The sequence below is a fragment of the Dermacentor albipictus genome, chromosome 10 (genome assembly GCF_038994185.2).
Source record: "Dermacentor albipictus isolate Rhodes 1998 colony chromosome 10, USDA_Dalb.pri_finalv2, whole genome shotgun sequence".
Taxonomy (NCBI): Eukaryota; Metazoa; Arthropoda; class Arachnida; order Ixodida; family Ixodidae; genus Dermacentor; species Dermacentor albipictus.
The window spans coordinates 88,929,799-89,073,977 of record NC_091830.1 but is presented as its reverse complement, the minus strand read 5'-3'; the positions used below and the strand labels follow the sequence as shown (position 1 = coordinate 89,073,977).

Genomic DNA, 144,179 nt, shown 5'->3' with positions numbered 1-144,179 from the left:
AAGCTTCGGTTGTGACCTTGCCTTGTGTTACGCTGGGAAGACATGGACAGCTTTTAGTATGTTACTTGACACTCCCTTTACAAATGTGGTACCTCAAGTTGTGTACAAGTATCTACATATCGCCTTTTGTTTTCAGGTTCACGTCTGCAGCTAGCAAATGGGTGCACATGCTGCCAATGACGGTATATCTCACAAATATTCTTTCAAGAGCATTCAGCTGCCTCGCAGTATGTTGTTCGTAGAATTTGGTAGCAATAAGTTGGGCTCCTAATGTTCCACAATTTTTTTTATTTTGCCATCCTAATTTGATTCTTATGGACTAGTGAATACAATGCTCGTACTTTTGTGGGCATGGCTCACAATTTCTGTCGCAGCACACGTCAGGGACAGTGTGCACTTGGCAATATCTGCGGTCACGCATTTTTGTTAAGCCTGTGGTTTATTAAGAGCAAAAGTAAGCTTTGGCCAGGTTTTACTGGTTAGAAGGAAATATGCGAGTAACACTGTCCCCCCCTCTCCCCTCACTGTCACCACGATGCTGAAGGCAAAGGGAACGCTTGTGCGAGGTAGTCCTTGAAGACGTCTCTGACAGTGTTCACTGCGTTTGTGTCAGCTGGGGTACTTGCTGGCTGCACGTGGATGTTGTGTTCAATGTCTCTGACATAAGAAATCCACTGATCCGCAACGATTTCATGCCTCTCTTCGCAGAAGTTGTGCAGTATGCGTACTGCTGCAATAACGGTAGCCATGAACTTGTTGATATCCGTTCTCTTCGAGGTTATCAGCCACCGTCCCTTAAGTCTTCCAAAGGCATGCTCCACAATGTTACGGCCTGAACTGTGGTGCACATTGAACGACTCTTGTTCAGCAGTGAGCGTTCCAGTGTATCCTTTCGAAATCCACGGCAAGCGTGGATAAGCGAGGCCACAAAGCAACATAAATGGTAAGGGCGGGCCCCGAAATGTCTTCTCCCCACATGGCAAGACGTCTTCACTACTGTGGTACAGGCAGGACACATTTAGGACCGATGAGTCATGTGCAGACCCAGGGACGTTGCACGTGATGCAGCGAAATCTGCAAAAAAAAATGGAAATAAACTCACTTGAACATACGTATATATGCCATTGCATGCGTTCACAGACAATCTCTCTGGAGCCAAACTTCTGCTGCATGGAATGTATGCGCCCTTGTATTCAGCTGTTCAGTTAAAGGAAATAATAGTGATGAGAGGATGTACCGAATACTAAGCTCGAATTACAAAGAGAGGATGTACCAAATACTAAGCTCGAATTACGAAACATTGCCCCAAAATAATACGCTTACAAAGCCCGATCATCCACCACAGCCAGCATGTTGTAAGAAGTCCACATCTTCCTGTTTACGAAGTCATGACACCCCTTCTTCGGGGCTGTAATTGGGATGTGTGTCCCGTCTATATATAGCCCCAAAAATCTGAGGAATGTGGCACTTTGCTTAAAATCTCGCAGACATGGCTGCAGCTTCCTGTGTAGATGGCAACCATATGAATGTCTTCATGTGGTACTTCACCAAGTTGCCACAAGACATGTAGACGCAATTTTTCACGGTGCTTTTGCGCACCCCGAATTGACTGTCTACAACCAGGTACTCTAAACAGCTGGCGAACTTGTATAGGGCTATTGCAACTCTCTTGTCTATAGGCACAGGTGGCCTAACACAGCCTGGTTTGGGTGAAAGGCAAGGCGCCATAAGAGCCACTAGCTCGTAGAAGGAGGCGCTTGTCATCCTAAAATTCTCTCCAATCTTTATCAGTGAATTTCGTAAGCACTATGCCATTCCACTAATGAGAAGATCGTGATTTCGACCAGATGGTGCGTTTCTTCACAGGTGAAAAACGTGTAAAACAAACATGTTTAATTTACAAACATCAGCATACCAATGTATAAAAAAAGGGGAAAGAAACTGCACGCGAGAAAGATAAGTACGTAGAGTCGGAACCACGAAGTTTAAATCGCCTGTACGATCGCACGTGACCTTTGCTGGTGTCAACGAAAACTGGTATTACGTAAATCTTGACCTCTTTCTTGTGGCTTCGTTTGTTACGCTTTATCTGTTTTCACTGTCATAAATTTCAAAGCGATCTATACTTTTTCTAATGGCGTCCTCGATAATTCGCATCGGAGCCCACCTGCCGTCCTCGGTAAATAGGGCACACCCTATTCGGGCGGTTTTTTGTTGTCGCGAAGTGCACCAGACGATTCGGCAGAGGGCCGCTGTGAAGCCCTAGTAAGCGTTGCGTATCGTGTACGCTGCAGATGACCCAGAGATACTGGCATGACGACAGCAAGTAAATCAGCACGCTTTGGATTTTTCGAAGCAGTCTTTTTTCAGTTTGTCTGATGAGAGCGAGGACGAAATCTTAACTTCATCAAGGCACAGCATGGTTAACCTTGCTTAATCTTGATTGCAAGCCGAGGTTAGTCTGGTTGTCTAGCTATGTTGCGGCGTTTAGCCAATCGTTCGGCGCACTGTTCATCTGTTTCCTGGGCGATTCGTTTTCTATTCATCTCGTTCCCATGCCGATTCCAGGCCTCCTCCTGCTTATCAGAATTGTCGCCGTTCATATTGCCACCTCAACTGTGGTTGCGGCGCACGCGAGCTCTCTTTTTCAATCCTCCGACATGTTATCAGACATGCGACGCAGCTGGCGAAGCGAGCGGAGGCGAGCGCAATGACGAAGAACGCGTGACGTCATATCAAACGGCGGAAGCGGAAAGGCGCGGCGCTGCGCAGCGGCGGAACACCTGTGGCTCGGTGCTACTAGTGGCGCATGCGCAGTAGTGACTAGCGAGCGAGCGAGAGAGAGAAACATCCGGGGACGAGGCGCGCGTTGTGACGTCATGTGCCTCCTCGGAGCACTGCCACGGCGAAATCGCAGGTTTGCGGCCAGTAAAGCTTTCGCTGTAAAAGCCTCGTGTGGCCAACCATGAGCGGGCGGCGCCGCTTACACGCGGCGGCATCAAGTCGACGCCCTGAGGGTCGACTGGACTATGTGACGCTACAAGGGCATCACACTTGGGCATCACAACAAGGTCACTCGTCAATATGGCGTCCTTTGAGAGGTCGATAAATATTGCAATTTAGTTAACGTCCGATGGCATTGTGCCAAGAAACGTCAAAACCAACTTTACCGCCTCGCAACCGAGCACGATTTTGATATTATGTCCATTCAGAAGACCAAAGTGGACAGAGGATCAAACAGAGCGTATGGTGCGTCCTTTCGCGAGACGCTATAACGTATTTGTTGCCCATGCGGTGGGGGAGGGGGGGTCTTCGGGGTGCATTTTGTTAGGTCGGCAGAGCCTTGGTACTGTAGTGCAGTCGGTGACTACCTGTGAGTCCGGCCGTTTCATTGTATCTGACTTTTCCCTGTTAACAGAAAATTGGCGAGTAATTTGTCTTAATGCACCAAGTAAGGCTCTTTCAAGAGCGCAAGCTTTTTTTTTTGAAGAAATTGAAACGTACTTGATATGATAGCGTAGACTAATCCTGGCGGAAGAGTTCAATTGTGTCTATGCGGAACGGGACAAAGCCAGTGGGAAACACAATGATGCGAGTACTGCTGTTTTGAGAGATATGATTGCAGAATTTCATCTAGAAGACGTGGATGAATGTCTTTGCGGTGGGAAAGTGGTCATCTTTACCCACTATCAGTTTGTGAGCCATGCTAGACTTGACAGATTGTACGTGTCGGCTGAAGTAATTCATTCGTGTCGAGATTATCGAGTCACACTTGTTGCGTTTAGTGATAATTATTTGGTTTCTTTCTGTGTCGCAAAAGAAAGAACGAATAACAAAGAAATTTCTTGGGATTTCTGGAAATTTAATGCAAACTTGCTGAAAGACGACGAGTTTTGTAAGCAGTTTCTGAATGCTATAGATAAAACAATTCAAAACTGAGACAGTTGGGGACATAAATGGGAAGTTTGTAAGCAAATAATTAAATTGAAAGCACTTGAAAGGGCCAATGCTTTAAGCCACGCGAAAAAACAACTCGAGTCCCATCTTAGATGGAATCTGAAGCAATTATTGGAAGCGAAAAGTATAGTATACAACCCGGTTACTTCTTAAAAGACAAAAAAAAGCATAAAGCAAAAAATTAAGCTGATAGACCAAGAGCGATACAAGGGAGCATTGATTCGCGCCAGAACTGAAAAATGGTGAACAGGAGAAATGCCAACAAAACATGCCTTGGGAGTCGAAAAAAAATATGCTTCCCAAACTGCAATAACAGAAATAGAACGTAATGAGTCACTATCTACCAACAAAGAAAGAATCGCAAGTTCTTTTTTGAAATACTACAAAGTATTGTTTTCTCGTAACCAAGTTGACACTGATAGATTTAAAAAGGACTTCATTTCATTGATGCTAACATTAGATGATGAAACTGTGGAAATATTAGAAATGCCCATAATAGTGGAGGAAGTTAAGAATGCGACTGATCATTTAAATAATGGCAAATCACCGGGACCGGATGGCTTAGGCGCTGCATTGTAAGAGAAGTTTAAGGGTGTTATCGCGCCTGTTTTGACTGAAGTATACAACGAAGCTTACGGGAACAAACATCTACCACCATTCTTTTTGTCAGCAGATATGGTCCTAATAACAAAAAGTAAAGACCCAATCAACTTACGTAGTGTGACCTCGTACAGACCGATTAGTGTGATAAACATAGACTATAAAATATTAATGAAATATTGGCTAACAGCTTGAAGACAGTAATGAAAGATTTAGTCGGCCCAGCTTTATTCCGCAAGTTTGATGTACATCAAACGTGCGGAATAAAAGGAAGGATAATTACGACAAATATACACATAGCACGATCAATCCTTGAATGCTGTGACGCAATGCAACTCAGTGTCGCCATGCTGCTAGTTCACCTTGAGAAGGCATTCGACCACGTACCGCACGATCTGCTTCTATCTATATACTTAAATATGTGAATGTAGGCGATGTGATAAGCGAAGGTGTGCGGATGTCTTACGCCGGATCTACGACAAGGTTGACAATCAACAAATCACTAGGTGAGCACATACCAGTACAGTGCTCAGTCAGACAAGGGTGCCCGTTATCACCGCTTCTTTTTTGCATATATATTGAACCTTCTTGTCTAAGCGTAATTAGGAACGACGGCATACGATGATTTCAATTACATCAAACCGAGGTAAGCCTTCTTGCTTACGCTGATGACATTGCAGTTTTCTGTGTTGATCATGAAAGTATAATACATGCTGTCAATACAGTAAGAATTTTTTTGTCATGCACTTGAAGGGGTAGTGCAGTAAACTAGAACAAGTGCCTTGGGTTTTCGCATGGGGAATGGGACATCCCACCACGGATGTTTTTGAACAATAAATCGCAAGAAACACCGACAAAATACTTAGGAGTGCCCCTGCAGTACAACTCTGACAACGAGCCTTATTGAAAAAACAAACAAAGGTGTTACGTAAAAATACACAAAAGTGGAAAGGCTGGGACAAGTCGATTTTCGCACGGGCCACGACGTGCAACTTCTTTCTCTTAAGCAAGCTACGGGTTAGTAATGCTAGTTTTGCATTGCAGCAGGTTAAATGTACAAAAAAAGCACAGAGTGTTCGCGTTCTTTATTTGGAGCTTTCTATGGGAAAAAACGAGCCGAACAAATCTGTTTAAAAGAGGGAGTGATGGTGGACTTGGTTTAGTGCATCTGTATGTGAGACAACTTGTCAGTCGATTTGTTTTTCTGAGGGTTGTAGATGATACCTTTCTCAGAACTGATTCAACTGAGGCTAGGTAAAGTGCTACCGGAATTTGTTGTGTCTTCGGTGTGTCAGCAAGGACAAGTACGGGTATATCTAAAAGAAGTGGTGTCATCTTTCCGCTTCTTATTGATGCGTTTTTCTTTGCAATATTTGACTGATGTATGACGTAAAAAACTGCACAAAGACCTTGTGGATGTGTTATTGCTTGTGCCATTGTACCATGAATTATACTCTACTGGCAAAGGAACCGATGTTTTGAAACGCGTTAAAAATGCTAGTGGCGTCAGGGGTTAAACTTTTTTTTTAAACTGCACACAGGAACCTTACCCGTTAAAACATGGCTACAAGGAAAGGGTTTATTTGTTCCGTGGGTTAATCATTGTTTTTTGTGCAAAAAAACAGAGACAATAGAGAATGTGTATTTAAATGGCTGGGGTGGAGTGTTTTGTCTGGGACATTTTACAGAGAACCTTGAAAAAAGAGTTGTCATTAAGTCCGCATGGAATCCGTTATATCACGGTCGAAAACGACGATGGTGTGCCTTTCGATCTGGTTATGTTCCTGGGCCTGCACACTATATGGCAAACTCGGACTGATGTACACAATGCGGATATCGACGCTAGACCAGTTCGCGAATATTTTGCGAATCGGTGTCCCATTTTGTCGAAGTGCAGAAGGTGCAGACGCATGTACCAGACAGGGTTTCAAGAGTAGAAATGTTGTTGCACATGCCGAAATACTCATGACTTGCAGTCAGCAAACAGCTGACGGTTCTCGGTACTAAGATGTTGTTATTCTGTTCTTCGGAGCTTGAAACTCTGTCAAGCGAAGCAATAAAGAAAAAATAACCGTCCGTGGCCTAATGGCTTGTATATCCGGCTTCTGTGCTAGAGGTCCTGGGTTCAAATCATGCCATTGGACAATTTTAATAATGTTCATTTAATTATTTATTACACTGTACATTGTCGGAAATGACGAGCCTACGAAGTCATAAAGCCGTTGAAGCCACAAGGACGAAATTTAGGCAAATCAGTGTACTTACGATAATTTCCATGCTGATACAACCACTTCCATTGCAACTTCCATACGCACTAGCGCCAGAGTTTTCTCTACTAATTATTGTATGCGACTATATGGCCTCGCGTTGGTGCCCCTGGCTACGCAACTACCGCGCGTTACATTCAACTCTCGGTGAAGCAGATTTATGTCATACAAGAACGTTCTTCGGTAAATTTTGCGGTGATTTAACAGCTATAAAAATATAGCAGTTCCGTTTATAGATATCGAAGCATTTTCAAGTACTGTCAGTAACAATGTACGAAGTGGCGTCTGCCAAGGCGTCTATGAGTGATCCCTGTGAGATGCAAACCGCCATCCCTCGCGAGGCGCGGCAGGCGCGCAGACGTGAGCATGCACACGTCCGCAAACGTACGCGTGGTCTGGGCTTTTAGGTTGCGACCTCCGCAACCACTGAACTGAAGCTCTGTCCCTGCGAACAGGACGGCCTGAGCAAGACATGTGAGCGCGCACAATCTCGGAGGCCACGTGAAATCTATACCACTGAGTTTTTTTTTTTTTTTTACAATATACTAGAGGGAACTCTGACGCTGCAGTCGGTGACTCACCATGAGAATTCATGTGATGAATGGATCCACAGATCCATTCATCACATGGATCTGTGGATTCAGACGTTCTTGTGGCTTTGTATATTACGCTCTATATGCCGTCATTGTCGTAAATTTCTGAGCAATCTATACTCCTCGAAGTGCAGAACACGCTACGAACACGCACAATCGCTACTAATTGCAACAATGGACCTTGTCAAGGTGGCTGAACTGACACGCGCCAAGCGTCTCAAGGCACTTTCAAGACCGCGATAAATTCATAAGGGCGTTTAACATTGCTTGTCGATCCATACGTCTGTAGCGTAATGATTTATATATCAGCCTTCTGTGCTAGAGGTCCTTTGATAGAATACTTCCGTCGGACAATTTTAATAATGATTATATAAATATTTATTAGGGAGTAAATTGTTGAAACTGATGAGTTTGCAAAGCCACGAACCGTTTGAAGCCAGAAGTACGATGTTTAGGCAAATCCATCGGCTTCCCATAATTCCCATGCTGGGACAAAGGCTCCCATTGCAGCTCCCATAGACACTAGCGCCAGAGTTCCCTCTAGTAGTTATTGTATAAAACTCTATGCGCTAAGCCACGGTGGGAATTACGGTTAGTACATGAATTTGATGTTCCTGCTTGTGTATTCAGAGGTTCCTATGGCTTTATTCATCACGCTTTTTCTGCCCCCATCGACCTAAATTTATATGCAATTTTCGCTTTCTTTTAAATTCAAAAATCAGGTCGCGGCATCGAATCCCGGCCACGGCGGCCGCATTTCGATGGGGGCGAAATGCGAAAACACCCGTGTACTTAGATTTAGGTGCACGTTAAAGAACCCCAGGTGGTCGAAATTTCCGGAGTCCCCCACTACGGCGTGCCTCATAATCAGAAAGTGGTTTTGGCACGTAAAACCCCATAATTTAAATTCAAAAATCAACAATATTACGCAAATAGGCATAATATTCTTGCTAATTGCAGTGTTTCAGCTTGTTCATGCGTCCCTGGCGTAATGGTTTCATTATGAGGTTTCTGTGCTACAGACCCTATGTTCGAATCCTGCCGTCGAGCAATTTTAATATTTTTTTATTATTTATAACGTTGTACATTCTTGAATATAATGCGTTTTCAAATCCACGAAGATATATAAAGCCAGAAGGACGAAGTTTAGGCAAATCCTTGTACTCTCCATCATTCCCGTGCTGGCTGATCCGCCATGTTTGCAGTTCCCGTAGGCACTAGTGCCACAGTTGCTTCTACACTCTTAGGCAAAGTTACACCCCTTGGCTTGCCCCTTCTGCCACACAACAATAATCGTTATCTGCCTTGATGCGTTTCCTTTCTTTAACGCTGCGAGCCCGGAACTTTCCAGTAACGAACGGCACGCGCGTTATCAGAAGGGGCACTCCAAATGGTGTAAACTGTTCTACGCTGATAACGCGGGTACCGTTCGTTACTGGAAAGTACCGGGCTCGCAGCATTAAAGAAAGGAAACGCATCAAGGCAGATAACGATTATTGATGTGTGGCAGAAGGGGCAAGCCAAGGGGTGTAACTTTGCCTAAAAGTGTAGTAGATTCACTAAATTGTATGCTATATGGGTCATCAGTCTATCCACCGTTTGGTCGAACGCTAACAGCGCACACGCAGCATACTTTTGCGCCAATCTTTCCCTGTGCTTTTAATACGAAAAAGGATAACAAAATTGTATGAGCACTTTATTTAAATAAGCACATCTTTGTTATTTAAGAATGAAACAAAGTTTTGATGAAGAGCAAAGCCTGAGCAAATCACCAAAAATTTGACTTTCTGCCTCGTGTGCCGATGGCTTGCTGGTGACCACAGTATATGGTAGACTAATGCGGGGGCTGAAAAGTCCGAACACACATGGGATCTCCTACGTTGAGCGGCGGCCAGTTGGGTCGCTGCACTATTACCGGTAATAACGATCATTAATAAAGAGAAAAGCAATCGGCTATAGCGATCACAGCTGGATAGATGGGAGCTAAGAGCGCATGGCTCTCGTGCTTGCCGCAGTAGCAAAGGCACCGCCAGTGGCGGCCACGTCAGTGCTGGCGCTTTCGGCCATCTGCGGCGCCTCGGGCGCGTTTTTAGCGCGAACGTACATCTTCTTAAAAATTGGCAAGATGTACGCGGGCACTAACTTACAACCTACAACCCAATAAAAACCTTTAAACCTTACTGACCGCAGAAGGGATTAGGGATTCGCGTGTGTATCGGCCGGGATAGGCGTGTAGCCATGTAACCTCATTTTTGCAGCTATTGTTGCTGTACAAAATGGACTGGGATGCATATTCTTTGATGCCATTATTAGGGAAAAGAATTATATAGTGCTAATGATTATTAGCAGTTTTAAATGTTTACATATATGGAAGATAAACAACAACGTTGACATTTTTATTTTCTTATGTTTTTTTTTTCATCAGTTCTTCTGGTATAACAGTCGAGAACAACACCAAGTAGAAGCACTTCGCTTACAGATGAGGAAATTGAAGAGATAATGTTGCTCCAAAACTCAAGAATATCGGACGAAAAATCTTGTGCGACCCAAAGGACGCAAGACATGCGACACTTCAGCCGCTTCCGGAGGCCTGCCGTTGAAGCAGATCACTCATTCGGTGGTCCCGACACAGTCTACACGAGGTGCGGTGACCTAAGGCCCTGACCATAGTTCACCCAGATCAAGAAAAGATTTGATGTAGCGCAGATTCGGAAACACGCTTGTCCACTGCGCCAAACTTAAGGTGCGTTTGCCTGGACTGCCACGCCAAAAATGATTCGAAGCTTTCGACCAGTAGTAGGGCCGCAAGGGCCTAACGTTGCTACAGCTTCCTTTGTTTCGTCCTAAATACGGGTAGTGTTTTCTCGGACCGTACGTGTAAGGTTTTTCGTGCTGTTAGGCGATCCCAGTTTATTTATCGCATTTAGTCAAAATTTGGGCACCAAAGGACTAAAGCATTTTTATTATTTTTTTTTATTTTTAAACAATGTGCATTTCTCGATATATTGTACACATTTGTTATTCACTGCAGCTAATTTCGCACACAAAGGCAGGAACGCCTGTGCAAAGAAGTGTTCCGGAATGAAGCAGTTCGTCGCCTACTCTCTTCCGCTCGACAAACGAGAGTGAGCGAAATTGTGGAAAGCTGTGTGCTACTTTCCGACAAACGCACAATCACCGATGAGTCACAATAGTCGATGGGTCTTTGCCCTGAGATTCCTCCTTCAGATTACGAAATTGATGGCAGCCAATTATGAAAATCAGGATGAATAACTCGAACCACGGCCCTTGTAGAAAATTAAGGAAAATACCACTAGTCACAGAATAAGATTGTTTTCGAGTTTACAGTTAACGTGTGCTTTTTAGGGGTAAAGCTTTAGAAAGGTATTGTTGAATTTTAGCTATAGGTTTCATGAATATATTTTTCCCGCACACAATGCATCCGCAGAGAATGCTGAATCATTTGTGCTAGTCAAATTTGTGTACTTTGCATGGCGCCTTAAACAATATTACTCAGAAAAAGTGTACGTTAGTTCAAATTTAATCAACAGTATTGTGTTTTCGGGAGGTGCCTACGCTATCGCTGAAATTAAACACAAACATTCTTACTGTTTGAAAGCTTTATTGTTTGCACTACCAGACTAAACACAGCAAGCAACATCTTCCTTGAAAACCGCAATGGGTGCCTAAGGCGCAGACGGAGAATTCCAGGCTGGCTTGACATGCTATTACATGCAGTTTCCGTGCTAGAACTTATAATGGAGTGAACGCTTGCAAATTGTTGAGAGTTGTCCTTCACAACTTGGAACTTCTCCATCTTTGGAAGGCAGTTTTTTCACGACATCGAGTTCGCATTGCGTTTGATCTGGGTTAAAAGAAATGAATGAAAAACATTTACCGCTTATAAGAATAGGGAGACGAATAAGCATAGGAATTACATGGACACTCCAAGCGCACCTTCGCCAACATTGCTGTCATTGTTGTCATAGTGGTGTTATGTGTAAAGTCAAAGTGCGATATGATCCAATCACACCCTGCACGCTATACGCCATGCGCGCGAAGCAAAGCTTGCGAGGCGGAGCCGAGAAGGATGACAAATAGATGCGCGGCGTATTCACCTGTGCGCAATGCCGGAGGTCACGTGTCCGTATGCGTGTTATATTGGGCAGAGGAGTGTTGATGAGACTAGGTAGTAACGGGGTGAAGCAAGCGCCAGGGGCCGGGTGAGGGGCTGGTGACAACCTCGTTATCGTGGATACATGGCCTGAGTGTGACGGGCAGACCACGTGGAAAGTGGGAAAGCGGCGGTGAACCATTGATTGCTTTCTGGAAAAAGAAAGAACTTGTGATAGGTTGAGAGACATGGCCACTGACGAGGAAGGATAAAGCAGTATAGGGAGTGACCATAAAGGCATCACTTTAAAAAAGGGATACCTGCTTGGGAAAGAGAGCAAGGAACGAAGAATGGCCAGTCCAAATGTGAACGCTTAACAAATAATAATTATAGTCACAAGATTCGAGGGAGAACTTGGCAAATGGGCAAGCAAAAAGTGGGAATATAGTGAGCTCCTAAGTGGAATCGCGAGAGAGCCATGGAAAGAGATGAACTATGCTCGTTAGAAAGGAAAGCAAAAAAAGAAACTGAAAAGTAGGCGGTACAGGGAGGTACGAAAAGCGGTCGCCGAACGACAGAAAGCATCCCGAGAACGCAGGCAGGCAACAAAAAGCGCAGTAACCGCAGGATGAAGTAGCCAGAAAATGGGAAATACACCGGGAGAAATAATCTATGGTTTTAATACTGTTTCAGGTAAAGATATAAGGTGAAAGTAAACGTTGGTTACAAGAAATACGTGAGAAAAGAAGGCCATACCTAGAATATTTTGGAACCACATAGAACTATTAGGCAGGAAGTCTAGAACAATACAACAACATATCCTACACGAAGATGGAAGCAAACTAAAAGGGGCCGTGGCATCAAATTACATCCGATAAATAACAGCCGAATCTTTCCAAAACAATGACGAGGTTGTAATTGAAGAAAAAAAAACTTGAAAGAGAACGAGATGGAAAAGGAGTTAGTGCTTACAAATTTCAACGTGAAGAAAGCTAAAGAGAAAATTTCTAAGCGCACCGCCATAGGCCTAGACGATGTTCCCGTTGGGCTGATTAATAAACTAGGACCAAAAAGTAAGGTAGCTTTGTTGAAAACACTAAAACCTTGAAGGATAGATTAAAACCAGTCAGTTGACGACAAAGCAGAATGACTTTCATTTGTAAAGGTAAGGGGAAAAACGGTAGAATTCAATCATATAGACCGTGGACCATTACATTGGTAATATACAGGTTAGCAATGCATATGGTTAAATTAAAGCTGAAAGCATGGGCAGAGAATAATGCCATTTTGGGAGAACTTCAGAATGGCTTTAGAATCGGAAGGCGTGTGGATGATAATTATTCGTCCTTACTTAGTGTATTGAAATTTTCAGAAATAAAGAAGACCGCTTTATGCGGCTTTTTTATACGCTACCGGAGCGTTTGACAACGTAAACCGCCAAATATTGTAGGTGTTCTGAAATGGGAAGGCATAGGCAATGACTGTACACAGCTTTTGAAAGAGATTTACCTAGAAAATACTGTTTCCGCTCAATGGGAAGGGATGAGGAGCGAGGAGAAAGTTGATATCAACAAGAGACTGAGGGTGCCCTTTATCCGCCCCTGCTGTATATGATGTATTTGGTGAGGATGGAGAGGGCGCTAGAAGGCACTAATATCGGGTTTAATCTTTCATAAAAACAGGCGCGTACAGTATTAGAGCAGCAGCTTCCAGGTTTATTATGTGCGGATGACATTGTGTTGCTAGCTAACAAGCGAAGTGATTTGCAACGTCTGGCTAATGTCTGTGGACAGGAAGGCGAAAATTTAGGTCTGAAATTTAGTGTCAGAAAATCAGGTGTTATGGTATTCAATGAAAACAGTGAACACGCAGTGATAGTACAGGACCAGGAAATACGTCGGATAAAAGAATATAAATGCCTTGGTATCAGGACAAGCGAAAGCAGTTGTCACGAGCGATAACAGATGTCGCTTGGTGTGTACGTGTCTCAAGCCTTGACGCGGAGAAAACAACAAACATCGGCGCTGAGCTCACGCTCGCGAGGAGGGCTCTAGGAATGAAAAAGGACGAGGCAGTCCCTTCCTGGTCTGTACTATGTCTGGGTGCGTCTCGCGTTGCTCCGGAACACATAGAAACCAACGCCCACAACGGCGCGTCACGTTTGGCGCCCAATGGCTCGGGGTGAGCCAGGAAGACATTTATTCCTGTTTTACAGGGAGACGTCCCTCGCTACGCGCACCTTTCGTCAAGCCAGTGACTTCAGGACAGCGTCGGCTCTGTACACCCAACATGGCGACCGCCCAGTGTTCCATCGATGTGTTCGAACAGCTGGATGATGCCGCCCCGCTGGAAGCCTACACGGCAGCCTTGTCAAAAGCAGGTGCTTTAAGGACCGAAGTTGATCAGCTCCGGCGTGAATTGGAACGACTGGAACTAATGTTTTCGCTGGCGCCCCACGCCGCCAAAGAAGTCGACGCACCGAAGCCTGCTCTTGACCCACAGTTGAAGGAAAGCCACGATTTATTCTGCAACTTACTCGTTTCGATTGTGGAAGGTATCGAGAGCTTGGCGTCGAAGACACCTGAGGACTCGGTTGCCGAATCCTGCACGAGTGCGGCGATGAGCATTGCGTCGATAAATTTTAGATGCGGCTCGAGAAACTGACGCGGCAAAGCTAAAAACGAAGCTACTTCACGCATGTCTAACGGCTCGGGTGAAGACACTCGCGACCGACTTTCAAGTTTCGTGGCGAGCATTGGAGAGATCGTATCTCCCTTCCTGATGCCTTTCTTTATTTGGATTTTGTTGCTTTCTTTATGGAGGACTACGCTGGCTGTGGAGCCGCTATAGATATCTTTCAGTATTTTTACATACGGCTCGTCTGCACCCTGATTCCGTAATGCCTCCATGACTGCTGAGGTTTCGACTGAATCAAATGCTTTCTCGTAATCAATGAAAGCTATATATAAGGGTTGGTTATATTCTGCACATTTTTCTATCCCCTGATTGATAGTGTGAATATGGTCTATTGTTGAGTAGCCTTTACGGAATCCTGCCTGTTCCTTTGGTTGACAGAATTCGAAGGAGTTCCTGATTCTATTTGCGATAACCTTAGTAAATAGTTTGTAGGCAACGGACAGTAAGCTGATCGGTCTATAATTTTCAAGACTTTGCCGTCCCCTTTCTTATGGATTAGGATTATGTTAGCGTTCTTCCAAGATTCCGGTACGCTCAATGTCATGAGGCATTGCGTATACAAGGTGGCCAGTTTTTCTAGAACAATCCGCCCACCATCCTTCAACAAATATGCTGTTACCTGATCCTCCCCAGCTGCATTCTCCCTTTGCATAGCTCCCAATGCTTTCTTTACTTCTTCCGGCGTTACTTGTGGTATTTCAAATTCCGCTAGATTATTCTCTCTTCCATTATAATCGTGGGTGCCACTGGTACTGTATAAATCTCTATAGAACTCCTCAGCCACTTGAAGAATCTCATCCATATTAGTAACGATATTGCCGGCTTTGTCTCTGAACGCATACATCTGATTCTTACCAATTCCTAGTTTCTTCACTGCTTTTAGGCTTTTTCCGTTCCTGAGAGCATGTTCAATTCTATCCATATTACACTTCCTTATGTCAGCTGTCTTACGCTTGTTGATTAACTTCGAAAGTTCTGCCAGTCTATTCTAGCTGTAGGGTTAGAAGCTTTCATACATTGGCGTTTCTTGATCAGATCGTTCGTCTCCTGCGATAGCTTACTGGTATCCTGCCTAACAGCCTAACAGAGTTACCACCGACTTCTATTGCACACTCTTTAATGATGCCCACAAGATTGTCGTTCATTGCTTCAACACTAAGGTCCTCTTCCTGAGTTAAAGCCGAATTCCTGTTCTGTAGCTTGATCTGGAGTTCCTCTATTTTCCCTCTTACCGCTAGCTCATTGATCTGCTTCTTATGTACCAGTTTCTTCCGTTCCCTCCTCAGGTCTAGGCTAATTCGAATTCTTACCACCCTATGGTCACTGCAATGCACCTTGCCGAGCACGTCCACATCTTGTATGATGCCAGGGTTAGCGCAGAGTATAAAGTCCATTTAAAGTATTTTTTTTATTTTTAAGTATAGTATTTAAAGTACGAGATAAACATGACACACACGCGCACGCACAAGCACACACAGGGCGGCACTTCCTAAAACGTTCGCGCCTTTCACATCAGGTCATGCTCAACCAACACAGCCAGCTATCCATGCTAAGCGGTATAGTGCAACGCGCCCGTACAGCGGAGGTCGTGAGTGCGGCCCTCACCGTCACGAAATTGTTCTTTTTTACTTCCATTTCTATTTAACTTCTCATATTTACACCCCAATTAAAAACTACAAATGATTTCCCCTATGCCTTATTTTCTTTTCTTCATTATGTGTTGGTTTCATGTGGTTCTGGCTAACAAATACGTGCGAGCGTTCTTCCAAAATCGGTGCCCTTACGAAAGCGGGCCCCTCGATTCCCCTTCTTTTCGTCCTTAAGATGACAGCCCACTATTTTTGCTTCTGGCCTGCCAAATAGTCTTTCTTGCAGTGCGTTCATGTAACAGCTTTATATTTTACCTTACAACCAGTGATGTTTCTTTTTTCTGAAACAGGCCCTTTATTGTGTCTAGAGGGCCCAGAAACACCTCATTAGCTTTTTCTTTTCCTTTTCTATAGTTTCTTTTATTTTCTGCAGAAATATTTATTGTGCTTTTCGGAAAGTTGCCCCCCCCCCCCCATACAGCAGTCTGTCATTCTTAGAAAGCTTGTTTGTTGCCTGGTCTAAAGGTGTCAAGTGGCTATATTCGTGCAGTTCTGCTCATGGCGGTTGTAGGGGTGTTGTGTTTAAAACGGCCCTAATTGTCCGTGATAGTTAAGTGTCTCTTTAAGCACGAGCGTGTTCCTAAATATACCGAAATAAATATTCCTTCTGTAACTACGCGCGTCTGCGTTTGTCTATTCGATTCGATATTTGATACTTACTATTGGTATTCCAAAAAAAAATCAGTGTCCGCCCACGTGCCTCTAGTATTTACATAACGTACTATGCAAGTTCAATTTTCTTATTACCTTCAGAGTGGAAGTTTAAAGATACAGCCCGATTGAAAAGAACAGAACACAATCAACGTAGTTTTCATAGCATGAAAACGCACTTGGTCTACATCTTAACCCTAAAATTTTCGGGCGTCTCGACGTTGGGGGTAGCAGAACTAGATTCTGTGGAATGCGCTTGGCCCCATGCTGTTGCCACGGTGATAACAATCACCCGAGCTTTGTACAGGCAGAGTCCTTTCATTTTTTTCTGGTCACGAAACTGCCGCCTCAGTTTCATATAGAGCCAGCACCCGCCGCTAGAGGCGCAACCGTGCATGAGAGGGCATGCGAACGCCGCTACTGCTGTGGTTGTGTGTGGGGCAGCCTCGGTAGTCTAGCTTTCTCAACTTCCTCAACCGTCGCTCTAGTTTCACGTAACTATTTTTAACATTGAATATGCTTAAATTACTACCTGAGCGCGTCTTCTGCCATGATATGAGCGCCCGGAACGAAAAAAAAGCCCCTCATAACATGGAGCTTGCGGCGGTCTCAGATCAAAAAAAGAAAAATCTGGGATTTTAAGAGCCAAAACCACGATACAATTTTGAGGCATGCCGTAGTGGGGGACTCAGGATTAATTTTGACCACCTGGAATCCCTTAAAGTGCACTTGAATTTAAACAAACGTAAATAAACGTCTCAATGAGATTTAGGTAGGATTAATGCAAGACAAACTTCGCTACTAAATGTCTTTAAATGCACCTAAAGGTCTGCAAAGCGATGCCATTTCTGAATGAGATTTAGGTAAGAGTAATGCAAGACAAACTTCGCTACTAAATGTCCTTAAAATGCACCAGAATTTAAATAAACTGGTGTTTTGCCTTTCGCCCCCGTCGAAATGTGTCCGCTGTATACGGCCGGCTGGTCTCGGTTCACATTTCTACATCATCGCCATTCGCCTCAGCACTTTGGTGGTATCCGCTTTTTAATATTTGCCTGAGATAAAACTCCGCGCATTCGCAACAAAGCGCCAGTGGTCCCACTTTTCACCAGATGCAAACATATGGGCTGTTGCACCACCGCTTACCAGTAAGTAAGCGCCAACTCCCAGTTGCGCATAGCGCGAGATTGTTCGCCGAGCTGTTCACTTTCTGTTTAACTGTGGCAGAGAAGGACTCTAACTGTGGGCAGTATCTTATAAGGAGATCAAAAGAATGAAATTGTTATTGCAAAGGGCTGCTACCGTGGAATACTTAATGACAAAGAAAAGGAAATTGAGCTGCTCCGTGCGCTTAACATTTCTCTGCAAAGCGATGCCATTTCTGAATGAGATTTAGGTAGGATTAATGCAAGACAAACTTCGCTACTAAAATGTCTTCGGTGCGGCTTTTAGCAACGGATTGAGGCGAACGTAAAGTGTTAGGACCTGCGCAGTCGAAACTAGCTGTATTGTAATTAGGCAATTGCCTTAGCAAACAGTCGTTTAGAAGCGTCAGTAAGCCCAGCACTTATTCACGCTGCTCGTGATTTCGACGCAGAAACGACGAGACTAGGTATTTTGGTTCTTAATGCGCAACTATTTACAATATGTTAAAAACTTTATAATTCGATTAAGAAATAGAACGTGTTGGTGCAAAAACAACATACAAGCACGATCGTCCATTTATCATTAAAATAAGCGGACAGAAATACAGACAGCACAGAGGCGTCCGGTCATGAATGGTCCACCATTCACAATGCAAGAAGTTTGTTAAAATCATGACACTGATATAATAAGCATAAAGAAATAACATCAAACGTGAGATATATGCATTGGGGGCCAAGAAACAAACACCAGCAAACGAATGGCAATAAATACAGAATTCATAATCGATTAGTTATATAAACAAGAAAGTGTAAAGCACAAGCATTTCATAACACATGGCAAAACAACTCTCAAACGAACACAAGTAGCCGCATCACAAATACAGCAATTTTTTTAATGGCTTGTTAGAGATACCACCATTCTACTTCTTCAGCTGTTACTTGCAACACGTGTTCAGCATCGTTGTCCCACCCCGCCACTTCAACTAAAGAGCCCAGCACTCGAAAAATTGCGCAGCACATGCACAGAACGCACCCGATCACTCAGCTCGCCTCGCACTGCGCACGCGTTTCGGTACGCGAACGATGCCCTCTGTTGCACAGTGACGCCGCGTCGCGGCACCTTTGGGCAGTATATGAACCTCTCCCATAGCGTGACGGTGGAGTTTCGTGACCAGAAAAACATGGAAGGACTCTGGTACAGGTCAAATACCACAGCTTCACCCGTAATCTGCCTGAAAGCCGCCATGTACATTACTGATTGGTCCTAAAGCCGTGAGAAACGGAAGTGATTTGTTCAGTCGTGCGAAGACGAGCTCAGCCATTCCGATATTGACGCCTTTTTTACGCCAGTCACTGTCTTAATTCCCCTGGTGCGTTCTAAACGTGAATGCAAAATTCATCCCGTTTCCTTTTGGTAAATTCGCTCCCTGGCACGCTTGGGCACGTCTACCAGTCTAATGGATTTATGGGCACCGGTGAAGCCGCAGCGTTTAAACGTAATAAATAGGTTTTGTAAATAAGAAAGAAAGCTAAATTTTGTGCGCACAATGAGAAGGCTATGACGCTGTACTGCGAAACATAATCACAATGTGAAGGCTACCAATGAAGTCGATCGCTGGTTCATCGTGGTCACGGACCTTATGCGTTGCGAGTTTGTTCCACTTACTGTAGACGTATACAGCTTTTGAATATTAAAGTGGGTTCTAGAAGGCCATTCGTCTAGCAACTTTTCTAACTTATAAGTCGTTAAAATATGCCCAATTGTTCATTTAAGTGATTAAAAATATCGCTGATCGCTAAATAAAAAAACTTGCCGCAAGCAGACAAAAAGGTCACTAACTCTAGCGACGAAATCGCTAACATGGCAACGCTGATTAAACACCGGTACATTATAGAAGCAAATCTGGTTTCGTGTTTTCAAAGATGGTTAGGTTAGACGGCCCCAACAAACCAGGAATTATGCAAGAGATGGTAATTAATTAAACTTATTTTGGACCGCCCAGCGACAGCTTTCTCCGCAATGCTGGTTTGCAAAGCATGTCCTGCAGGCGTCTCGTATACCGCAAAACACGGTAACCCGTGGCCGGTCGAGCATCATCCCCTACAGTACGAGGCGACGTCGCCCGAAAGAAAATCCCAGCTGCCCAAAGAGGGGATACATAAGAAATACATCGTAGCTACGTGGGCGCAGTTCTGCAAGAAAACTTCTGTTGTTGTTGGAAGAAAGAAAGCAAGAAAGCTGTTGTTTTGTTGGATTTGTCAGTGTGCAGCCGACAGTGCCCGCTTTTACAAGTGTGTGCGTGTGTAGGGGGTATGCCTCCCCCCCCCACACACCGGTATATACGCCAATTATAAGCGTGGTCTTACGCACGCACATCCAAATATAAACACAGCTCATTCGATGGCCACGAGCACTCGCTGTCATAACGCTGGCGTGATGAAGAGCGCCGGCAGCAAGCAGCGAACGCTTCCTGCTGCCTCTGGTTTCACCTCGAGAACACATTTCGCGGCCAAATAAATGGAAGCAGTCTTGAAAGGTTGGTTGGTTAAATGTGGTTTAGTGGCGCAAAAGCGGCTAAGGCTATGCTGCGCCAAACACAAGGTGTTTTATTTTAATATTTAACCCTTTACTGCACCTTGTTGCATTTACGCAACATTCTGATGAACGGTGTTGAAAACCGAAGCAAAGTCAGTTTCGAGCTTCCTGTACATGTTGTTGCATATCCGCAACATTGGTCTGTAAAATGCGGCACCTTGTGCTGGAATCTGTGCTAATTCTTTGCATCTTCTACCAAAACAAACGTGGCGGAGGCTGCGCGCGCCCAGGAGCAGTGATATAGGTAAGTTTTACAAATTGTAAATGTATTTCTCCAGAAGGCAAAGAGCAAAAAAAAATTGTTACGCTATGCTCCACATCCTTCTGACTCTGTAGGTTCAAAAAAACATTGTAATTTCGGAATAGTTTGTTCCTGGCGACAGAACGTTGCTATGTTGCACAAATGCAACAACGTGTACATGGTTTATTTTCTTCGGAAAAGTGAAATGGCTCCGCAACGCTGGTATGGCCCAGCAATTCCTCCTGATAGTGAAGGCAGTGACTATTCAATTAGTCACGACAGCTACGAGTGTAAGTCCGTTTCGATTCAATATGTGGACAAGATGTTCTCTGGTCAAATTTCCTTTTTTCTTTTCAAAAGTACGCTGTGCCTCCGCACGTTGCCGTGTCACGTCGTCACGGGCACAGCTTTACGTCTGTGCTTCGATGTTCTACATTTTGTCAATAACCCGAAAGCACTGGATTGTTTCCTGGCTGGACGGGAATCTGCATGACGTACTGCACGAAGTGTGGGAACCACCTGTGCTGCACAAACATGTACAAGTGCTTCTTTTTGTTCCACACTAAATCATAGGTGCACCGATGATTGTCTTGTGCAAATAAGCATCTGAGTATGAATCGCACTAAATCTATCTTTTACTTTCAACTTCTTCTTTATTTGCACATTGTTGCAAATATGCAACATACCCTTTTTCTGCAAATTGAAACCACAGACATTCGCTAAAGTAAGTTTCCATGGGAGTACAGGTACTATTATGCTTCCCTACAACGCCACGAATAATATTTTGAGTAAACAAAAAATTGTGCAGTAAAGGGTTAAGAGAAGAAAGGCCGTGTTAATCTATAATTTGTTTAAAAAGCCAGTGTCGTTTAGGAATTTATGCAGGTCAGGTAATGGGATTATCGAATCATCTAAAATTAAAGAAGGATGTAAAGGTATGTGCATTTGATATAGGTTGTGCAAAAAGTTTCGTCTTTGTACTTCAATGTGTGTGCATGTGAATAGTATATGCATGACTGTTAGTTGTTCTTGGCATTTTTCACATGTTGGCACGTCTTCTTTTGTAAGTAGATAGTTGTGTGTGAGGTGTGTGTGGCCAATGCGTAGTCGGCATAGAACTACTTCAAAAAAGCGCTCCTGATGGTTGCACGACTTCCACTCACCAAGTGCTGGTTTAGTGAGATATAGCTTGTTTTCTCTACAAAGGTCCCATTCGTGTTGCCACTTTGTCGCCAAGGCCTTCCTAATGGTACGGATATTATCTTTACATGGAAGTGCTGTGTTTATTAGGTCTTTGAATGCTGCCATCGATGCACATGTATCGGCTGCTTCGTTACCCGGTATCCCAACATGACTTGGTACCCAGCAGAAGCAGATTGATCTCCCATATTTGTTAAGTGCGACCATGTTTAGTATGTCCCCTAACAGGGGTTCACACTCACATTTCAGATTTAAAGCCTTCAGTGTACTTAAGGAATCAGTGTATATGACTGTGTTTTTGTGCTTGCCAGTGATAATCTTTTTAACTACAACCCATACAGCATAAACTTCAGCAGTGAAAACAGAAGCATGTTTTGGTAGATGAATACTTGTTTCCCAATTTTCTGTTACTGCCCCTACACCCACGTGTTCTTTTGTTTTGGAGCCATCCGTGTAGAATTCCATGTGATTTTTATACTTGTCCTGAAGAGCACGGAATTCTTGTATGATGTGTTCGTGTGGAGTGTTTCTTTTCTTTAAATGTGTTAATGTCCAGTCGCACAACTGCGTGAAATTGTACCATGGGGCCAATCGTTGTGGTTTCTTGGCAACCTGGAGGACTTCTTGGGGGTTGTCGTAATCCCGACAGTATTGCTCATACCGCAGGACAAGTGGCCTAATCATCTTCGGTTTATTTGTGTAGTGTAAGCGTGAGTTGCACTGTGTAAGAATGTTGTAGCATATGTGTTGCGGTGATGACTGAATTCTGAGTAGGTAAGATAATGTTAGTAATGCTCTGCGCTGCTGTAACGAGGGTTCATTACACTCAACATATAAACTTTGAATGGGTGACGTTCTGTAGGCACCACTTGCCAGTCGCAATCCAAGGTTATGTACTGGATCAAGTAGTTGGATGTAAGACTGCCTGGCTGAGCCGTAAACCACGGAGCCGTAGTCTAGAAGGCTACGCACAAGAGACCGGTAAGTACGTAGAAGACAGATTCGGTCGGAACCCCAGTGCTTATGAGACAAAACCTTTAGGATATTCAATGCTTTATTTGCCTTAATCTTTAGTGTTTTAATGTGGGCTAGGAAGTTTAGTTTTTTATCAAAGATTACTTCCAAGAATTTATATTCTTGTATTACCGGCAGCGCGACATCATTCAATTTTAGAACCGGGTCTAAGTACAATCCTCGTTTTTGCGAGAATAGCAATGTAACGGTTTTTTGAGTGGAGAAGCGGAAGCCATTTTTCTCAGCCCACTCGGTTAGTTTATTAATTGTTATCTGGAGCTGCCTTTCACATGTTTGTAAGTTTGAGGCGCGGCACGCTATTTGCAGATCATCGACGTATATGGAGTGCATGGGGGAATGACTTTGTTAACAGAGTTCATTTTTACTATAAAGAGTGTTGTGCTTAGTACGCATCCTTGTGGCACACCATTTTCCTGAATGAATACACGTCACAGCGCCGTTCCTAAACTCACCTGGAATGTTCGGTTCGACATGAAATCGGCTAGACATTTCAGCATTCTACCCCGGATTCCTAAGTCTGCTAAGTCCCTTAAGATACCAAACCTCCATGTTGTGTCGTACGCCTTTTCAAGATCAAAGAAAACTGTGAGACAATATTGCTTGTGTAGAAAGGCCGCACGTATCTCGTCTTCTAGCCGAACTAGGTGGTCTATTGTGGAGCAACCTTTCTTGTATCCACACTGATGGTTATCTAGCATGTTGTCTGTTTCGAGGACGTATGTTAATCTTATGTTGATAATGGCTTCATAGGACTTTGCGAGACAACTTGTGAGTGCTATGGGTCTATAACTGGTTGCTGTTGTGGGAGGTTTTCCAGATTTCAAGAACGGGATTATGATAGCTTTCTTCCACTCTTTGGGCATTTTCCCGTTTCCCAGATGATGTTGAAGAAATGAAGCAAGGTCTCAACTGCTTTAGGGGATAGGTGAGCTAGCATTGAATAGTGTACCCTGTCCGGACCGGGTGCTGTTTTCTTGTCACTAGTAATTACTCTGTTGATTTCTGGAAGTGTTAAAGCACCATTATAGAGTCTTTCTGAACTTCCTGTGGTCGGAAGCTTTAGCTTTTCTGCTAATTGCTTATGTTTCAGGAATGCAGCAGAGTAGTTTTTCGAGCTTGATATATCATGGAAATGTTGCCCTAATATGTCTGCTTGTTGTTCTATATTTGTTTGTGTGCCTGGAGGTGACAGTATGGGGATAGTGTAAGAAGCGTAATCGCCTCTAAACTTGCGAAGCTGATCCCACATTCGTTTGGATGTTATTGAACTATTTATAGACGATACATAATTTTTCCATGACTGTCTTTCTGCTTGTCTGCGTGTGTACCTGGCTTTCGCTTTTGCTTTTTTGAAAGAGAGTAGATTATCTTGTGTTGGGTATCGCCGAAAGATACCCCACGCTTTTTTTGTAGTTTTTTTTTGTTTGCGTATACATTCTTTCGTCCACCAGGGTTTTAGGTTTTTTCTTAGGAAGCCTGACGATTGTGGGATTGCTTCTGCTGCTGCCGCAAGTATACAGGCGGTGATCTGATCGTTCATTCCATCTATGGTTAGCTCATGTGATATGTTATCCAGAGTGGCCTTCTCAGTAAGGAGAGGCCAGTCTGCTAGATGGAGTTTCCAACGGGGTGGCCTCAGTGGGATGGTAGGAAAAGGAGATGTTCTTTTAATGATACCAGGCATATGGTCACTACCATAGGGGTTCTCAATAACATTCCACTGGAAATCGCAAAGAAGTGATGGAGAGCATAGTGCCAGATCTATGTAACTCATAGCGCCTGTGCTTGGGGAGTAGTAGGTTGCGGCACCGGTGTTTAAAAGGCATATGTCATTTGTTAGGATAAAATCTTCAAGCGTTTGTCCCCTGTTGTCAGTAGTATTACTACCCCATAACGTGTTATGAGAATTAAAATCACCGCCTATTAAAAATGGTTCAGGTAGCTGGTTTAAAATTAACTCTAGGTCTCTTACGGTAAAATGTTAATGCGGCGGAATGTATACTGAACAGATGGTGATGGTTTTGTGAGCTAAAACGGTGACAGCAACGGCTTCTATGTGAGTGTTAATGGGAACTTCTCTGGCTGCTATACCACCTGGAAGAACTATGGCTACACCACCCGACAGCCGGTTCGCCTGGGTACGGTCGCGCGGTACAACAGTGAAACCTTTTAACATGTTTTTGTGTTTATCGCCTAGGTTGGTTTCCTGTAAGCACAGGGCCACAGGAGAGAAGTTTATCAACAGGTCTTTTATGTCACCTAAGTTATGTAAGAGACCTCTACAGTTCCAATGGATCATAAAAGCCATTATAAAATTGAAAGGTAAAAATGATATTAACGACCCACGAAACACAAAACCTCTTAAAAACTTCTTGAAATGGCTACAAACGGCTATAGACGTCTTGGTCTATGATAAGACTGAAAATAGAATTTCTTCTAAACATAACCTCAGCACTTGGAATGTGCTACCATATATTCTATCTGCGGCAAAACCCACTACGGGTGTCACTAGAGTCTGTTTTGGTAAACGCATTCAGAATGTCTAACTCAAGAACTTTTCTAGATCTTTTTGTCTAAAAGTGCATAAAATGCCAAACGACGTGTTAAATGTGCGGTTACCGTCGGCCGTCGACGTTAGCGAATAAAAGACGCCTCAGACAAATCGAACTCGTTCGAAGCAACATAAGTTAATTGGCTTTAATATTAAATAATTTCACACCAGAACTTCAACAATCAAGGGCGTGTTATTGTTTTCCATACAGGGCGCGCACGCAACGCCTGGAAACCATTCTATGATCGCGCAGCAGCAGGAGCGAAATGCCGGTGTTGCACAGCGGTGTCACAGAGCCACCGCGCTGCGACCACTTCGGCGGCCTAATCCAAATTTGTCGAACATCTCATTCTGTGCTGGAAACACTGGGAGGCAGGAAGTTTGAAAAAAAACGGCCACTCCCGCCCGCAATGTCTCGGTCGTGGGTTCGTTATGCCAGTTGTTCAAGCCGTTCTGTACATTTATACTGGACATTAACTGGAGTCATTTAGCTGTGCTGATGCTGTTTGCCGTGTGTTTTGCATCAGTGCTTCGTGACATCGGCTGTATTGCGTGTTTTCGCCGACGGCTTACTACCACAATGGCGGGATCTGCGTTCGCCGCCTTCGTGTCTCGGTGCGTCTTTGTACGTCGCACGTTCGGATAACACTTTTTCCGGTAAGTGAAATGCATTGCGCTTCGTTTTTCGTCAACAATGTGAATATATTTAGGTGTTACCCGCGGCAATTCTTGATATATGGGCTCTTCTGCCCTGCGAGTTTTCGTCATTACTTTTATACGAGGGTTCTGCTTGTGTTCAGCCGTTCAGCACTACCGCGCTCCACGACTTCCGCAACAACAGTCAGAACTTTGCCCTGCTTGTTAGCCTGTGGTTAACGTAGCACGAGCCAACCGAAAGGAGTGCATTCGAAGATGACGCGCTGGCTGTAATGCTGAACCAGACTGAACTCGCCTTATTTTGTGTCCTTTTGTACTTACGTGTGCGCGCGTGTGTCAGTGACTATGCAGTTTGTAGCTATCCCACTTTATAGCAAAACAAAAAATATAACTGCAATGTTTACTTCATCTATACAATTCCAAATTAAATCGTCTGCTGATGTACAAATTTCACTTGTTTTGTTCTAAATAAGCAGCAAAACCTTTAACCTAGTAGGTGCTTCATCTGGGAGTGAAATCACGACAGCTTGGCATTTATTAATGAATGACTGTGACTGGGTCACCTTATGTGTAATTGCAAATCTGCCTTTCAACTGACTTGATGCTATCTTATTTTGTCCCTTTCACTCTATAGACGGCTGGACATCCTTCTTGTACCTTGGCGCTAGCTGGATGACGGGACCTCATCATGATCAGTGTAAGCCAATGTACTGTACCCTCTCTGGTCCTCCCAGTGCTTTTTATGTGGGTTAAGGCCAGGGAGCGCTTCGTGGTAAAATAGCTAGTTGGTGTCTCACCAACGGCCATTTTTTAGCTCTGGTCCATTATAAGCTGCCACTATTATAACCAATTTCTCAGTGCCAGTGTACATACACAGTTCTACTAATAATTAGTTTCCCTAAGCCTTACAAAATTTACCTGTAGGTAGTCATTGCTATGTAAGAACTCACAAATTAACTCTGCTGTGTCATAGAAGTATTCCATACATGAGTAAAAATTTTCTACAACAGTGTACATTACACCTTGCTTCCCTAATGCACAAATGTATTCAAGCCAGTATTTGATTAGTTTGGTATTCTAAATGTTTCCTGTGTGATTTAGTTTCTTTACAGGAACTTACTGTACAGCATCAGCAAGCAGTCTTATTTAAGATTTATGTGTGCTGTAAAAGTTGTGCTTTGCCGCTAGAATTGATAAAACATGGGCCAAGGCTTCCATACAAGGACAAACTTCAATTTCGTTCTACCACCATGAGCACTTGGCTGGTGCTTGCAAAATGAATCGCATCAAGTAGCTTGTGCCAGACTGTTTTTTAACCTTATTGTGAGGAGATTACAAAGTGATCTGTGGATGCGCCTGCGTCTGAGATATAGATTGCGCTGCAACATATGTGCGTGTAGAACAGGCATGATGCTGAGGGTTCCAGCAGTTTGCAGAGGTGCTTTTAAAATTTTGTCATGACTGCAATTTCACCTGTGCTGTTTTTTATCACTTATTTCAATAATATCATTGGATGTGTTATCAGAATTTATCAATCTATTTGCCCTGGCCCATTAGCCTGCCACATTTGCCTCTTCACTAGGTGGGCAATTATTCTGCATGGACCATTACTTGAATACACCTTTTTGTGTGCAGTAGCTTCTCAGTTGCAAGTCAGCATAGATGCTCAGAATTACCCGAGAGTATAGATACACTGATAATTTGCCACCTATACGAATCACTTCGCACTTTCTCACGCAAACAGCATGTTAACACTTCCAAGTCAGCGGGCAATGTTATCGTTTGATCACATCATGAGATACTTTCAACTTTGTATGAAGCATCATCCAAGGTGTTGCATCATTTGTGTGAGGTATTGCCCGAAGCCAATTAGGGTCACTTGAAAATATATCAACAAAAGTGATTGATCCAGCTAGGAGTGTTACTTTGGAACACTACTTTATCACCAGTCCTCCTTTGCATGCTACCTGCTTACTCTGTACTGTGTCATGTTTAAGTTTGAAAGAAAGGCAACAGCTAGGCAGCGCAAAATGCCAAACTTGCTTTTAGTTCAACAATATAAGACGCTATTTAACTTAATTAAGTTAGTACATCATTTACCTGCAGAGTGAATTACTGTTTTAAACTGATATTTTGCTGGAAGCTTCTCAGACTTGTTTGACAGGTTGATAAGTGGCTTTTTAGCCACAAAACACCATACAATAATTTAAAGGCTGATTTTGACTCTGCTATGCAACTTAATGACTATATGCCAGGAACAAGGCCTCTGAGTTGAGGCGCTGGCTAACACTCCCAGTGTTCTACTAGGACACATAAATACCCAAGAAAGTGGGTGGGAAAACGACGCCGCTGTAGCTCAATTGGTAGAGCATAGCACGCGAAATGCGAAGGTTGTGGGTTCAGTTCACACCTGCGGCAAGGTGTTTTTTCATCCACTTTAATTTCCATTAATTTATCGTTTATTTAATTTATTAAGCACAAGTAATTTCCCCTATGTTGTCCTTGGTGTCAGTGTTTGTTGGCTTCTCATGATAGGAAATATACTAGTCATTTTAAACATCATCGCATACATACCTTAAGATACCCGTAATTTAAGAGAAAGGAATGTTTAAATTTATTTTTAATGTGAGCCAAACTTCTTACGTAGCACATATTGCTAATTGAAGTTCCAATTTCAACATTCCCATTTCCTCCCTTGCCCTTTTTTTCCTGTTCTGTGCAGGTATTGCTTTCCTATGTCTACAAGAACCGTCACGGGTGGCCTGTGACAGCAAGCTTTTGTGGGCAGCCAGTGCTCTCCTACGAAGGCTGGCCTACTCTGGCAGCGGCGGCAATCATCTTCAAGATTTATCGATGATCACCTTTGCTGCTATTTGTCACTCTTCTTAATTACACTTTCTGCATCTTTTCTAATCTGTTAGGTAATAAAGTATGAGTATGTGACATGGTGTGAAGTTGATGCCTTGCTGCATTTTAGCTTGCAATCACCTTTTATGCATGAAAAGCTCATCATACAATTTATGAAAAAAAAAATAACAGCATATTATGATTTACCTTTCAGTATCTTGTCACATGCAACATACAAGGAATTCACTAATGGATGGTATGCCGAAGAACTGGCCATTATTTCTGCATGATGCTGTGCAAGCATTTGGCGTTACCTTACAAGAGGCACCCGGAAAGTAAGTTACAATTTACTTTTAAATGAAGCATGGACATCAGAAAAAATATATTTATATTGCTAGTTAGAGTGGTTCGCATGGTTCGCAGAGTGTTTTTCCAGATGTGTACTATCCTTTATTTCTTAACTCATTGCAGCACAGTGTTCTGTTTCGTATACTGGTGTAAGGCTATTGTGCCCCCTGTAGCTGAAACCAGGATATAATTTTTGCCTGAACTGCAGCATCACTGACAAAATTTTGCTTTGCTAGAAACTATTTCAATTTGGTGGAGACCCAGCAGGGCGAAGTTTTGTCAATAATGGTGTGTTTCACGCAGAGATGTTCTTGTTTAGGTCAATGAGTGAACATTGGAAGTATATCAGCATACAATACAGATCTTGTTTGATTTGCAAAATAATTCTGAGAGGTGGCATTCAATTGATTGGTCTAATTAAAAAGCACAAATTGACCAATGAGGCTGTACTACACTATTCCCATGTTTCACATCTGGAAAAAATACCTCTGCATCACTCTATCCGACAATATAAACTATTTTTTTTTCTGATGTCCATGCCTCGTTTAAAATAAATTGTAACTGTGGGCAAACGTCGTGTTACTGTAAGAGCTGCCGCAAAAATTTGAGGGAATGTCTAATAAAAGTCTTCAGTTGTTCTTGTCAAGCTGTCCATTAGCCAACTTTTAGCGTAACGTTAGCAGGGCTAACTGAAGTACTTCTAGACGTCCATGGCTACAAAATGTCTTGATCAAGACAGCTACTAGGCTTTTGAATTAGCCGTTGAAGACATCTTTTAGACATCAAATAGCTGCTTGCGTGTTTCGTGGGGAGTGAATGGGAGATAAGAAAAATGTTAGGTGACATGGATCTGAAGAAGGCAGATACAACAGAGCGATAACCCTTAAGTTATCGCCTTCTTATTTAGAGTTGTTATTGGGATTCTGTCCCTCTTTCCGCGCTCGAGAGAGCGCTTGTCCTTTGGTGTCGAGGACACCGGGGCTTTTGTTTCGACCTCCATTGCTCTCTCTGAGGCGCTGGAGGACCGAGAGTTTGGCGCCGAGACACGTGTCTCAGGCCTTGGAGTGCGCTTGATATTAGGGCCCTGCGGGACTGCTGTCTGCAGGGCCGTTGAAGAGGGCGGAGCAGTGCTGACTGCTTCCACCACGGGGGCGGGAGGAGTCACTGCGGCACCACTGCGCATGGGCTCGGAGGATTCCGGAGGCCTCTGTGACGCTGCCCCTGCGTGCGTCACATCGGCATAACTGCATCGCGAAAGGTACGACAGTCGTTTTCTGGCTTCGAAGAACGAGATTTTTTCTTTTACAGTTAGTGCAATGATCTCCTTTTCCTTTTTCCAGCATGGGCACGACCGCGAGTAGGCTGGATGGTCTCCTTTGCAGTTAACACAAAATGGTGAAGAGGTGCAATGCTCAGATTGGTGATCGTTGGCGCTGCATTTAGCACAAGTTGTTTGTCCTCGGCATGCGTGTGAAGCATGTCCGAATCTTTGGCATTTGAAGCATCGTCTGGGGTTCGGGATATACGGTCTCACATTGACTTTGACATAACCGGCATCGAGAGAGGTAGGCATTACGCTTGTTCCGAGGGTGAGTATAGCATGTTTAGTGGGGATTTCTTGATCGTTTCTGCGGATTACTATTCTTTGTACTTTGGTGACATTTTGTTCTTGGAAACCCTCAAGGAGTTCCTCATCGCTCAATCCAATAAAATCTTCTTCAGATATCACTCCCCGGCTTGTGTTCAGTGTTCTATGTGGTGAAATTGTCACTGTGGCGTCGCCAATACTGGTAAGGTCAGTGAGCTTTTCTGCTTGGTCTTTATCATTCAGTTCTAGGAGGAGGTCCCCGCTAGACATTTTGGAGGCTTTGTACGTCGGTCCGATTTTTTCTTTCAAGCATTTGGCGACAAGGAATGGTGAGAGTTTTCTTACTGGCATGTTGCTTTCGCTATGAACCACATAGTACTTGGGGAAGGTTGGGGCGTTGCTACGAAAGGAGAAATGGAATGGTACTTCGGTGCGGCATCTTTTCAGACGCCGATCATAGACGACAGAGGTTTGTGCTGCCATAGAAAATAAGTATGTTCGGCAACAGCGCCGACCGCCCACCACGGAGCCCAACGAGGGGACGCGGCAGGGCTTGTGTCCAAGCCTGCACGACGCCAGCCGTACGCCGTCGCTATAACCAAATATGGTGTACCCAAGGTAGAATATCCACACAAGGTTAACCCTTGCCGCCGTGGAGAAAGAAAGTAAATGGAAGAGAGAAGAAGACAGGAAAGGTAAGAAAGTGAGAGATAGAGACGAAGGTTTGAGGAGAGAGAGATAGGAAGAGGCGACTACCGATTTCCCCCGGGTGGGTCAGTCCGGGGGTGCCGTCTACGTGAAGCAGAGGCCAAAGAGGCGTGTTGCCTCCGCCGGGGGGCCTTAAAGGTCCGAACACCCGGCATCGGCTCAACCCCCAGGATCCCCCTTTCCCCGGACACGGCTAAGCCGCGCACGGCTACACGCGGGAGGGTCCAACCCTCGTGTGCTCGGGTACGTGGTGTCGCAACACACCAAACGCCTGCTTGCGCAGACGCCCCTGCGGGGAGTCTTGAAAGTACTGGGAACTTCAATGGCACTATTGAGGCTCCTAGTATGACAGACCAAGTAGCCTGAATAAATGCCTAGGTCAACTCTTTGAAAAACACGGGGGAAGGCGGCAGATGGAAATTCAAGACGATTAGCAAAATGAGAACAATGTGAAAGCAGGGGCCAATGTTTCGACAAGTGGACTTGCCTTCTTCAAGGCGACTTATGCTTTCCTCGCCACAGTATATCGTCACAGGACCCCACCTATATATACTGTGGCGAGGAAAGCATAGGTCGCCTTGAAGAAGACAAGTCCACTTGTCGAAACATTGGCTCCTGCTTTCACCTTGTTCTCGTTTTGCTCATCGTCTAGGTCAACTCTTGAAAGACAACCGCACACTTGTAGAAGAGGGGAAATTCACCAGCTGGAACCACGTAGACCCTGCGTGCTATATACATACCGGCGATGAGTGCCCTGCCAAACCAATGGGGCCGATACTCTGTGTGCACCTCGTGGACAGACCAGACCCTCATTATCAGGGCTTCAAGCGGCTTTCTGTATAGTTAAGTGATCTTTGTCGGGACTCCAGGCGTCGTATTCCCGGCTTTCAAAAGGGGGGGGGGGCACATGGCCTACTTTGCCCCCTTCCCAATTCTGAGAATTGGGGGAAGTGCCCCCCTGCCCCCCTCTCGCCTCACAGTATATGCACCTGTGTAGGTATGGGTCTGTATTCGATATTCTTGCGCTTCCTCCACACTGAGTAGCTTGTACATGTGGTGAGGAGTATTGTTGCCATATTCTACGCTGGTGCTCTAGTATACGGCAGGCCAGTTGTGAATCGTATTTTTGATCGTTGTATCTATCTCCAGTTCCTCTAATAAAGAACTAGTCCGTTTTGCGTGCTTGTTCGTTTCCCGAGATACCTTCGTGGCCAAGACTGGCAGGACACCACATAATTGCGCGGACTTCTTGCAACTTGTAATATCCTGCCTTGCAGGTGCATATTCTACATGCCACTTGTGATTCTGACTAGAGCTCAAGCGTTTTGCTTTTCTTTGTATTTCATAGCTAGCGCAAGCGCCGCCTGTCTCAAGCGTTCCGATGCGTGCGGGTTGAACTGCCACTAAACATGTGCTTGCTAAACTTGAGTATACATCTTTGGCTAGGGTGGCGTTCAGGCCTAGGCATGGAATCCGCCAAGCCCATCGACTATACTACGTAAGGTTGTAGAAAATGAAGAAAAAAGGGTTTATTTAGCTTTGTTACACGGCTCTAGTAGGAACGCCAACTCTATGTGGGAGCAAGTTCAACGTCTCAGTTCACATCAGGACCCTCTGCCCTCACTCCCGAAAAGTATCTGCTTTTAATCTCGTCTTCCCTAGGCGAGTCGACTCGGGAATCTGAAGACTGTCCAGCAGCAAATCACCATCGTCGAGTCCGTTGCGATACCACGCCTATGCTCTCCACAACCCGCAGTAACTCCGCCTCGCCGAAACTCGTTTGGAACCTGTGGAAGGAAACCATCCGGCGACGCCTGGTTCGTTTGTCGTTGGCCACTCCGTTCTTTGCTCAGCCTGCCAGGTGAAGGGCGGGCTGAGGGCCTTTCGTGGAACCCTGCAACAGCCGGTTTACGCGCTGTCTTTCTTCTTTGTTCACTCAGCCAGGTGACGGGTGGGCTCCCTGCAACAACCGGTTTACAGGCTGTCTTGACGGCTGGATAAGTGCCGAGGGATGGGTGGTGATTTGACTCGTATGATAAACTGCGCTTATCCATTCGTTGTCGTGGTTCCCACCCGTTTATCATTTTCTCTGGTTTCCAAGAAATGTTGGGGTGAGCCCTTTTAGTCATTGTCCCCGCCGCGTTGACGTCTGGATAGGAGGTGCGATGGTTTGACATGTGGCAAACGTTCAATTAACACCTTTGGTGATGTTGAGACGTAACAATCTTTCTTTCTTTCCTTTCTAGAAAACGCCGCGCAAGACTGTCGGCAAGACTATGCCATGCTGATAACGCGCATGCCGTTCATTACTGAGAAGTGCCGGGCTCGCAGCGGTAAAGAAAGGAAATGCGGACAAGACCGGCAGATGACGTTTATTGTTGTGGGGCAAGATACGACCCAAAGGGTGTAAACTTTTCATAGAGTGTGTACTACCATAACTGTGCAACTTCTTCCTCCATTAAAAAAAACTATTACTAAAAGAAGTTTCTCAAAGGTCATGCTTTCTCACCTTGCAAGCGCCGGAAGCGTCTCCAGAAGCGTCATGGCCTCAACGTGATCCAGAGTCCGAAAACGAAACTTTTGTTTTGTAAGCCAAAAAGAGCCAACGCAAGTGATAGCCGTAGACGTACCAGAGCCACATGGCCAGAACCGGCGACAACAAAGCAGCTAGGAGTGCGTGTGGTCACTAAATGCCTGTTTTTTTTTTTTGGTCTCTGGATTGATGGAACACAGCTATTGATTTAATCAAATACACCTATAAGGAGTGCTTTCTCAGACGCAATGAGCATGGCCTGTGACGAGTATTCCGTCGATCAGTGGGTAAGTTCAATAAAGGCGCGTAGTCCTTTGGCATGAGCGTTTTTGTTGACAATGTCCTCGTTAACTCAACAGTGGGCGTGTTGCAATGTTTTATTGTGTGCAAAGTACGCTTTAACGTAAGGAACGCACGTGTGCTGTCGTTTTGAGCGATACGTTTAGCCTGCTTTACTCGGGCACAACTTCGCGGTCTTTGTAGAACGAACTTTCGAATATTTTAGAGTCGTTTTCCTTTGCAAGAGCATCCATCCACTGCGATCATGGTTGAATATGTTTTAGGCATGACCTCAATTCCTGCGACAGGGAAGGGTCAAGCGAATGAATTCGCCGAAGTCGTCTGACTCGGCCAGCTCAGTGTTACCCGGTCGCCCCACCTGCCTGCTGTCCGACCTTTGTCCCTGGAATTTTCGATGTGTCGGCACGGCACTATTTGTGCTCGTTTTACGGGACTCGCAAGTGCACAAGAGTGTGGCAACAGTATCCTGGTGTTTGTGCTTCGATTCTCCAGGAGGCCGGTGCGAAAACGACAACCTTTGCTAAGCGCGCTGCTGTGCGAATAATCTACATTTTGACGCGATAGCGTTAACTGCCCCGTGGCTGAGAAAAATCGTACCGAGCCATGAATCCCTAACCACGCAGGCCCTTCACGTGGCGCATAGGTGTTACTGAACTAATTACCATCAGAAAACGAACAAGAGAGCTCGGCTTCGTGCATAGTGTTCGCCGCGAGTGTTTTCAGGAGAACATTAAGGTCACATCTGCAGTTGCCGGGAAGCATGAGAAGCAGTCGGGTATGTTTGAATGCTGTCGTGTTCCATTCCTAAAGGTGCAGCTTTAAACGTCCTCCAAAACTTTTTATTCATTTGCGACGGGTGATTTGTGATTCACTGCGGTATGTTGACGTACATGATTTTTTTAGAACTTCCTGCATATAACATGCATTACTTTCCGTGTTAAAACTATAAGGACTTAGTTTTGTTTTATTTCATATAAAAACAACTTTTCCTTCAAAAGTAGAATTTTGGCAGTGTCTATTCTCACGGCAGTAGTCACCTTCTATTGGCTGCCTAAAATTATGTTTATAACTTCCTGCCGAATATGTCTTTTTCCACCCTCCCGGCAGCCGTGGAAATTTTCGCTCCCATATTTATCAGGGCAGTCAATGACGTCCCGAATGCCACGCCCTTTCATAGCTTGCGCAAAGAAGCGCCAATTGAGGCAGACATTTTCAATGCCAACTCGCTGAGCCCGCTATCAAAAATGTCTTCATATGATTCCGGTATTATCTGTTAAATTTCACACAGTAGTTCATATGGCTAACTGCTGATAGTCAGTTACATACGTGTCAGTCCTTCCATTTGCGGTGAAGATTATTCTGACGAATTTATCACTTGCTCACATGGCTAACTGCTGTCACCGACAGCCGGTACCAACTGCCGCTCTCGATTTAAATCGGAATCAAAATTGTCGATCGCAATACTGCACCTTACAGAGAGATGCCAATCATGACTGAGAAATTCAGTGCCGAGCCAGCGATCAACAATGTTTCGTGTGATGCCGGTATTTTGCTCAATTTATCATGATCATTGCTTGTGGCTAACTGCCATGACCAACTGCTGGTAGTCAGCTTCATGTCATTCTCGCGGTTGCCATGAAAATTGCATTTTGTTTCTTGCTACGCACTGCGACTTGCCGAGTCCGACATAGCACTGCCGGTGAAGTTCGACCCATCTGCGTGGCATGCCGTCGTTTCGTCTTTCTTGCGCCAGTGTGGCGAGACAAGCTGAGTTGGGTATATTGCAGTTGGCACAGTTCAGTAAAACAGCTACTCAAAGGCGTGAAATTCACAGTGCCTTCAGCAAAGAGACTGCAGAAATGTGCCTCCCATGTCACCACGACGGAGCACTTGTTCAAAAACTTTTCTCCACCTGGTCGACACAGCTCTATAGTAACATTATTTTAGATCCTTTTTGTATGCCTCATTTATTAATGCCACCTTCTTGTGCTTCTATTAAAGCAATCTCTCTTGTACTGTTGCTAGTCTTCTGACGTAAAAGTAACACTAAATAAGAAAAATACAGTGGTACCTTGTGGTTTCCCAATTATAACTTCACTGAAGCACGCGTCTCCACGCTAACATCCCATTTGTCTGGTTGCTCGATTAAGCTGTATTTCAGGGGTGTTGCTGTGGTAAATGTACAGTAAAAAAAAATGTTATGGCTGGATCAGCAAATTCTGCATCTAGACTACCAGAAAGGTTAGTGTTGCTCTGAGGGGGGTCTTGGTAAGCCATCAAAGATAGCAAAAGAATGAAAAGAATGGCTTGAAGTTCCCACACTTCTCATGAGACATTTGCTAAACAACAACATTGCTCTCAACAGAGCATTTGCTAAAGACTAGTTGATAGTATCCATATACGGGGATTACATTTTATTTCAAAGGAACCAATGATTTGGACAATTGAGTTCTGAGCAAAGACATGCCAGACATGTAATTTAGCATTGCCATATAATCTTTATCTTTTTAGTCCCCTTTGAAATTGTTATATCTTTCTTTACAGAGGGCACTCTTGGAGCAGCTTACAGTGCCATCTACAAAATCACCAGCGTCTGCAGATGCCAGAGAAGGTTCGTGAAATGCCATGCCAGGAGTGCTCTTTTTTCCCAGCTCCGTGCTCATTTTATTGGTTAATTTGAATTGGTGAATTTTTTGTTTGAATATCCTATGCCTTCATTCTTATGCCCCTGTTGCTTCTTTCTTTAATGCGAGCATGAGCTTTTGCCATGTCTCGTTTACGTCTTTTATGTTTAAACTTGGGTGCAGCTCAAGGAAAAGGGATTTTTTGTTTTTGTTTTATAGAACATGTCGAAATATTATATTGTAAAAAACCTTGCCTTGAGGTGTGGCTTCCACCTTGAGACGCGGCCACATCGCAAGGTGGAATTCACATATAACTTGCACCCGACATTACTGCAAAATTTTTACTGCAGAATATATGCGGAAAAAATGCGGCAGATAGATAGACAGGCAGACAACCCCTCAGGAAGTGTGTGAATACCCTAAGAATGCTAATTGCATTAACATCTGGCAGAACCAATCTCGCTATGAATGTCAGCGTTGCTGCGCTTAACATTGAATCAGTTTATCTACACACCCTATTGCAACCGCTGAAATGCACCAGCGCTGTGTGCGTGTCGCTCTCTCGTGTCCCTGTCTTTTTTGCGCTGTGTCCTTTTTCCAACGAATCACCAAGCCCAAGCTTCCACGCTAAGTCGCACCATGTATATGGCATGTATGGAGCCAGGATGCTCTCTTGTGCTTCTCTCTGGGCATACAGTACCATCCAGCACCGCCGTAGTGAAGTCCCTGCATGGTACGAGTGTGAATTCATATTCACAGAAGATGATCTGCATACTTATGACGCAGGTTCATCTTTGCCTTCCACCAGAGTAATTTATATGATTTTTCGTCATTCAAAAGTAGCACATTTGCAGTGGCACATTCCAGCAGCCCTTGTCGGTGTCAAAGTTCGTTAAAGAGCAGGTCGTACCCATTACACATAGCAAGTGACACAATAGAACTTGCTTTTGGCCTAGGTGGTTACAGCCAAGTGACATAATTGCCTCAAAACGCATGCACACAAAAGAGAAAATAAACACGCACGACGGCATGGGTGGGCCATGTTGTCAAGTGTGTGTTCCTTCTAACTTCTGTGTACATGCTTTTTTGTGGTAATTAATTCACTAGTGACACAAGCTGGCATAAGAGATGTTCGTTGAAAAGTGGAGCATACCCAGTGACCCAAATTGAAGTCAGAGGGGTCCATTGAAGTGTGTAACGTACCTGTTTTCGCATAGCCATTGATCCAAATTGAGGTGAACGAGTTTCATTAAAGAGCGGCACGTAAAGTAGTGGCACACACACCCAGCAACTCAGGTTGGCGTGAAACGGGCTAACTGATAAGCGGCACATATGCGATGTCACATACCCCTGATCCAGGTTGGCCGGATAATTGGTTTTGAGCCTGCTTCCCTCATCACAACATTGCGATGTTCCGATCATTAGACCGCACACTGCCCAGTGAACCAAGCTGGTGGGAAAACGATGAGAGATATTGGCAGATGGACACAGCCCCCATGCATTGGATTAAGTACACTAGTAATGCTAACCACATGAAAACAGAAGAATGGTGCTGCCTTGAAGTTTTCCCACCAGCTTGCAGTGGCATCATGTATTGGTGGTGGTGTCTCTTCAGGCCTACTTAATTTGTGATTGCTAGAAATGGACAACATTGCAGTAGAGCCTGGTGAGCGGGGCATGGGCCCATTCACTGATTGGGTTGGGTCGGGTCTTTGAGCACACGCAGGTATTTTGCATATCATTTTTGCATAACCTGCTGCGGTGGCTTAGCTGCTGTGATGTTGCACTGCTAAGCACAAGGTTGCGGGATCAAATCCTGGCTGCAGCTGTCACATTTCGATGGGGGCAAAATGCAAAAATGCCCATGTCCCATGCATTGGGGGCACGGGATCCCCTGGTCGTAAAAAACATCCAGAGTCCACTGCTGCGGTGGGCCTCTTAAACAAATTGTGGCTTTTGCACATCAAACCCCAGAATTAATTTATTCAGGTATTCCGCATAGATTCAAGGCATATGACACGGGTGAAAAACTGCCACTTATTTACTTTGGCAAACAAAATAAAATACGGCTGAAGTCTGAGGTTCTAATTTATTTTGTTTTCTCAAGAACAAGTTTTATCCCCCCATAAGTAAACAAATGCTACAACTTTTGCAATTGCACTATGTTACCATTGTCAATAGGATTATTTTAATACAACTGGCTGTTCATAACCCTTTCCCTACCAAAGACGAGCTGTACTTGTCCACACGGTTTGTCCCGCTCTCACCGAAGATGAACTGGGCTCGTCTACGCTGGAACAAGCGCTTGTATGATGTAGCGTGCTACTGTTGGCACATTTATACTAACCCCCATTTGTTTCATGTTAGGAGGTCCCCCCGACAGTTTTTACTTCGGGACCTCCGATTGCACAATTACATTCACCTGTTTGTACTACTGTTTGTACTACTGATGAAAATAAATTAAACTTCAACTTGTGCACTGCCACAGTCAAGCTACCGTGATGAATTTTGTTTAGTTCTTTTTGGCTATAACAGATGGTGCAGTAAAGAAATAAAAATGCATTCAAATCTTGCGTTTTGGCTGAGTAACGTTTCGATGCTGGCAACTGGGATTTAAAAATGGCGTCCTCCTTTGTGCATGCGTGTGCCGGCAACGACTCTGCTCTGGAAGAAAGGGGGAAAGTCTTTGTTTGTGGAAGATTTGTCGGTCTGGGACAGTGAAGAAGAAGTTTAATTTTCCTCCGAGAGCACTAGTGACGATACTGAACAGCATATCATCTTGGAGTCGTCGAAGTCGGACGATGACAGTGTCTCAATGTCTTGGCAGCGGCCAAGGTTCGTTCTCACGGCTGCGCCTGGCATAGAGTTACCTGTGACAGAGGATGAGAACTGTGCGCCGTATTTTGAATTGTCTCGAATGAATGAACTAACAGATTTCATTCTCCGTAAAACAACCGCTACATGTACCTAGTACGAGGAATGTGGATTAGCAGTGCACAATTCCATGCTTTGAAATGTACCGCACCAAGTCTACAATTTGGGAATCTGACATCTCTTGCCACAAGCATGAGCCCCGCTTGTCATAGTATTGTTTTTAATTTCCAAAGAGACATTTTTTGCAACGAGGACTACAGAAAGTTGGAGACTCGCCGCTGTGCTGTGAAGTCTCCATTGCAGTGAAGCCAATCCTCTCTCGATACTTCAAAACAATGTTTTAATGTGTCTTACAAATAAAGGGGTTTTAAGGATATATTTTGGTAATTCCAAATGCGAAGGAAATTATTTAGGCAGATAATAAAAAACGATAGATTTGTAATATTTTTGGTGAAAAAAACGCGGTAGGGAAAGGAAACAGTTGTCTGGCCATCCAGCCACCCATTCGGAGTATGGCACGATACTATGCCAAGAGGTCATCATATTGTCAGGGTTGGGACTCCTGCACCAATTGTGCCATTTTGATACAAATGCCAATTCCTGCGCCAAACTCAAAGTCGACCCAGAATTGCACCACGCTGCGCCAGAACGGCTTCGGCATGTGTGCTGCGGCAGTGACCGTGAACAGCGAGCAGATTCATTCTACGAAAGAGTACAGCCTTTCACATTTAGCGCACTCTGCGACGGCTCCCTTGGCAATGCCGAAGCCTACCCTCCTTGCTGCCCCTGCCCGCTAAAGTGTAATTACCAGAGTTCTGTCACCGACATCAGTTGAGGTTTGTTTTGAATTGCCTGTAACTTCTCACTTCAAAATTTTATTGTGGCTAAAAGCTTACTGCACCATTCTTGGCACAGATGTGCACTGCTATCAGTTCATATTCTCACTTTATTTCTGCAAATCCTGAAATAGGAGGACAAGTTCATTAGAAGCACCAGCGGTGGCTGCCTTATCCATATTTTCTCACTGCAATATTTTTTTAATGTTTCCACTGTAAACATCATGCACGCACACAATACACTCAAATACAGTTGGGACCCGGTTAAGGAAATCCTGTGGCGACGAATTCTCGCAACAAGCAAATATTTTCATTTCTCCGGCAAATTCCTATAGGATTTGATGCATTCCGCATCTCTCGACAACGAAATTTTGCTGTACTAAAATCCTACATCAACAAAATTTGCCGGAATGTAACCCTGCATATTACCTGCTAGTACAAGGCTAGCAGGCTCCAAAATGTGCTTAAATGCGATTGTCTTACTCTAAAATTTCATAAAATTGCGGAATATCTTGTCTTTTAAGAAGTTTTACTTGGTCACTGTATGTCTCTCTTTGTCAGAATAGTACCACATTACTCTTGCGTGGGCAGCATCATTTTTGTTTACAGAAACAACCAAGCGCCAGTAGCGATCGCGTGCACTGGAAATACATGATGGCCGCCATCTTGTTTGTTGATCGCTCGTTTGAAGCGGCGTGCATGTTGCTACTGACATGTGACAGCAGTTTTTGCACACCTAGTGCAGTGCATAATGTGCGCCTCAGTGAGAAAAATGCAGCAAAAACAAGAAAATCCACGTCCCACCAACATGGAATTGTTTATGGTGCTTGGCATGGCGGTTGCAGTACGGAGTGCCGTGCATGGGGCCGTGATTGAGCGAGTCCGTGAACGCACTTTCCTTGCTTCAAGAATGCTGGTTCTGGCGCCATTCGACAGGCATTGCATACAGATTCAACACCGGACATAGATTTACAAGAAGGGGCTGTAATCACGATCAATTGTCTTTGGGTATACGAGATACGATCACTTCCACGTTTGGCACCGGACGCATCGGCACCTGCGGGCGGCAGCATGCACTGGAGAAAGGCTGCTGCATGCGTGGAGAACTGTTGCTCTGCATCCGCTGTCGAGTTACGCAAAAGCTCTCTAAAGTGATCGTATATCTGAAAGCTATCGACCGAGACTAGTGCTCCACAGAGGTACTGCCACTGCTGACCGATGCGTGCGGCACACTTTGTGCTGTCGACAATGTGGTTCTATATCCTCACGCAAGCTTGCCAAAGTAGGCTAACAGAATTTTGACAGTAATGTTTCTTTCTGCGGCAGATTAGCTCTCTGTGCCGTCTAATTTCACAACTATGAAATTCTTGCGAAAGTGTATTTTTTCGCATTCCCCGCCAATTTCATTATTGCGAAGTTCAACTGTATAGAGGGTGTCCCAGCTAACTTTAGCCAGAGTTTGAATATGTGTGAATTGCACGTAGCTGGACACAACCAAGGTAATGTTGTTTGCCGTCGCTCTGAGAAGCTCAGATAATTTTTTTTTCATTTGACCTAATTGCATAATTCGTCCTAATTGATTAATCAACTTCTCAAATATTATAATTAGATGAAAAGTCTCAGTGAGAAAATTGTAGAGTGACATGAAAAACTACCGATACAGCTTTCTGTCACTCAATACGTGCTACATAAAAGTGTTTTTCCGAGCGTGAAAGAAGCCCACGAACACATGCACAGCGCCTTGAGCGGCCAATCGCGCGGCCCAGGGTTGATTGCGGCTCTCTGCATCTGCAGTCACATATGGTGACCCAGAAATTATATTACCATGTTGACTGAACTGCATAATTTGAGAACATTTTGCACTGTCATCATGAATGTACAATATAGTGTTTTATTGTAGTTCTACCTATGTTTTACAACAAATTAAAGAAATGTATTTTAAAAAAAAAATGTCTTGCATTAATTTTAGAAATTTTGGACTCGCGATTGTAGAATGCATGTTTTTGTGTTTGCTACCACTAACTGAAAACCTACAGGCACTATTACCGAATTAGCATGCACTAAACAGTTTCAGTATCGGGGTAATCTGTTTCAAAATCCAGCTTAAGATATAGCGTAAGACAGTTGCAGCATAGCGCTCGTGTTGGTTTATTGTGTGTTCCGTTGTGGTTTCGAAATATGCTGCCATATTATATTACTTCACCAAAATTCTAATTCACCTGCTCCAAACTGCTTCAAGATGAAATTTTTTCTGCTCAAAATTACTCCAAAATGAAATTTAGCCTGCTCCAAATAGCTCCAAACACAGCTTTATTTGCTCCAAAAACTGCTTCAAAGTGACTACGTGCAGTCCACCCCTGTATTGTGACAGCTTGATTGTATTGTACATGATTGTCTTGTTCACTTGTTCATTATTTTCATGCTCAAGTTGGACTACGTGAACTTGACTACGTGAACCTGTTTGAAGACCACAGGATATTCTATGCAGGCAATGGATGGGGGCAGGTGGTTCCAATCTGTTGTAGTTTTCAGCAAGAAAGGGTGCAGAAATAGATTTGTACGCCAAAATGGGACATGAACTTTATATGTGTGGTCGACACGTGCTATAAGTAAGCTGGTTTGGAAAAGAGTTCACCTTTTATAAATGGGTTAGTGAAATAAATTTTGTGAAGTAAACATAGACGGGAGAGCTTCCTTCGAAAATGTATGTTAGGTAGACCTGGTTGCGATTTCATTGAGGAAACACTCGCAGTACGGCCATAGTTAGAATAAAACGTGCTGCATGATTTTGGACTCCTTTCATTTTGTCAATTAAAGGGGTGGAGACATCAAAATTTTCGTTCATGCGTTTGTTGATTCAAACGTTGCGTCATGCTTCAGGGAGCACGATACACACAGCGGGATTCATATATATCCAATAAATAATTTAATAATAGCATTATTATACCGAGCGATTTCGGTTTCGGTTTCTGGGCTCCGGGGGATGCTATGATGTCACAGAGGAAGAAACGCAACATGGCTTGGTCACGTGGGCCACAAAAAATAGTGACGTAAAACTATGCTGCGTCGTCTGCTCGCGCATATGCATGCTCTGCCAGCAGAGGTCAACTGGCGATTCGAAGTGCATGTCGCAATTATTATAATTATTGCGAAGAGCGACAACAACGGTAAGAAAATATTGCGGCTTGTGAGAGTCGGTGATTCATTCCGAAGCGCCGTAAGCTTTAGCTTCGAAGTGAACCGGAAACGGCCTAGCCACAATATCGGCAGCGCCGAACGATCAGAGGCGAAGCTGCTGTCGGTGCACAGAGTGACCACTCCTCGGACGCTGATTGGCCGCTTCGCCGTACGGCTGCCGCACAAATGGGTCCCGGGCCCGTGCTCTCTACAGCTAGGAAATCTGGCCGTTCGCGAGCAAAACCGCCGTCGCACGGGGGCCCGCGAACGGCAAATGGCGTGCGGCGAGTTTCCGTGCCGGTAACGTGGATGGGCCCTCACATTGAGAAAGGCCAAGCGAAGGAGAGACCGCTCCGAGCTGCCGAACTATGCGACTATGCGAGGAGAGAAGCGGACAACACGAACGCCGCATATCCTGGTTCCTTTCGGAGTCGGCCGCACTCAAACGTGCGGCAACTCGCCGCACGCAGTTTGCCGTTCGCGGGCCGCCGTGCGGCGTTCGTGTTGTCCACTTCTCTCCTCTTGTGTCCATGCCTGTATGCCTTACCCCTTCTTTGCATTAAGAAAGGATTTCTGTATGCCTGTAGCTCGGTCATAGTGGAGGCTCTGCTCGGTTTCGGTCGCTCGGCTCAGCAGGTTCCGTAATCGGCATTTCGTCGCTACTCATCATACGTCACGTTTTTGTGCTGGTGTGCTATGACGTCAATATTTTCGTTCCTCCTCTGTGACGTAGTAGCTGCCGCGCTAGCGATGGGTCTCGACTACGAGAAGAAGTTTTTAATGACTTTTTGGAGCTGAATTAAAATTATTTTGAAATGTTTGCAGCGTCCGATACCTCGTTCTGGGTGTCCTTGCATACGGAAGCAGCCTACAACATGCTTTTTATAGCCTCAAAATTTGGTTCCCAACCCCTTTAAAGTACAAACAGGTGGATCCCATATTGCCGAGGCATATTCGAGCTTAGGTCGAACTAGAGTTAGATACAAAGTGAGCTTAAGATGTTTTGGCACTTGAGAAATGTTTCAGGGCAGGTAACCCAAAGTGCGATTAGCATTGTTGGTGATATCTTTTACATGAACATGCCATGGAAAGTTATTTGTTAGGTAAACACCGAGATATTTATAGGAAGTGACATTTTCAAGGGGTATCGAGTTCAAGGGTATTAGGTTAACGGCGGGATATTGTCATGTTCTTGCATTTAGTAGCACTTAAAGTCATAAGCCAACTGTTGCACCAATTAGAGATAGCTTCAAGGTCAGATTGCAAGAGAAGGTTATCGTGAGGGTTAGTTATTTGACGATAAAAAACACACTCATCGGCGTAAAGCTTTATGGATGAGGAAATACATTCGGGAAGGCCATTTATATATAATAAGAATAATAAGGGGCCATAACAGAACCTCATGGAAGACCGGATGTAACAGGGGACATGGATGATGCACAGTTATTAGCTGTTACAAACTGAGAGCGGTTAGAAAGAAAACATTCAATCCCTTGCACGACGGAAGGGTCAATGTTTAGAGTTTGTAATTTTAAAAGAAGCAAGCTATGAGGGACTTTACCAAAAGCTTTTGCAAAGTCGGGAAATGTGCAGTCTATTATCGATCCATGGTCAAGGGAGGAAGCTATGCTGTTGATAAGAGAGAGTAGTTGCGTTTCGCATGATTAGTGTTTCCAAAAACCGTGCTGAGCAGGACTAAAAAATGAGTTTGATTCAAGGAAGTCTATGAGGATGGAATATATTATGTGCTCTAATAGCTTACACAGGATACTCGTTAACGCAATCGGTCTATAGTTAAGAGGAGAGTGAGCGTTACCAGTTTTGAAAAGCAGGACCACCTTACCCACCTTCCAGTCCTGCGGCAGTGTGCTGTTCTGTAGGGACTGTGTAAAAATTATCAATCTCTCAGCGTAAAATCAATCTGAATAGAATTTAGAAAAACATATTTACCAATCTGAACTGATTTAGTGTTTCTGGTTCCTTGTCTAGTGCTTTTTATGGTAGTTACTCAGCGGCAGAATTGTCCTACTTGCAAACCTTTTGTGTGTTGCTTGTGCTTCACTGTGATGTAGCAGGCATACTTGCAGTCTCCTTCACCTTGGGGAAAATGCCAGGCCAGGGGCGGGCTCACAGGTTTATTGAAGGAGGAGTCTCTGTTCCCGTCATTTTGGTTGAACCCACCATCATGAAATCATCTTTAAGCTTGAAATGAACCCATTGGGCATAAGGCATCATTCTGTCTTGTGAGGTGTGCACCACATTTGGAGAAGCGAACGAATATTGTCTCTGCTTTTTTATTAACGAAGAGGTGGGCTTACAAAACACCTGAATTGCAATTTGCTAAACTGTAAGATCGTGCAACCCTCAACATGGATGTTCACTCTGTACTCCAGATGAGTTGTAGTAGTGTCATTTGCCAGCCTGGGCACCTTTACCAATAGCTCATTATACTGGAGAGGGAGAAAGGACAACGACGTGAAAAAAAATATATCACCACCATCATCTTATTTATAAGGTGTGCGAATATTCGTAATGTTCTAATATTATCCAATATATTTTTTTATTATTTGTATTCGATTTGAAAAATAGATATTCGAAAATGTTCGAATATTCGAATAAAATTTAATATATTGTTGGCTGAGCTGGAGCAAACGCGGTTCTTAGCATTTGTTTCTATCTAATCGAAGAATGTTGGGAAGATATTGTGCTGAATTTTGCAATAATTTTGTGCTGCTAGCGAAATTTTGCCTGTAAAGTACACTTAGCTGCTAAACATGTAAACTGGGCAGGAAAGCCAGATTCTCAATAGCAAGAGGCATGGGTTTGTGGACAGCGAGGGTTCACTTTTTTTTCTTTTCTCAGTGCCACCTCTAATTTTCAGCTTATTGGTTGGCAGCAAGTGTGATAGGGACAAATGGCACAGGGTTAAATGTCTCTCATTTTGCTTGCATTTGATACAGTATAACAAGGCACAGGCAGGCGAGGACAGCTAGTGGGAATTACTAAATTTTCCAAGTTAGCATAAGCCAAGTAAACAATGTTTTAGTATAGCAGCATACTAGTCTAGTTCTTTAATATTGACAATGTAATTCTAATGTTCCAACATAACAAATGAACCAACTTGCTAATAAATGCATATGCATATCATTCTTCTATGTTCAAAGCTAAGTATTGGTATTCGAAAATTTCGATATTCGCATACCCCTACTTATTGATGTTCAACTGCAGGGTGACAACCTCTCCCAGAAAGCTAGATTTTACCGGTTTTGGGTCAGCTAAGTTCATTTTATGTCTGCCAATTCCCTAATCTCATCACACCACATTATCCTCTGGTGTCCTTCCTCGAACTTTATTCAAAAGACTAGCGCAATATAGCAGGGACAATGATGATACACCAACTAGCCCAGCTTTCTACTTTGATCGCTTTGGTTCCTCGAACTACCCTTCCCTTCTCTTGGCACCCATTCTGTAACTCCGATAGACCACCAGTTATCTGGCCTACGCAAAGCATGGCCTGTCCAGTTCCATTTCTTCCACTAAATGTCATCTGGAACTGTGGCTACACCCGTTTGCTTTGTAATCCACAACGCCGTCTTCCTGTGTTCTAATGTTATGCCTAATGTTTTTTGTTCCATTGGTCCTTGCGCGGTCCTTCACTTCTTCTCAAGTTTCTTTGTTATACTCCAAGTTTTGGCCCCATAATTTAGTACTGGAAGAATCCACTAACTGCATACTTTTCTTTTCAAGAAAGAGCAGTAAATTGTTGTCTGGAAGGCAGCAGAATTACTGAGCAGTGTGGGCTTCAAGGCATGTAGCGATCATACTGCTTTGACTTCTTTGAAGTGCTTACGGGATCTGAAGTCGCCATTTTCGCTACTTCCTACTATCTCACACAGTGGAGGAACGGCGACCAGTCAACCGGCGTGCCTGCCTCCTGGCGCGCCTGGTGCAACGCCTGTGCTGCCAGTATCGGTGGCGGGTGGCAGCTGAGGCCCTGGAGGTTCTTCTGGCTGGGCACTACCCAGCTGACCAGTTTGCATATAAGGTAACCCTTGACTATGAAACTAACTCGCACCTGTACTTCCACTATAGTCTGTGTGGCTGTGTACCATTGTTTTAGTGGGCATTTGTATTCTCGGAAGCATGAAATAATGGTACTTAAGCTTATGGATGCATATCTTATGACAAAGAGGGGTGGCTTGCATCAACATTCCTTTTGTTTCATTGCGTAAGCGTGAGTTTCGATTTCAATGTGTGGCTAGGCGATAGTGTGTTTGGTTGCAGATATTAATTTTGTTGCATTCTCTAGATCTGCGCATCAAAACAATTAATATATGATTGCATTTTCATCAAATAAAATTGGTAACGAGTTGTTGCTCCTTCTGTTTGTTTCTTCTTTCACTTAAGGGAGAAGGAGGGGATCCGGACTAACTCTTTTGTTTCATGGTAGAAAGGGCTGATAGTTGGCACACACACTGCTCATTGCAATCAAAAGACAAATCTATAATTTCATAAAGGTATCTTCATAAGTTTTTGTTTTATAAATATTCATAAGTTCCTTGCTTGTGGAAAGCCTGTAACACAGTAACAAAACATGGTAGGGAGCTGCGAATACTTCGCATGTTTGCCCAAATGTCTAATCTATACCAACACAATGTTCAACCTTTTTTTTTAGTGTGCTTATAATTTTTTTCTCAAGATTACATGCACGTGACTATGCTTCTCTGCATAGAGTAACAACATCAGAGTCCTAACATTTGAGCCTGACTCAAATGTTAGGACTCAAATGTTAGGACTCAAAGTGTTAGGACTCAAAGTGTTAGCACTCAAAGTGTTAGCACTCAAAGTGTTAGGACTCAAGTGTTAAGGCTCAAGTGTTACTTCGAAGATGACATGACCTCATGACTTATGGAGATAGTTTCACTTTTTTGAGACTTGGCTTGTCTCGGCACCGAACACCTCGAAGTATACGGCCATTAGTGCTTTTGGCACTGATAATTAGCTTGGCACAGCATCAGAAAAACTTGCTGGGGACACTTTCAGTGCCGAGTCGGGCAAGATTTCGTGAAATGAAACGTACCTCTAAGAGGGATCACCCAAGAACACTGCCATAGGAAAGCTGCCTCCATCTCGGACGACGACTATAAGCGAAGAGAACTCATTTCTGAACTGTGATTTTTTGACTAATGGTACCCTTTCTTCTCCTGTCCATCTCTTGTTACATTCGCGGTTTTGTTTATTCTTTTATTTTTCATAATAGAAAGTAGACCCTTGTGTCACAATCATGGTTGTGTTACATTCAAGTAAATATTGTCTTGCATAGGGAGCTGGAGCTTGATAAAACAATAATGGTTGTTGACATTCAGCCACTAGTATGTTATTGAGGTTACATAATGCATTCGCTCCCTTTAGGGCACTTGTGTATTTGTTATCACTCGCATGCTCTCATGGCAACCAGTACTCACTCAAGCTTACACTTCTTGCTCTTACAGTGGTCGCTTTCTGGGTTCCATCTTTTTTGTTTTTCACATTCCTTGCCGTGGACACTGCAACTGTCTCACTCGAGACAGACACCTGAACTGTTCCAAAGTGCAAGCACGGGTTAATGATACCGTCCAGAAAGTTTGACCGTGTGGTATCTCCGCCATCACGGAGGTTACATTTCTCCACACGCATAGCTCGTATGGCTGCAGAAACAAGTGCAAAAGAAAGAAGAGGCGTGCACAGAAACAATGGCAAAAAAAGGAAGAGATGTGCCATCATTGCTTGGCAACATTTGTCTGAGTAGAGCATGCACTTGCAAAACCTCATGCATCATTACCTCTGCAATAGAAAAAGAAAAGTCCCCTCCCACATTTCTTTCCTTCAGTGCCGTCTCGGGTTTTCTGAACCTGTACACCATGGCGTCTGCTTTCTGCATCTTGTCATCTGCTAGTCCACCGTTCCAGCTGCTGTGAAGGATATACAGAAATATAACAATCCCCAGATTTCAGAATTTTAGTTTGTAGTACTAAGGTATTGCTAATATGGGGGGGGGGCACGGAAACTGAATAACAATCATTATGCACGGAAACTGAATGGCAAACGATATTCTGGAAAGTTCAGTATTCTGAAGTTCGCAGTACAGAAGTATTTTTACATTGAAACTATGACCAGTCAGGAGGAGATTTCTGAAAATATTGTTAATCTGAAAAGTTTGTTAATGTGGTGTTCGTAGTAACGAGGTTTCATTGTAGCATCAAAACTGCAAATAGTGAAGGGGCCAACTCCAAAACACATGGTGTTAGCCGATTACCACAGCGTCAGTGCAAGACAGCAGGTACTGAACACAGTGGACGACATAATATTGTGTGCATCTTGGGCACCACCTATGTATTCCAAATCAAAAACCATTTAGGAAAACAGGCATGTCTTGCTTATTGTCAGCTTTGTCTCCCTTAGGAGCAAAGGCTCCATTAAATTGGAAGCTGCAATGCAATATTGAATAACTAAATTAAAGAAACATGAAACTAAAGGAATTTTGTTGTAGGACTTACGCTTACAAAGTTTTTTTTTTTTTTTTCTGCGAACTGTACACCAGTAGAATGGTCTCCCAGGTGATGTAGTTGATGCACTAATTAGGCCTTCATTCTTACTATAGCTGAACGATTTGTAATATGTTTTTACATTGTACCTGTTATTTTTTTGTTTTTTTGTTATGACATTAGAGCGTCTTTCAACATATTTCGTATACTAGTGCAATATCATTTTTGTACTGAATTTCACAATTCTGTTCTCACATGTGTTTGGAGTGTTTTATAGTGGGCAATATTCAGTGTGTAATGTTACCACGTGCATTATTGTTTACTCAAAGCCTGTCTCATTGTCCACTCCTGTATTTACAAGACACCTTGTAAATAAAAAAAAAGAAGTAAATAAAACAATTGAGCATGGTTAGGGAGCATTGGGGAAGGGAGGGGCGGAGGAGTATGCAATGTTCATCGCACCAACAAGCACCACTAAAAAAATCCGGTTAATTTTCTTTCTCTTGACACAAGCAGTGGCCCACTCAGCAGACCAGATAGCCTTGACTGCTTTTGTGAAACCTTTCAGAGGTTGCAGAGCATTTGATGTTCATTCCGAGGCCTCTTCATGAATTGACATGGTTGTTGTTGCTTTCCTTTTCTTTCTTTTTTTTTTTTTGTTTCCCCCAGGCAGGTATGCTGCTGCATGAAAACCTGGCATCACCAGAGAAGATGAACTTCTTTATCAGGTAATTGCCGTGGCATGCAGACCACTTAGTCAGTGTCAGTCTTTCGGTCACATGCATGTAAGTCGCATTGCGTATGTAACTCTTAGGATGCCCTATTGGTGTGGGTTGTGGCTGCAGCTCATTATTACAGGGGAAGCCTACCTTGCATTGAAGTAATGATCACTGCCCACGCAACTCAAGATTCCTTGAATGAGGTGCCAAAGATGAGCGTTTAATCAAGATATGAAGTGGTAGATCAGTGGGGCAAGGTGTCAGAAATATCACTCTTACCTAGGACAGAGCTTGTACAGTTAAACCTGGATGTAACGAACCTATATGTAACGAATTCCTGGATTTAACGAAGTTTTTGAATTCCCCAACGCTGCCCCCATTGAAGCCCATGTATTTTCGACCTTGATGTAACGAACGCGTTGCGGCGGTTAGCCTTGATGTAACGAACTCCCAAAGCTGATCAGTCATTACTTTTTGCACTTTTAAGGAAAATTCGGCCGAAGAAATGCTCTAGATTATTGAATATTATTTTGTAAGGAGCCAGCAGCTACGCGAACGCCAGGGATTGCCGCGACCGAGCAAAGTTAGCGATGATGATGATGATGGCGGCAACTAGCGCCGCTCCGTGCCTAACGTAGCAGTCTTTTCAGGCTTTGCTTGTCTAGCGTGACGCCAGGTGGCATTGGTATCGGCAACTGATTTCTCTTTCAGATTTATTTTGTTTCGTATAGATTTGAGGACAAGCATTCTTATTTAGTGATTTTTATTTGTTTCAATGGCTTAGACGCACTTATGTGTAAGAATTCACTTGAAAAGCAACGCTGATAGCCGGTTCTTTCATTGCCAGGGCGCGGGAAGGGAGAGGGATGATGACGAACGACACTCCATGACGAACGACATGCGTCACTTTTTTTTCTTTCTCTATGGATGCGTTGCATTCGCCATTTTGAGTGTTGTCCTGCGTTCTGCACGTGTGCGTGTGTCAACTGTGCCCTGGTACTGGTTTGTCCGACTTGTTTTGGAGGTGCTAGGCCTGCCTGTCGGCGTGTAGTCGTGCGTCTCCGCTTCTAACTACGTCGTCGGTTGGTCGTGATGAGTTCTGCTGCCAGAAAACGAAAAGTTCTGTCTTTTGAAGACAAACTCGCAATTTTAAATGCTGTCTCCGCGGGCGAGAAGAAGAAGGACGTTGCCGCCCATTTCAGCATTCCAGCGAGCACATTATCAACGATTTTGAGTGCGGAACACAGCATCAGAAACGCAGTGGAGTCGGGAACAAGCTCGAAGAAAAAAAGACTGAAGCTGTCCACATACACTGATGTGGACAAGGCAGTGTTCACGTGGTTTTTGGACACGAGAGCCAGAAATGTACCCATAAGTGGTGCGATCTTGCAACAGAAGGCAAAGGATTTTGCGTGTATCTTGGGCCATGATGATTTCAAGGCAAGCAACGGGTGGCTGCAGGGATTTAAGAGCCGGCATGGTGTCGTCGGAAGAGTAATCAGCGGCGAATCTGCCTCCGCAGACAGCGATGCTGCTGCTTCGTGGGTGGCTGACGAGCTGCCTGGAATCCTGAGTCGCTTCGAGGCGGCTGATGTCTACAATGCCGACGAGACGGCTCTATTTTATCAGATGCTTCCGGTCCGCACGCTAGCGTTAAAAGGCGATGACTGCCGCGGTGGAAAGCAGAGCAAGCTCCGCATAACGATTCTGCTGTGTGCCAACCTCGACGGCACAGACAAGCGAGTCCCGCTAGTTGTCGGCAAAAGTGCCCGTCCCAGGTGTTTTAAGGGGATGAAGCGTATGCTCGTGAAGTATGTGGCGAATTCCAAAGCTTGGATGACTCGGCCAATATTTTCTGAGTGGTTGAAGGAATTTAACCAGGACGTCAAGCGGCAAGGCCGTCAAGTTTGCCTACTGCTGGACAATTGCTCGGCGCACCACGTCGAGGGCCTGCAGCTGTCGAACATCGAACTGCATTACTTCCCGGCCAACTGCACGTCTCTAATACAGCCCCTGGACAAAGGGGTCATTAACAGTTTTAAATGCTGTTACCGGCGCCGACTAATCCAGAAGATACTTCTCGACATCCGTCTGGAACGGGAGATGAAGATCGACATTTATCAAGCAGTCGAGATGCTTGCTGCCTCCTGGCAAGAGGTCAGGGCAGAAGTTATCGCGAATTGCTTTTTAAAGGCCGGAATAGCCAAAAACGCACGGGCTGGTGCCGACGAGGAAGAGGAGGAAGACCTTTCTACTCCGTCCGATGTGGCCGAAGCGTGGAACGAGCTGTGCACTAACGGTGGTGTACCCGACGACGTTGAACTGACTGACTTTTTGTTTGCCGACAACGCCGCCGTGGCTACAGAAGAAATGTCTGATGCAGCAGTAGCTGAAAGCGTGCAAAATCCCGATGGCGGTGATGATGGTGCCTGTGAGGCAGATCCGTGTGACGTGCCTTCTGCAAAGGAGGTGATGAACGCAATGGACGTTATGCGCCGTTTCGTCGGCTCGCTCGACGATGAAGGAGCTCTACACGATTTAGCTTCTTTGGAGCGGCGTGTTGTGCCGTCACTTGTGCCGAAGAAGCAAGCGCAAATTACGCAGTTTTTTGGTGTAAAATAAATCCTTGAAGGGTGAGTTCACCTTCGCGAATATATTGAGCTATTTGGTTTCGTTTCTGCATCATTCGTAGGAGCCTTCACGCGAAACCTGCATGTAACGAAAACCTGCATGTAACGAAAAATTGCGAGCTTTTGTCAACTTCGTTATATCCAGGTTTAACTGTATAAGCGAGAAAATCCGCATTTCGATGGGGGCGAAATGCGAAAACACCCGTGTGCTTAGATTTAGGTGCACGTTAAAGAACCCCAGGTGGTCAAAATTTCCGGAGTCCTCCACTACAGCGTGCCTCATAATCAGAAAGTGGTTTTGGCACGTAAAAACCTTAAATATTATATTATAAGCGAGAAAAGAGTAAATGTACAACAGGGGTGGTATGGGTCCAATGAGAATGCAGTACTGGCTCTCATGGCATGACAATATCTTAAAACTGACAGTTGGGAAAGTTGGTAACGGTTCATTTCTCTGAAGTGGTGCTGCAGAAAAGCACAAACATGAAAAGGCACTACAAACAAGCATTCTCAGTGTCGATCTGCAGTTGCGTTTTTCTGTGGTGCTCTTTAGAAGCAATAACGATACATGTTGCACTTAGAATTAGTAAAAGCGTATCCCGCCACTGCATTCTGCCTTGTTTACTGTTCTTGTACAACCCCTCTGGTGGCAGGCACTCGCGATGCCTTCTGGTGGCCGACAAGAAGGAGCTGGCTTTGGAGTACATTGTGTACTGCCTCAAGAGGATGAACTTCGCACACCTGCGCACATTCTTCCAAGTAAGGAGGAAATTCCCTGCTCACAAACTCCGATTTCAATATGCAGATTGCAGTGTAACTAACGGTATTGGTAAAGATGAGGATGACCTGCTGCAGTAGCTTTGTGGATGTGGCCTAGCGCCGCAGAGCTCGAAGCTGTGTGTTCAAATCCCGGCCGCATTTCGATAGGGGTGAAATGCGAAAACGCTCGTGGGTACATCGCATTTTACTCTGAGAAGTTCAATTAATTCAGCAACGTCATTGCACTACACGGGGGGCCTACGTGGTTGGGTATGCCTGGTTCAGAATGTCCTTTTCACTCACAAGATGGTCAACGCAGGACGCTGACGCCAAATTTTCTGTGACACGGGGCTCTTAATCGTTTCGATCGGTTCGGTCGACCTGGTCGAACCTTGCACCGATAGATTGTGTGCCGTGGGAATGCTGCGCGTGTCAAGGTACCTCCGTGCTCGAATGAAGGGGGGTGCAAGGCAAGGGGCTGCCACGGTGCAGTGCACCCTTGCACCTCGCAGTGGGCGGGAGCGGCCCGGCACACCATAACTGGCACCACCTGCGCCTTTTCTGAATCGAACAAACCTCGTATTTGTTTGTTTGCTTGTAATGCCCAGAGCTAGTAAATGGCCCAATTTTGTCAGCGTGTAATTAAGCAGTTTATTACTGATGGCCAGCCAATCCTGCATGTTTACTGGCTTGAATGATGCATTGGTGGGGAAGTTACAGAGCCTTTATCCTCAGTACACTGTGTTTAGGAATTTTCGCTATTCTTTGTGGGTACGCTGGTACATCTTGTAGAGTTGTGCCCATTTTGTGCGGGAACAAGTTGTTAACTCACAGAGGGTGAGGTAATTATGGTAAATGCAGCTTTTTACCCAACATAACTTTGTTTATTTTGTTGATGCCCAGGAGCACCTGAAAGTGGACCGTAAAATGCTTCGCCCCAATGAGAAGCTGGATGCCTTCATCAGAGGATACTTGGGTCTTCTCGACTACCTGCAGTGGTTGAGCCATGCCACACGTTCACGTCACGGTGACTCCACTGGTAAGCTTGTGTGTGGCTTAGTTGCAAGAAGTAATCAGTTTTTAATTTTTTACGATGCGTGAAAAGGTAGCCGATGAGTCTGTTTGCTTCTCAGAGTGAACGAGGTGTCCTGGTGATAGCCAAGCAGAAGTCACTTTCCTCTTACATACCGTATTTACACGATTGTAAGTCGACCCCTTTTTTTAAATTTGAAAGTCTGAAGTTGGGGGGTCGACTTACAATCGAAATTGAAACATGGCCCCGCCAAAAAAAGCGATACCAACGGGTTCTACAACGTAGTTAGAATTTTATGTTTGCTCTATGGCCCTACCCGTATCTTTTCGCTATCCCGCGTGTTTGTACGCTTTTCGGAAGGGTTCTTCAACATTTTTGTGAGAGTTTTACAGTGCATGCAACGCTCATGGGGGGGGGGGTGTCGATAGTTGATGGAAGCGCCGCTGTTCCCATTTGCGGCGGCACCCTCAGAACGGCGGCGCTTGCGGGGAGTATCGGTAGTTCATGGAAGAGCAGTCACCGCTCGCTGGCTGCTCATGGGCTGCTCTTTCTCTGTTTGAAGGCATTGGCATTGCTTTGACGCGTTCCACTTGACTGCCGGCTTTGTGCTACTTCTATGCTTCCCCAGTCGTCATGAGTGCTCCAGGCCCACTAATCGTTCGGCACTCGTTCACAGCAGCGTTCAAGAGGGCTGCCATCCTTTACGCTGAAGAAACAAATCACTGCACAGCGGGCCGTAATTTCGATGTTTCTAAACGGGTGGTGCGAGAGTGGCGACTGCAGCAAAGCGAAATTTTCCCCTGTGACAAGTGCGAAATTTCCCACGTGCCAAAGTCTGGACGCTTTCCGGAGCTGTAGGCTAAGCTTGTGGCGTACGTCGCTGAAATGCGTGATCGGTCCCTGCCAGTGAAGTGCGACGTGGTCATGAAACAAGCCCGGACCTTCGCCTTAATTTTAAGGTTCTGCTCCGCCGCGAGTACAACGAGTGGCTGGCGGCAGAAGACTGCGAAATTACGCCAACTGGACCTTTCAGAAGAGTCTCCCTGACGGCTGCGTGTGGTTGGGTGCATTTGGCGTGGGCTGCTGTTCTGAAAGATGTCCTGGTGCGGTCGTTTGCCAAATTTAAAATTTCGCTGGACTAAAACGCGCTGTGGGACTGCAGCAACGATGACAGCACTAGTGAAGACGAGTAGTCCAGTGACCACGTCAGCTACTAATAAATTTTCGTTATTGAATGTGCCCTCGGGTATGCTCTCTTAATTTTTTTTTTTTTCGGTCACGCGATATGGGGGGGTCGACTTACATTCGAGTCGACTTACAATCGTGTAAATACGGTATGTGTGCACACAAGAACTTCACATGTGTAGAGCAAAACCTTAGTAGTACAAACACGCTTTGAAACATGGCAATGGTTAATAAAATAGTTGCAATGAATCCCTGACCCAGTCTCCATGAAGCTTATTAATGAACTGGCTGACTGCTTGAGCGGGGATGTGGCAATGAAACCTTATTTTTAATTTATGGGAATTGGGAAAGTTTGCTATCCAGGTGTGATTTGTTATGCTGATATCATAACTGAAATTAGTTTTGTGCTATCTGTAGGTTTAGTTACAATTGACAGCCCCTAATGGTCATCCCCAAATTAATTAGTTACACATAAGTTCGGCAAGATTTTCACATCCGTGCATGATGTGCTCGAATGCAGAGTCAGAGAGGCCGATGTGCGAACTGCTTAACCAAGAACACTCCAGAAGAACCAAGAACTACACCAAGAACAGATAGAACTAAACGTTCTTGCAGAACAGGGCCTCGTGTGTACTTTATGAAGTATAGCAAGCAGATATTTTGTTTTCGTTTTAGAAATTGATTATTTTGCTACGTTTTCTGTCACAATGCTGCACACTTTTTATGGGCTTATACTCTGTATGCTGTAAAATCTGTATTAATGGTCAGTTAAAGCAAGCACTTGCTCTACTTCATTGCTTACTCTTTATGCAATCTAACTATGCCTTACAAAAAAACTTCTTATTGTGCCATTTATTTTCCATTGTGGCCTTAAACAGTGAAAGTGAAATGTTAATTGTCTTAGGTAATTGATCTAAAGCAAAACTAATTGCATATTTGAAATTAACACAAAAAAACCTTAATAAACTGGAACATTTCAATAACGTTGATGAAAAAAATTGGGAACATTATTTGAATAGCTGTGTGCCCCCTTAAAGCATTCAGCAAAACTCTTTTCAAGTTTGCATCATGTGCATGGTAGGCTCGTGTGAAACAGCTTTTTGGCACACCCAGATGTGGACGCCCACACGACTGCTGGGGAATCCTATGAGGAGCTGACCAGCGTTGCCAGTGCCTTGGACAAGTGGCGCCCGCTGTTTACACCTGACAGCGAGTCGTCTGCAAGTGCTTGTCAGGAGACGACGGACGTCTTCCTCACGAAAACACTCGAGGTACTGCTCCTGTTCAAACTGGTCCCGCTTCAGCTTTGGGGGTGAAGTTGTTTAGATACAGGGCACTGTGTGCAATATGTGCTGAAGGACTCATTTTATCAGTAAATAATGTACTAAGTGTTTCAGAGCTGACTATCTCTAGTTATCAAAAATGGGGATTTAGGATCAATTGAAAACATTTTCTGGTCAGACTGTGGCAGCAGCGTGCTTCAAAAATTGTGCGGTACAGTCAAATCCACTTCTAACAATACAGGTCTTAACATTACAGTAGACTTCTGTTAATTTGACTTCAGTTAATTGAATTTTTTGGTTAATTCGATCCCGACCGAAAGTCTTGACTGGCGCCCATGCGTTTCTGTCGGGCCAAACTTTCATTATTTCAATCTTAAAATTGGCCTTTGACAGATAATTCGAACATGACCAGTCAGCCTGCCCGTTCTCGACTCCTATGGTGACCCCAGTAGCGGCCCCTTTAGCGGCAGTGCCTTTCTCGGCACAGCTTACGGGACAGTGAACACGTTGAGGCAAGTCGTCTCCCTTTGAAAACACCTATTTTGGACCTGCCCTTGGGAACATGTTTCAGCAATAACTGTAGCTCACAATGTCCAGTTGCGCTATTTGCCCGAATCTAACGCACACCTTTCTATTTTTTAGAAAAGATTGGCCCGAAAATTGCCTGTGCGGAGCATTCAGATACCACACCAAAATCGCCTTTACGGTGTTCGTAGGCTTTACCCAACAGGAATGTATTGTGGCGAGGCTGACTAAATAAGCGTGTGGTGAAGCTGACTTTAGGAAACTGGCTGCCATTGTGCAACACATAACCCTTGCCCATTTTTCTTGCTAAATAATTTCGTGTCTGTTAGATTTGTACTTTGTTTAGGAGATTTAATGTCATTTTCTACATTAGTTTTCTCGTAGAAAGTGTGTGTGTGTTTGATTTGGGGGCCTGCTGTAGTCGGGCAATTACTACCCAATAAAACAGTGATGTATTTTGGCATACTGAAAAGATTTTACGCCAAAAAACACAACACACACAAGAAAGACGACAACACCACGGGCGCTTTTGTGCATGCACTTTTTTTGTGCATCTTGTTTAATTTGGCCTGCCGGATAATTCGATAAATTTTGTCGATCCTGTCAGAAAGGAATTAATGGAAGTCGACTGTATATCAGATATAACCATCAACAGTCAATGCACTGTCAAAATTTGTACATGTTCTGTGTTCTGTGGTAAAATAAACTGCTGATTCTTTAAAACTGATGGTAGCGCTAAAAAGGACGGACACACGATGAAAAGATGACATTTTATATACAGTCAACGACTGATTTTTCGGACCCTCTAGGGAACGTAAAAACGTCCGAAAATTCAGGCAGTCCGAAAAAATGAATACATGCAAAAAAACGCACCTTTTTTCTTTTTTTTCCTCGGATCTAGAAGTAAAGGGGAACTTGAAGAAAAGAGCGCTACGAAGACGCGGACTAAAAAAGGAACATGTAGGACGGACAAGGTGCCTTGTCCATCGTACATGTTCTTCTTTTAGTCCGCGTCTTCGTAGCGCTCTTTTCTTCAAGTGTGCAAAACCAACTCGCCGACATCAAGCTTGTGCTAAAGGGCGAAGTACCAGGCTTCCGAAACCCTGCCAAAGCATCAGTGAAGGTGCTATAAAAAGTGGCATTCAAAAACTCTGTATGCAGCCGACTGCCGGTTTATGTACATGTGCATCGTCGGGCAGCCAGTGTTATTACTGCAGTGGCTTGAAGAACTTGTTGATTGTTGTTTGGACGGCGTTCCGGTTGCATGCGATCATATTTGCCTCGATGTGAGCAAGGGTCATGTCAGCACTGTACACCGATGAAAGAGTCAACAGTGCTCGCGTCAACTCGGCGCTTGTAGGCGGCGCAGGCATTGGCTCCTCATTTTCAACATCGGAGTCTTCTGAATCCCTCACAACCTCACAGACTAGTTCCTTGTCAGTCAGTTCTGCACAGAAGTCGCAGAAGCAAAATCCTCAAGTTGCGAACAGTGGAGTTCGCTGACGAGCGTCAAAGCACCTTGGCCTAGCGTCGCAGAGCACACTTGACACAACAGCACAGCCACACACCACGCTAGCCAAAACATGGCCTGCGCAAACAAACGAAATGGCGCTGCTCCGGAAACTGCCGAAGGCGGAAGTGCGGCGATGAACATAGCCAGCATGGCCAGAGACCAAATCGGTGTGTGACGGCTAGATTCGGCTAGTTGTGGTTCAAAGCAGTGATTTGCTTTGGCTGCAAGTCAATTTCCTTCGCAAGGGCACTGCGCGAGGAGCCAAAGGACCTTCCGTGGCGTTAAAAAGTCCGGAAAATTGGACGGCGGGGGGTTCGAGCATTCGAGACTTCAGATGTCCTTATACTTTGATTCAGTGGGGCTCGTGGCAGTGCCGCGAAGACGTCCGAAATATCAGGCATGTCCGAAAATTTGGGCGTCCGAAAATTCAGTCGTTGACTGTATTCGGTGTAGAGATGTGCAGTTTTTCTTTTTCTATTTGTGCAATGGGTTGTCCGGCCTCTAGCAAGGTATTACGGCAAGTGATCGCATATCATCGACAGCACCGGGTCCATTGCGGCACTGCTTCACAGGAGCACAGGCTGGCACGGAAGCAACAGTGGGTAGCCAAAAAAAGAGTCCTGGTAATCGGATGTGGATGGTGTTTTGAAACAAGGGAAAAGAAATGTGAAGGTAGCGTTGGTAATGACGTGGTGTCCACTTGCCATTTATAGTAGTACATGATGAGGAGAAGAGATCGCTCGAGGGGAGAGACGTCGGAGAGGGAGAAACGTGCAGTGGCTGGCATTCTGGATCATCAAACGCTTGTAACTCTGCTTTTACGGCATCATCTTCAAAAATTCTTTTGGCCACACATTCTTTGTATACTTGTACACAACTGCCACCACAGTCGCTGACCGTTTATTCGGACCTCATGGGAACTGCGGAAATGTCCGAATAAACAGGTGTTCGAAAAAGCAGATTACGAAAAAAAAAAAGAAATCCTTTATTTCCACCCACTTATTCGGGCTCGGCAGCAGGCTTGAAGAAATCGTGAATGTGCTATTGCATGCTGTTCTGCTTGTGCGCAATCGGATAAGCCTGAATCTCGGAGATGGTCGTACGGTCACTATAGGCGGCTGAAAGCACAGTCACTGCTTGTACAAGCTCCGTATGTGATGGCAGCGTAGCACATGGTGCGTCATCTTCCAACTTGGAGTCATCGTTCGGCGGTGCAGCAGAAACCTGACGAATGATCTCGTCGTTGTCAAGTTCTGCGCATGTCAGTACAGGAGCGTCAGCACCTGTGAAACTGTGAAACTAGACGGTGTCTGGAATCGCAATGCAACCTCTCCGCAGGTCTCCACAGGACATTTTCGGTGTCAGTAGGGAGCACATCCGAAGGCCACAAATCCTAGGCCTCCCGGCACCCGCTTGCCGGCATTCCCCAGCACACTCTGCGCGGGCACTGTTGGCACCATTAGACACTTGACGCGATGTTTCTGTATGCCACGTTAGATCACCGCAACCTCGACACAGCACACAAAGCAACCACCACCATGCTGTTATGCCGACACCAGTCGCACAAATGAAAAACGTGGCCTACTCGCAGCGTCATGCACGAAGAAACAAACAAATCAGCTGCTGGATTACCTTGACATGGCTTACTAAGCATTTACTACTAAGCACTTGCTTACTAAGCACGTACTAAGCACTTACTAAGCTTACTAAGAACTGCTGTAGCAACTCTATCGAACCAGGCAGAAACGATGATGATCAGAGGAGATTTCCAGTAGCGCCACTTCGTGGGGCAGCAAGGAGGCTCCATTGAAAACTAAAATGGCGATCAGCAAGTCGAACGACGCACCGGTCAGAGTCGGTGAATGGTGCTCTCGATCGAGTAGGCTGAAGGACTGTCGGAAAAATCAGACGAGAGGTTGCAAGGTGTCCGAACTTTCGGCAGTTGTTAAACATTATGGTCTATGGGGATAATGGTGGTGCCGCGAAGTAGACCGAATAATCGAGCATGTCCGAATTTTTGGAGTTCGAAAAATCAGTCGGCGACTGTGTATAAAAAATTTTCAGCCTTGAGTTTGTTTAGCCAAATCAAAGAAGCCATTAAATAACATGTGCTCTTCTACTAACCGGTTTGTATACTTTAAAGATACATGTCAGGGTGTCTACCAACCGGGAAAACCGGGAATTCTCAGCGATTTTAAATAGTCCGGAAATACTCAGGGAAAACCCAGGGAATTTGTGCTTCTCTCAGGGAAAATTAGCTGTAATTTTATTGCAAAGGAACGAAAGCCGCTGTAATGCTGGCTCGAGTAAGAGAGGAATTGCAACGAATTGTCTTTGACACTGTGTCCTCGGCTGGAGGAGTTGCCAGTGTACAGTCAACGGCCGACTTTCCTGATGCTCGATAATTCGGATGGCTTTGCGGCACCACCACATACCCCATAGTACGTCTCTGAAAACGTATCTGACATTTTAGACGCAAGAACCCCTCACCGTCCAATTTTCTGGACTTTTTACCATGACCGAAGGTCCGAAATGGCATTAATCAAAGGCACCACCGCTGCCGTTTTGATTGCCTCGCCGCTTCAAACCAGCCCTCTCACGCGCAGATCCTATGGCAGCCATAGCCACCACTGTAGCAACGGTAGGCCTAGCTGCTTTGACGTTCGCTATTAAGCTTCTTGCCGTTCGGTGCCGTGTTCTTCATTGAAAGAATCGCTGCTGTCAGCAATGGCACCGACTCCACCTTTTTGGTCATCGCGATTCCATGGCTTCGACGCTCGGAAAGCACAATGCATTGCATAAAGACAGTTTCCGAAAGTTAGTTTTGCCTTAGTACATTCGTGCCATGCGGTGAAGCAAACGCGAATGTATTGCGGTGAAGCATAACAAATGTGAGAAGGAGCAATTATTACGTGACGCATTACTTTAGACAAAACGAAAAAAAAAAAGCACGAGGGCAAGAGAAGGAAACCAAGACGCAGCGCTAGTTATATAATACCAACTAGCCCACCAATCTGTTCTCTTGAACACATTATGTATTCCTTAATCATCATCATCATCAGCCTAGTTACGCCCACTGCAGGGCAAAGGCCTCTCCCATACTTCTCCAACTACCCCGGTCATGTACTAATTGTGGTCATGTTGTCCCTGCAAACGTCTTAATGTCATCCGCCCACCTAACTTTCTGCCGCCCCCTGCTACGCTTCCCTTCCCTTGGAATCCAGTTCGTAACCCTTAGTGACCATCAGTTATCTTCCCTCCTCATTACATGTCCGGCCCATGCCCATTTCTTTTTCTTGATTTCAACTAAGATGTCGTTTACCCGCGTTTGTTGTCTCACCCAATCTGCTCTTTTCTTATCCCTTAACGTTACACCCATCATTCTTCTTTCCATAGCTCGTTGCGTCGTCCTCAATTTCAGCAGAACCCTTTTCGTAAGCTTCCAGGTTTCTGCCGCATATGTGAGTACTGGTAACACACAGCTGTTATACACTTTCCTTTTGAGGGATAGTGGCAACCTGCTGTTCATGATTTGATAATGCCTGCCAAACGCACCCCAACCCATTCTTATTCTTCTGGCTATTTCAGTCTCCTGATCCGGATCCGTGGTCACTACCTTCCCTAAGTAGATGTATTCCCTTACCACTTCCAGTGCTTCGCTACCTATTGTAAACTGCTGTTCTCTTCCGAGACTTTTAAACAATACTCTAGTTTTCTGCAGATTAATTTTCAGACCCACCCTTCTGCTTTGCCTCTCCAGGTCAGTGAGCATGCATTGCAATTGGTCTCCTGAGTTACTAAGCAAGGCAATATCATCAGCGAATCGCATGCTGTGAATAGCATTGGAGATATCGTATCTCCCTGTCTGACGCCTTTCTTTATAGGGATTTCATTGCTTTCTTTGTGGAGGACTACGGTGGCTGTGGAGCCGCTATAGATATCTTCCAGTATTTTTACATATGGCTCATCTACACCCTGATTCCGTAATGCCTCCATGACTGCTGAGGTTTCGACTGAATCAAACGCTTTCTCGTAATCAATGAAAGCTATATATAAGGGTTGGTTATATTCTGCACATTTCTTTATCACTTGATTGATAGTGTGAATATGGTCTATTGTTGAGTAGCTTTTACGGAATCCTGCCTGGTCCTTTGGTTGACAGAAGTCTAAGGTGTTCCTGATTCTATTTGCGATTACCTTAGTAAATACTTTGTAGGCAACGGACAGTAAGCTGATCGGTCTATAATTTTTCAAGTCTTTGGCGTCCCCTTTCTTATGGATTAGGATTATGTTAGCGTTCTTCCAAGATTCCGGTACGCTCGAGGTTATGAGGCATTGCGTATACAGGGTGGCCAGTTTCTCTAGAACAATCTGACCACCATCCTTCAACAAATCTGCTGTTACCTGATCCTCCCCAGCTGCCTTCCCCCTTTGCATAGCTCCTAAGGCTTTCTTTACTTCTTCTGGCGTTACCTGTGGGATTTCGAATTCCTCTAGGCTATTCTCCCTTCCACTATGGTCGTGGGTGCCACTGGTACTGTATAAATCTCTATAGAACTCCTCAGCCACTTGAACTATCTCATCCATGTTAGTAACGATATTGCCGGCTTTGTCTCTTAACGCACACATCTGATTCTTGCCTATTCCTAGTTTCTTCTTCACTGTTTTTAGGCTTCCTCCGTTCCTGAGAGCCTGTTCAATTCTATCCATATTATAGTTCCTGATGTCCGCTGTCTTACGCTTGTTGATTAACTTAGAAAGTTCTGCCAGTTCTATTCTAGCTGTAGGGTTAGAGGCTTTCATACATTGGCGTTTCTTGATCAGATCTTTCATCTCCTACGATAGCTTAGTGGTTTCCTGTCTAACGGCGTTACCACCGACTTCTATTGTGCACTCCTTAATGATGCCCATGAGATTGTCGTTCATTGCTTCAGCACTAAGGTCCTCTTCCTGAGTTAAAGCCGAATACCTGTTCTGTAGCCTGATCCGGAATTCCTCTAGTTTCCCTCTTACCGCTAACTCATTGATTGGCTTCTTGTGTACCAGTTTCTTCCGTTCCCTCCTCAAGTCTAGGCTAATTCGAGTTCTTACCATCCTATGGTCACTGCAGCGTACCTTGCCGAGCACTTCTACATGTTGTATATTGCAAGGGTTCGCGCAGAGTATGAAGTCGGATTTCATTTCTAGTCTCACCATTCGGGCTCCTCCACGTCCACTTTCGACTAACCCGCTTGCGGAAAAAGGTATTCATTATCCGCATATTATTCTGTTCTGTAAACTCTACTAATAATTCTCCTCTGCTATTCCTAGAGCCTATGCCATATTCCCCCACTGACTTGTCTCCAGCCTGCTTCTTGCCTACCCTGGCATTGAAGTCGCCCATCAGTATAGTGTATTTTGTTTTGACTTTACCCATCGCCGATTCTACGTCTTCATAAAAGCTTTCGACTTCCTGGTCATCATGACTGCATGTAGGGGCATAGACTTGTATCACCTTCAATTTGTACCTCTTATTAAGTTTCACAACAAGACCTGCCACCCTCTCGTTAATGCTATAGAATTCCTGTATGTTACCAGCTATATTCTTATTAATCAGGAATCCGACTCCTAGTTCTCGTCTCTCCGCTAAGCCCTGGTAACACAGTACGTGCCCGCTTTTCAGCACTGTATATGCTTCTTTTGTTCTCCTAACCTCACTGAGCCCTATTATATCCCATTTACTACCCTCTAATTCCTCCAATAACACTACTAGACTCGCCTCACTAGATAGCGTTCTAACGTTAAACGTTGCCAGGTTCAGATTCCAATGGCGGCCTGTCCTTATACATGCATGCAACCGTCATCTGTCACAGTAAGAGCACCAATATGCCTAATAAGTGTACTGGCAGGCCTTCAGAGATTTTTCGGATGTGCCTGTGGCGATTTAAACCCATAAGGGCAATAAAAGACATGCATTCTTTTTTTTTTTTCGAGCTCAAAATTTTCGAATGTTTTCGCGGCACCTAGGGAGTTTGAAAAATCGGACGTTGACTGTACAACTTACCAAGAGGTTGCTTCAAATGGTCCATGGGGCGAACGCGTGGCAGAAGGAGGACGAGAACACGAAGGACCTAAGCATTTAGGAATGAATGGAAAAGCAAACATGCCATCACTTTCAAGAAGCTTGAGCACAAAAAACAAACTGGCGGCTGACGCTGAGATGCGGGTGACCATAATCCAAACCAAATAAACACTTAAAAGGAGTGAAACGCAACACTGAGGCGTTGTACGCGGGCTGACAGTATGTCAGGACAGTTGAGGTTGACTTTCCAGCTGCTGAGAGAGAATGTTACTTGTTACAAAGTTCGGGCCTCATACCAATTAGCTTGCTATAAGTTGATAGAAATAGCTGACATTTGAAAATATTTTCTTGCGTATGCATCTCCTTTTTGTTCGTATTTGAGAATTGTCGACTCAATTTGCAATGGGTTTTACCATTTTTTTCCGAAGATATTTTATTCGCTATGCATTTTACTAACACATGCCTTCTGTTTTCTTTTGGAGCAAAGTAAACACTACTCCTTACTATTCAAACTGGATTAAGTAGTTTTTTTTTAGCATGCTTGCTAGAGAGTGACAACATTGGGCGACATGGTGTCAGCCCATCTTTACACAATGCAAATTTCTGGGTCACTCAGGGAATTTTACACAGGTACTCAGGGAATTTGGAAATGTCAACTTGGTAAACACCCTGCATGTAAACCAGCATCTTATGCACACACAGGTTTTATGTCATGATTGATTCTTTTATCACATGGAACAGAGACATGCTACTTTGCCTGTCAGCGTTAAATGCTTCATTAGCTGTCTATTCAGCATGTAGCATGCTTCCAAGAAATTTTGGGGGAATATAAAAAAAGCTTTGCTCTCATTGGGTTGGCATTTGATTGAGCTGTGCGTATGCATGCAGCTTCTGCTTAGGTACGACCGTGCAGACGAGGCTGAAGACATTGTGGAGGGTTACTTGGACAGCCATGCGGACGACTGCCTGCACGCTGCCTTGTATGCACAAGCCTTGTCGCAACAGCGTAGCCCGGTGACTCAAGAGTCGGTCGCATCTCAACGCATGGAACGGCTTCAAGTAAGTCCCTTCTTACCTGCGGTAGTGACCTAAGGGTTTTATGATATGGTGCTGTCAAGTGCGAGTTGCTGGATTCAGTTCTCACACATAAAGGCGCGGTTGTGTTGTGGGCATTGGGTGGACATGAATGGTGTACCCACATGACGGACGGATCTGCAGGCGACTTTTCTGTTATCCGTCTGGCTGTAAGTAGCATCCACGTGATGGATGAGAGGTGAGCAGACGACAGAGCCGCACAAATGTTACTACAGTAAAAGCTCGTTAATTCGGACTTCTAGGGACCGTAAATTATGTCCGAATTAACCGAATGTCCGAATTATCGAGCGGACAAAAAAAAAATGCACGACTTTCATCAACAAACCTTTATTGTGCAAAGTAATCGAGAATGCTCGTTTGCTTTCGAGCAGAAACCCGCGCTGATACTATTTTACGAAGTCCTTCCAGGTGCTTAGAAGCTCGCATGCTGTCTGGAGAGTCCCAACAAAATTCTTCCAACACAGCGAGGGCCTCCGCGGCTTCCTTCACAGTGCGAGGGAGCCGAGGCTGCTCCTCTCGCGGCTCCTCTTTGTTGTGTCGGCAGCGGCAGGCAAGCGGGGGGCCCCGACCAGCGAACGCGCTGCTAACGTTGGCGCAGTAAAGGAGACGCGGAGCGAACTGCTCCCGTTGAAAACCGGAACGAAGACTCGGCCACCCTCGGCCGTTTATTGCTAATAAAGGGTTCACACGCCAGATGACACCTCCCGATTGGTCCAATGCTCATCACATGACAGAAGGGGGGTGCGCCATCTAGCTAAACAACTACAAAACATACATGTGTGATGACACATAGATCTGACAGGGGGCGACACTATACTACATCATCCCCCCCTGGAAACAAAGTAAACATACAGTGAAACGCGCACACAAGACGCGCACTTAAGTCCAAAGGCGATTTCAGTTCATTCCCGCCCATGTTCACACACGCGCACCAGTTGCACACAAAGCACGCACTTAAGTCCACAACAAATTCAATCCGTCCCTGCCCAAGTTCACATACACGCGCACCAGTCTTGGGCACTAAAACACAGGCAGTCACTCAAACAAAGTCAAACAAGGAACATGGCACAAAGCTCACTGCACCACAACAAGGACCACTTTACCTGTGTGAACGAAAAATGTGAACTGCCTCGTAAATGTCACAGCGAGGCCCCTAGCCATGGCATTTCGAAGACGGCAAAACGCTCTGCATTCAGGAAACATAATCGTCAAGCCGCGGAGGCCGTTTTTTGACACGATGAGGACGCATGCGTACCTCAGAAGAACTTTGGGGGTTGCGATGCGTTTCGGTCGACTTTAAAGACCCAGTCGTCCCACTACTATTTCCCTCCCCCTGGTTGGAAAGTTGAATGTGGTTGTCGTTCGAAGCTGGAGAGGGTTGCCCAGGACGCTCCTCTCGAAGTCCCAACAAGTCCTGGGATACTACCGATTCCCCCACGGAATCTGAAACTATTGCTGACTGTGTAGACTCGGAAGCGATACAGTCAGATGCACTACTTAAGCGGTGCCTATGAAAGGACGATGTCACGCCAGACGAGTCAGCGGAATGACTATCCAGGTTTGAATACGAGTACAAAAAATCTTTATCAGTCGTGGCCAATGTACTATGGTTTGAGGTATCTACTACTGTGGTTAACTTAGACGCATTCCACGTCTTCCCATCACTGAGTACAAAAGAGGATGGTCCTACCTGGGCCTTAACTGTACAAGGCGCACTGTACTTAAAAAATCCTTTCTTGGCAAGTTTTACTTTGACGGTGTCTCCCACCTTGATACGAGTTGCCTGAGCACCTCTACGCTTGTCTACATACTGTTTAGTTTGCCGCTGTTTCTGCGAGACTCTCTCGCGAACTTGCGGAAGAGAGCTGTCCTGAACCGTTATGTGCTTATGCAACCTGAAGTTGCTAATATCTATCTTTGAATGAGGTTGACGACCATGAAGTAGGAAAGCTGGGGAGAGACCCGTTGTAGCATGTGGTGTGATCCTATAAGAACCCAAGAATTCTGAAATGCTTTTCGAAGCATCTCGACCTTCAAGCCTGGCTACCTGCAGGTGTTCCCTAATGACTCGGTTGAACCTTTCTATTTGACCATTACGCTGTGGATAATAGTTGGAGGAGAAAAAAATGAGCGATTCCTTTTTCCTTTAGGTAATCTTGGAATTGTTTTGAAACAAACTGTGGACCATTGTCTGTAACTATAGAGTCTGGCAACCCTTCACGGCTGAAAGCCCAGTCAAGAAGCTTAATGACATCATCTGTGGAGATGGAATTAGTACCAAGTACTTCTGGCCACTTTGAGTAGTAGTCAACAAGGGTGACTAGATACCTAGGGTAGGACGTGTTTAATGGGCCAGTGATGTCCATTCCCAATTTCTGCCAAGGCCCGTTCGGCCATTCAACTGGTTGCAATGGAGCTACATGAGGCTTTGCAGACTTGTCTGCCAGCTTACATACATGACAATGCTTTACATACTGTTCAACAGTGCTATCCATCTGGGGCCACCAATAGCGTTCACGAAGAAGCTGCTTAGTACGTGCTATGCCCTGATGATTTTCATGTGCCAGCTGTAGAAATGTAGGTATGAGGACACTGGGTATTACCACACGATCACCACGCATGAGTAATCCATCTACAAACGACAATTCTTCATTCACATGAAAGTAAGCTATTAAAGCATTGTCTATGTTTTTCTTAGAAGGCCAACCCTCTGCTAGGCATTTACTGACCTTCTGAAGCGTCTCATCTGTACTCGTTGCAAGTTGCACTGTTTCCTTGTCAACGACTGATGTGACCAAGGATACTATTTCTTCCTCCTGAACTACATTCTGAGAGTCCTTTACTGGAAGTCTAGACAAGGCATCAGCAACTAGGTTTTCTGATCCTTTGCAATATTCAATCTGAAAGTTGTAATACAGGAGCCTGGCTGACCATCTTGAAATGCGAAGAGGTCGACGACCTGAGTCGCCAGCGGACAGTAATGCAACTACTGCTTGATGGTCAGTTCGAAGAGTGAACCGTCTACCCCAGAGGTACACATGCCATTTTTCACATGCGAACAGACATGCTAGCGCTTCACGCTCTCCTACAGAATACTTTCGTTCAGCTACAGACAATGTTCTAGATGCAAAAGCTACAGTTTCTAGCTTAGAACCGTACGGTTGCTGTAACACAGCACCAACACCAACATCAGATGCATCAGTCGTGACTACCACAGGCAATTCAGGGTTGAAAATCTTAATGACAGGGGAACATGTAAGACGAGCTTTCAACTGATTGAAGCTACGTTGTGTATCATCAGACCAAGCAAAATTTTGCCCTTGCCTGAGCATGAGGCGAAGCGGTTCTACAAGTTCTGCATAATGATCAATGAACTTGGCATAGTAACCAGCTAATCCTAAGAAGGATTGCAATGACTTAATATCTGTAGGAGCAGGCGCATTCAGGATTGCTTTTACCTTGCTCTCTGTAGGCGAAATGCCTTCAGCAGAAATTTTATGGCCCAGAAAAGTCAGTTCTCTCACAGAGAAGACACATTTTTCATTCAGTTTCATACCACTGTTTGAAATGCAAAGCAAGACTTCTCTTAAGTTAGCATCATGCTCAGGTTTTGTCCGACCCCATACCAAAATCTCATCAAGGTAACAGACAACATTCTTACAACTCTGCAAGATTTGTGACATCATTTTCTGAAACACTGCTGGCGTGGATGCCAAGCCAAAACAGACACGCTTGAACCTGAATAAGCCTTCATGAGTTATGAATGTCGTGAGATCTCTACTACCTTCTTCCAGTAACAGCTGGTGGTAAGCAGATGCTAGATCCAGCTTAGAAAAATATGTGGCACCATGAAACATTTGCAATAGCTCTTCTACGTGCGGCAAAGGATACCCATCAATGACAATTGCCTTATTCGGTTCCCGTAGGTCAACACAGAGCTGGATGGCTCCATCCTTTTTGCGCACCACGACGAGTGGAGACACCCATTCAGAAGCCTCGACGCGCTCAATGATGTCGCAGTCCTCGAGACGTCGCAGTTTATTTGTCACCTGGTCATGGAGAGCCAGGGGTAGTCTGCGCAACTTTGACGATACTGGTTTCATACCTTGCCGCCGATGTATTCGGTGCACGAAGTTTTTGACGAGTCCCAACTCGCCACTGAAGAGGTGATCAAAACCCGGAGGCACACCTGTGGGGCTCTGTACTGGAGGAAGCGTAGCCAGGCAGCATGTCAGCGACGTACCGTCGATTTGTATCCCCAAGCGCTGGATGGCGTCAAGACCCAGCAGTGATGTTCCTGTAGACGTTACATGGAACGTGACTGAGCACGACCTTTGAAGAAACTGGACAGTGGCTTGGAAAAGGCCTTGAATGTCGATGCGTTGCCTGGAGAAATTCCTTAAGTCCACTGCTGTTTTTGACAGTCTGTGCTGTCGACCAAAGTGCTTCCCAAAATCCTCAGCAGCCATCAATGAGACAGACGCTCCTGTGTCCATGAGCAGCCGCATGGCGACGTCGTTAACCACGACCGGGACTTGTAAATCCCTTTTAGCTTCCAAAGTGCTCACCGTCAAGACAGACGCGGACGGCTGTCCTGTGGAAGTTGAAGACAGCGTCTCTACGGAAGAGACGTGCTGAACAGTACGGGTTTTTCGGCATACTGATGCAAAATGGCCCAACATGTGGCAGGCGTTGCACCGCCGGTTCCTTGCGGGACAATTCCTGTATGTGGCAATATGCTTCGTGCTGCCACACCGGTCGCATGTACTGCGGTCGAAATTAGGGTCCTTTGCATCCTGTGCTTCATTGCGAGTCCCGGAGGAGCCTCGCGGAAAATGTTGATCTGGGCGGCCTCTTGGAAAACGTCGGCCATCTTGGCGGCTCCTCGGAAGAAGTCGGCCATCTTCATGGCCTCCCGGACTGCGTCGGCCATCTTGGCGGCTCCCCGAAAGAAGTCGGCCATCTTGGCTCGTCGACGGAGCGCCAAGTTGAGCTGCCTCGATTCTCTGTATTTTCTCCGAGTCGAACGCGCGGTTCGCTCGATGCAGGGCTTCTAACGAGCGTCCAATTTCTTCTGCCTTGTCCAGGGACAGGGTTTCGCCATGGGCCAGCAACTTTTCGCGAACGCTGGCGTTCGCTACCCCATGTATGATTTGGTCTCGGACGCGCTCGTCATAGCTTGTGCCGAAGTTGCACTGTACCGCCTTCTCCTTCAATGCGGTCACGAATTCCAGGAATCCTTCTCCTTCAAACTGCTTTCGGCTGGTGAATTCGTGCCGTTCCGCCAGGACATTTGTTGACGCGGCGAACAGCCGGTCAAGCCACTGCAAGAGTCTCGGAAACTCTGACGCTGGCGGGACCGCATCAGTCGACGTTGACGCTGCGCCGGTCAACTGCCTTGCTGCTTCGCTTGAAGCTGACGCTGCGCTGGTTAACTGCCTTGCTGCTTCCTGCTCCTTGGCTGCAAAGTGCTTCCGTTGTCCCTCACGCCCGAGAGCGCTGACGAGCGCAGACGCTCGCCGTGCGTCCGGCCAGTCGCCGCCGCCGGCCGCTTCGAGGTGGGCCTGAAAAATTTTTTTCCAGCGGTACCAGGGAATTAACGGAGGGCCGGGCACTTCAAGAAAAACAGGAAGGTTCGCCGTAAATGCCATGCCGGGTAGCGTGCAGGAGGCAAGCCGGAGCTCGCCGCAGGAATAGGCAAGGAAGAGCAAGAGGGAGAGTAGGCCTAGGCTCGGAAGCCTCGCGACGCCAAGTGCGTCGGCGGCGTTTGCCGGCCGTGCAGACACAGGAAGGGACACTTCACTTACGAAGCTCATTGGTTTCCCGGGGCTTCGGTCGGAACCGTTGCGGGAATCCCATCCTCGTCGCCAAATGATGTTGTGTCGGCAGCGGCAGGCAAGCGGGGGGCCCCGACCAGCGAACGCGCGGCTAACGCCGGCGCAGTAAAGGAGACGCAGAGCGAACTGCTCCCGTTGAAAACTGGAACGAAGACTCGGCCACCCTCGGCCGTTTATTGCTAATAAAGGGTTCACACGCCAGATGACACCTCCCGGTTGGTCCAATGCTCATCACATGACAGAAGGGGGGTGCGCCATCTAGCTAAACAACTACAAAATATACATGTGTGATGACACATAGATCTGACAGGGGGCGACACTATACTACACTCTTCCTCCTCAGAATCTTCTCCGTGCAGCACGTCCCTGACAATTTCTTCTTCGGTAAGCGAGCCGGCTGTAACAACGCCGTCATCAATGCCGACGTAATCAGCGAGTGTCACCGCATCCGGCAGAACTCCTCCAAAATCCTCGCAGTCATCTCCATTGTCATCTAGCAACACTTCGGCCACTGCATCATCGCCAGGCTCACGCACAACGAAGCCACTGTGTCTAAAACAGTTGGCGACGACGTGCGCGGGCGTGTTGTGCCAAACGTAGGCAAGGATGTTGACCGCGCTCAAAAGATTCACGTCGTACTGCTTGCCGACTTCATGGCACAGGAGCATTCGTTCCAGCACGCGCCTGCGGTATTTCGTCTTGACATACTGAATTATGCCTTGGTCCATCAGTTGGAGGGCCAATGTTGTGTTCGGCGGCAAGAAAACAACTTCTATGTTGTCCAGTCCGGTGACACTGTTATGTGCACTACAATTGTCCAGCACCATTAACACTTTGCGGTTCTTTGCGGAAAACTGTCGGTCTAACTTCTGCATCCAGCCACGAAAAATTTCCGACGTCATCTAGGCCTTTTTATTCGCTCGGTATTCCACCGGAAGAGCAGGCATGTTCTTAAAGCACCGTGGCTTTTGTGCCTTTCCAATGACGACAAGCGGCAAGCGCTCTGTTCCTGTCATGTTGGCGGCTAAAAGAATGGTGACGCGTTCCTTGGATCTTTTGCCACCGATGCACGGATCTCCTTTCATGGTCACAGTTTTGTCTGGCAAAGCCTTAAAGAAAAGTGCTGTTTCATCAGCATTAAATATGTCATTTGGATCGTAGGCGGCGATGTGCTCGAGCAGCTGAGCGTTCTTCCAGTTGTTGGCAACGTCTTCGTTGACAGCGCCTCTTTCGCCGCACACGGTCTTAAAAACGAGGCCATGTCGCTCTCTGAAGCGTGCGCACCACCCTTCCGATGCCTTGAATGCATCGATATGCATCATCAGTGCAAACCTCTCGACTTGCGCCATGATGAGGGGTCCACTCAATGGCAGATTCGCATTACGTGAGTCGACCACCCACCGAAGCAAAGCCTCTTCCAACTCTGGATGAGCTGCTGTTCGCAGACGCTTTCGTGACGCTCGAAACTTCTCGCTTTCGAACGCCTGAAGAATCTGTTCTTCATTTTTCACATACGTGCTCAAGGTACTTCTTTTCACGTCGTACTTCTTCATAGCTTCTTGTCGAGAGAGTCCGTCCTTCAGGGCCCGCAAAATTTCCACCTTGGTAGCCAAGTCCTTCGCCTCGTATTTCGGCCGCTTCGCCGGCGTTGCCATCGGCGGAGAATGCAGTGACAAGGGCGCACAACAGAAAAGCAGCAATAAAGTTCAATAACTGAGCTGTGCTAAATCCAGCGGTCCTCGGCAAAACAGCGTGCAAGGATGTAGCGCACCAACAGCAACAAAGCGACAAAATGGCCGCGCGACACATGCAAAAACAAAAAAAAGCACCCATCCAGCCACAAGTCGAGCCAATTGGATTGGATTGGCCAAGTTTCAGCCACTTGATGTCAATGACGATGCTGCGTTTGGGCAGCGAGGCGTTGGTTTGGGTATCACTTTTGTGCCGCGTTTGCCGTATTTTCGTTTTTGAGCCCCTGTGACTGCCTGAAATCGTTCGAATTATCCGAGGTGGGCTGGAATCCGTCCGAATTAACGAGAGTTTCGTCCCATAGACTCCTATGTATAATTGTAGGGACCAGGCGCGAAGGCCGAATTATCGAATTTTCCGAATTAACGGAAGTCGAATTAACGAGCTTTCACTGTACACCCTACCCGAGACTCTCCGCGATTTCTAGCTGCAGGCTGGTTTGGGAATAATGTCAAGATAAAGGTTAAGACGTGAGCATATCGCAGCACGCGATGTGAAGGCGACTGCTATTGTGTTCAGCTAGAATCACCATTGTGCCCAGCACCATCCAAGTGTCGTCATTGCATGCAAATGTTTAATGGGCAGATAGGATTAATTAATTAATTATGGGGTTTTACGTGCCAAAACCACTTTCTGATTATGAGGCACGCCATAGTGGAGGACTCCGGAAATTTTGACCTCCTGGGGTTCTTTAACGTGCACCTAAATCTAAGTACACGGGTGTTTTCACATTTCGCCCCCATCGAAATGTGGCCGCTGTGGCCGGGATTCGATCCCGTGACCTCGTGCTCAGCAGCCGAACACCATAGCCACTGAGCAACCACGGCGGGTGGCAGATAGGATGGCCACATATGTGGAGTCACCAGGTGGACTAGGGGAGAAAAATATCTCGTGCAAAAGCATGCAGAGTTCCAATCGACTCCACAGATTTTCTTTTATCTCTTTTCTTTTCTTTTGTGGAACAGTCCGAGCTGCTCCAAGAAATGATCAATCTCAATCTGCCTTTGAAACACACAGTTGGTACTCCGGATGTCCAATTGGAACGGTTCAAAAAAGAGCAGGAAATGTGGAGGTGGGAGTGCTCTGAATCTGTCGTTAGAATTAACATTAAGTGATTAATTAGTGAACATGTCCAAAAGAGCATCATGCTGAGAAGGGAGCTTTCAGAAGGGGGAAATGGCACAAACGTGAGACACAACTTTCATAAACACTGCGAAAATACCATATTTGCATGATTGTAACGCACGCATATTTGAATGCATTTTTCATACAAAAAAATTACACATTGGAATTCTACTAATTCTACTCAAATAACTAATTCTACTCAAAATAAAAGATGAAATTTATTCATACATATACATAAATAAAAAGCTCAATGTAAGGTAGCTAGCCACACTGTTGTCGGAATGATTTGTCTGAGGAAAACAACGCTCAGAGACAGTGTAAGGTGGGTCCATGGTGCGTGGAATGCCCTCCCGCAGACAATAGTTGCGTGAGCCTTCAAGAGGTGTGGCATTTCTAATGGAATAAATGGAACTGAAAATGACTTTCTCTGGTCGATAAACAGCGAAAAGGAGGTGTCTCAGACTACGATAGCGACATGCCACTAAAATTCAGCTGTGTGCGTGCTGGTGCGCCTTTGTATGTTCCATGAAATTCTTTCAACATGCTACGCGTCGACTCAGGTTTCGTTACTTGATGTGTGCGCTAGAATCGGCGCCAAGTTATTTTTATATGTATATTTAGGTGGCAATATAACTGCGTTATACAGTAGAACCTCACTGTTACGTTCCTCACTGCTGCATTTTCCCGGCTGCTACGTCGTTTTCATCCGGTCCCGGCATAGCTTCCATAGGATCCAATGTATGAGGAACCCCACTGTTACGTAGTAGCTGTGAAAACGTTCCTGCATGATACGTCGCAACTTAGCACCCCGAACCCGCCTGGGCTAAAGTAGGCAACGCGCTCTAACCGCCATTTTGGCTTTTGACGAGCTTTGGCTGGGCTTGGCCGGGCTGGGCTATAGAACTGACTGCAAGAAGCCGCACGCCAGTTCGAGAGGCTGCCACTAAGTGGCGATTTGTGAAAAATGCTCTAACTATCATCACTGTGATTACGGTCACCGCATGGTTTTTAGACGGGTCGACTCACGGAGGAAGGAAGCTCGGGAGAGGCCCTGACGTCACACTTTGTGAAGCTAAAGTGAAGCCGGAAGTTGGTGTTGCTCATGGCGTTGCTCCGCCTATTGGGCCAGCTCTCCTCTCTTGTTTACATTTCTCGCGAAACCACACCGCGCCACGCAACCGGGCTGCTTGGACGCGCGCGCTCCGCAGCAATACTAAACAATCGTTAGCACGATTACGCAAAAGAGGGCAAAATTTCCCACGGATATTCCTTCGTCTGTTGCCATTGCCGTGGCACGGTGACGAGGAGGAGCACGAGCCGCATGATGCCGGGGAGTTGCCAAATCCTAGCTTTGGAGAAGCGGTCGCGGCTCTGGACCTCCTCCGCAGGTACGTCGTCTTCACAGCGACGCTGACAGCAATGCGGCCTTCCAGGCTGTTGAGAAACGTGTGGTGATTTCTAGCGAGCGAAAGAAACGGCAAGCCACCATTCTAGACTTTTTTAAGTCCTAAGTGCACTCTGGGGAAAAAAATTGTCTATAGTTGAAGCTGAACTTTTTTCATTCATTTTTGGAGCTTTCCTCACTGTTGCGTTTTCCTGGCTGTTACGTTTCTTTTCCCCGGTCTGGTGAAAAATGTATGAACGGGGTTCCACTGTAATTGGTGGCACAGTATAATCGTGCAAATGTGGTAACTCTAATGGCATAACATGCCCCATTCATAAAAGGCAAACCGTAGTCGTACTGTCTAGGGGTGCGCATGGAAGACAAGGACACAGCTCACAGACACACATATGGGAGTATTTTTTAAAATTTATTACCCGCCCCTTTTTTTTGTGTTCTAGGAACTGAAATCTATTTTAAAAATTTCAGTAGCACTTGCCTACGTGGCTTAGTGTGGCTCACTTTGTCCTTCTTTTTCAACATGCACCCAGCAGAGTATGAATTACCAATTTGGCCAAGAAGCAGCACTCTGAAACTGTAGTCAAGCACTGGTAATGAAAAAGCTGCATTATATTCAAAGCAGAGTGTATTGCTGGACCTGTTGGTGCTCCAACTTTTTGAAAGTAAGAAGCTAGAAAGCAAAATGATATTATGGCAGAGGTGAACAATGTGACAGGACATGAAAGTGACGGGATAAATCTGTTCAATATTTGTGGCTGAGTACCATTCAGAACGTCATGGAAGGGCAACAAATCAACTTCTAATCTTGGCTGCAGAGCTGGTTGTGTGAAGGTGTGATTAGCTGCCTGGATTGATAAGAATAAAAAAATGGCTGTGGCTTAGGTAAGGTTAAGCCCAGGATGCGAAGCATACTAGCCTTTATTTTAGTTGTTGAACCACTGTTTAGCCTGGTGAACTGCTGTTGCTTGGCTATATTTGGTTCGTCTAGACGAAGAAACAACTCATGCATTACTTCTTCGCCTTCAAGAGTGGAACGCGACAGCGTTCCCGTCGACCCGCCAAGGGGTGTAAGACAATGGGCTACAGGGCAGCGACTACGCGCCCCGCATTGGACGCGGTGAGCGTCGAGCAAAGCAGCGTTCGGCGCGGCAACGAAATGTGCGCCTGAGCAAGAGACGCACGCCTTAGAAACAGCTCGTTTCTAAGGCAACACCGCATTCACTAGAGGCGCTTTTGTACCGCGTTGAAGCATCGTAATCGTGGCTCAGTGGTAGCGTCTCCGTCCCACACTCCGGAGACCCTGGTTCGATTCCCACCCAGCCCGTCTTGCAAGAGTTGAGCCAAAGCCACTTCTCCTCTGTCGTGACGTCACGGTGTCACGTGATTTCATGGTCACCGCCGCGCCTGAGGAGCTGGGTTGAGCCCTCGTAATATGCTTCGCATAAAATTGACCTGGTGTCAAGCCTTGCCAGTATGCGGTATATAAAATTCTGGAGAAATGGTGGATTGCTAAGCATCATTAAGTCTGAGCAATCTGTCAATTTTATTTTCCAGAGAGTTTGTGAAGCGGACCCTACAAACCCCCAGGTTCTGGAGTATGTACAGCTTATTGAGCGAAATGGTACGTGCACCTTTACCTCTTTTTTTCTTTATTGCTAGAGCTAACTGTATGCTTGAGGGACATCCATAGGTAAAATACTGCTTGAAGACAGTGCAGACAGTTAGCTTGAAGCAGTAAAGATGGCTTCAAGCAAAGGTGATGAACCGATGTGGTGCGAATGATGTCAGTGAGTGCAGGAGTACTGTGCAGTCCATTCATAATGATATGTATAACGATATATTGGTTATGCAGTCACAAACTGATAAATCGGATACCGATAATCTGGCCATGCTCGGTAATTTGATTATGCTAAGGAATTTGGACAGCCTGACGGTACTGCCAATGGCCCCATAAGTTTATTGTGTAAAGATGACCGATATTTCAGACAGCTCTACATACGATTATCCGGACTCTGGCTGTGGCTGTACTGTATGCCGCCGTTATCTCCTCTGGCAACCTTGACAAGGCCTCAGACGTGGGCGTGGCCTAGGAGACGTGGGACATTAAGTATTCCCTCAGAGATCACACATTAAACGGAAATTTCTTAGACTTTGCCTTAGTTGCAGCACTATGCCTCAGAGATTTAAAAGCAAATACCCATCTTGGAGGCTTTGCCTGAATTATGGGTCGCATCAACATTGCAATCGTTGCATCCTATTCTGGCAATACCGCGCAAGGCCTGCTCTTGCCACTCTGTTCGTTGTGTTTGCCTTTTGTGCAGCGTTCCGCTATTCTGTGCTTGTTTGTTTAGTTTAAGTTCCAGACAGCACTCTGCTGGCTCCAGGAAGTCTTTCTTGTGAACTTATCAGCAGGCTGCACTAAATGGTACCAACGGTGCTCTCAAAGTCCGACTCGGAATGAGTCTCAAGTTGCAGCCCGAATGAGTCCACGACTGAAGAGCCTGAACCTGCTCCCCACCGCAGTGTGCCCAAATGCGGACATTGATGACCTGCCAGGCTGCGGTGTGCAGATTTCTGCTGCCATTACATTTGAAGACTTTGCAGACGTCGACAGCGTGGTGTTGTTGTCTGCCGAAATGGACAATAACGAAGTAATTGACCAAGTTCTCCCACCGTCAAACAGCAACTCTAACTCGGATGATGATGATGTGCTTTGCGCTCCATAGCCTTCACATGCTGACTCGAGCATTTGCAGCCCTTGCATCTACGTGCAGCGACAGCAAAAAAACTGGCAGAAATACAGGTGTACTTGGCTGCACATAAGCTGAAGTGCGTGCAGCAATGAATCAACTACTTATTCCTTGCACAGGGGCCTAAGGGGGGGGCCCTGCACCTGAACTTTTTTTTTAGTTCTTTGTCAGTATTGATAAAACTTGCCGAGTGTATGTATTTCAATGTGCTAGTTTTAGATATGCATCCAGTTTTCTTGCAGAGTAAATAGCTTTTTAGATATTGAAGAAATTCAGCTTTATTGCATAATTTGCTTGAAGGTGAGCTATCTACCAAACTATGCATGGCGTAATAAATATTGACACACGAAAACGATGTGGAACTAACAAAGAGTGCAAATAAGCAAGTGTGGTGTTCTAACCCAGTTTTACATCAAATGAGAACATTGCAAACTTCAGTGAGAGAAATCCATCTAACTGCTAAAAAAAAACATTTTTAAAGAATTTTCTAATAAATGCGACAACATTATTTCGCTTATTTGCACTCTACATAGCTTTGCCTTTCTGAAAAAAAAAAGGAATTAGTGATAGCACAAGTAGGTGCAGAGATAACGCACCTCCAAACGGCACCATCAACAAAATTGTGGATTTGAGAAAACACCGAAAAACATTTCACAACTTATATATTGAAATAAAGTATTAAAGAACGGCACCAAAGGCCATCAGTAGGCACTAGGTATAATTCATGGCGATTTGGCCATTGCCGGTCGACAACATAGCATGCACTGCGCGTACGTTCGCTTCAAAAGGATTACTCGTTTTCGGGCCCTCACTTCCCCGCGAGCTCCATCCCGACGTAACTTTACTGCAGATCTTGCAAAGCACAGTCAGTATAGTAGCAAGACCGTAATCCTGATCACCGTGTACCAGCTACGCAGAACCACCGCAAATATTACACGAGAAAACGTTGAGAACGGTCACTGCTGCAAGTCCGACGACAACGTACGGAGTAGCGGGCTTCGCGACCGAGGCTATTGTATGATTGGTGGTCGTATCTTCAACAAAACGCCGAATCTTTCGCCCCATGGTCATCGTAGATGCAATCTTGTTGAGCGCAGCATTCTCGTGCTCTTATCTTATCCACTTCCTCTTCAGTTACGACAGCTGGGTTCAATTCTTACGCGAGTGTAACCAGCGTGTGGATATGTGTGATCCGGCAAAGCAATGAGGTGTCGACGTTCGACGGCGGTATGACTAAAGCGGCGAGCTGCCGGGTATCCCGTGCCGCCTGCTACGATGGAATTCATTTAGGAAGTTTACTGTATCTCGTACGTTTCCACCCGTAATGATTCACGGAACAAAACTTTGTCAGATCTCCAGCATATCCAGCATTGCAGCCGCGAGACGAAGACAAAGTGACGACTGTTTTCGTCATTTGAGCGCTCGTGATACTTGGAGCCAATCATGACTTGCCATCTGGTCACATGCTCAAAGTGGCCAATAATAGCGTATGCCACGAATGTCTTTTTCTGTTGCTTTTTTTGTGACCGCAGCGCCGGCAGTGTTGCCAACTGACGAATAAAAAAAGCCAAAAATGTGAGCTTCCGAATGATACCAAAATTTGCGCTGGCAGAGTAGTTATCGAGTTATGCCCGACGAAAATCGGGCGCGGTTTGTCCCCAATCTAAAGGGCAACACTTGCAGATTCGCATCTTTAGATCACGGTAATGGAAGAGCTATGCGGGATTTTGTAACCGAATTTAGAAGATATGTGCGGAAACACATCAGAAACACGGAAAATAAGAATTGAGAAGTCGGAATTTTGGGCCGATTTTTGGTCCCCAAGACTCGGGTCCCCCCTTATGCTGCTCTAAGCCTAATAAATTATGAGTTTTTTGGACAAATTTTTCGGTCGAACTTTCAGTCCTTGTGAGGTCTGTAATATCGGTCGGTGACTGCATATCTGGAATGCCATAAAAAAAATTCTAAAAGAAAGCTGCCGAACATATCTTTGTAACTCCGAACCAAATTTACCACTTATGATTTAAAAAACAAGTAGAATATAGGCTATGAAATAGAAAACATTTATGTATCTCTCTAAACAGCATGTCAACCTTTGTGAGTGCTGAAATAGGTATAAATGTGCACTTGCTTTCACGGAACTTTCAGGTTCACAACTGTAGTGTGCATAGCATCATTTAGCGTCCGTGAAATGAGTGAGGGACTCGCTTGACACCAGTGCACTTTGCGTGAACATCGCAGGTGGGGTCAAAGATGGACCACTGTCAATCTCGTTATCACTGCCACTGCTGTTCTTACCTCCGTCCCACAAAGGCACCGTCTGTCACAACAATCACCATATAATATTTGACTTAATATTTGCCCCAAGGGCAAATATTAAGTCAAGCTAAAGTGATAATTGTGCTCGAGAATCTCTAAGGCGCCAATATTAACGCCAACAAAGCCTTAATAATTGAGAAATTGAAGTAAATGCAGGACATGATTAGAGACTCCCCTGGGGAATTCAAGTACTTGCCCGATGACGAAAGCACTCCTCAGTTGAATTCTGTAACTAGTACAGAACCACTCGTTGCATGAAACATCCTTGCATTGTATTATAAGAAGAAATAAACTGCTACTGATCCAGTTCTATTTCGTGTTTAGACAAAAGAACTGATGGGAATTGCCCTTGACAATGACGTGGGTGGCGAAACGGTTGCGTTTTCTCTCGACTCCATGCTGCCCGTTGTTGTGCCGCAGCGGCAGGAGGCGGGGGCCCGGCGTCCGTAGAGCGCGCGGTGAGCGCCCAACGCAGAGAGGGAGACGCGGAGGCAACTGCTCCTGATGAAACCGGACAAAGGACTCGGCCGGCTCGCGGCCGTTTATTACACGTAGACTTCACTCACCAGATGGCACCTCCTGATTGGTCCATACTCGACACATGACCGAAGGGGGGTGCGCCATCTAGCTAGACTACACCGGAACATAAATGAATGGTAATCCGGAGATCTCTCAGAGGGAGACACTATGCAACACCCATGCTTCCGCGTTTCAGTTGTTATCGCAAAGTGGTGTGCTGGTTTTGCTGGCTCGCAAAACTCGCACAAACTGCAAGTAGCAGAGAATTCAACTTCCATGTGATGTCGTGGGATGTCTGAACAGTCCACGCCACTTGGCCATAAAGCAGGTGCAGTAGCGAATCCGCCGCTCTGAGTTTATCTGTCTTGGCTCGGTACCACTGTCTGTTTGCCGTTTTACTCACCGATGGCAGGAAAGAGTGGTGATGGCGTATGCAAAGTCAACACCCTCCCAGTTGGGAGGCAGGAGACTTTAATTTTGAAAAAGGTAGTTGGACCCTCCAAATGCAATTTTCTCGTAAAATAATATTTTCTTTGCCCAAAACAAGCGTTGCAAGGTATTTGGAATGATATTTAAACAGTCCACATTGAATGTGTATTAGCTTTTAGTATCCCTTTAAGGTTTTGGCACTATGTGAGACCACCTGTTTAAGGTGGAGGGATAATCAAAATGGCAGCAGTAGTGGCTTCAATTAAGGCTGTTTCGGACCTGCAGTCATGGCAAAAAGTACGGAAGATTGAATGGCGAAGAGTTTTTGTGTCCGAAATTTCAGATGTTCTTATACATTGACTCTATGAGGTACCGTGGCGGTGCCATGAAGGCGTCCGAATTATCAGGCATCTGGAAAATCGGTCGTTCACTGTAGGTGAAGATGCTTATTGCAATAGGGTTGGCGGTGGTAGCTGTGAATGCGGCATGCGCCAACCCGAGAGGAGATTTCCTGGTACCAGAATAAGAAACCGAGTGCGCGTCGGCGTTTTCATGTGAGACAGGTCGGCGAGTATTGCGGGAAGGCTGCCGTGGCAGGCAGCTACTGCTCTCTATCGGGCACTCGCCTTTTCCTGTTTAAATGAAGCCTAGCGGCCAAAAAAGGTATCATACAATCACAGTTGGGCGATGTCTTGAATGTTGGTGATAAAATGCTGTGTTTTCCGGGAATGTGTGAATCGGTAAAAAATAAGCATCACTCAGTTGCGTATTTTTTTCATTCTTGGTTGCGAATGTTGTTGCTGGGAAATCGTACATAAGGGATCGTATCAACAGGGTTCTACTGTAAAGGATATTTTTCCATTTGTCATGTCCAAGAAAACGAAAGTACGATTCTGCATAATTTGTGCGAGATATCCACTTCTGTATCCTTACCTTCACAGCCAAAAAAAGGTTGTCTGCGAGTATAATAGACTGGTGTTCATTTTTATGTCGTGTTCACGACCGCTTTCTCATTACGTGCAGAGCAAGGAGAGGACAGCGAGGACAGCGTGGTTGAGTGCCTGCGTCTCTTGGCTGACTTTGTGGACTGCCCCGACAACAAGGACAGCATGGATGCCTGGAGGAAGCTGTGCCACATTACGCTGCGCACGGGACACAGGTACAACAAGGTTGTCGTTAACTAGACCTCTTGCGCAAACCTTTTTGCGTGAAGGACATGCTAGACAAACATGGAGAGCTTGGGTGGGAGGACATCAACGTGGGGCCGTTTCTGTTTATACTCTCATCTCTCTGTCCTAGTACAGTCACCTGCGGGTTTTGCTGCGATAGCAGTTGTAGATGCAGTCGAAATTCATTGGCGTCGTCATGCTCTCACAATATCAACACGCATGCGGGGCCCATGTGCAAAGGGTTAGGAAGTCTGTAGAGACGTTTCTATGGACAGCTCATGTCATAGCTGATAGTTCATGGCACACCATCCCAGTGGGCTCAGTGGTTCCTACATAGCAACCGTAGCAAACACACCATGGCAGTGCTTGCTATGGAGACACTAAAGTGAAAAATGATTTCAACTGTACTGGTAAATTTTTCTTCTAAAATGCCACAAAAATCCATTTATAATGTTGAGAGGCTTGTGCTAGAAAAGCCACAAAAACAAAAGACAGGTGGTGATGCTGCCTTAAGGGGGGACGTAGCTTTGAAATTCAACTTCCTTATTTCTTCATGGATTTTGATGAAAACTGGCACAAATGTTTAGAATGTCTCCCTGATGCTTCCATAAAAGTTTCAGAGTGATACCTTGAGAACATTTTATTAAATTTGATTCAGCAGAATGTTGCAACCTCGAACTTTGTGAAGAGGCTGGGGAACTTAGAAAATGTGATAGAAGGCTTGTTAAGTACTGACTGCATAAGCTGAATGCACGCTGAAGGTCGTGACATTCTTGCTTTTTTTGTTTTTCAACACAAATTTTTTGGATTGTCATTTTTTATGTTACCTTCGTATCAAGCACACTTTCGGGGTGAACGAATAGCCACACCATAAATTTATAAAGTGTCAAAGCCTAAAAGCAAGAATGTCACGACCTGCACTGTAGCCCAAGGAACAAGACAAAAAAAAACAGTCAGAATAGGCCAAACGGTAACAAAGAAATCAGCTGCGCAAACTGAGCAGAAAGGCAAAAACACAGTTTTGAGAAAAAGGCCTTCAAAGTTTTGCCTTGCCTCCACTCTTCTAAATTGCACCAGGATTGTACCCTGCTTCAGTGAAGGTAGACTGCATTGTATTATAGTAAGATCCAATTAATTTCATAAGTTTCAAGAACCTTTACTGACCCACAACACCCCAAGCATGAAAAATTGAAATATGAAATCAGAGACGTTGGAGTGATGGGGGGGTACTGGCCCTGGGAATCAGGTGCACAATTTGATAAGTGAAAGTGTGACCGTTATTTCTGCTTCTAATAATGAACCTGTTACCACAGAGTTAATAAACATAGAGTTTCGAAAACATTTTGTGACTCAAAATTAGTTTGTGTTTTTCTTTAGTGTCCCTTTAAACACTACACTGATCTGTTTTTGATGTCCGTGCAGTGAAGACGCAGCAGTCAGGGACTGTGGCAGTCGTCTGTGGCAAGAGCGTGGCGACTATTGGTTGCCGTACCACTTCTCGCCACACCTGGATGGCAGTCCTGACACGTGGCTCCTGAAGGCACTCTTCTTGCTGGCGCTGGGACAGACCGTGGGCAAGGCAGGTGAGCGTGCCAACTTTCCTGTTGCCTATTGGTATGTTGCCAGGGACGTTTCACAGACTTTGCAAAGGTACAATTTTCTTTTGATGCACCGCTTTAAGGGGGGACACGACTCCTTGCGGCAAAAAAAAAATCGTGAGAAAAATGATTTTTTGAAAATGAAATTTTCAATATCTACAGCTAATATTACTTTAATTCACCAAGTTTCGAATCTCAAAGAAGAGTGTTTCGTCTGCAATATCAATTCATAACATCACTGCGAGCTGAATTCTGCGCAACAACAGCCCTTTTTATCGTGGCACGTAGCTCTTTTTCTATGTGCGTGATCGCAGCCATCTTGGTCTCGTTAGAAAGAGGAGCCTTCCTTCTTTAAGGGGGGATATCCTCGAAAACTGAAAAATCGCGAAAAAGTTGATTTTTGAAAAACGATATTTTTGGGTTGTATGTCTCATAAACTTCCTGTTCTGTAATTATCAGTACCTAAGTCAACCGCAAAGTACCAAAAAGCGCTACTTTTGAGGCCACCGCGGCCCACAAAACACGCACAAATGCCGAAATGAAGTCAAACTTCGTGCGCGCGCCATTCCCCGCTCATGCGGCCTGTCCGCGCCATCTTGGTGTCGTTTTGACCGTGAATTTTTCGTCTCTGTTTTGCCGCCTTGCAAAATGGCATCGTCGACGCTGTTTGGGCGCTATTGGCATTTTCCCGCGACACGTTCGGCAGTGGTACTTCAGTGGTGAGCTGCTGGGTATCCTGTGGCAACTGCATCGATGGAGTCGCTTTTGGAAGTTTCTTGCATCTTACACGTTTCCACCCATAACAATTCACGGAACGAAACTTTGTCGGACCTCCTGCATGTCCAGCACTGCACTCGTGAGATTACAGTCGACTCCCGATAATTCGAAGCCGCTTAATTGGAATTTTCGGTTAATTAGAAGTGAAGTGCTGGTCCCGTCAGTTTTGCATGTAATCCTATAGAAGAAATCGCTCGATAATTCGAAGTCCTCATCCAGTAATATTGTTTAATTAGAAGTTAATTTTCAGCCGGGATCCTCGAGGTGACCGTCATTCTTTAGTAGAATGTGCAATTTTTCAAGTGTTGCAACCGTTCCGTGCTATTTTATTATTTAGCAGGCTTATATTGAATTATGCTCTATATCGTACTGATGGGCATTTTTATTGTGAGTTTGATATGGCAGGGTTCGACTGTACTGTTTGTGCGAAAATCCTGCCTTGTGCGTCTTCCCTGATCCACAGGGTGCTACATCTCGGCAGTGGAGACAAGGCTCCTTGAGCACAACAGTGAACTGCTGGAAAAGTTCCAGGCGGCGCAGGAGCAGGTGCTGCGTGCTCCCGGGCTGGACCACCTGTTGGAAGAGCTTCTACAGGCAGCACGTCACTTCACCAGCTGACACTACCCCATCCACCAGTAGTACTGTGAAGGCCCACCAAGTGAATATATTAGGCATGAGCGAATAGCGGTTTTTTCACCTCAGAGCGAGTACAAAATGAATAGTTTCCTGATTTGAATAATTTCTAAGCAAAGCAAATACAGTCGACCCATTTATAACAATAGTCAAGTGCCATGAAAATGTTATTGTTATAACCTATAACTCCTATAACAGAGTTGCATTAAAAGAAAAGCAAATTAGGGGGACGGCAGAGCTGCTGTGTAAAATCTAAGTGCCCGAACCCCACTACCTTCCTCTATGCGGCTGCTGTTTGTGTTGACTCGTTTTAAGGGAGGACACTGCTATATAAATAATCTTCTTTATTTTCCCATATGTACTAATCAAACTGGTCGGTCTTGTTGATATTTTTGCACCGATTTCAAATATGCACTTAGCTTTAGTGTAGCTCAATTAGTTCTTAAGATAATTCACATTTAATTTCCTTTGTTTGCAGCCTCAATTAAAACTAAATGGCACAATAAAAATTATTTGTTAGGAATGGTTAGATAGCATAAGGAGTAAGGATTGAAGTGCCTATAGCAAACACTTTTTTGATGTGACCATTAATAGATACTTTATAGCCCACTGAATGTAAGCCCATAAAATGTGGCAACCATGTGGCACAAAATGTAGCAAAATTAATTTCTGAAATGAAAGGTAAGAAATACGCTTGTTATCTTTCATAGAGTACACATTAGACTTCATGCTGCAAAAAGAATTTCAGTTCTAACTGTTCTAGGTGTTGAGATATCGAGGCCTCAATATTGCATGGAGCCAAAAATTTGTTTTGAGAAAAATGCAAAAAACAAACAGCACAAGATTTAATGAAAATTAACAAATGTTTTGCACATATTTACACATGTACATGCCTAATAACCACCAGGAATGTAGTCTAATTGCCTGCTGCTGTTTAAATGTCGTCTCTTCAGTGCCCCTGGAACATTGTCGGCCAAAAAATGGCTCACTTCACCACTTCTTCGGCTGCACGAATTGCTGCAGGGGTCAATTTTTTGTCACGTAGTTCTGCCACATCTTGTTGTGGAGACTGCGGTTGGAAATGTTCATCACCGGAAAAATATCATTAAGTGCTCTCTGCTGCTTCCCAGTGCATTGCATAGCACACGCTGCCAACATGTTTACAACAAACGAGTTCACCGTCTGATTGCAGCTTATGCACTGTGAGCTTCATGTGGATGCGATGTCTCCGCAGTTGGAACATGAGAGCGTAAGTTTCATAGCAAGGCCATATTCTCGCTCACCTTTCTTGAACTCAACGTTGCCGCTATCACATGCTGTGCACTCTGCAGACCTCAAAAGCTGGTTTTGCAGATCCAAATTGACACAATGCCATCTCGTCAAGCATACTGTCGACCACACCGCTGTCTCGGTTTAAGGGGGGACACTGTACTTGAGAGAAATGTCTAATTTTTTTCATCTATTAAAAAAGAAACTTGACATTATGATTGAGTTTTTTATGCTGATTTCAAAAATCTGATTATTGTTTTTGTATGTCAATTAGTATTGGAGATAATTAAAATTAATTACCCATTGTTTGAAGGTGGAATGACAACAGGAAATTTTTATTGGAGAGCTACTATTGGCACATGTCTAGATACTAAAAAGCATAAGCTATACAATGGTTGGAGTACTTTTTTGATATGATGTTTTTAGCCAAGCTGTAGCAGTTTGAGTTTCAATGTTGCAGACACACCCACTTTATGCTCCAGTTTAGTGGAAACTGCAGTATTAGCTGCTCTGAATGCAGAGTTATTGTTTTTTCAAGTTCGCAATTTCAGCAAAATTTTTATTTACAGAAATCAGTGAAAAAAGAAAACATGTCCAATTTGAGCCAACTGAAGCAAAAATTGTAGAATATTTAAAGCTATTTACAATTCTAATATTGTCAGTAGGCACCAGGCATATAGTCCTTCTGTTTGGAATCACCTAAATGCCATTTTTTCAATGCCCGCTGCATGCGCTCTGCAGAGACGTGCTTGCAAGCTGATGCTCTTGCTCTGCGGCGGTCCTTTTCTGCCACGCGTTTAGTGACTAGCAGTCAAGCATTGACCTTCAGTTCCTTCAGGATTGCTGATGAGGCTGCTTCATTTCCTGCATTGAATTTCAATACAGCCTCAGCTACAGCACCTTGCACAGAAAACAGTGATGTATGGCACTCTTTTGGTGAATGCGCCCATACAACGGAGTGGAGACTCTCATTACTGTTCTGTGTTTTCCCCCTTTGGCACCGCTTGAGAAGCTTCTCATCCGACAAACGTTCGTAGATGGGAGAAAGGGCCTTGCAGACATGTGGCGGCAAGTTATAGCGATGCTTGGGGATTGGCTCGCCTTTTGCTTGGGCTGCATTTTGCCGACACCGTGAGTTTTGGCCTGTTGGACACAAACTATGATTTAACACTTGGTCATTGGAGGTGACATGGTGATAGGTGGCCATGACAGCTCTGTGCATGGCCTTGATGTCACCTTTGTCGCTGGGGTTGTGGCGTCCTGAGCGTTTTGCAGTGTTGAGCAGCGTTTTTTTAAGTTTTCGATGAGCGTTCGTCGCACTTTTTGTGCACCATACTTGTACCGCGTTCGAAATTTGCGCTTCCGTTTCAGACATCGCGTTGACACTGGGGCAAGATGGCGCACCTCAGTGCGCGGCTCCAAGCGCGGAGCAGACGATGGCCATGCAGTTCCGCCAATCGGGAGGCAAGCTCAAGTCACGTGCACCGAGTGACGAATAGGAGGGCGTTCTAGTACCTTCTTTTGCTGCGCATTTTCTAAGTGGCCAATGGCTGAATGGGGCCCGTTCTGGCGGGAATTTGATGGGAAAAGTCGCCTCTTTCAAATGAGACCAAGATGTCCGCGCTAGCGCACGTGGAAGAGCAGGCGCGCGTTTCAGAAAATATGCCGTTTCAGCGCAAGTTCCACCTGAAATTCAGCTAGTACATGTCGTATAAGGCATCACTGCGGCTAAAATACTGATGTTATCGGTATGAAATTAACAATATAGATGCAATAATAGCTGTACATTCCAAAAATGGAATAAAAAAAATCGAGTTTTTTTCGCGATTTTTGGTCGCCACAACCCGTGTCCCCCCTTAAACAGCCCAGCCGTAATACGAAGTAAGCTTGGCAACCAGGTCACCAGTCAGTTTTCTCCTGCCACCAAGGCTTCCAGTTCCAGTCCCCTTTTGCTTGGAAATCAGGTTACGCAGTGCAGTTCCCATCCTTTTCTCTACGTGGTTGACACAGTCTTCCTTGCTGATGGGAATATAACCATACACCTTGGCTTCCTGTAGGGCAAGAAAGGTGCGGCTGTTGCCGTTGGAGAGTATTGTGGTATACCTGAGGTTGTTTTTTTTTCAGTGATCTTTGAAAGAGCATTAGTCCAGCTTCCACTTCCATTTCTCCAGATTTTTTACTTGAGTTTTTTTGGCATACATGCCTCTCCTTCCACGACTGGTATGTTTGGTATGTTGGGTCTCCTTCTTTCGGTCCCCGTTCGCACGCCGCGCAAAAATTGCTCAGAACAACGTAGTCAAGCACTAACCCCGTAAAAAGCTCAGTGACAGCGCCGACGCAGATATGAGAGGAATGGCCACGTGTCATCCAGGACCCATCATAGGAAACGGCAATGTTTCCTGGGTCGCCAAGCTTCAGTTCGCTGTACAGATTGCGCACAGCGAGCGCGCTCGCGGACACGCATTTATCGGCAGCTGCAGTTGCAGCGGTCGTCAGCTTCGACTTCTGGTGCACCTGCCTTGTCTTGGTATGCATGCCATGGGTAGATACATTCATGATCGCGAATATGTCATTCAGCGCCGTTTGCTGATTTCCGGTGCTTTTCATAGCGCGCGCGACAAGAATGTTCACGACGAATGGGTTGCACGCCGTTCCGCTGTTCGCGCGCGGCGAGCTCCACGCCGACACGCTATCACCGCAGATCTCGCACGAGGCAACCATCTTTATCGCAAGGCCATAATTGCGTTCACCTTTGCTCATCGACGCATCGCCACCACATTCTTTGCACTTGAAAAACGACAGCAGAGTGTTTATAGTGTCGAGGCTCACCACAGCGAAGCGCGTATCCATCACATCCGAGCCTTCCGCGGTGTCGTCCAAGGCAGTGGCAGCGGCAGCCGCACAAACGAGCAGCGCAGATTTTCGCTTCGTAGCTGGCGTTGATGCAAGATTACGGAGTTTTTCCTCCGCATCCTTCTCAATCTTCGACAAATCAGCGGGCTCCAACATGACGGTGTCGTGCCGAACATCTGTGGAACACGGCCTCTGTCGGAGCCGCTTCCACCGGCTAGGCCTATTCCACAGTCGTCCTTGCTGGCGGCTTCGGTGGCGCTTGGCTCGGGAAGCAAACTGTCGTCGATGTCTTCCGACGGTGATCCGCACTTCTTTTGAAAGTTGAACAACTTTCGTTTCTTCTTTGGTCCACCGAATTTGTGCTTCGTAGCAAACTTTGGTGATGAGTTCGGCATGGTTGCGTTTCTACCGTATTGTCAACAATCCGCGCGCTCGAGCAGCCGACAGTCGACACCGGGAATCAGCCAATGGCGGCGCGCTCGCTGTCACATGCGTTCGTAGACGAATAGGATCGCGTATCGGGATCGACTTTTCGCGGGCTTTTTCTTAGTGGCCGCTTGGCGTATGTAGTAGCGGTGGCGCGAAATATAAAGAAGAAACGCAGCTCTTTCAAACGAGACCAAGATGGCTGCGATCAGAAACATAAAACGGCAGCTGCGCGTTCTTGAAATATGCCAATTTTTGCGCGTCAGTCGACGAATATCCTGGTCACACACGTCATCCAAAACACTACTGTGGCTAAAATATCAATCCGGGGCGCGTAAAAATTTGCCAGATTATGTACCAGTCACTGCAGAATCCGATTTTAAGGTTAAAGAAAATCGATTTTTCCGCGATTTTTCGCTTTCTAAGACCCATGTCCTGATCTGATTTCCGCTTCGTCGCTGCCATTGACGCGAGTTCCTGGAGCTTCTCCTCGGTTCGAATCCTGTTCTGCTCCACATCGGAAGCATCACCGTGTCACGGTGGACGCGGACGCTGTTGGCTTCGCGAGCTGGCGCACACGCTGGACCCACGCCGTTGTCACCAGCTTTTTCGATGTAGCCTCTACATCCCCCTTGCCACATCTTGGGGAAGTGCGGCGACCTTTAACATTACCAACCATTGATTTCTTTCGCTTTTTGCCGAATTTGTTCAGCATATGAAACGGGCATTGTTGCGTTTCTCAGTCGCTGCACACAGCTTTTCAATATGGCGTCTCAGCGCGACGGCAGCCCGTGAGCTGGCTCGCTTAGCAGACGGCACCAGCCAGCTCTGCCAATCGGGTGGCGCGGTCTTCTCACGTGGGCTCGTTCAGCCAATAGGAAACAAATAATGTGCTTTTCTTTAATTATTTATTTTGCACCATCCAATGGTCGAAACTGAACGGCAGTGGCGGGAAGCTTAAGCAGGAAGGCAGCTCTTTCAAACGAGACCAAGATGGCGGTGATAGGCAGTGTGAAACGGCAGCTGCGCGATCAGAAGAAAGGGCTGTTTTGGGGTTCATTTTGGCTGGAATTGACCTGGAACTCATTGCACAAATTATTATTTCGTCTAAAATACTGATTCTAGAAACGAGAAACGTGGCAGATAGGTAGAAAAATAGTTCTAGATTTCGAAAATAACACTTCCAAAATCATGATTTTTTCGTGATTTTTTAAATTTTAAGACCCATGTGCCCCCTTAAAGGGAAGCTGAAACACTTTTCGAAAAAAATGAGTTCTCTGTGGCATTCTACAGTTTTGAGACCCCTGAACACGAATATGTGGTTCAAAAAGGGCGGAAACAAACGCAAGCGGCTGTGTTTTCAAGAAAACTCGCACCAGCGCCTCAGGGCATCGCGCGAACGCCGCTGTTGCCCGTGATTGGCCGGGGCCGCTGTGACGTCATTCGCGGCAGTCGCCGGTCGGCGCCTCCGTTTCAGAGCGTAGCACGCTGTTCTATTCTGGCTTCATGGCTGAGTTGTGGAACGTTCTCGCCGTCTCGGACAGCTTGTATTTTTGCCGTACATGTTCGAACTGACAGCCGATACGGAAAACGATGGCGGCAACGGCGGCAACGACGATGTTGAGTGTGCCAACAGCGAGAGCGATGTGTGCACCTTCTCGCGCGTTGGAAATCTTAGCTGGTACGTATTTTTTTTTTTTTTCATGTAGCTGCACGTTCCAATGTCGGGAGAAAAATGTGCTAAAGCGTCAGTGGGAACTTGCTGCTGGAAGAATGCCGAAGCACTAACTTCTCATTAGATTGTAAACATGGGTGCAATTCCGCGATGTCAAGCACCATGCCGCTGCTTGTCTAAAGCCCCGTGTTTTTTTTAGTGTTGATACACGATCGCGAACATAAGTGCCGCGTTTCAAAGCGCCCACATGCAGTGCTGCGAGGTACAGTCATGGAAGTTGCTTACATACATCCAGAGATGGCCAGAGGTATTTTATGTGCAATATTCATACTATGGTTCGACGACTTTGCGACTGTGGCTCGATCAAAAATCGGTATGCGTGCTCCATGCTAGTGTTGACATAAAGATATTAGGCAGTTTTAGCACCGCCTTGTGGTAAACGCGATAACTGCAACCGTACGTCGAACGTCACTAGGCAAGCCTATACTCCATTTCATACCTCAGGTGCAGCACTGGAAGCTACGCATGAAGTCCGGTCACCAAAATTGATTACTGCGTGCGTTTCCGTCTATGCTTCGTAGCATGCCAGCGACGTCTGCTCGCGCGAGCATGCACGTGAAGCTGTCGCGACGGGCTGCAATTAAGAAATACCGAAAAGAAAATTGATTTAAAAGAATGTGTTAGCAGCCGTATAAGTACACGGATTGTCTCTATGGGTAAATTCTTTTTTTTTTTTCATTCAGAACTGAGCTTATATATGGAAAATGTTCTAAAAAATCGGGGCAAAAAACACCAAACTTTTTCTAAGTGCGAACGCAGCCACTGCTAGAAGTATCTCAAGCCTCCACAGCGTTGCACCTGATGTATGAAACGGAGTATAGCAACGCTAGCAACAACGCGTTTCCGCATTTGTCATAAGGCTATCCGGCTATCGTGGAAATGGTCCGAGCACAGCACAGTTGATTTCGTCGGCACAAACTTATCTCTCCTCACCGCACGGGCCCACTGCGCTGCAAGCTTCTTGTCCTTCGGGAACCTGTGAAATACTACATCGTCTCGCCCGCCTGTGTTCGCGCAGCCGAATGCTGCACAGAATGAGGGCATGTTGGGCGCCCTTGGCTGTAGGCACTCACGCAGCACATAAAGAAAGAACAGTTTACAAAAATCGCAAAAGAAAACAAACGTGAGCGGCGGCGGTAGATCTCTAGTAGCATAGTTCAGTAAAGCGCAGGATGGAAAGAGGCATGCCAGCACATGCCAGCACGCCGGTCCGGCAGCTCGGTCCCTGCGAGTGACGTCACTCTCGCCGGTTCTCTCCTCTGGCAACCACCTCACCCGGCGCTCCGGGAAGCTATGGGGGCGTGTCCGCGGGGGTGATTTAGAAAATGATTTCCGCCCCTTATATTAACAAAACGAAGAAAAAATTTCGGAATCGTAAATTATTAGGCTTATTCTTCCCAATCCCAGCTATTCATGGAAATTGAAAACCGTTTCAGCTTCCCTTTAAGGTGCATTCACACGACTGGACGGTGGAGGAATGTTCGCAGCGGATGGCGCATAACGTGACGCGCTCGCCAGCAAAATTGTGCCACCTTCGCCTTACCTGGCCTCCTCAGCTCGTGATCCAGATTGAATATGCTCGCCTGTATTTCCATCTGTCCATTTGGCGATCGTCTGGCCTCAATTTAGCGTAGTCGGCATCAAATCTGCCAACATTGGATGGATTGGCGTGGCTATGATGGCATGTTGTCGGCTTGATTCCACGTGTGTTTTTGTTGTGCGGAAGTGACCGCATATGCTTTTGTTGTGGGGCAGCGGGAAAGGCAAGTCGTAGTTGCGCACGCATTTCTATTTAGACTACACAGCCTGCACGACCTCAACATCAGTGAGGTGCACAAGAAAACGCTAAGTGACGACGCAACCATCACTTTTCTTGGCTCTTGTTGAGTTGAGGGATTCACAGCGCTAGAGAATATAGAGCATGCCGATTATGCAAGCGCGCAGCTGCGTAACAGGCTATGGCAAGAGAACGGTCTGGAAATGGCTGAGCGTATCATTTGTATAATTATGTATAATTTGCTATAACTTCATTTTCGGGATAATGAAATGCTGTGCAACCAAAAAATAAAAAAAGAGAGGGCAGGGCGCGCTGTCCTTTCTACGCTCAGCCCTGTCTCTCTCTTTCTTTCTTTTGTGGTCAGCGGCATGTTACCAGTTCATTATGAACCATGTAGCCGAAACATTTACTTCATTTTTGGGAATGCTCTTCTAGATTTGACCCATTATGTTTCCTTCATCTTATTGAACCTCTGCAGAGTTTCTAAAAACTTTCTTCGCAAACAAACGCCGCACCTTCAGGAGTTTTCACCCAGAGGAAAAGCATCATCTCCTACAATAACCGGGGGCATGTGAAGATCCGGTGAACTTGCCACTTTCACGGTTTTTGGGCAGTCCCGCATTTTATTTCATGAATTGCTTTTTGCAGAGGTGTTGACTGTCAAATTCTGCCATCACCTTGTGAACCAGGGGCGCCAATGTCCAAATAGCGAAACCTATAGTTTGCATCAACAAGCGCAAATAGCGCTATGCTGAAGGTTTTCTCGTAGTTGAAATACAAAGAGCCTGCATCTTTTGACTTGATGATGCACACATGCTTTCCATCTATCGCACCTATACAATTTGGGAACTGCTACTTTTCTTTGAAGTCTTGCATGAAGGTAGACAACTCTCCAGTCGTGGCAGTATTCAAGAATTTGTCTTTCAGCTCCAGGTAGATTGCCACACATCTCTTTTATGATCTGGTTGACAGTTGAGTACCTGCAGTGGTTGCTCAGTGGCTATGGTGTTGGGCTGCTGAGCACGAGGTCGCGGGATCGAATCCCGGCCACGGCAGCTGCATTTCGATGGGGGCGAAATGCGAAAACACCCGTGTACTTAGATTTAGGTGCACGTTAAAGAACTCCAGGTGGTCGAAATTTCCGAAGTCCTCCACTACGACATGCCTCATGATCAGAAAGTGGTTTTGGCACGTAAAACCCCATAGTTTATTTATTTATTTTTTTTACAGTTGAGTGTTCTATCTTGAACTGTCAGCTTAAGGAGTAGTGCTTTTCTCCTATTAAAAAAAGAAAAAAAAATTGGTTGGGTACACTAAAAATTAACAAAAAAACACAGAACTCCGCATTCGAATAAAATAGGCATATCCGACATTCACACTGGAATCTGTGTGAAGTGAATCATTTATGAAGCGGCTTTTTTCACGCTATGAAACTAAATTCCATACACACAGTTGTCTCCATTTCACCATAGTTCCAACATTCTTATGCAACATGTTTATACGATGTTTATGCATGGTGCCGGTCAAAATTATTTAGTACTATAATGTTTATGCTCCGTAGCATTCGCTATATGTACGCCGAAATACATGTACTGTTCATTGCGAGAGGTAAAGGCAGTCATGTCACAATGAAGATGTGTTTGTCATTGTACACACTGCAGAGATGTAGGACGCTAGATTGGTTTGGTTCTCTTTTTTTTTTTTATTCCTGCGTCTATAGGCTAATGGAAATAAGTGCACGCACACATTACACGCGACGTGAAGTGCACACTTCACAAGAGAGCAGCAGCAGTCACGGCCGAGAAAGCTAGGGATGCCTTCGCCATAAAAGTCCGCGCCTCATCAAAAGTGACACTTGATACTTCAAATTGAAGCAAACGCTACCACTTACCTGCGGCGAGGAAGCGAAGAGAGATTTGGAGCCGCGTCTTCGCTGGCACAGATGGTCTCACGATGGTTTCTTGCCACTCGATTGTATGTTGAACGCGGGCCAGAAGTTCGAAAAACTGCGTGCTGCTGACGCGCAGTAGGCGCTTGTATTCGTTTAGATCACACTCGAGCAGCTCTTCATAAAGCAAGCTCTGAACACCAGGCGTCTTCTTTGACATCCGTGGTTTCATCCAGCATAATCATTTTCTTTTTAAAGCCTACATCTCGTCATCTTCACTCACTTCAAGCAGAACAGCCAATGCGGACAAAGGCCACCTCCGATAGCCGTCCATCTTGGAATGCACTCTTGTACCCAGCAATTTGGCAACGTGCGTAGTGTTGGAGTCAAGAGTAAGCACGCGGATTTCATAAATGGCGCTCCGGCTGTGGGAATGCGACCTAACTCGACTGCGCCGGATTCAAGTTATGACGTCACTGTTTTGTCCACGGAGCAGGCGGGATTTTGCCCTCACGTGTGTATCTACAGTCAACGACTGAATTTTCGGACGCCCAAATTTTCGGACATGCCTGATATTTCGGACGTCTTTGCGGCACCGCCACGAGCCCCATAGAATCAATGTACAGTGGAACCCCGTTCATACGTGTTTCACCGGATCGCGAAAAAAAAACAACGTAACAGCCGGGAAAACGCAACAGTGAGGAAAGGTCCGAAAATTAATGAAAACAGTGCAGCTTTGCCTTGAAACAATTTAGTTCGAGATCAAGTGAGCTTAGGTCTTAAAAAAAATATCGAGAAGGGTCAATTGCCGTTTTTTCTGCTCGCTTGAAAACCACGCGTTTCTCAATGGCCTGGAAAGCCGCATTGCTCTCAGCGTCGCTTTGAGGTGCGACGTACCTGCGAAGGAGGTCCAGAGCCGCGACGGCTTCTCCAAAGCTCGGGTCCACCAACTCCCTGGAATCATGCGGCTCGTGCTCCTCGTCGTCACCACAGTCTGAGGCTTCACTCGCGACCGAGTCTGCAACGATCTCAGCGATACCCTGACACTCGGACGTCACGACAGCAGCATCCATGGTGACGTAGTCGTCATACGTGACTCCCATGGCACCCAGCGCATTCAAAGCTTCACTCAGCTCTTGATCATGAGAGGCTGCTTCCGTCTCTACAGCATCCATGGCAGTTTCCTCTCCGCAGTCCGTGCGAAAGCCACACTGCGCGAAGCAGTGCTGTGCAGTTGCCGCGCTCACTGCAGTCCACGCTGAAGCGACGTAGTGCATAGCGTCCAGTATTGAAACGATCGTAGGCTGCTGTCCGCGATCAATACATGCCAGACAGCGCTTTACGATGGACTTCCTGTAAGAGTGCTTTAAATTCTTTATGACGCCGGCATCCAGCGGCTGCAAGTGGCTTGTAGTGTTTGTAGGAAAAAAAACAAGCTTAACGTTCCGAAGAAACGATGGGTCTCTCGGGTGGGCAGCACAATTGTCCAGAAAAAGGACAACACTCCTGCACTGGGAGCCCATCTTGTTGTCGAAGTAACGAAGAAATTCTTCGAACAAAGAACCCGTCATCCATGCACGACTGTTGCTTCTATAGTGACATGGCAGCAGGCGAATGTTCTTTAAGCACCGTGGGTTTCGGTATTTTCCGATTACCCATGGCTTCAGCTTGTCCGAGCCATCCATGTTGCAGCAAAAGAGCACCGTCAATCATTCTTTGCTGCATTTACCTCCGTGGCATGCTTCGCCCTTCAGGCTTAATGACTTGGATGGCTGCACACGAAAGAAAAGACCCGTTTTGTCGGCATTGTAAATGTCACGAGGCTCATACCCCTCAATTATGGCAGATAGTGTGGCCTTCCAATCGTCGACTGTTTCCAAGTTTACACTTGCTGCTTCCCCGGATACCATCTTATACGCGATGCCGTGCCTCTTCTGGAAACGGTCGAACCAGCCATCTGACACCGCAAAGTCACTGATGCTCAGTCGGTCGGCTATTTCCATCACCTTCTCGCGCAAAATGCTGCCGTCGAAGTTAACACCAGCAGCGCAAGCTTGTTCTTACTTGTCGAGGTTTCCATACTTGGTGCCACGAGCCTGCCTAGCTTTCGGGCCGAAGAGCGCGGCATTCCCTTGTATCTCGGCACGCTTCGAGACGATGCTGTTAAGCGTCGAGGGTGGCAGACCACGATCCTTGGCGATGTCGACTCTTTTCCGTGCTGGCTGCCTGTCGACTGCGTTGAGAACACCCAGCTTTTCCTCGAGGGAAAGCGCCTTGCGCTTGCGCGACACCATCAAAGGACGACAAATCGCTCGCGGTGTTAGCGAGGCCCGACGAAGCGTAGGCAGCGTAGGTGTTGGCGGGAGGACACGGATGACTCGGATGGGTTGAACCGCACAAACAAGAAAGACTGGATTAGTGAGGCCTGATGAAGCGTAGGCAGCGTAGCTGTTGACGGAAGGAGACGGACAACTCGGATGGGTTGAACCGCATAAACAAGAAAGACTGGATTGCTGCGGGCCCGCGGGTTTTACTCGCCTCGGCTGACGAGGCAGTGGCCATCTAGTGGCAATCTCTCAAACTCGCGTGCGGCTTTTTATGGCCTCCGAGATTACCCACGCACGTGCAAGGGGGTGATCTCGGAGGCCATGGTCCTGTAGCCAATTCTGTAGCCAAGCCTGGCCAAGACTCGTCAAAATGGCGGTTGGCGCGCGTTGCCCGGCCGGGTTCGGGGTGCCAGGTTGCGACGTATCATGCGGGAACGTTTTCACAGCTACAACGTAACAGCGGGGTACCCAATACATTGGATCTTATGGGAGCTGTGCCAGGACCGGACAAAAACGATGTAACAGCCGGGAAAACGCAGCAGTAAGGAACGTAACAGCGGGGTTCTATTGTATAAGGACATCCGAAGTTTCGGACGCTCGAACCCCCTGCTGTCCAATTTTCCTGACTTTTTGACGCAACGGAAGGTCCTTTGGCTCCTCGCGCAGCGCCCTTGCGAAGGAAATGAACTTGCAGCCGAAGCATATCACCGCTTTGTACCACAACTAGCCGAATCTAGCCGTCGCACAACGATTTAGTCTGGCCATGCTGGCTATGTTCATCGCCGCAAATGGCCGCACTTCCGCTTCCAGCGCTATTTCGTTTGTTTGCGCAGCCTACGTTTTGGCTAGCATGGTGTGTGGTTGTGCTGTTGTGTCAACTGTGCTCTGCGACGCTAGGCCTAGGTGCTTCAACGCTCGTCAGTGAACTCCACTGTTTGCAACTTGAGGATTTCGCTTGCCTTCGATGGCCCCCACTCCGTCTTCGTCGTCCTCGCCGACGGCATCGAAGCGCGGAAAGCAGTACCGTACCCACGGAAATAACTTTTGAACAATTTTTTGACACTGACAACAAGCTGCGCAAAACTGACTGACGAGGGAATAGTCCGTCAGGTTGTATGGGATTCAGAAGACTCCGATGCTGAAAATGAGGAGCCAATGTCTGCGCCTCCTACTAGCGCCCAGTTGACGCGAGCACTGTTGACTTTTTCATCAGTGTACAGTGCTGACATGACCCTTGCTCAGATCGAGGTGAATATGATCGCATGCAACCAGAACGCCGTCCAAACAACGGTCAACAAGTCCTTCAAGCCACTGCAGCAATAACACTGGCTGCCCGACGATGCACATGTACATAATAAACCGGCAGTCGGCTGCATACAGAGTTTTTGTATAGCACCTTCATTGATGCTTTGGCAGGGTTTCAGAAGATTGGTACTTCGCCCTTTACCTCTATATCCAAGAAAAAAAGAAAAAAGGTGCGGTTTTTGGCATGCATTCATTTTTTCGGACTGCCTGAATTTTCTGACGTTTTTACGTTCCCTAGAGGGTCCGAAAAATTGGTCGTTGACTGTACATTTAACTGTTTAATTCTGCTTCCTACACGCTCCAATCACGTGTAACAAGCCGCGGCTGTCATCGTTCAAGAGTGGCACTGCTATGGGGCTCCTGCTTTGCCCAGGGTGCACTGCGAAAATGGTGCTAAAAGCACCCTCTGTCCTGAACTGGGTAGTACCAAGCTCGGTCGTCTGCTTCGGAAAGCACATTTACAATATGGATGCACTTTCAGTTGTGTTGTACCACGGCTTGCAGCGAATATCGGGAGCCGAATATTTTTTCAGGGGTGGCATGCTCCGTAAAGGCAAGAAATTATGCAACGCCGAATACGTGTATGCCATTCAAGAAATAATCGGTGAAGTTTTAACGCTGTGTCAATCGCAAGTGAAGTGAGTCACGTAGGAAGTTGAAGATCAGGTAAGGTTTGCACGCTGCTAGAGTCAGGTGCACAAACGCGAGGAAATGCTTGCTATAAATGGATTCACAGCAGCCATAAGCAGAAATCCTGTGTACGGAACTTATCGAGCGCACGACAGTACCCGCCGCGACGGCAGCGGTCTTTCGACATGCCGTGAAACGGCAGGCCTCCTGTAATCTTTGTCGACTGCATGCCACTAGACAAGTAGTTATGCTTGCGCTGTAGTAGCGGTTATCTGTCCCTTTAGCAAGTGATAAATAACTGATGCAATGCATATGAGCTCACAGTAACGTACGTGCGAATCGCGCTGCAGCGCGATTCGCACGTACGTTACTGCGAGCGCAAGAACAGCGCAAGACACCCATAAGGGGAGATGCTACTCGAAGACACTTTTTCTTTAATTTTTGACTTAGAGCTATGAAACTCCACCTATTAATTTAGTTTTTTATGCTGATTTCGAACCTGCAATTAGTTTCACTGTAAGTTGCATAGTTTTTGTTCTATTCGATGCCAATGTGCAAAATTGCACCTTTTTAGCCCCCCTTTTTGTCACACTTCCATAATCACAGATCATTGATGGCTCATTTTGATCCATATAAACTGTAGAGTGCCGAAAACTAATTATGAAGTGCATACAAAATACGCTAATGACGTGAAAAATTTGAACCTGGCAAATCTACATTTTCATGACACCACCATGTGGAAATTTTAATTTTTTTGTAAATATTTGACCAATATTTATGTTTGAGAGAGATAATGGCACTTCTCACACTTCAGAGAAAATGTGTGCGAAATTTCATTCAAATCCAAGCATCAGAAGTGCCAAAAACATGAGGGGCAAACTAAAAAAAATTGCCCAAAATTTCATTTTGAGAAAAACGCATTTGAAGTTATAATTGCATGTTTGTTTACAAAAGAGGGCTTGAATTCCAATCAAATTTTGACATAAAAGAAGAAAATTGTTCATAAAACAGCGACTGCCACTAGAAACTTCCTGCAGCGTATGTCTCTCCCTCACGGCCCTTGCGAGTGCACTCCTCAACACGTGCTTTTTTTGTCAGTGTGCGGCGATTTGCTCTCGCTTCCGCAGTCAGCTTCAAGGACATTTTTTTCTGCCTTGCAATGTCTTTGGATGTGCCAATCTCCACCAGACTTTCAGATGGAAGCACGCCTAGTTCTTTGAGGACACGCTTAAAGCAGGTGTGCCCTCTGTTGAACCAGAGGACAGCCAAGGCAGTAGCCATTTCCACTACATACCGTGAAGCAAATCTCGTTTTGGGGCAGAGAAGCCATATTTTGCTATTCAATGACTCCGCGGCATTTTGGGTTTTGCCTTGGATGCACCTGGCCAGCAACTTCTCACCGGTGAGCCGTTTGTAGATCGGCAATATTGCCTTTCTCTGGGCCTTGGTCAGTAGTGGTGTGTGGGTTAGTGCAGGCTCACCCGACGCTTGAGCACGCCGGTGCTTGCACCAGGATTTTGCTCCTTCTGGACAAAGCTTATGGCTGCTAGCACCATCGGATGAGCATGAGTGAAAATATGAGGCCCAAATTGCTCTATACATTCCTTTCACGCTGCCCCTGTTGCTAGTAATAGCAACCTGATAGTAGGTCTGCAGCTCTAGGATAGCAGGCTCCTTCAGTTTCTCTCCTCTTGGCAGGAGTTGTTTTAGCTTCCGGAGAGCGGTTCTGAGGCACTTTGCCACGTGATTAGTGCAATCTTCTTTTTCAATAAGGACACCACTGTAGGCATTGGCCTCTACCACTGCTGCATAGGCTTTCGAGTCCCCGTCGCTAAGAAACTTTCTGAAATACTGTGGTGTGTCGTAAGATCGGCTCCTCTGCCATATACGCACTGCTGCTTCAGTCTCCGTAGCATGGGATGAACAGTCTACATTCTTTTGACACACAGGGCTATGAAATGCCTGCCAGACTTCTTCCTCATCTGGCAGGACCCTGTGCCGGCTGCAGGCAAGGCAGTAGTTCGAAAGGACCTCGAAGTCCAGGCAAAGGCCGGTGTCCAGGGGTGCGATCTTGTACGCGTTCCAAATAAGAACGGAGGCGGTCCGTTCTTTACGTCACGAAATAGGCGGTCTGTTCCATTGCATTCGTCCGATAGCCGACGACACGGAATGATTGACAGCAGATATCATGGCACAATTGACGTCATGGCATTTGTCACGGTTCAAATTGACCAATCGTGCGCGGCTCGGGGGAACGGACCGCCTCCGTTCTATTTTGGAACGCATACAAGATCGCACCCGAGGGAAACAACTGTCCCAATGCCGTTGTGGCTTTTATGGCCGCGTTTATGCCATGTGCCATCGTACATCACAGCAATATTATCCCCGCTGGCATCTCTCTTTGTAATCTCCCGCGATTTCCGGAGATTTTCGGAGACTGCACTCATCGCAGCATTGTGTACCTTCCGGCTGATTGCAGCAAAACATTTGTGATGCATCGGTTTGTGAAGTCCAATCACTGATGAAAACCGCACTAGCTGCTCATACCCAATTCCTATCGAACGGGCTGCCACAGCAGCTTTGACGTTGACGGCGAAGCTTTCACGCGAGCTCCCGCTGTCATAGTCACGGCGGGCACCTTTGCTGGTGTCCCTGCACGCCGCAACTCGCCGCGATGAATAAGTTGCGGAAAGAACACTTTTTGGGCACGCACAGTTCTCGCAGTGTAGCTCCAGGAATGAGGCGAGTTCTTTGCTCTTCGTGGCCGGTTCCCGGACGCGAAGTTCTGAATGCTGGCATGTTGGGCAAATCGCACCGCTCACAAGAATGTTGACCGCTGTCAAATCAGTAATGAACGATGACTCCCCATCATGCGCTCTTTGCTCATCTTGGAAATGTCCAGTCTTCTTTTCCGACACACTTACGTATTCTAAGGCTGCTTCAAACTCGCCGGAGGCATCCGTAACACGGGCGGGATCGGCGCCGCTTGCGCTAAGCCTGACCGCCGTGGATCGAGTTGTCGCTGGACGAGCCTTTGCCTTAGATTTCCGCCGGCGACCTAGATATTTGTGCACCGAACGGTGTTTCACGCCATGATGACTGCGCTTGCTTGGTCTCGCTTCGTCCATGATGAAGATATAGTTGCCGAACGATCGTCACTCTGAAGTGCACTTCGATGAAACATGGACCCAGCAACTAGGCTTCGCCACATGAACGCGCACGATGGCCAATGTCGTTTCCCGATTCGTACCGCGTGATTTAAAAACCAGTCGCTGGGCTCAGAAAATGCTTTTTTTGTTATTTCTAGCGCTGTAGACGCCCAGGCAACCGTGGCGATTCAGAGAATGAGGCTTGGCTGATCTCCTCACGCGATCCGCAACAGCAAGGAACCGCACCATGGCGGCGGCAATACGCTCGAAGACAGCGTACTTTCGTTTTTTTAATAGCCACCTTGTGCTCTTTAAAAATGCATTTTTAATCCATTTCGCATTTAAATTCAGCTTTGATTTTTATTTTCATAAAAGTAGAGGTACTAAACTTGACAAAACAAGTAAAAACGAAAAATGGATAATTTTTGAAAAAAAAAAATGCGATTTTCGACCCTTATCTCCCTATAACAAGTGCAAAGAGGGTTCATAGACGGCAAGTGACACTCGAGCTCAGCCAAGGCATCGTTTTGGTGGTCCCAAAAGGAGCCTTTCAAAAAATTTTGAGACAGTTGCCACAGCAGCTTCTTAGCTTCAGAAATCCAGAAGAAACGTTGCGGTTAGATTGCCACAAGTGTCTCACCACGTACTTCTTACTGGTTTGCACGGGAAAGCCCCATGTCCGTCAGCCTTGCTTGCTTTGCTCAAAGCTTGCCAACATCTTTCTCCAAAGCAGCTGCTCCACGTAGTGCAGCGGAAGGTCCCTTGCGAAAACAAAGCCCCGGAGGGACTTAATCATCTGCAGGGCCTCCTGTGAGGACAATGTTCAGGCAGCCTGCCCTACCGCGTCATTTCTGCTGTCGTCATTGTCATCGTCGCCATCCGACGCAAGTATGTTTGCAACGATCGCCTCATCGGTTAGAAGTACCGATGTTTCTAATGCATCGCCCGCATGTAGAAGCTCTTACTCCTGAAGCATCCTTGTCAACAGCGGACCAATGTTCAGGCATCACTTTGTCGGTGGGAACTTCGCAGGCTTTGTACAAGTAATTGCCACCTCGAACATAGCACGCTTTCTTAACACTTTTCGGTCCGCAGGAAAATAAGCAGTTTTTGGGTGCTATAGTAAACAATTTTCTTACTGCTACGCCAAATGCGTGATATTAGAATGTATAGTATCAATTTGTAGAAGAAATGTGCTTTCTAGTGGTATTATTTGCAAGCAAACATTTATTAACAATTCTTTGAAAAAAATTACTTAATAGAAACATTTGTAACAAGAACGAGAAAACTTCTTAAAAACGTCGATGCTGCTTTGCACCAAGACAACCTAAAAAAATTTCAAAATATACATTTTGAAGAAAATGGCTGTATACAATATTCCTGCGAATATGAACTTTCTGTCTGTACAAGTTATTTTTATACAAAGGAAAATGCTAGCCCTAGTGTCTATCGTGCCACCGCACGAAGCAGTTCCGTGATGTGGTGAAGCACAAGTTTGCGGAGCATGTCTCGCAGAAAATGTTCCGTTTTTTGTTCTACTGTCTGTTCATGATTGCACAATTTGCAGTTCTTGTATCTTTGTCGCTTCTGGGGCTTGTGCTGTTGATCCTTAGGGGCACTTGTAGTGAGAACAGCAGGAGACCCTTAAAAACAGCGTTTTCCACTGTATAGTATTCCACTGTTTTCCCCTCAGAACATTGCAGGTCCCAATTAGCTGGTTTGATTTATCAATGCCGAGCATGCCCACATTGTACTAGTACTCAGCCTCGGTTTTTTCACAGATCCTTCTTCCCACTTATTGTTCACTTTCGTTCTGCACTTCGCAAGTACGAATTTGTTGGCTGTGTGGGCTGTCGACATCGTGTGAACAACATGCTTGCCCTTCCATTGTAAGTATAGAATGTCCCGATCCCGTAGCCACCGAGCATCTCCTCTCCTTGCTTTTTTTTCCCATTGAGTGTCCTTCACCTCAGTTGGAAAGCCCCGACGATCCTTGCAAGTTGTGCCGCAAGCAAGCATCTTGCACTCCAACAAGTGCACACACAGACAAGGATGTTTATGTGTAAAAGTTGTCCAAATAAATTATGTAGCCATGATCCATAGTTCTCTGCCAGCCGCGTCACAACATCGAATGCCAGCCCATGTGCACTTGGTGCTTAACACTTTCCCGTGTATACACTGAATTAAATGAACAGCATAACCAGATTTGGAGTCTGCCGAAACCCACAATTTATATCCCCATTTGGTAACTTTGTCCCGCGTGTACTGTTGAATTCCAAATATGCCTTTGGACTTTACCATCTTTTCGTCAACGGAGAGGCTCCGATCAGGTTGAAAAAATTTAGCGGATGAGGCGTCGATGTGCTTCAGCGGCGAAGCTACGTGATGCAGGTTGCCATGGGATGCAGAAGTTCTATTCTCAGGGTCGGACACACTGAGGAATGCAATCAACTCTTTAAATCGATTTCTTGGCATTACCAAACGCGTAAGAAGACTAGAAAATAATTTCCACGTGTTCCAGTAGCAGTGCAAGTGCGGCACTTGTACGATACCCATGTAAATAAGAAGTCCGATAAACCTCATCTCATCGGAATTCACTTCTTTCCATGATCCGTCTCTCTCACTTTATGACTGCCTCTCCAAAATATGCATCTATGCATATTTATTATTCATGTTGCATATCTCTGCGATTATTTCTGCTGTGAAGAACAGTGCAGAGTCGACAGCTCTTGCGAAGCGCCGCGCGGCACTGCGGAGCGCAAAGCCAAGGTCAACTCCTGGCCGTCTTCTCGTGCAAAATTCCACTCTTTGGGCTGCCGCCGACAAGCGATCGTGTCCAAACGATGTTGACACCCTGCAGACAAGAACCACGACCTTTAGAACACACTGGATGTCATTATCTGATCGTGGCCGCGATTAGATGTTTCGGAGTAGAAAACGGACCTTACCGGCAGATACCGGCAGAGTTCTGACTGGTGTGGTTTAAACCTGTTGCCAGCTTTGCGGGTCAATGTTGCCGGACTGCCTGCCAAATTTGACGGGAAAAAACACCGTCAAATGTAGCTAATGCAACGACGGCGTTTTCGAAGCGCACAGAGTTACCAGATCACACGCGCACAGGCTCCCAGCTCCCGACAGTACCGGAAAGCTGCTGCATAACCCGCGCGCTTTCGAATCGCTTGCTTGTTTTGGGCCCTGTTCTCCGACGGTACGAAGCACTTTCTTTCACTGCAGACGCTGTGGCTGGTCCACGCGGGACGAGGCTTTCGCTGGATCTGAAACTGAAACGCGTCGCATAACGATATATCGCTGCACGCTCTCGCTATAACGTTAGAAAAGGGTTGCATCGCCTTGATTTGCACAGGCAGTGTCCTGATGATTACGCTGCTCGCAATACATTGTTCAGAAATGGAGACGCGTCACATAACTCTTGGTGCACGATATATCGCTGCGCACTCTCGCTACAACTTTAGAAAAGGGTTGGATCGCCTTGATTTGCATAGGCAGTGTCCTGACGATTACGCTGCTCGCAATAAAAACTTTACAGCTGCGTAATGTTTTTAAATATTCTGTGCTTTGGTTGAACGCTGCAGTGAATGCAAGTATTGCAGTTCGAGGTATTTCTCGGTTGGAGAGGGTCACGGCTGGAGCAGCGTGAGGTTTCTCAGCCCTGCCGATGCACCATTGGAGGGGCTTTGAAAAGAGCCGTTTGTGAAGAGAAGAACATTCAGACGAAGGAGTATTTGTGACAGCAAGGCCATCCAAGCAGCTGCGCACGAGGTTGTCTTATAAGGGGTAGCGGCGGGCAATTCCTCCATCAGCCGAAGGAAGCAGTCTGTGATCCCTGGTCGCCCGTTCACCGACATCCACCAGGCCCAGGCAAGGTGCGAGCGCAGCAGAGCCGGTGAGGTTTTGTTACCGTTTCGAACGAGTCGGCGCTTCGCCTTCTGCCACTCACTCTCTATGCATTGCGTGTTTGCCCCTGTTACAGGGTCCACAAAGTTTACGCTGTGATTTACGGTGTGCCAGTCGAGGTTCAATTGCGCTCCATTGGCGTCCAAAAGAGTGGGTATACATTGATACGCAGCCCATTCGTCGCTGTGAACTGTGGTGCCTGGGAGGACATTTTTGGCGATTACGGGGCCAAAGGTAGCGGCGTCCCTCTTGTCAACTTCGAAGAGCCTCAGCTCTTTTGTCTGAACGTAGAGCATTCCAAAAATCCATGGACCCCGGTCCGCTACACCGTTGTAGTTGTTACGGCACCTGGGAGGAACGTCTCCAGTGAGGAGGCGACCTCGCTTAGATTTGCGTCTGCCTCTCATTAGGCACTCGTCGATCTGAACGACCTGGCCTACACCTCCCATCGGCGGCTGTTCTAAAAGCTCGGCCAGCGCCACCTCCCTAACATAATTTCTCCAGTCTGTGCGGGTGCTATTGCTCATTTTAAATACATTCTGCACCAGCTTTTTAGTGCTCCTGGCGGAGAGCCCATTAGCCAAGGCGTACGTCAACCAGATTATTTCCGTTCGCGAGAGTTTCACGTTGGGGCATCCCAGTACGTCGGTACAAGCAAAAAATGAGCCCTGCTCTGGCTGCCCGTGCAATGCATCGGAACTGCGGAGCTGTGAAACCTGCTTCCTGCAGTGGTTGCATTTGAAGCTAGGTCTGGTACCTTTTCTGCACCAGTGATGGTATGTGACGACTTCTCCCTCGCATCCCGGCTCGCTGGGATTGAACCCTAGATCCTTGCAGACGCCCCAGAAGTTAGACGTCGGTGGACGGCCTTGACGGGTTCTGGTCCTCTGAGGTCGAACTGTCGGCGTCGGCACCAGCCCGACTCCACGCAGAAAGGCCTCTTCCGCGGCAGGGTCCCTGAGGATGTCCGAAATCTCCAACACACTTGGGTCCATCCGTGGCGTCGTCATGGCGAAATCAATTGAGGAGACGAAATTGTTGCGGTATTTATAAGCCCTTACGTGGATGCGGGCCAGGGCGACTCGGATGAAACTTTACCAAATAAGGAGATATCGAAGGCACCTGCTACGTTAACGAAAGTTAGCGTGGACGCGGGGGAGGGCGACTCGGATGAAACATTACCAAATAAGGAGACATCGAAGGCACCTGCTACATTAACGAGAGCAAGGAGGGCTCGAGTTCAGTGGTCATGGGTCACATGGTCATGATCACGAGGTAGGCAGCTCAAAACAATACCATATAAAGTAACGCCAATTGAACCCTGGAGCAAGGAGTTAACTTGGGAATTAACGAGAGTGAGGAGGGCTCGCATGAAGCGCTACCAAATAAGGATATCGAATGCAGCCGCTACATGAAGGCAGCGCATGTCACGTAGTGTGGATTTCGATCCACATGACCCGGGTTTAGTTGGCGTGCTGCATGCAAATTGCATGCTGGTGCATTCACAATTTCTTTGAGCCTGCTGCCGCGCCCGAATAAGGGCGGGGACATAAAGAATTTTTTTTCTGAATTTGTTTTTTCGTACACCTGTTCATTCAGACATTTAAGTGGTCCCCGTGAGGTCCGAATAAGCGGTCGGCAACTGTACTCATATATTAAGCCTACTTCACTCACCAATTCACTACCTTTCTGACAAAAAAAGAATTAATGCAATAGGATAAGTACTACTAAAGATTTTTGTTGCTCCAAGACTATGACACCAGCAGAAATGATGCTTTGAGACAACGGGCAACATTATTTCCGTTTATTCACATACCTCCCCTACCAATATCTCTCAAAATGAACCAGGGCAAGCCTCACTTAACCTTTTTTTGGAAGAACTTGTGCTATGCTGCAAGTCCTTTTCTTTTGTCTTGCTGGACCCAGTAGTTGTTATTTTCACGTCCAACTCTACTAGCACTGCTGCAGTTTCATACTCATTGCCGGCACCCTTTGTGGGACAACATATATTTTTTGCAAGAATTATAAAAAATTTTTTATTACACTTGAAAATGAGGTGTACAGAAATGATTCTAAACAAATTTCACAGTTTTATTATGTATAGTTAAAGAAAAAAATGTGGGACGCATTTGTCCCATTGACACTAAATGGGAAAATGAAATGTGGGACGTATTTATCCCATTGACCTACACGGGTGCCACACTAGGTTAGTTCTGACTAACCACTTCATGGAATGGTCCAAAACAGGTCACACAAAGCGGGACTGAGCATGCCTTGCACAAGAAACTTGTTCGCACTTCTTTCCCCCTCGTGGAACACCAACGGCATCTGCGCCTATTTTCCACTTTCACAGGGTTGTGCTCTCTTCCCATGAACCGAACTTCATCCGATACGCCAACCATTTTGTGGCCATTTTTTCTACCCTCCTTGTTCATTCTGAACGGCTTCCTGCTGCCGGTGGTTCTGAATGTCTGGCCATTGATGAGTTCCCGTCCAAGAACCAATCGAAACCATAAGTAGGTCATTGGATTCACAGCATTTACTTGAATGAACGCGTTGACGATGGCTGCATCGAGCAAGAAATAAAATATTCTGTACCAGGACTTTTTGGACCTCCTGTCAGCTCGGTATGCATTGCGCTTTTGGTCGAATTTGTCGACTCCTCCCATCCAAGTGTTGTAGTCGGATATAGCCTTTGGACACTGGACGGAAACCGAAGACCCATTTGCAAGCTTGTGGACAACTTCTTCTGTGTCCTTTGGGTGGTGAAAATTCGATAAAGCATGCACATTTTTTGTGTCACGCCACTGATATGCAACAATGCTTCCTTTTGATCGCCAGATATATTCTCCTTTCTGGAGTTTGTTGTCCATTTTCAATTCATCAGGCAGATCCTTCCTGTTTGTCCGGACTGTACCAACAGCAAGAATTCCTTTCTGTGCAAGGTCCTCCATGAGGCGAGTGGAAGTGAAGAAATTGTCAAAGTAGAGTTGCGTGCCAGGCTCAACGCCTTCTACCAGAGACAATACGACGTACTCTCCAAGTGCTTGGTTGGCAGGACGCTTCGCATTTTTTCCTTCATACACCTGAAACGCAATCAGGTAGCCGGTTTCTGAATCGGCCCGGCACCACACCTTGTAGCCGCGTTTGATGGGCTTCATTGGCATGTATTGCTTCAGAGACGATCTTCCTTTGAATAGGATCATACTCTCATCTATAGCTTGATGAGCCGATGGCGTGTACTCTTTCTGAAAACGTTTGTTCAGAGCATCGATGAGAGGGCGTACTCTTGCCAGCCGGTCATATCCATCTTCGCCTCTTTTTTTTTCTTTCGTGTTGTCACTCAAATGCAGGCAATTCATGATGGATTGGAATCGCTTGAACGACATGACTTTTGAGATTTCTGGTGCATTGAAAAAGTTATCGCTGCTCCAGTAAAGGTACAGCTGATGTCTCGGGTTTACACTCATGAGAATCAGAATGCCGAAGAAAGCCCGAAGCTCATCTAACGTGATCGTTTTCCATTTTCGCCAGTTTTTCTGTTCTGCAAAGCGGTTTGTTTCCTCTACAAGGAGCTGCATTACTTCGTCGTCGAAGTAGAGTGAAAAAGCTTCAATCGGTTTGGATGGCAACTTTTGTGACATCTCAGGATCCCATGTTTTTGGGACTTGCAGAACATGGTCTGGCTCGTCACAACCCCATGTGCCCGGCGTTTCTTCCTCATTTTCCACGATGTTGTCGCACAGGTCTAGCGATCTTTTCCGCCTCTTTGTTTTCTTTTTTGTATAGGTTGCCTTGCGTTTTGCCTGTCTGCTCGTTGACGCAGCCATTTCATCTGCACTGGCATCCTCATCTGTACAATGAGGCGCAAGCTCGGGAATGACATTCTCGTCTGTGCTTTCCCCATCCGAATCATTGGAGTCCGGATCGTCCGATATGCTAAAATAGAGCTCGAGAGCTTCTTCTTGTGATAGAAATCGCTTGCCTGCATTAGAAAGCAACGACAAGTTCTAGATCAAATAATTCGAAAATTACCGCTCAAAATTCTGCCATTAGGCTTAGCAAAATGTGCAACTTTTTTCAGCATGGTATTGAAAATTTGCATTTATCTCATTATATGTAAGCTCAAATCTCAGAAACACGAGCTGATTTTAATCCAGGGTTGTTTCTCTGAATGCAGAAAAAAGGAATTACTTACCAGGCATGTTGATTTTCTTTTCTGCCGGATCGCATATAGTCAAAAACTTCCAATGCATCAGAAAAAAAGAACGAAGTTTCAAGTTCTGGACTCACTGCCTCATCTAGTGGAGGCTGCTGAAACTATATTTAAAAGAAGTACTGAAACCTCTCAATAGGTGGTAGCACATCACAAGAATGATTCCGGTTTCCTTCTGCTTCGTACGAGCCCTTTAGAGTGGAGCACTATGTGGGACGTATGTGTCCCACTGTCCCACAAAGGGTTAAAACGCAGCACAGCTTCTGCAACAGCTGCCTGTACTGCAACTAGAGACCAGTGCTCCTCCTTTGCTAGCAAGCTCCATATTACAGAGTGCAGAGACTCATTCGAATTCTGAGTCCTTCCCCTCAGGCACCTCTGCAGCAGGCTTTTTTCTGACAAGCGCTGGTACATGGGCAAAAGAGCTGCAGCCACATCGCTAGGCAAATTATATATATGGCTAGGCTCTGTCTCCCCTTTGGCCTTCGCTGCATTGTGTTGGCACCAAGACTACTCACCAGCCGGGCTCGGGGCATGGTTTGTGCAACTGTCAGTGTAAGTCGTATGATAAAAAGTTGCCATCACTGTGCGGCTCATGGCTTGCACATCACCAACATGTGATTTTAGGGCTCGCCCATAGTAGACAGCCAACCTGTCGACCAGCTCAGCTGTGAATCTCTCCTTGCCACCGAGGCTTTGTTTGCCTTCACCCTTGTGTTTCTATAATAAGTAGCGGAGTGCAGTGCCCATGCGTTTTCTCACGGGGTTAACGCTATCCTCTTTTTCTACTTCAGCGTATCCGTAAACTTTTGCTTCTTTAATTGCATTGTATGTGCGGCTGTCACCATCGCACTGCATGGTGGTATAGCAAAGGTTATGTCGCTGAAGCGACCTCTCAAACAAGATTTCACCTGCATCTACTTCCATCTGGCCAAACTTGCAGCTTGTGTTTTTTTGGCATTGTGGCTCAACTTCCAAAGTTCATAGCCCTCACTGTCTGGCTTAGGGCCATTCTCGCAGCCCAAAGAAAAGTTAGACATCACATGGTAATCGAGCGCATATCCAGTGAAGAGTTCAACAGTTCCAATGCCGATATGTGAGGAATGTCCCCTTGTCAACCAAGTCCCGTCGTAGCTCTCGGCAATGTTCTTTTTGTGTCCAAAACAAATGTCCTCACACAGTTCAGTGACTTCTTTCGCGCACCGTGTCATAACGGTCACGGCAGCTCGGGTGGCAGCAGGCTCTAGCGTCTTCTTTAGGTGCCGCTGAAACATTTTATTTTGTAGCCCCCGGCACGAAAGCTCCATCGACGCAAAGATGTCGTTCATGGCTGTTTGGCCATTTCCACTGTTGAGCATTGCACGTCTGGCTAACATGTTAATCTCAAACGGATCACATGCATGAGTGCCATTGCGCTGCAACTTCACCACAATTCTTGCACAACACAACCAGTTTCTTGGCGAAGCCATAGTCACGGTCGCCTGTGACTAGTTTCGCACACCCTCTACATATCTTGCACTGGAAGGCAGCAAGCAGCACATTCACAAGGTTCAGGTCAACAATGGCGTATAAAGCTGCAATGACCATGGCTGAAGCCGATGACGTGTCGCTTGCATCGGTGAAAACAGTCTTTCGTGCTGTTGCCGGCATCGACTCGAGTCTATCAAGCGTGGCTTGATCATGGGCACTCACTTGAACTATTTCGTTGCTCGTGACAGTTCTAGCGTCAACTCTTACACGGCTGGAGCCAGCGTGAAGGCTGCCGTCGTTCTGCAGACCGCTATCACCAGCATCGCCGTGAGTTGCTTGCTGACCTGTTGTAGAGCCGCGCAATCCACTGCTGATCCACTGCCTCACTGGCAAAAAAACATTTGAGACAAGTAAGCTTACATTGTTTATTGTCAATCGTGAGTGAAGCAGTACATGCCCACAATTTTCGTACTGGTCAGATGGAGCTAATGCTGTCAGTCACTGAGTTTACAACATACAGAAACACAGATAGTAATCTATTTAAGGGGGGGACATGGCGATTAAAGATATCATACTTATTTTTAGACCAAATTCAATCAAAATACACAGACTTGTTCAGTTTTTCAAGCCGATTGCAAAAGCGCAATTTTTTTAATAGGTCGAGTAATTATGGAGGTAACTAAAAGTACACTACTATTATTTGTGGAGACAATAGGTAAAAATAATCTGGACAGAAAGCTATAATAAATGCATCAGTGGACAGCTGAATGTTTAAGGAGTGAAATGCGGCTAGCAGTTCATCAAAGTCCATCGTTAACACCATGGCTAATAGGTCACAAGAACAAAAGGGAAAAAAATTATTGCAAAATGAAAAACAAGAATCTGCTTGCAGCACTTCAAACTTTATGCATTTAGATTCATATACCAAAAAAAAAAATTACAGCTTTGGCTGTCTTAGATCTTGAGATATTTTTTGCCACAAACAAGCAGGGTGAATGAAAAGCTCATTTTGAGAAAATTGCAAAAAACACGCACAACTTCATTTATTCAGGAATATCGTGAAATACCAGTCATAACAGGCTGGTATGCCCCTGGCAGATAGCTTGGGAATTGTTCCCTGTGGCACTTTTTTAAGGCTCGATTCATGTTTTCGACAGATCCACGCTTTCGAGCTGAAGCCTTCATTCGCCACTGGTCTTTCTCATTCATGCGGTCATTGCTTACTCTGCTGGGGTTCAGGCTCCGCTCTTTGAGTATGGACGCCGACGCTCTGAAGTTGCCTACATTAAACTTCAGCACTGCCTCCGCCACAGCTGCCTCCACAGTGAAGAGAGAGGCATGGCGCTCCTTTGGTGCAACAGACCAGATCATTGAATGGAAGCTCTCGTTGCTGTTTTGGGTCTTTCCTCGTTGGCACCTTTCAAGCAGTTTTTATCATTCGAGTGCTCGTATATGGGTAGTAAGGCCTGGCAAACCTGAGGAGGCAAGTTGCGAGGATGTTTTGGTGCAAGCTCGCACCTGGCCTGTGCAGCAGGAGTTTGGGCCAGTTGGGCAAAGTGTATGGTTTCCAACAGTGTTGTTGGAGGTGATGTAATGGTACGTAGCCATCACTGCCTTGTGCATGCCATCCAGATCTCCTTTGTGCGTTTTCAGCACCCACCCGTAGTAGGTGCTCAGCCTTGTGATAAGGTCTGCTGTCAGTCGACCCTTTCTGCCAAGGCTCTGAAAGCCCGGTGCTTTGTGCTTCGTTACAAGGTTGCGCAAAGCTGTGCCCATACACTTTTGAACGTGATTTATGCAATCCTCCTTGTCAATCTCTATGTATCCATACACCTTCTTCTCTTGCAAGGCAAGGTACGAGCGTGACTGTCCCCATCGCTGAGCCCAGTGGTTTAGCGAAGGTTGTGCCGTTCGAGAGACCTCCTGAAAAGAATAAGAGCAGCCTCCACTTCCATTTCTCCTGACATGTCAGTGTTCATCTGGCACTGTGACTGGTGACTGGCCTTCCAATCTTTGTAGGAAGGATTATCTGAAGGATTATCCAGGGTGCCTACCAACCGGGAAAACCGGGAATTCTCAGGGATTTTGAGTAGTCTGGAAAAACTCAGGGAAAACTCAGGGAATTTGTGCTTCTATCAGGGAAAATTAGCTGTAATTTTTTTAGAGGGTCAAAAGTCGCGGTAATGCTGGCTCGAGAAACAGACAGGACTCGTAACGAATCGTCGTCGGCTGAAGGAGTTGCCGCGAAGCCGTCCGATAACTCGGATGGCTTCGCGGCACCACCACGTGCCCCAAAGAGTCAATCTATCATAACGTCTGAAATTTCAGACGCAAGAACTCTTCGCCGTCCGATTTTCTAAACGTTTTGCATGATCGCAGGTCCGAGACGGCATTAATGAAAACCACCACCGCTGCTATTTTGATTACCTCGCCGCCTTGAACCGGTGCTCTCGGACGCAGATCCGCTGGCAGCCGTAGCCACCACTGCGGCAACGCTAGGCCTAGCTGCTTCGATGTTCGCTGTTAAGCTTCTGGTCGTTCGGTGCCGTGTTTCTTCATTTCTCCGCTGACAGCAATAATTTTGTCTTCGAAGCTCGGAAAGCACAGCGCATTGCATAATGTTCTTTCCCGAAAGTCTGCTTCGCCTCATTACAGTCGTGTAACGCGGTGAAGCGTAACAAGCGTACGAAGGGGCAATTGTCGCGGGACACTGTATGTATTCCTTAATTTTACACGTGTGCACCCGTCCTCACCTGTCACAGTAGGAGCACCGATATGCCTAATAAGTGCACTGACAGGCATTCAGAGCTTTTTCAGACGTACATGTGTCGATTTTAGCCCTTAAGGGCAGTAAAAGACATGAATTTATTTTTTCGGACTGCCTGATTTTTCGGAAGTTTTCGCGGCCCCTAGGCGGTCCGAAAAATTGGACGTTGACTGTAAATTGACCAAGAGCATTCTTCAAATGGTCCGTGGGGCGAACGCGCGGCGAAAGGAGGACGAGAACAGAAAGGATCGACGCACTGAGGAATGAACGGGGAATTAAGTATGCGACCGCTTCTTTGAAGGAGCCTGCGCTCAAAAAACAAATTGTTGGCTGATGCTGAGATGCAGGTGTCCCTCATCCAAACCAAAATAAACTCTTTAAAGCAGTGAAACACAACACTGAGGCGTCTTGCGCGAGCTGAGAGTATGTCAGGACAGTTGCATGACACTGAGCATGCTATCAGTTGATGGAAATAGCTCATATTCGAAAATATTTGCTTCTGTATGCATCTCCTTTTTATTTGTACTAGAGAATGTCCAACTCGATTTGAAAATTTTTTTCGAAGACATTTTATTTGCTGTGCATTTTAATAACCCCTCCCTTATATTCTTTTCTTGAATAACATAAACACTACTCCTTAGTATTCACATTGGATTAAGTCGGTTTTCTTTAACATTTTTTTCATATGCTTACTAGAGGGTGACAGCATAAGGCGATATGGTTTCAGCACGACTTGACATAAAACATAGTTCTGCATCACTCAGGGAATTTTGCAAAAGCGCTCAGGGAAAACCTGGAAAACTCAGGGAATTTGGAAATGTCAGCTTGGTAGACACCCTGTTATCTTCTTTGGAGCCCCACTCGCATGCAGCACAGAAATTGCACAAGACAATATAGTCAGTAGCAACATGACTGAACAGTTCAATCATGGTGCCGACGCAGATGTGTGAGGAATGCCCGCGGGTTATCTATGATCCATCGTACGACCTCACAATGTTTCCGGGATAAGGCACAATTCAGCGTAAAGATCGCAAACCGACCGCGCACACGCTTGTCAGGTTGCGGGCTGCGCAATCGGCTGCAGGTGCCAGCTTTCCCTTGATGTAGCTTTGCCGTGTCTTCGTGTGGAATCCGCGACGGCTTATGTTCATTATTGAGAACACATCATTCAGGGCTGTTTGGTGATTTCTAGTTGCCTGCATAGCGCGAGCGGTGAGAACGTTCACAGCAAACGGGTTCACTTTTTGTGCACTGCGCACATGTGGCGAGCTCCACTTCGACAACACCACACCATAGTTCACGCACATGAGCAACTTGACAGCAAGTCCATATTCGTGCTCCTCTCTGACTTTATTTAAGTCCCCACTACATATGTTGCAGTTGGCCATCACAAGCATAGTGTTCATTGCATCTAAACTGACAACAGTAAACACAGTCCCTTCAACGGGGTGCACCGCGGTATCGGTGCTATCACCTAGTAAATCTCGCTTCCTGTTCGTCACGGGAGTCGGTGAGAGGCGCTGAAGTTTTTTTTTTTTGCTTTTTTCTTTGGCCCTCTTCTGGCATAAAAACCAGACTATAGGGCGGACTGGAATATAGGTCGATCCCCCAACTAACAAATTCTAAAAATGAAGAAAATCTTTTTCAATGGCAAAAGTACCGAAAGACACCCTTACCTTGAAACAAATGTGACTCATGCACAATAGTGGCAGTATTTATTTAAGGGGGGACACTGCTATTAAATTAATGTTCATCATCTTTTTCCATCAATATTAATGAAACTTTCCAGTCTTGTTAAGGTTTTTGTGCTGATTTCAAATATGTAATTATTTTTCCAATAGGCCATTTAGTTCTGAAGATAAATGAAATTCATTGTCCATCGTTTGCGGAAACAATAGAAAAAAAACTGCGCTACAAAAATTCATATTGGCACATGCCTAGGTACTAGAAAACTTAAGAAACACAATGGTAGGAATACTTTATTGATATATTAAATATTAGTAATTTTATAGCAATTCAGTCTTCACTGTTTCAATTGTGGGTGCCCTATTGTCTGATCAAAAGCAGAACTGAAAAATTTTAAAGCATAAATTCCATAATCTGTTCCTACCCCTGTGTGCTTTGTACACTCAGCTACAAGCCACAACAAAAATTATGCCTCTACCTGCCTCGAAGGCAGAGATATCGTTGCCGCAAATCAGCAAGAAGTCAAAAATCGGTGTTTTGAGAAAACGAGAAAAAAGAAGTGAAGTCACTTTTAATCAAAAGTGCAGAAAAAATTGGGCACTATTTCGCAGTGATAGTAGCTAAAAGCCACCACGAATGTAGTCATTTTGACTACGGCCGCCCAAATGGCGTTTCCTGAAAGAATTCTGCATGTCCGTAGTGGTCTTGCGCTTTTTTGCAGATCCAACTGCTCGACGGCGGTCCTTCTCCACCATGCGTTTCACGCTGGGTATACCAGGGTTGAGGTGCAGCTCTTTCAATATTGCTGCAGAGGTCGTCTCACAGCCAGCATTGAATTTCATGACTGCCTCAGCTACTGCGGCTTGCACGGTGAACAGTGAAGCATGCTGTTCCTTTGGAGGCAGTGCCCATATCAGGGAGTGGAGAGACTGATTGCTGTTAGTACTGCCCCGTAGGCACCGCTCAAGGAGCTTTTCATCAGACAGGCGCTCATAAATGGGCAACAGGGCTTCACAGACATGAGGAGGCAAATTGTAGCGCTGCTTAGGGGCTGCCTCACCCTTAGCGCTTGCTGCATTTTGCCGGCACCACGAGCTTGGTCCTGGTGGACAGTAGCTGTGGTCCGATATCAAGTCATTTGATGTTGTGTGGTGATAAGTTGCCATCACAGCCCTTTTCATTCCTTGCACATCACCCTTGTGAGTCTTCAGGGCCCAGCCATAATATCGTGTCAGCTTCGTGACTAAGTCGTTAGTTAGTTTGCCTTTACCACCAAGGCTCTGCAATCCAGGTCCCTTATGCTTTGCAATAAGGTTTCGCAAGCTTGTGCCCATACGTTTCTGTACGTGGTTTGTACAGTCTTCCTTTTCCACTGAAATGTATCCATACATTCTGGCTTCCTGCAGCGCAAGGAAAGCGCGACTGTCACCATCTGAGAGTAGTGTGGTGTACCTCAGGTTACGCCGTTGCAGTGACCTTTGGAAAAGGATGAGGGCAGCTTCAACTTCCATTTCGCCGGCCTTCTTGGAGGTGTTTTTCTGACAGGCATGGCTCTCCTTCCAAGCTTTATAACTCGGGTCATTATCCTTTGGCCCACGCTCACAACCAGCGCAGAAGTTGCTGAGCACCACATAGTCGATGACTAGCCCCGTAAACAGCTCTATGACGGCGCCTACGCCAATGTGAGACGAGTGGCCGCGCGTCATCCAGGAACCGTCGTATGACACGGCAATATTTCCCGGATTTCCAAGCTCCAATTCGTCGTACAGTTGCCGAACCGATTGCGCGCACAGTGCCGTCTGCTTCTCGGCAGCAAGTGCCGCCGCGGGTGCCAACTTCCTTTTCACATACCGCTGCCACGTTTTCGTATGAAGACCACGATGGGAGATGTTCATTGTGGCAAAAATATCGTTCAGCACCGTTCGCCGATTGCCGGTGGCTTGCATCGCGCGCGCGGCAAGAACGTTCACAACAAACGGGTTGCACTTCTGGTTACCGTTCACCGGGGCGAGCTCCACGCCGACGCGATATCACCGCAACACGCACATGCGATAACAATCTTTATGGCAAGGCCATATTCTCGTTCGCGTTTGCCTACTGTGACGCTACCGCCGCACACCTTGCACTTCACAAACAACATCACCCTAGCAAAAATTCCCAATAGAAAAACCAATAGCCTATTGGGTTATTGACACCTATTGGTCTATTGGTTTTGTATTTGCCTATTGGAACTATATTGGCCTATTGGAACTATATTGGGCTATTGGTAATGTATTGGCTTTGTACTTGCCTATTGGATCATTGACACATATTGGTCACTTATTTGCCTATTAGAATTAGTCTTGTATAAGTGTGTCGTTGGTGTCCGTCTTCATGCAGAGGGTCTGCAATGTGGCAGCACCCCCTAGTATAATAAGCAGAGTGGATGATTGAGGCATATATATGTACAATATATTCTCCATATCAAAATTACATATGTTTCTTCTGGCCTTTCATGATATCCGCGATCTTGCAGGCGACTATCTTGCCAAGGCAACTTTGTCTTGTTGCAATTTCTTGCACGTTGCTGCATCGGCGCTCAAGGTAGTGCCTGAAAAATGCTGAAAATAAAATAGGGCCAAGAAATGAGAAACTGAAGCACCTTCTTTTAATCTATCAAAGCTTAATTTGAATTGCAAAGTATTAACATAGAAAGTTGGGAGCAGCGAGAAATTATCTAGACCTTTAATTCACTGCATATCTGCACGATGTTGCAACAGATTAACTACATGGTCTTGGCTTGTAGCGCGAAGTGAACACGGACACAGAAAGGAGCAAACGGGACGCTACAAGCCAAGGCTATGTTACCGTACCAACTCGCCCTACTGTCTATCCTTTAGATTAACTACAGCAAAAGATTGCATGTATGCACCAGTTATAGCATCTTAAGTGGGCTAGAGCATACCTTTCAGAACATCATATTTTATTGCATCCAAGGGTGGCTTGGCCTCCGTTTTTGTCCTATTTGATGCAGCGCCAGTGACACTTCTGTTCATGAGGCCTGCAGTCGAAAATATTTGCACGCTGGCCTCACGAACAAAAATGCCATCTTTTGGGCGCTGCATCAAATGTTCATAGATTGACTTCTGCAGCCACACGCCGCTACCCAGGAACACCTGAAATGATAAAACAATCGCAGCAATATTGTCACATACCAACATTTACTACTGCAACAGAAAATTAAACAATGCAATACTATTTTTCAATAATGGTTTATGTCATTGTAGTCGCTAGATTATGCTGCAATGCAATTACCAATCAACATAAAGGGCAGCTACTTGTAGACATTTACATGCAGCGTTTTACAGTTATCAAGGGAAAGAAGGTTGGCCTTGGCTAGTGTGTGCAGGCAAATGAAACAACAAAGAAAGAAAAAAAGAAAGAAAAAAGCAAAGCAAAAAAACATGAGATGAGTACACAGGTCTAGCGCTCAGTTATGAATAAACTCACCCCAAAAATGTTTTGCGAAGAAACAACAGTTACATGCAGTTAAATATTGGCACCAACTTCTGACCTTGTGCAATAAGCACATTCTTTGAGCTCTGTTGATTTCTGTAATTACTATTTGATTCCAGCAAAATGCTTTGCTAGGCTAGAAGTGCTCTATCCTATCACCCTTCATTTTTTTTTTCTTCTGCTTCCATCATGTCCTTATTTCACTGTATGGAGCTACACAGCAAACAACACATAATACACACCAAAACCAAGGGCAGCAGAATCAAGAACAAGTTATATGAATGACAAGGAAGATCGAGCAAGTCAGAGTGAAAAATCGCCTCAATATTTCAGTACTAAAGCACCAAAACAGAGTAAGAGCAGGACAACTGGCCATTCATCACCTGTACTTTGAAACAAATGAAATTTAAGTGAAGTTTAATTAGCACAAACCACGTTCCCAATCGTTGAGTACAGCTTTGTACCTTCCACCATCTCACTATCGGCACCCTCCCAGCTTGCTTCGGCCTCTGCTGCAGACTGTGGCCTGGTGGGTGATTGTTCAATTGTGGGTGCAGCAGGTGATACATGCTCTGCTCCCTCAAGGGAAACCTGCACCTGTGGTGTTTTCTTGTGTGTGGAGCATTTCGCAACCACTGTTGTGCAGGAGCCGGGTTGATTCTCCCGCAACAGCATGCGGTTTTCTGTGCAAAGAAATACATGGTGGTACTCAATGGAAAATAACTGTTTTTGCTAAACAACTTTCGATTCACATACCACATGTGTTCAGTATAACTGAAAGGGATGACAAACAACAGCCAAATATGTGCATCTTTGTAGCTAGCAATAAAAGTTTACCGTTGCAAACGGAATAAGAACTGCTATAAAATGCAAACCTGTCTTAAAAATCTTGCTACACAATGCTTTTTCAAGCATTTCCACTCGTTTGTTGAGGTTTTCATTTTCAGTTTGGAGCCGCTCATTTGTCGCTTTCAGCAGGCTATTTTCCTGCTCCACCCGCTTGGCCTCAGCTTTCCAATCTGGTTCACTATCGCCAGTTGTGGCAAACAGTGCCTCCATTTGCTCTTGCTGAAACGCTGCTTCGGCTTCTCTCTTCTTCGACTTCAACCGCTTCGCAGCCTTTTTCATTACCTACATTTAAAATGGCAATAGAGAAATGTGACCAGGTAATATTTACTCACTTTTACAGGGCAAAAACATGAATACAGAATTTGTGAAACAGAAAAATTACAGCATGAGCATATGCATAGCAGGCTGTTATGAAAATGTGGTCATTTTCCCAGTAGAAGCAAATTATTTGATACGTCAAGATGTCCTAAAGCTGCTACATGGAGAAAGAAACTGTGGTTTCTTTCAGAAAGTCTTTCATCAATGAATTACAATCACTGATATGTTGTTTTCCGAGATGGTGATGTGACTATCATACCGTATGCATGCCACTAAATGTCAACATAAAGATGGCCTAAAATAAATTAAGCTAGGGCAGTATGAGGCAATGAGATGTACATTATGTACACCGTTGTAATTTTTTAACGATATCACGCGAGCATCGACCTTACGGGGTGTCAGCGGCCTAGTAGCAGCGAGATAGGTGGGATTGCCAACTTTGTGTGCGGTCGTGCGAGACGAATTGTAGTTCGAATGTATTGTGCTGTGTTCGCTTCAGGGGTGCCCCTCACCACTAGAAGGCCACTGACACGCCGTGCGGTCGATGCTCGCGCGATACCATTAAAAATGCGAGGGATATTGCAATCAGTAATGAATTAAACATATAGACATATTAGTTGACCATCATGTGGCTCGTATAACGATACTTTTAACAATAAGATCGAGAAGGTGCTTGGCACGCACTACAACATATAAATCGTATCAACTAGAGTGTTATTATAAGGTGATAAACGCGTTTTTGACAGACAAAAAGAAAGGGTTAGCGAGACTTGAAACAACGCTCACGTGCAAGGCGTGGCCTTGACAAGTCTACATTTCTGTTTATGAATGCTGACAAGCAGAAAAACAAACTTCAATATTATATGTGCACAAATTTCCAACCTCGGCTAAAGAATCGGCGCTTGAAACCGAGGCGTTGCTGGCCTCGCTGTCATCGGACACAGGACGCGGAGGGCGGGGGACACGTTTTCCCAGCCTTTCGGCTTCCTCCCTTGTTTCTAATGGGCAAAAAAAGTGAAATCACAAAAATATGAAATATGAGCAAATCAGATACGCTTAACTCACCAAATCGGAGCACTTGGGCCTTGAAGTATCCTTCCTGTTGCTCATCTTTCCGATATACCTGCTGCCATTTCGTTTTGTCAAAATCGAAGACACTTTTCGCTGTAAAATTCTTAATCTGGTCGACATTGACGACGACCTTCATGTCATCGTCGCGGAAGCGCACAAGAGCAAACATAATTGATGCTTAGTGAAGTATCAAGATACTAGCCTGCACGTGCAGTGAACGCGTCAGTACACAAAGCAACTGAACTGACGGCAACTCAGCTTAACAGGGCTGCCGGCTGGGCTTGTCTTCGTTCGGCCGAGCGTGGATAGCGCGATAGCGGCCGACCATGCGCCACATAATGGTCGGCCGCGTTTGCACATTCACATTTTCTCCCACTGTATATTTATAGAACAATTTCTATTGCTCAGCATAAATGTCTTTATGTTCAATATTATAGAACTTTTTTTTTTAGTTTACAACTTGGCTGAGCCACGTTAACCAAGGAAGATGTTGGAAAAAAAAATTCTGACATGCAGCGTCACCACACTGTGCACCGTTGTACTTTTAATGTGAACTGACTGGTTCTTGTAGGTTGTGGTCTGTGGCGCACGGGTGTTTCCTTGGCAAGCATCGTGCCCCACGTGTTTCTGCAAGTTTTCTCTTACACCACGTGCGTCTCGCCGCCCTCGCTGGATTATCTTGGTTTCAAAGCTATATATCGATGGCTGGCGGTGATCCAGAAGTTGAGTGCTCCGCTCACCCTCGCTTAAAGAAGCGGAAGCAGTATTTGGAGCCTGGTGAACCTTTCGTGGTTCCACGAACAATGCTCCGGTTCCAGGCAAGCGGCTCCAGCACGGTCTTAGCCCCTCACCAGACTCCAAACGCAGAGCCAGCAGATTGCTGCTCGGCGAGAGATGGTGCACTTATGTCAGAAGAGAGTGATGTTTGTCACCACCAGTCAATGCGTTGTGCCGACGATGCATGCGCGGAGGAGCGAGCTAGCACGGACAGCGCAGATGTTGAAGACTATGGAGTGGATACAGAGGACGCTGCCTATGGCGCAAGCGATGAAGACACCCCAAGTGATGAAGACACCGCAAGCGATGTGGAGGACTTCCTGAAGCTGTTTTCTAATGAACGTTTGCCGAACTCCGAATTAAGTGTTGCCGATGCAATGGTCGTGTTAATGGCATATTCGGCATCAGCTGGTTTGAATTGGAGTGATATGGAGAAGCTCGTTCATGTGATGAACCTTCTACTGGAAGCTGACGTGCTGCCGTCATCGCAGTATTTGCTGCGAAAGGCCTGGAGGAACTGGCAAGGGCAGGTGGTTAGACGCCACTACTTCTGCACATCGTGCAGTACTCCTGCTGCAAATCCGACTCAGCGAGATTTCGTTTGTACGAACTGTGGCGCTCAGAATTCAGCGCACAATTTCTTTGCAATACTGAACTTAAAAAAAAAACAAATTGAAGTTATGCATGCAAAGAAGGAATTAGCCGTGACGCTGCTGGATACTCTTCGCAAGAAAAATCGAGGCGGGAGCCCATCACAGAGTTCTGGCGATGCAACTGTATTGACGGACATCACGGATGGTGCCTTGTACCAAAAGCAAATGGAAGGCTGCCAGTGGAGTGATATATCCCTCACATTCAACACTGATGGCGCCAAAGTATTTAACTGTAACAAGACAGCCTTGTGGCCCATCCAGTGCGTTATCAATGAGCTACCGGTAGCATTGCGTTGGAGAAATGTTTTACTAGGTGGTCTCTGGTTTGGAAAAGGCCACCCGGAAATGAGTAAATTTTTAGAAGTTTTTGTGAAGGAGGTGCTTGAAACAGGTTCCATAAAGTGGCAATGCAGTGAAGAAAAGCTGGAGTCAAGGATTGAAGTGATTTGCTGCTGTGTGGATGCACCAGCACGTGCAGCAGTCCTGAACGCAAAGCAGTTCAATGGGTATTTTGGATGCAGCTTTTGTCTACACAAAGGCGAAAGACACAAAGGTAAGTCACTGTTATGTTTTTCGTCTATATAAACGTTGCTTACACTGCATGTCAGAGCAACTAGCAACATTTTTCTTCTTTATAAATGCTGCTAACATTGTATGTCAGAGCAACTAGCACTGGTTCAGTTTCTGTATATTGGCCATTTAGTGCAAACTCAATTATCTGAATTACGTGTTAATTACGTGTTATCTGAATTACGTGTTAATTTTATGTCCAGAAAATAAGTATAAATTCTCTGCCGCCTTATATATAGCACAACTGAGGGGTGGAGGGGCTTGGTTGTTTGTGTTTGGACCGCTTCCCCTGCCCGAGGCATGCAAGCCCTCAGTAGCGAGAGTGCAACAAGCCCCCCTCTGTCTCTGAAGGCTACTCTGGACCTACCCCTGCCTTAGCTGTGTGCTGTCAGTCGTATATACTGCAGTGAAACTGATGTTAAGACTTTGTTATTTTGTGCTGTACTCTGAATAGTATGATTACTTTAATATTTCAGGGTCCATGAAGTATCCAGTGCTGGGAAGTCAAGTGCCAGCTGTACGCACTACAAGTCAGGTCAAGTCGGACATCCGAGTGGCCCTGTCAACTGGTGAACCTTCACATGGTGTCAAAGGATCCACACCACTTGCACAGCTTCCAAAGTTCGATTTAGTGTGGGGAGTATGCCCTGATTACATGCATGCAGTCCTTGAAGGGGTTACCAAACAACTCGTGGAAATTTGGTTAAGTCATGTGCAGTCACCTGCATACATTGGGGAGCCATCAAAGTCTCAAAGAGTGACTGCACGACTGTTGCACCTAAGGCCACCTCAATTTTTTACTCGACTGCCACGTACACTGGATGACCGCAGCATGTGGAAGGCTAGTGAATGGAAGTGGTGGCTTTTATTCTATGCAGTTCCATGCCTTGACGGTATGCTACCAAAACAGTACCACAAGCACCTGTGCATCCTCGTCAATGGCATTTTTCTTTTACTGAAGGACAAAATTTCTAAGGATGACCTCAAAGGAGCCATGGATAACCTATCCAAATTCGTTTTCAAGGTTGAAGAGCTGTATGGAAAGTCAGCTATGACATTTAATGTCCATCAGCTGCTCCACCTTCCACAGAGCGTACGGCAGCTCGGGCCTTTATGGTCTCATTCAACATTCGTGTTTGAATCTGGAAACGGCACATTGTTGAACTTGGTTAGTGATGCGAACGGAGTGCCACTGCAGGTTCTCGAACGTTTCGCAATGCGCCTACAACTTTCGCAGCTGCTGCAATCCATGGCTTTTTCTGAGAAGGCACGTGCATTGTGCCAAAAAATGACTGCTGCCTGTGCTGTAGAGAGCCCGCCAGACAAGCCACTAGGCAAGGGCTTGTTTTCAACAGAAATTTCAAGTGCAGAGACCGTTTTCATTGAAAAATTGGGCTACTGTCCAAAGAATGTTGTGGAGCACGAAAGGGTATGCCTGAAAGGACAAGTTTTCCATGTGCATACCTACCAAAGGATAAAAAGAACATGCAACTCTTATTTGAAATCTAAAAATGGTGAGCACCACATGCTGAGCAATGTTTTGGTTCTGGAAGATGGTACGTGTGTCCTTCTGTGTCGGAAGCTTATATGTCGAAAGCACAAAATAGTGAACCACATGCACATCTGTACTGATGTTGGGGATGAAGGGCTTTTGTATGGTGCCGAAGTGGACCGAGTTTGTGTTGCAATGAAAGTTGGTAAAACACTTTACATTGCTGACATCCCTAACATGTATGAACAGGATTAGGTGCAACAGTGTCAGAAATTGCAGCATATCTGTTTTTACAGCAATACTTTTGGTAGGCTCACTCCCCTAGACATTTTTGCATCTGCCAGTGTTCGCCGCTGGAATTCCAGAAGGCACTGCCAGAATTTTATCATCAGCCTGGTTACGCCCACTGCAAGGCAAAGGCCTCTCCCATACTTCTCCAACTACCCCGGTCATGTACTAATTGTGGCCGTGTTGTCCCTGCAAACTTCTTAATCTCATCCACCCACCTAACTTTCTGCGCCCGCCCCCTGCTACGCTTCCCTTCACTTGGAGTCTAGTCCGTAACCCTTAATGACCATCGGTTATCTTCCCTCCTCATTACATGTCCTGCCCATGCCCATTTCATTTTCTTGATTTCAACTAAGAAGTCATAAACTCGCATTTCTTCCCTCAGCTAATCTGCTCTTTTCTTATCCCTTAACGTTACACCCATTATTCTTCTTTCCATAGCTTGTTGCGTCGTCCTCAATTTAAGCAGAACCCTTTTCGTAAGCCTCCAGGTTTCTGCCCCGTACAAGAGTACTGGTAAGACACAGCTGTTTACACTTTTCTCTTGAGGGATAATGGCAACCTGCTGTTCATGATCTGAGAATGCCTGCCAAACGCACTCCAGCCCATCCTTATTCTTCTGATTATTTCAGTCTCATGATCCGGATCCGCGGTCACTACCTGCCCTAAGTAGATGTATTCCCTTACTACTTCCAGTGCCTCGCTACCTATCGTAAGCTGATGTTCTCTTCTGAGACTGTTAAACATTACTTCAGTTTTCTGCAGATTCATATTTAGACCCACCCTTCTGCTTTGCCTCTCCAGGTCAGTGAGCATGCATTGCGATTGGTCCCCTGAGTTACTAAGCAAGGCAATATCATCAGCGAATCGCAAGTTGCTAAGGTATTCTCCATTAACTCTTATCCTCAATTCTTCCCAATCCAGGTCTCTGAATACCTCCTGTAAACACGCTGTGAATAGCATTGGAGAGCTCGTATCTGCCTGCCTGACGCCTTTCTTTATTGGGATTTTGTGGCTTTCTTTATGGAGGACTACGGTGGCTGTGGAGCCGCAATAGATATTTTTCAGTATTTTTACATATGGCTCGTTTACACCCTGATTTCGTAATGCCTCCATGACTGCTGAGGTTTCGACAGAATCAAACGCTTTCTCGTAATCAATGAAAGCTATATATAAGGGTTGGTTATATTCTGCACATTTCTCTATCACTTGATTGATAGTGTGAATATGGTCTATTGTTGAGTAGCCTTTACGGAATCCTGCCTGTTCCTTTGGTTGACAGAAGTCTAAGGTGTTCCTGATTCTATTTGCGATTACCTTAGTAAATACTTTGTAGGCAACGGACAGTAAGCTGATCGGTCTATAATTTTTCAAGTCTTTGGCATCCCCTTTCTGATGGATTAGGATTATGTTTGCGTTCTTCCAAGATTCTGGTACGCTCGAGGTCATAAGGCATTGCGTACACAGAGTGGCCAGTTTTTCTAGAACAATCTGTCCCCCATCCTCCAACAAATCTGCTGTTACCTGATCCTCCCCAGCTGCCTTCCCCGTTTGCATAGCTCGCAAGGCTTTCTTTACTTCCGGCGTTACTTGTGGGATTTCAAATTCCTCTAGACTATTCTCTCTTCCATTATCGTTGTGGATGCCACTGATATTGTATGAATCTCTATAGAGCTCCTCAGAATTTTATAAAGATATTAAAAAAATATGCAGATCCCACGCATATTACAATAATAAAGATGTTATAGCAAAAATTTTGTTTCTTCTTGAACACCTTATATTTTTGTGTGTGTACCATGATACATGTGCTCTCTGCATGTTTAACATGCTTGTTGTTGAAATGTTTTATTTGAATATATGCAAGTAACTAAATGTAACTTGTCCACGTTCAGTTATTCCTGTGTATAAATGCTGTTTTTCTCTTTTTGGTATCTGCAACACATACTGGAAATGATGTGTGCTATCCATGCATAACCGTAACTCTTCACTATGCAAGTGACATTAGTATCTCTCTGAATGTGCATTTGTGCCCATATAATAAAGGTATTTTTTTTGTGTGAAGTTTGATCGTTGTTTGTGTCATTGCCAGCATTTTTTGGCAGCCTTCTCGTAGAATGTAACACTAGCTTGCCTGTGTCTGCATGATGCCGTTGCTTTTGGGATACTACTTAGACAACATGCACTTGTAGCTGGGAAGCACCACGTAGTGATGAACAAGAATATACACATTCCAGCCTGTATTGTTGCAACAAGCAGCTGCCGCCTGCTGGACCATTTTGATTTTTTTTATTTGTCCTATAACAGCTACTATATCCATCACCTACATGGCCCTTTTTCTAATAAATGTACAAGATCAGAATTTTAGCTATCAGTTCTGTGTATCTGTTGCACTCCAATTTGCCTTCAGTAGACGAATAGCTGAGAATTTTATTACTTTTGTTCTGCTAACAAAAAAGTAATTATTGGCCATCAGATGATGCAGTCTTATCAGAAATGGCTAGTGAACCAATCTCCCTTTTAGCCATGGATATAAACAAGGTGAATACAGCTGTCAGTTATCACATAGAGTTATCACATACCGACTCTGTTGATCTAATAAGGCACCGATAACTGTGCTGTTGGACTGACACACCTTCTATCGGTTTAACAAGACATAGATAGGTGGGAGTTATCGGACTGATACACTCTCTGTTAGTCCGATAAGAGACGAATAGGTCGCAGCTAGTGGACTAATACATTCTTTATTAATCCAATAAAAGACCAATAGGTGGCACCTATTGTACCATACTACTTCTATTGGTCCAATAAAAGACTAGAAGGTGGCACCTATTGGTCCAATAAAAGACTAATTGGTGGCATCTATTGGTCCAATACAACTTCTATTGGTCCAATAAAAGACTAATAGGTGGCACCTATTGGTCCAATACAACTTCTATTGGTCCAATAAAGGTCTAATAGGTGGCAGCTATTGGTCTCTATTGGTTCCAATAGAATTCCTATACAGCCTATAGAGCTCCAATAGATTTCGCATAGAACCTATAGAGATATTGTATTGGACCAATAGACAATCCTATTGGTATTGTTGCTAGGGCAGTTCGTTCACAGCGTCCAAACAAACGATAGCGAAGCCTACCTCCACGTCGACTGGAGCGGCCGCAACGTTGTCGGCGTGAGTGAGGGAATCCAACTTCCGTTTTGTTGCTGGCGTTGAAGCAAGGACTTGAAGTTTTCTTTTGGCATTCATATCCCTCTGCAGCAAATCCGCATGTTGCAACATTGCAGTGTCATGCCGAACGCGGCCGCTGTCCGTAACAACTTCACTCGGTGAGCTGGTTAGGCCTACTTCGGTGTTGTCCGCGGCTTGGGCAACATTCGCGGTTGGCGGCAGGCTATTCTCGATGTTTTCCAAAGGAACAGAGCGCTTCTGAAAGTTATAAGTTGTTCGCTTCTTCTTTTTGCCGAACTTGCTCCTCGTGGCGAACTTCCCTGGTGGATTGGACATAGTTCAGTACTTGTCACAAACGTACGACTGAGAACAATGAGGCGCACCGTCGCGTCGCCTGCGGAGTCGAGCAGACGACGGGAACCTCGCGCAGCCAACCATAGCACGCGATTTTGGTCACGTGCGCTAGTCAACGAATCGGATCGCGCGTTCAGACTTCTCTTTCTGCCCGGATTTCAACGTCACTGGCGAACGGACGGAGTCACTTTTGGCGGGAAATTAAAGAAGGAAGGCTCCTCTTTCTGACAATACCAAGATGGCTGCGATCGCGTGCATAGAAAAAGAGCTACGCGCCGCGATAAAAAGGGCTGTTTTTGCGCGGAATGCAGCTCACAGTGATGTTATAAATTGATATTGCGGACGAAATACTCTTGCCTGAGATTCGAAACTTTGTGAATTAAAGGAATATTGGCTGTAGATCTCGAAAATCTCATTTTCAAAAAATCGATTTTTTTCGCGATTTTTTTCTCCGCAAAGAGCCGTGTTCCCCCTTAACCAATATAACTCTGTGACATCTAAATGCAAATTGGCGGTGCCGCAATGTCACCGTGCCACGCTGCTGCTGATGGTGATGGCGAAGGTGGCTCTTTACTTCATCCACCCATTGTTGCAAGGCTTCCATAGTTTTTTCACCAATGTCTGGTATATAAGACGAGGATCGACTTTTTGCGATGGCTTTTTAAAAAAAAAAGTTCAACTTGTATTCTGGTTTTTACGGTAATTTGGGGGGCTGCAGAAACTTCATGTCATGACGCACGGTACCTTCGGTATTTCTGGCAGGCGAAGAGGGCGAAGGGCTTGTTAGGCCTAGGCCTACATTGGAGTTATCGGCGATAGCGCCAGGGGGAACCACGATTTTGACGCTTTCCTGGGTTGCGGAGCGCTTCTTGCAGTTCTCAATTAATGTACGTTGCACCTTTCTTCCACCAAACTTGTTCCTAGTGTGGAATTTTCTTCCCAAACGAGCCATCGCACAGCAGACACTGATGCTAGGGCAATATGGCGGATAGAGCACAGCCGACTGAAGCGGGTAGCAGACAACAAGAAAGGAATTCTGCCAATCGTATGGCGCCCTCTAGTCACGTGCGCTCAACAACGAATAAGAGAGCGCGCTGGAACCCTTCTTTGGCACGGTAACTGAAGGAATCCAATGGCTGCATAGAGCCTGCGTTGGCGGGAAATTGAAGAAAAAAGACCGCTCTTTGAAATGAGACCAAGATGTCCGCGCTACGACGTGTGAAACGCAGCTGCGTTTCGCAGGGGAAGTGCCGTTTTAGTTTTAATTTTGGCCCAAATTTTGCTAATATCAATGAAATGAAGCAATGCTACGGCTAAAATACTGATCGAATAGTTTAAAAATTCGGTCTGGTTGTGTAAAAAGAGCTGTAGATTTCAGAAACACCATATTCAAAAAGTCAGTTTTTTTTTGCTATTTTTTCGTCCCAAAGACCCGTGTTCCCTCGGGGGCACATGGATTGTGGAAATTATTTCCTGCATCTTATGGCCAAATCTGATGAAAATAAACAAGCTTACTTAGTTTTTCACGCTGATTTCAAATATGCAATAAGTTATCTTGTAGGGCCGTTAGTTCAGGAGATTGACAGTGCTGCCACTCTATTGTTTCCAGAGACGATGGAAAAAGGACTGCTCAGCAGAAAGTGAATATTATTGCATAGCTAGATACAGTGAAACCTCGTTAAACCATAGTGGGCCGGAGCTCGGAAAAAATATGTACTAAACGGTAGTACTGTATAACCGAAATAGCATGAGATCGCCCACTTACCTGTCGAAAACGGAACTCGGAGAGTGCGATGAAAGGGGGAAAAAACATGCAGTATTTATTCACTTTGCCCGACAAAAGTGTTATTTTCGTTTGATGCCGTGGCGGCCTAGCACAACGACAGCAGCCTCAAACTTACTGAAGCTGCGTGCCAGCTTTTCAGCCAGCCCCCTCTTCTCGGCAAACACTCGCATGCCAAATTTCTCGTTGGCATTACGTATTCTCCGTGCACGTGTGCAGTAGTGCTGCAGAAGTCTTGGGGCCCATTTTTCATTGCCGGGTGCCGAAGTTTGGAATACTTTTCGTTTGGAATAGTTACGTTATCGCGCCCTGTTCTCGTCGCAACGATTGCATTCATGAGGCTGACGTAACGTGCAGCTTCTGCCACCGTCGGGTCTGAATCGCCCGTGCTGTCGCTTTCCGTGTCATCCTCATCACTGTTGCTAGTCGACACTTCGGCAACAGAGGCAACGATGGCGAAAAGTCTAACTTCGTAGCCGACATCACTTCGCAGTCGCAGCAGCGCTGCCAAGCAACTTCCCATTCCAAATGTCACACACCATAGTCAACAGCAGATCCCTGTCGCGTGCCAGCGCCGACTTCTTCGTGTCACGTTCGATAGCACGGACGACGTCTAATTTTTCTTCTATGCTGAGCAGCCGGCATCTTTTTTATCCGAGCTTCGGCATGACGCGAGTCCTTGCTTGCATGCCCCCACAACGCTCTCTGGCACGGTGTCGAAATGATGTTGATGTTGATGTGGCTTTGCGCGCAAACGCGCAGGGCGCTTCGAGGCCGTTGTTCCGATCTCTGAGGCTTGTTCTGCCGGGCCGCCCGATAGAGACGACGCACCGTCATGTTTGCCCAACGAAAAGTTGAAATGCTATGTTTTAACCAATGCATACGTAATAAGCTAGTACGGTTCATGCGGATACAAAACACATTATGTTCAATGGCCGCTGAGTCGGGGATTTGAGTTTACTACTTTTAAAATGAAACTACTGTTTAAGCGGGTACGGTTTAACGAGGTTTTACTATACTATAATGTGCAATAACTGCAATGCTGCAAAAAAGTTTTCAAATGAAATTCTAATTAGCCATTCTGCAGGTGATCAAAATTATTTCCTTGTCCTACGGCTACCACACCAAAAGAAAATTAATAAAATAGAAATATACATGCGCACAAATTTGAAATTCTGCTCTCAGCACTTTGTAATATGCAGGTCAGGCTTTCTGCTAAAGAAAGAATTATTGCTTTAGCTGTTCTACATCATGGCATATCACTCCGACAGCCTGGTGAGGCGACCCAAAAACATGTTTTGAGAAAAGTGAGAAAACATGCAAAAGCCTATTTTATTTACAAATTTACAGCTGGAATAGCTCAGTAGGCACCAGGCATGTAGTCCTGACTCCCAGCCCCTGTGTGCCGGTTTTTAAGGGACTGGCGCAAGTTTTCTGATGCTTTGCGCTTATTAGCTGATGCTGCCATTTGATGCCTATCTTTGTCGACCATGTGGGTACGACTTTGCTGGCTTGGATTTAGACATAGTGTTTTTATTATGTCCTTTCAGGCCCTTGCATTGCCTGCATTGAACTTTAATACTGCCTCTGCCACAGCTGGCAATGTTGCAGCAGTTTCTTGACTGGAAGACGTTCATATATGGGACGTAAAGCCTGACACACGTGAGGACGGAGCTTTCGAGGATGTTTTGGAACCAGCTCACCCTTGGCCACTGCAGCATTTTGCTTGCACCAGGAGTTTGGGCCTGATAGACAAAGAGTGTGATTAGCCACATCATCGTTTGATGTAATGTGATGATATGTGGCCATCACTACATTTTGAGTGGCGTCTACATCTCCTTTGGGGTTCTTCAGAGCCCATCCATAGTATGAGGTTAACTTAGAGATGAAGTCTGCTGTCAAGGGACCCTTTCCACCAAAACTCATCTCCAGGGCCTTTATTTTGCCACCAAGTTGCGCAAAGCCATGTGCTTTTGTACATGATTCACGCAGTCCTCTTTTTCAATTGGTGTATACCCATACACTTCGTGATCTTGTAAAGAAAGATAACTGTGGCTGTCCCTGTCACAAAGTATCATTGTATACCGCAGATTGTGCTGCTCCAATGATCGCCTGAAAAGGATGAGGACAGCTTCCACCTCCTTCACCCCAGCTTTCTTACTAATGTTCTTCTGACACTTGTGGCCATTCTTCCAGACTCCATAGGAAGAGTCAGTCTCCTTAGGCCCCGCCTTGCACCCAGCACAGAAATTGCTCAATACAACAAAGTCGAGCACAAGTCTGCTGAACAACTCGATCATGGTGCTGATGCCGATATGGGATGTATGACCGTGGATCATCCACGACCTGCCATACGACACCGCGATGTTCCCGGTATGACCCACGTTCAGTTCGGATTAAAGTGCGCGAACCAACCGCACGCAGTCGCTCGTCAGATTACACACCGCGCAAACGACCGCTGGCGTCAACTTCATCTTGATGTAGCTCTGCCACGTTTTCATGTGAAGAGCCTGGCGGCTGATGCCCATCAACGAGAAAATGTCATTGAACGCGGTCTGTCGGTTTCCCGTTGCCTGTATGGCATGCGCAGCTAAAACGTTCACAGCAAAGGGTTTCATTCATTCAGCACTGTGAACACGTGGCGAGCTCAACAGTTTGCGCACATAAAACGCAGCTTCACAGAGAGTCCGTATTCCTGCTCGTCTCGGACGATTTCCAAGGCACCATTCCAGGTATTGCAGCTTATTGCAATAAAGTGTTCATGGCACTCAAATCCACAATCGAAATCAGGCGGGCGAAGTGCATCATCGGTACTGTCACCCAGGAACTCGCGTTTCCTCTCCGTCGCTGGAGCAGAAGACAACTCGATAGCTTTGCTTTGGCTTTCGCTTCCTCCTCTTCCAGCTCAGAGGGTTGCCGGTAGATCGTATCTTGCCATACGCGAGCACTGGTCGAAGGGTCCGCGGCAGACGGAGTTGTCACAGTATCCGCAGCAGCCGATGCGGTCGTTCGGCCTGCCGTTGCTGCATCGACGATTTCGCCATCGGATGCTGAGGGTGTGGCGTCCTGGGCATTTCGCAGTGTCGAGCAGCGTTTTTTGAAGTTTTCGATGAGCGTCCGTCGCACTTCTTTCGCACCAAACTTGTGCCACGTAAGAAATTTGCGCTCCGTTTCAGACATCGCGTCCTGCTTCCTCTCTGACACTTGGGCAACATGGCACGGCTCAATGCGCAGCTCCAAGTGTGGAGCAGACGATGGCCATGCATTCCCACCAATTGGGAGGCAAGCTCAAGTGGCGTGCACCGAGTGGCGAATGGAAGGGCGTTCTAATACCTCTTTTCGCCGCGCATTTTCTAAGTGGCCAATGGCTGAATGGGGCCCGTTCTAAAGGGAACTTGAAGGGAAAAGTCGGCTCTTTCAAATGAGGCCAAGATGTCTGTGCTCAGACGTAGATGTACATGTAGGTTATTGTGACCTAGTGGCACATACCCACTCTGGGGGATTGGCCAAAAATCGGGTAGTATCTTGATAGGGAAGTGCAAAATATGTCAAAATCTTATACTAATAGGTAAGTAATAATCGAAAGATAAAGATTGTAGAGCCTGCATGAGTTTATGAAAATGAAAATTCCACCATAGTTATAATAAAACAGTTAAAATTCAATTTTAGTGAAAGAAAAGGAGGCTTAAAATTTCGTATTCAGAGTTTAAATCTCACTGATCCTAAAAGAAAATCTTGGATGGCCGCGCTAAGCTTCCCGTCGCTATGCCGAAGTGTAGAGGCACCCAAAGATAGTACTTTTTGAACAGTTAAATCTAATCCAAGAAGGCGGAGTGGTGTTTGTAGGGTTCATTTACTTAAGCTACTAGATCGTCGACAAGAACCTAAAAAAAATGTGCTATGGTCTCATCTTCACTACAGATGTCATAAATTGGTTAGGGTGCCAGAATGCCACAGCGAAGCCTACTAATAGTTACTTCAATTTTTTTCTCGATTGGCATACTAGGTTGTTGTATGCAGCGCAACAAATAAACGTTAACGTCTTCTTTCTTTTGTCGCAGCCTACATTTTAAATTTTTGCGCACATTACTATGTACTTGCTATTCCCTCCGCCTTAGTTGCATGGGAAACTGTGTGATAAATTTTCGGATCAGAATAACATGCATTTTGTACACTTCAGTACTGGCATATTGACAAACAGGCACACTGCTATAGCTAAACAACGAATATGTCATATTCACAGGCGCTGACAGCTGAATTGAAGGAGCTGACAACAAGAAATTGACCCCATGTGACTAAAACCGGTTAACATTTTTGGCGTTCTGTAGGCAAAACCATCGCCGAAGGGAATGCGGGTCCCATCCTCGTTGACTACAGGGGTAACCTGCATTTGCACCCCATCTATAGTCGGATACAACTTTAGAAAAAAGGGGAGGCCCCGCCCAGATGACCGAAGCGGCGAAGTCACCGGCTGGCCGGCGCATGACGTCGGTCCAGAGTGCGCGCCCATTGGTGGATGCTCGTGTGCATCTGCCTCGGAGGAGTAAACGCCCCCTTTTTTCTAAAGTTGTATCCGACTATACAAGTACAAACGGCGCCGGAAAGTCGTTCGCTGACATCGTCTGCTGTGGTCTGCTCTCAAGTGTGCAAGCTCGTGAACCACGCATGCACCAATGCGGTTCCACCAGCAGAGCAGGTTCCGAAAATTCCTGAACCAGCGCTGCACCTTTGCTGCGCTTTTTGACACGAACGCTAGGGTGCAGGGGACAACTAAGCTGCACCGCTGAAATGAACGGCAAGGTTCGGCACTGCGTGAACTGGTTCAAGTGGTGCAGCTGAATCGAACGAACCCAAGAACTCTGTCTTACACAAAATGGCGGCATGCGACGGTGGCACTTGGGCAGGCGGCACTTGGGCAAGCGGCACTAGGGCCAGTGAGAGTGCAGCATCTTGACCACGTGTTCCAAATGACCAATGGCAATGCGCAAAAGTTCTTTTTTACGAAAGTTTTCTTTTTTTCGCCTTTCAAGGGTGCACAGGGTCACTGAGCACCCTTGTGTCACTCGTTGTAGTTGGCGTTGCGGTCCCAGGCCTCACCCGCTTGCACCGGGAACCACATGTCATTTGCTGCCGTCCTTGGCATCGTCCTTGGATGCCTGCAGTATGCGCACTGCTTCCTTCACTATCCTGCCTTTCGCATAATTTCTCACTACCTGGCTCGAGTCAAACAGCACCATGTGACTAAAAACACAAAATTTATTTGCGAGGAAGTCCGTGATGCTTGTCTGTTTCTGCATTGCAGATCTGACGAGGGCGGTCACCAGTTTACTTAAAGTAGATGTCTGCTCTTCGTCGAGGCCCTTGGCGTAGACAAGTTGCCTGAGGCCCTCTATGTAGCCCATTGCTACAGGTGCTGGCTCTGAAGTTTCATAGTCCGATTTCTCCGCGTCATTCTCTGTCCGCACTTCACAAATGATGCCCGTGTTCTCACGGTTCTGCAATATCAGCGCCTTCATCAGCAAAAATAAAGTCATCCCAACCAATCTCATGGCCCCCCATGCAGAGTCGACGATGCACTGCCACAAATTGCCGTCGAACTGATATCACACCTTCGGAAGCATTAGGCTCCGCATCAGGCTTGGCATCAGGTGTTGCTTTAACCATGCGCTCATCCACAGAAAGATAGCGATGTGGCTGGAAAAGATTCGCCGACACTTCGTTGATGTGCTCCAGAAACTTCCACATGTAACGGAGCTTTGCTCTTGAATTTTGACTGACATCGTCCAAGTCTGCAAGATGCAACATTGCAAGGAGAGCCATAAACCGGTGTCCCCGTATGATCCATGGTGGGAGCAGACCACTGTACAGATTTCCTACATTCCAATGCAACTTCAGCGGGGGAACCTTCACGGGGCCCATGTAAATTATGAGTCCGATGAACTTCAGCATTTCACTTGGAGTGACTTCTTCCCATGATCTGTCGGAACAAGCATGTGTTGGTTTCCCCAGACTGTGAGTCCAAGCATATTTGTTCGTGTTTTCGCAAATGGCTTCGATCACATTCGTCTAGAAAAAAAAGAAGAAGTCCAGAGCAGTCAGAAATTTTCTTTATCTGATTCTGAGCACCACGCCCACATCAGCGTCCAAGTGTGCACTTTGTTCCCATTGGCAAAAACTCGATCCGCTTCTGCGCTGGCAGCAGCACATCATTACTGTAGCTTGTCGATACCCTACCAAATAAAACAATGAGAACATATAGCACAACATAAACGTAAAGCCATTTACCTACTTCAGAGTAAACTGAATGTGGAACTGTGCTCACCTTCAACTACCAGATGAAGTCCGCGGTTAGTCATCACCCAAATCAGAGTCCCAAATGAAATCGGAGCTGCCGAAGTCATCTCCAGACTCTTCGCTGCTCGGCTCATCTAAAAAATTCGTTGCCGAAGCAGCGTAATCGCACGATTTATGGCGGTCTCTTTGAACGGACCAGACGCAAGCATGACACCATCTTTCTCTGCGCCCACCACCACCAGACTCTGGAAAATGCTCTCTCACGTATCGCCGCCTGCTGGGGAAAAAAAAGAAAACTGTGCCGAAACCGAGAGTTCCTGATGACCTCCTAGTTCGGGCTACATGTCCCAGCGTGCAGAAATTTGGACATGGCAGCACGCTCGGCACCGTCAATCATATATGATCGATGGCCTATGGGTCACCCGAAAATGTTAAGCGGGTACGGTTTAACGAGGTTTTACTGTACAGCCGCAACGGAAAAAGAATGGCACAAGTGAATCATGACCGGAGCGAAAAAATTGCGACACGCGGCGCTATTGTTGCCGAACGCGCTGATAGCGAGATTGCCAGGCATATTCCATTTCCAAAGCGGGGGTTGTCGTCAGAAAGCTGCCCATCTGAAAGCTTGTATTTTAAATGATAGCTTATGCGCTGCTTATCGCTAGAATCATGCGCCAACGTTGTCGCGCACATGACTTCATTTCTTTTTCTTTTTTTTAAGCTGGCGTTTTGGCCGGCAGCATTTTCTTTAGTGAACGTTTCCCTCAAAGCCCACAATTTGCTGGACGATAGACTGTCAAAGGCTGTCAGCGCTAGTGAAGATACAGGGGACCATGCATGAACATGCACATTCTAGAGATGAGTTTACTTTTCGGCAACAAATGATCGCAGCACAGCTTGAGCTCCAAATTTTGTCTTTAATTTTCAATGTCCTTAACATTATAGCACAGAACGTGAAATAAAGAAAAGTATAAAATGAATTGACAGCTGTCAATAAATTTAAAAATCCCTTCCAGGCTAGTGGCTTAGTGACGGGCGAAAGCTCCACCAGCCATTACGACATTGCGTGCCCGTGCGGGCAGTGAGGCATAGAGTGTGCTCGCAATACCAGGCAGGCCCTGGAGTCGCGTCCATTCTTCTTGCACAGCCTCCCAAAGCAGATCTTGTGACGCTCCGTGCAGTTGCCGTCTTGCCAGTTGCTGCTTCATGAGGCCCCACACATTTTCAATAATATTGAAGTCCGCTCCTTTTGGAGGCCATGGAAGCTCCTGAATGCACAGCTCCTCAAGCCTCTGCCGAACCACCCTTAAAAAGAAAAAAAAAAAGACATTTTGAGATCATAAAGCCTGGGAAGCTTTTTGCTTAGCAGAAACATAGGAACAGCACATGGGAGTTATGAGCGTGCAATAATTGAAAGCTAACGCTGTTGTGCATAAGCACCGCGGTGCATTACTCTCTTAAATACCGAACGAAACCACTCGTTCGGAAAAAATAACAGCCTTAGGGCTCGACATTTTATGAACAGAAAAAAAATTATAGTGACAACTTTTTTGAAGGATCAGCCAGAAAATAACCTTGTAAGTGGATAAAGATAAAAAAAGTTAAATTACAACAGTCACATGTTCATTAGCCCCAAAAGGCACCGGTAGAATGCCCACATCATATAGGCCTCAACTGAGAATATTATTTAAAAAAAAAACAGACTCTTAGTCCTCCATTTCAATGCACTAATATCAATTCATAGCATCCATTTACAAATTGTGAGCAAAAAGTTTGCCAGTTCTTTTGTGCAAAGGTCATATAGGTTGCAAGTAATTATACCTGCTTGTGTGGATGGGGCTCCTGTCATGCTGAAAAATGAAGCATCCATCCGGAAATGGGCCATCCAGGATGAAAGGAATTAAGTTCCTTTCGAGTATGTCTGCATAGGCTGATGATGTCAGAGCTCCATCTATCCGGATAAGCGGCCCAAGCCCTTGGTATGTTATAACACCCCACACATTGACGGATCGTCGGCCACTAGCAGCGACGTGTTGCATATACTCGGGTTCAAACCTGTAACAAAAAACAAAGCTCACGTGTTGCTTGTTACGCAGCAGCTCAACAGTTTTTTTCAGAAATTCGCGTAGTAGGATTTAAATGAAAAGTAAATAAACTCCTTAGCAACAGGTTTTAAAATATGCCAGGCGTAGAGAAATGCAATAAAATGAAAAGACCACCGCAGCAGCTGCCATAAACATTCGACCATTTTGTTCTTAACATATGTGAGACGAAAGAACACGTAGGCAAGCGCTGCTTCCCTGTCCTTTTACACACGGAAGCACATGACCTACCGGGCACAGTCTGGCCGCCAGACACGGCGCTGTTGGTCCCACTTGCTGCTGAAGGTAGATTCGTCGGTGAACACTACATTCATCCATTCTTCAGTCCAGAAAAGATGTCTTGTGGCAAACTCCAATCTCAGCGTCTTGTTTTGTCGCGTCAAAAGTGGCCTCTGGCAAGACATTCTACTGCGGAGCCCCACTGAACGAAGGCGTTCCCTTATAGTAGTAAGCGATATCTGAAGGCCGAGTTCCTGCCGTATCTCCTTGGCTGTTATAAAAGGGTCGCAACAGGCAGCGGCGACAATCAATCTGTCTTCTTCTTCGCTGGTCCGTCTTGGGCGCCCATCTCGAGCCGCGTCTTCAATCCTTGCCTCTTGGAGGAAAGCTCGAACAATCCGCGTAACGCTTCCAAGCGAGCACCCAAACTCCGCAGCAACGCTCCTCCTTGTCCGCCCAGCTTGAACAAGGGTTAAGATTTGGACCCTTGTTTCCTTGTCGATTCGCGGCATCCTAAAGTCGTTCTGGCAAATTTCATGCGAACTACACCTGATTTTAAAGTCTTGCTGTCGTGTGACGTAGGCACTTCCACACGCTACTTTTGACAGTGCATCGCCCAGCAAATCTTTTAAAGGAAAGCTGCGATGAAGATACCGTTGCTCGCAACGCCAGCGCAAAAAAACAAAACGCAACTATGTGCGCAGCTACATCGGCGCATGGTTCGGCAGATAAGAAATGCACAAGCGTGTTTTTAAGATGTTGAATATCCGCTGGGGCAATGTCGGGATGGGCTGCTTTCTGCCAGCCACCCCACCCCCGCTTTTGAAATTGAATATGCCTGGCAATCTCGCTATCAGCGCGTTCGGCAACAATAGTGCCGCGTGTCGCAATTTTTTCGCTCCGGTCATGATTCACTTGTGCCATTCTTTTTCCGTTGCAGCTGTACATAAAGAGAAAAGTGTATAACAGCTGTGTCTTACCAGTACTCATGTATGGGGCAGAAACCTGGAGGCTTACGAAAAGGGTTCTACTTAAATTGAATGTAGACCGAACAGAAAAGCGAGCACAGCGTTCACAAAATGAAAACAGCATTTATTGAAGATGAACATGCCGAGCCCATTCTACGTCTTCATCACTGCTATCCTCACCGCTATGTTCCTTGTTGCTGTTATCCTCGCACAGTGCACTGTCTTCAGTACCATCAAGCACATTAGAGATGCTGCACTTTTTGGAGGAGCGTGCGATCAAAGTTCCTGGGATGTCGTCCCAGGCTGCAGCGATCCAGCCCATCACTTGCAATAACAATGCTTATTTGATGCAGCCCATTGTTGTTAAGCTTATGGTCTTCTTCATTCAACCAGTCCATGTAGTACTTCCTCAGACGATCCTTGAAGGGTTTGTTGATGCAGACATCAAGTGGCTGCAATTGGCCCATCATGCTACCCGGTATGAGAGTGAGGTCCGTGTTCGCTTGAGTGAGCGCAGCCTTTACGCTGTCGATCAAGTGCCCATGGTACGAGTTGAGGACAAGGAGCGAGTTCTTCCACATGTGGGCTCTTGGATGCTGTTGCCACTCAATCTTTATCCATTCTTCTACCAGGGTACCTGTCATCCAATTTTCATTTGCCCACCCAGTGACATTTCTTGGGAAAGCTTCTCAAACAGGCATTGTCTTTCTTTTAAATCTGAGAAGGGAGTTGTTGCCTGTCAGCTGTGCAGCACAGCATCGTGGGTGCGTGCTGCTTCTCATAGCCCGCAAAGTGCACCTTCCCTTCCTTGGCACCCTTTTCATTGACAGTGTACACCACTGGCATGTCGAAATAAGTAGCCATTTGGTCGGTGTTGCCGATTTGCCCTAGACTGTAGCCTCTCGCTTCTCTCTTTCGCAGTAGTGCTGAAAAGCTGCCAGCTTT

General features: G+C 45.8%; 3 protein-coding genes and 2 long non-coding RNA genes across 5 annotated transcripts; 2 read left to right on the top strand and 3 right to left on the bottom strand.

The window, feature by feature from the left end:
• The first annotated feature begins 25,631 nt into the window (after positions 1-25,631).
• On the top strand, positions 25,632-28,852 carry LOC135910216 (uncharacterized). Its single transcript, XR_010566944.2, has 3 exons — positions 25,632-25,953; positions 26,588-26,650; positions 28,676-28,852. It is a non-coding gene; the product is annotated as an uncharacterized lncRNA (long non-coding RNA).
• Positions 28,853-32,948: 4,096 nt separating this feature from the next.
• LOC135910217 (uncharacterized) lies at positions 32,949-33,998 on the bottom strand. Its single transcript, XR_010566945.1, has 2 exons — positions 33,954-33,998; positions 32,949-33,404 (listed from the first exon to the last, which is right to left on the bottom strand). It is a non-coding gene; the product is annotated as an uncharacterized lncRNA (long non-coding RNA).
• A 66-nt stretch (positions 33,999-34,064) lies between these two features.
• On the top strand, positions 34,065-87,490 carry LOC135910238 (uncharacterized). The gene is made up of 12 exons (XM_065442291.2): positions 34,065-34,264; positions 36,822-36,888; positions 47,685-47,833; positions 50,982-51,040; positions 54,315-54,420; positions 55,324-55,459; positions 57,752-57,909; positions 66,909-67,079; positions 78,783-78,849; positions 84,269-84,404; positions 85,837-85,997; positions 87,253-87,490. Exons 1-12 carry the CDS (start codon positions 34,226-34,228, stop codon positions 87,405-87,407), a joined length of 1,404 nt encoding a protein of 467 aa, XP_065298363.1. The 5' UTR covers positions 34,065-34,225; the 3' UTR covers positions 87,408-87,490.
• A 15,064-nt stretch (positions 87,491-102,554) lies between these two features.
• Positions 102,555-104,159, bottom strand: LOC135910231 (uncharacterized). The gene is made up of 2 exons (XM_070527668.1): positions 103,945-104,159; positions 102,555-103,702 (listed from the first exon to the last, which is right to left on the bottom strand). The coding sequence occupies exons 1-2, from the start codon at positions 104,128-104,130 to the stop codon at positions 102,653-102,655; spliced, it is 1,236 nt and encodes a 411-aa protein (XP_070383769.1). The 5' UTR covers positions 104,131-104,159; the 3' UTR covers positions 102,555-102,652.
• A 6,165-nt stretch (positions 104,160-110,324) lies between these two features.
• Positions 110,325-113,158, bottom strand: LOC135910239 (piggyBac transposable element-derived protein 4-like). The gene has a single exon (XM_065442292.2). The coding sequence runs from the start codon at positions 112,524-112,526 to the stop codon at positions 110,904-110,906; it is 1,623 nt and encodes a 540-aa protein (XP_065298364.1). The 5' UTR covers positions 112,527-113,158; the 3' UTR covers positions 110,325-110,903.
• Positions 113,159-144,179: the final 31,021 nt, after the last annotated feature.

What these genes read in the sequence shown, in the direction of transcription:
- LOC135910238 (XM_065442291.2), top strand. Translation starts at nt 34,226, where the DNA reads ATGAGCATGGCCTGTGACGAGTATTCCGTCGATCAGTGG. An exon ending in AAGATGAACTTCTTTATCAG is followed by an intron (nt 51,041 to 54,314) that starts GTAATTGCCGTG and finishes CTCTGGTGGCAG; the next exon opens with GCACTCGCGATGCCTTCTGG. An exon ending in AACGCATGGAACGGCTTCAA is followed by an intron (nt 67,080 to 78,782) that starts GTAAGTCCCTTC and finishes TTTATTTTCCAG; the next exon opens with AGAGTTTGTGAAGCGGACCC.
- LOC135910231 (XM_070527668.1), bottom strand. Translation starts at nt 104,130, where the DNA reads ATGCATCACAAATGTTTTGCTGCAATCAGCCGGAAGGTACACAATGCT. An exon ending in GCCACAACGGCATTGGGACA is followed by an intron (nt 103,703 to 103,944) that starts GTTGTTTCCCTC and finishes AACGCGTACAAG; the next exon opens with ATCGCACCCCTGGACACCGG.
- LOC135910239 (XM_065442292.2), bottom strand. Translation starts at nt 112,526, where the DNA reads ATGGCTGCGTCAACGAGCAGACAGGCAAAACGCAAGGCAACCTATACA.